Below are 144,179 nucleotides of genomic sequence, written 5' to 3' on the forward strand. Positions count from 1 at the left end.
ATGTATGTTTTGCCTTTATTTTAGTGCTGTGTTTCATATCAGACTCAGCTAATCCTTCGGAAAAATGAGGTTGTATAATAGGAGAATTACCAGGGCTTATTCTCCTCTAGTATCAATGTATACATTAGCATGCACCAACAAAATACAGTTTACATCAGGAGACTTAATTCTCATATGGAAGACTCAAGTTCCCTATGCAGAAGTAGGAAGTTAGAACCCCAGACCCATGACGATGTGGGAGGCAACTTAGAGTGGTAGTTCTTATGTCATGAAGTTCTCAGGCTGCGAGAACAAGCGCTCTAGATTGAGTAGCTGCCTCTGAGTTACTCGAAGCTCATTCTTATTTGCATTTAAAACCAGTGCCAGTACCAAAGTGGTTTAAACCCAATCTTTCCATCCCCCTACCTGTCCAGTTCTACTCTCAACATCCTCTTTCACCCCTTAAAAATTGCAGTGAGGGTGATTCAAGAAAGAGGTGCATAAGGCAAACAAAAACTGTGATAAATTAGTGGGGGTTTGTTCATTGTCTTTGAGGAATTTGGAGAATCTACTGAGGAGATAAGGTTTCACAACTCACAGCATTGTGACATGGGGACAAATGGGGAAGGGGTGTTGGGTAAACATCCTTGTTAAAACAAAGATTCTGTAAGATACCACCCACCCACCGCAAGACATCCTGTTTTGCCCCCACCTGAACACAAGCACAACGTGTGATCACCAGAGGAAGAATAACAACCCCCAACAACAGACTGCACAGCCTCAGAACAAGTCTCGACAAGTAAACAGGTCTCGACAAGTCTTGACAAGCCAGAACTTGAATGCTGTAAAACAGCGACACTGGAAAGGGAAGTTGCGTGCTGTGGCGGAGCGGAGACTCCCCAGCCGCCCAGCGCTGTTTTGCTTGTGTCTGCTTACTTGATTAATAAAATAATTTCAATAGACCAGTAAATTGTGTAGTCTAACTTATAACAAAAACTTGAAGCAATAAATGTGTACACAGAAAAGACAGCTGTATGGCATCAGTCTGAAGAACTCCCAAGGACAGTAGCAGTAAGAGATTCTCAGCAGTGGAGGATGCAGATGTGAAGGAATAACAAGATACTTATTTTTAGTTACATCTGCTAGTTGCTTATGTAAGTGATTTTGTTAGAAACAATAAATGTGCTTTGAAGTAGAATTCCACATAAAAGGGATTGTTAAAGTTGGCAGAATAATGGCATACCTAGTTATTGCTCTCCTTTTTGTCTTTGTTAATTGGTGTACTTTACAGGGCTGAGGCTAATTTGGGTTATGGTAGTACTAGCATTGACTTAATAGCATTGTTTTTTTATTATAATTCTTTAAGTGGAGGGAATAAAAACTTTGCAAGTCTAGTGTGTCTTTCTCTAATTTTGGAAAATGATAGAAAAACAATATTGAAGCCAGGGGGCATCTTGGACCAAGTTGAAGATTCAAGACATTCAGGATAGTAAAGCACACCAGAAATGGGCAATAATGGGGAATTTCTAAACACACAGGGTAATGGGCAGCTATAGTTTGAGATGAATTTATCCCTAATTTGTGCCAATGTTGCCAAGATTTTTCTTATCCTATAAATCTGAAGACCTGTAGTCAAAACGTGAATGTCATGTAAACAGAGTTTTCATTCTTGATTGAAACTTGTCTGAGCTTCTTTTAGTGAAGCAGTCTCAGTTTTCTGTGTTGATACTTAATCACCCATTGACTTCAGTAGGTAACAGATGTAAATGGGACCAAAATTTCTGGACTTTTTTTTTTTTTTTTTTGGTCACAGACTGTCTACTTGTGAATGTGGTATGCATTCAGCAATCCAGACATCACAGTATGAGGGTCCCATAAACACAGCTGTTTCATTTGGAAAATCATTAGGAGCAGTTGAGAGTACTAGAAACTGAAAAAGCCAGAGGAAAAAAGTTTGCTCTGGCTATCTAGAAATTGATCTTCAACATTTTGTATATGCATATCTTCCCACTATGTTCATTGTAAAATATATGTACATACACAGTCTCTCTCTCACACACACACTTCCCATCTATATAAAGCCTTGCTAGAAGCATTTTTGTGTAATTATGCCTGAACATGTCTTTCTTCAATTATTTTAATGTGTTCTGCAATGCAGTAGAGAAATACATAAATTGACTGAGAGAGATCCAGTAGCAGTTATCAACAACTGGACCACAGTCCTATCTTTGAGTACGAATTAAAATCTTCTGTGAGGTGATTTAAAGATCAAAGCCGAATATCCTTAAGTAGTATATTCTTTATTGCAGCGCTGGATGCACGGGGGATCTTTCCACCTATCGTGCATGTTTGAAGTGACAAACTATCTCGTATTTATACAGCGAAACAATGAATATTCTATTAATGTCTATACATATTCATTACCTAACCCCTCCTACTCTCGCTTCGTATGCTAATTAGCTTATCAGTCCTTGCGCTTGCGCAAAGCCTTCCAAGAATTGTGGGCCGGGGTCTTCAGGATGTGGGCAGTGGTCTTTGGGAGGAAGGCTGTAGGTCTTCCTTGTGATGCACTTTTCACCTTTGCTTAATCAGTTGTTTTCCAAGCTGTAAAAATGCTGAGTTGTCTTTCGGTTTAACTGAGGGTCGGCAGATAACAGGATGTCTCAGTTAACAAGACATAACGGACAGTTGACTCAAGTTATCTCAAGTCTCAGTCTGACTGAGGGTTAACAGATAACGGGATGTTTTCAAATAACAAGATGCTTCAACATAACAGAAGGTCTACAGATAACAAGATGTCGTTTACTTTGTCCTTGCTAACTTTTAACCACAAGTTTTATTCTATCCTAAAGTGAGTTTATTCAATATCATTCCACAAGTTTTATTCTATCCTAAAGTGAGTTTATACAATATCAGAGGGAAGTTGTGAGGATTAGTTAAAGTTCGCAGAATACTTTGAAGATGAGCTTCTATATGAAATAGTAGTGATAATTTTAAAAACCTTCAGGCTGGGAATTAGTCACGTGGCCTGTTTGATTTAACAACATTTATAATGGGATAGCAGTCTTTTTTTTTTTTTTTTTTTTAATATATATATCCTCCTGTCTCAAGATAAGAGAGAGAGAAATTCAAGAGTTTCTTAGTCTCTGCTTTTGTAATGCTAAAAACACCTAACCAGGAATGATTTCTAATACTAGAAAACCTAAAATAAAATACAGAGGTGTGGGAATATAAATGTTGTTTTTGCAGTTACATTGTTTAGAGGGAAGGAATGTGGTACTGAGATATGCTTACAATGATAAAGAAAGCTTAGCAGGCGACCTTGTAAAATGCAGACAACCAGACTCCTTAGGACAAGTAGGTTAAAATCACAGTGTTAAGTCAAGTCAGATAAGTGAAGAAACATTACCACTTCAAACAGTAAAAATGTCAAAAGAAAATTGAAATTTAACAGGCTGGCAACTGAAGGCCATGCATTGTTTGTGAAGCATCAGATAGATTGTGAACCTGGATTACCCACTCAGTGGGGAAACAGGAGAGGGTCCTGTCATCAAAAAGTATATAACTGTGTTTTGGAACTAGTAGATGAGCTCTCTCCTGCTTGTGGGGTGTCTGTCATTGTAATCGTGAATAAATTACTACTTCACTGAGATCCTTGCCTGATCCTAAGTTATTGGCTACGGAGTGTTTCTCACAGAGGCAAAGTCAAAAACGCTCAGAGAATAAATGGAGGGAAGGAGGGAGACTGCTAAAAAAGTCTGTATGGGCAAGGAAACAGATTCATGTTTTTTTCAGAGCTAACATCTTCCTGATTATTAAGTCTCTTACCTTGCTTTTATAGCTCTTTTCTCCTTCAAGGTAGACTTGTCGTTATTGTTCTTTAAGTACTAACAATATACTTGGCATCAGATGAGACATGCTGTCCTATACAGCTAGGAATTTGAAGGTAGACTACATAAATTAAGTACATAGTACAATGAAATACCTGCCCTGGGGGATGCCAGAATAATGAGGTAAAGTGACCTTAGCCAGAATCAACACCAGAATTAGATTTGGAGCACTGCAAGCACTGTATGTCAAATAATGCCTTTTTTTTTTTTTTTTTTTTTTTTTTTACTAGAAACCAGTAACCCTGCATAAAAATGCAAGATTACAACTGGATAATCAAACATTTTTAAGGAAGTAAATGTAATATCTGGCATCAGCTAGTCTTACCTCCTACATAATTCACAATCACTGATTTTCACAAAAGGACTCTTAAGCATAAATCAACCTTATATCTTCTACAAGAAGCTTGATATTGTATAGACTTACTTTAGGATAGAATAAATCTTGTGGTTAAAAATTAATGAGAACAAAATAGATGACATCTTGTTATCTGTCGACCTTTTGTTATGTTGAAGCATCTCGTTAATTGAAACATTCCGCTATCTGTCGACCCTCAGTTGGGCCGAAAGCCAACTCAGCTTGGAAAACAACTGATTCATCCTACCTGGCATTTTTTAAGCAAAAGGTGAAAAGTGCATCACAAGGAAGACCTACGGTCTTCCTCCCAAAGACCACTGCCCATGTCCCGTAGACCCCGGCCCACAATTCTTGAAAGGCTTTGCACAAGCGCAAGGACTGATAAGCTAATTAGCATATGAAGCAAGAGTAGGTGGGGTTAGGTAATGAATATGTATAGGAATTAATAGAATATTCATTGTTTTGCTGTATAAATATGAGATAGTTTGTCACTCCGACCATGCACGATAGGCAGAGAGATCCCCTGTGCATCCAGCGCTGCAATAAAGAATATACCACCTAAAGAAATTTCAGCTTCGATCTTTGAATTGAAGTTTACTGTTTGATCCTAGTTCACCGTTGCGATTAAGGAACAAATAAAGGAATAGAGACAAATGAGACAAAAGAAGCCTTCTGATTCAAGGATATGCCTATATGCTACCCCAGCAGAGCAGACTGTTTAGCAAATAAGTATATAGGTGAGCTAAGAAACTCGCCATCCTGATCAGAAGGTGTATAATGCTTTTCTGTGAGCACAGTTTGCAGCACAGTAAGGCTCATTCCCTGCTGGCACTGTTCAAGAAATACGATTTTTTTGTGTGTGTGCAAAAGTTGCCATGTACATGCAAAAGTGAAGCATTGCATAACATCATGGGAGAGGAGGGAAGAAAAATCTCCAAAATGTGTTAAAAAAATCCTTTGGAAACAGACCCCCTGTTACAACAGTTTGTTACAACAAACTGAAGACAACCAATCAAAATTCATAAATAAAGCTGGTAAACTTATTGGACTAATGGAAGCAGACTTCTAGTGATAGGCCGATACACACATCTAGAGACTCAGGTACAAACTGCCACCAGCCATTTTACCCATGTACAGTGCAGAACTATGGGATATTTCACAATTAAATTTTCCTCATATGAAACAGACCTGCCCACAATCCTGGGATTTTCCACCCCCACGCCTCACCTACTCTTTCCTCTGCCTTTGCCTTATGCAAACCTCCCTGTTAGGTCCTCATTGTTTTCATTTCATCTTGAGCATTGTTCATAGGTTTTATGGAATGTACAAAGTTTTATCACATGTCCTATCTCAAAGCAAGCACATTCATTTTGAATTAGACATAATTTATATAAAAATCACCCCACCAGCTCTACTCCAAAGTAACCAGAAGAAGGAAAAACAGCTGACAAAATGGAAACCACATTATGTTCCATGGAATGAGTAGATGGGGAACAGATGTCATTGCTGAAAGTGAAAGGTTAACCTGACATAAATAACTAAAGGACATCAGTAGGGAATCCAATCAAGGCTGAATCAATGCTCTGATCTTGCAGAGATCTTTCTTGCTATTTATGGCTTCATTCCTCTTCTGATCTCTGGGATTGCAGGTGGCAATTATGCAAGAAAGGGTCAGACATTTTTTCACTTTTTGTCACTGTCCAGCTTTTGAAACCTGTCAGAGATTGCCACTGAATGAGGAAATGGAGTTAGTCAGCTGGGATTTGAACATCATGTCCAGAACTGCACAACTCAGGTTTTGCATTGTCTTTGGCATGTGTATTCCTTACTAGCTCCTATAAAGCATAAAAGACACCTATATGCTTCTTAGACAAAAAGCCTAGCATCACCCAGGAATTTTATTTTTGTTACTTAATAACTCACTTCTTTGTGCCATAGGAACAAGGCTGTGAACACTACCATGTAAAATAAGAAAACTGAATGCAGGCAATGCTTTTATCAATCTGTAGATAAGTATTTTTTTCCATAAAATCCTAAATATGGTAGTCACAACAGAAACCAAACCAAGCTAAAAAAATATCTTAGGATATCATCTAGTTCATCTCCCCACTAATGGAGATTGCAGAATGTCCTATCTGACACTATAAATCAGAAAAGCAGACCAAAGCATGAATGACAAATTTTACTCAGAGTTAAAAACCCTTTTGGCTTAAGCATTATTATTTTTTTGTCTGTATCAGGCCAGAGAACAAACTGTTTCCTAGACCCTGTTTGGAGACACTGGACTCAAACTTCATCCTTTAGGCACATTTTTCTTCTCTTCTTGGAAGACATCTGCATGTCATTTCCCAGTTCAGCCTCACTGTCCCACAGGGAAAATTGCTGTGACCTTATTCATGACTTCAAAGCCTGCCAACAGTTTTCCCAAACACAAAGCTATAGTCTTTGGAGCCTTCAGGAAGGGCATCAACACATCATCTCCTGCTGGAAAAATACCTCCAGGGAGGGGAGGAATGGGGGGGTTGGAGGGGGAACGGACGGACTGTTAGTAAATTACTAACAACTCAACATCTTCCCCAAGATGTTGAACCCTTACCAGAAATACAGCTTTTAACTGGTGAGCATTTGGACACACTTCAGTGAGCAGAAGTGAGAAGCATAAAGATAAAACCATAAGGCAGAATGCTGAACATTTTTACAGATGGCAGAATTGCTTTACTTTTACTTCTGTGTGATGGCTGTGTCCAGCATAAATGAGAGAGAGCCTGGAAGAGACAGACAAAGTAAATATGTGCATGTGCACATGTGCATGTGTGTGTGAGGGAGAGAGAAGGTTGTGAAACCACTGAGACTTCTCTGTCAGAAACAGAAACTGAATTCCATATTCAGGATCTGCGTAAGGGTCCAGGTGCTACAACACCATAGCTTTTACACTTGTAATGGCTCAGGGCAAAAAGCATTTTCTAAGTCCTTTTATCAACTGCTGAACTATTGCCTCCTCCAAGAGTACATACCCTCCCCCATTTTTATTATTATTTTTGTCTAAAAATAGAAGTGTGATCATCTGGGATGTAGATGCAAAGCATAAATTAATGTATTTCCATAGCATCAAAGGAGCCATAGCAAGACGCACATGACAGAAGGACGATCTGTGTGGACTCGCAGGAGGCAGCTGCTTCCCCAGCTTCTTCTGATGGCTGGGCTGGCACAGGCATCAGGGACCACTGTGGACACATCTGTAAGGTGTATTTTTTTGCCAGGTGAAGGATGCACAGGTTAAAAGGGAGGTCAGACCAACACAGAAAACAAGAGTAAATTTTCTTCTGGAAGCAAGCAGCCAAAGGAAGTCCCATCTTTGGACACTCCTCCCATGATAAATGCCACTTCTTTGGTTACAGAGCCTGCGGTACTGCTCTGCACAATGGTGCAATCATATTCTGCATTATAGGTGCTATTACAGATTCGGTATTGAATTTTTCATATTGATTACACACACGTTTCTCAATGTTTTTTTTTCCCCTTCTACTTAGGTAATATGATTACAAGGCTGTCATACTGTGAAGGTCAAGGCTATTTACACAGCTCTTTCATCTCCATAATATTCAAATTTCTGATCATAATTTCTGACCTCCATTCACCACCTTTATTGTCAGTGAATCCTGTATCATTACTTCTATGACTTTATTCAGTTTTACTCATGCCTTCTGCCTTTCTGAGCCCTACCTCCTGACCCCAACACAACAGATATTCTCCAGTATTTAAAATAGTTATTTCTGCATAGTCCACAAATACTGTCCTACTTCAATAAAATGCTCCTTCCTCTTCCCCATCAGGAATCTCTTAATGACCACTAGTCCATTGATCTCCCAGTGTGCACACTGCAGTTGTGAAATTGTTTTTGTGTAGAACTGCAAGCATGTAGGAATAAAAGGTACAATGTACACCTCCTCAGGTACATAGATCCCCACATTTTTTCTCTTTTCTCCAGATCTCCTTTGAAATAACCTCCCATTATATAATTTTGTTCTGCTGTTTTCAGGAATTTCCCATCCACTTTCTTTCTGATTTTCTATATGCTAGACCACTTATGTAACACTCTCTTCTTCTGAAGTTAAAAAACAACAACCAAAAAAAAGGGGGGGGAAAGAAAAAAAAGGCAGGAAAAAAAAACAAACAACAACAACAAAAAAACAAACCAGCAAAGAAGCATCTTTAAACTCCTCTGATGTTAATGATCATACTAACTGCGGGATGTTGCTGGAGTGAAAAAAAAAAAAGAAAAGAACAAATTGCAGTATAAGGGTATAAGGTGAGTAAGGGCAAAAGGCAAATCAAGGAAAAATGAGGGGAAGAAATGACAGAACCAAAGAAAATAAAAATGAGTGGATTAGGCTGGAAGGGAAGTGGGGATGGAACCTAACTTCTAAACCCACTGACTTAAGTTTTCTAATACAAGACATATTCTCTGCATAATTGCAAGTGATGTGAAGAAAATGTGACTTTCAAAGTAATAGCTCTCGTAAACCATTTAATCTTCACTTTATTAAAGACAAAATGGGGGGAAAGTAAAATGATTGTCAGAGAAAAAGCACTGTTGTAGATGGCATTTAAACATGAGCCTCATGGATGAGTAATGCTTATATTCAAGAACTGCTGCTGAATACACTACAAAGGCTATTTCACACTTCTATGACCTTTTTGCCAAGGGAGTTGCTATTTCACTTCTCAATAATAAGATTCCTTTAGTGCTTAGAAATTCAGATTAAATTGGGAAAGCCATAGGAGCCCTGATGCAAGGTGTTTTTACTAAAAGAATTATCCTTGCATTTTATAAGTGAAAAATCAATATTAAATTATCCTTTGCATTGAAAGAATGCTGCTGTTCCCTTGCAGCAGGCTATCACTTCATGTCACACAAATCAATAGCTAACCATCAAGAAAGGCCCTGACAGCTGTAAAAGCAGCTTGAAAAAAATTCCCAAATGACCCTTGGTTGTTTTATCTTTCCAACAAATAAGTGAAAGAAATGTACTTTATCCAAGAAATATACTAGAGTCAGATGGGAACTCTGTCTTGATTTCTGGCTCTGCAACTTCAGCCTTCAAACACAAATAAAAATATCTGTAACTATGATATGATGTTGGTGGATCCCATTGAACATGCGCTGATGTCAGGAAATGGCAGTACGTACCCACTACTGTCACCTCCTCAGGAGGAGCAATCTCTTCTGTCTCTCTGCTGCCAGTTGAGGCACACAGGCAAAGGTACATACAAAAATCTGTGTTGTGTCTGCAAATAAATTATTTCCCTAGTAGCTCTGTTGCATGCTGGGCTTGAAAATAAGTTGTAATTAAAGATACTAGTGAAAATAACACCTATTACTGCATGACTTTTGATGCCATTCGCTGTAGGGAATTTACAATTAATCGACCATGTTTCCCACCTGTATAATAGGAATTATGTTTTCTTAATTCCTGTAGGTTTTGTTAAGATTTGGCTCAGGAGAGGGTGGGAAGCACTTGGGTATTTCTATGATAAGAACCACTTAAGTTCCTAAACAGGCTGCAATTGACTCATTTCTGATTCTTGCTGTCTACAAAAAGAATGTTTGTTCTGCCTGTTTCTCTGAAGAACTTACTGCTTAAATATATTGTTAAGCATAAATTTCTTTTAAACTACCTTCTGTGAGTTTGTACTATAGGCTTCAGGAACTGATGCAGCTGCCAACTGCTGTACCATCCCTGGTGCACTTGCCCACCTTTGCTCACCAAATGCTGCATGCATTTGTAGGGACGAGGGTGTCGCCATAACATGAGGAAACCAGACAGTTCAGCAGCTGCACTGGCAGAAGGTCTGGCATTAATGCAGACCTGCTGTTTCCATTCCACAAGGCAGTATTTCTTACAAACTGATCTGTGAGCGTTTTGAAGAAGGGTTCTTTCATCCACAGTGGAAAAACGCTCAGACCGAGATGCAGCAGCCAGTTGCCAGATCAGCCCCAGGGGTACCGTCACACCAGTGACACAGTCAGCCACGACGTAGGTGGTCACTGATAAATTTTTTTGAAGGTATGTGCTAATTTAAATCTCTGTTAGGCTCTCCTGAATATTTTATAAAGGAAGCTGAAGTTTTTGTTTGCTCTCAGAAGCAGAGTTCACTTTCTGACTTTCTTTCTAGCAGCCACTGTTAAAAGGAACTCCTGAAACACATGGAAGCTCCTGACAGCTTCAATTTCCTGACAGGTTTGTAAAATCATAAGCCTGACCAGTCAACAAATACTATAGAAAGTCTCTGGATGTGTATCTAAAGGTTATGCTTAATATGGGATTTGTCTTGGTAGGCCTCATCAGGAGTAGATTTAAACCAGAGCTTAATTCTTATAAAATTCAAGCCTCTTGGATGATGCTTTGCATGATGAACTAATGGCCATGTGCAGGGCTGGAATCTGATCTCACAGCTAGAATGCAGGGCTGATTCGGGAATGAGAAATTAATGCCCTAAGTCAGAACATGAGCCTACGTGGTTTGGGCCAAGATCCTTGTGAACGGTGCGTATTCATTCCCCTGATGTAAGCAACCAGCTTTTGAGGAACTAGTCTTGGGTACTCCAATGGTAACATCTCTGTTGGAGACAAAATTCAGGTAACCCTATCCCGAGAAACCTTATGTACACCCCAGAGGGGAGAAACTCCTGAATACACAGAATGGGGCTAACTCCACCTGCACAGGACAGGGCAGCACGGTGCTGTACTCGTTGAAGGAACTGCTGATGTATCAGGCCAACACCTCCACATGGTATGACACAGGGCCACACATCTGTATGGTGAAGTACCACAATCTGCCATGAAGATCCGACTGGCTACATTTAGCATTCAGCATTGAGAAAAACATGAACTCAAAAGGAAACACAGGGAGGTAACACTTATTAAGTTTAAGCTACAGATCATGTGCTTTGTGCTCGGCTTCCTGTTAAATGATCCTTATCGACTTCAAAATATCTCTGTCAAGGGAAACCTTAAAAGCTGACACCTTCACAAATTTCAGAGGAGAAGATTTGAAAACAATGAGTCTTGTGCCAGATTTGAAAACAGTGAGTCTTGTGCCACTTCCTCCCTGTTCACTGCTCTAGTACTGAGCTTGAATAATCTCATTCTCTCTAATCTTCTTACATGTCATCCTTACATTGGTGTAAGCCCTTGTTTTTAAGGTACTGATTAAAGCAATGTAAATGAGCATTCAGCAGGAGCCAACAGCTTTTTCACAGACGGTGTACTACTAAAATAATATGCATTAAGTGTTGAAGAATTCCTTCCAAGAGAGGCTTGGTAGGAAGTGGAGAGGAAAAGGAGGCTCAGTGGTAATCCCTTATACTGCTTCTTCATTACTGCTGGCATACATGAATAAACTACTCAGTGTGCTTACCAGATCTCCAGACACCTAGTGAAGAAATGCCACAACAAATCATATACAGGACACCTAAAATTATCTGCTCCTGCAAAGGAGATTCAGGGACAAAGACACATGCAGAGATCAGACAGATTGGCACAGTGGATTCCAGCTTTCTAACTGAACTGAAGTTTCTAAGTAAAAGCAGCCCAAGAAACACTGCAAGGATTCATTCAGAAGCCAGCATTGTCCAGCTCCTGCCTGGGAGAGCACAGCACTGCTGCTTCTGCACCTCATATCTAAACTTTGAAGCTTGTTTGTGTGTATCAAGGTGAAACACCACCAGCAACAAAGAGCTAACAGAATGAACTTTAATGCAATTTTGATTAGCAGAAAGCACTGCCTATCAACTTGAATAATTTTAAAAATCATTTCCTACTTACAAGCATTATAAAAGACACAGAGGTAGACAAGCCACTGACAGCAGAAACTAGCCTCCACCTGGTTTACGCCCTAGAATGACAAAAACATATCAGACGTGAGTGCAGAAAATGAAGTAGAAACCCTCAGAGCCAGCCATTCATTACCCAGGCATTGGCACATCTCCAGTGACTGGACTGGGAGGTGCTATTGTTTACTAATACAAGTTTAACAGGGATATGCGTTGCTCATCAATCCTATTCCTACCACATACTTATTCAAATATCAAGGGAAGATTCACCTCGTTGGTCATGCACTATGCCTTTCTCCTGTGCATTAGAGGCACTATGGCCCTTTTCCTGTGAGTTAAGAGGCAGAGAAACACCCATCCCTCTGGATTTGATTACACCAATTCCAAAGAAAGCCCAAGCCAACTAAACACCCCAGGTGAGTACCCCAACTAGGTAAAGAACCTCAGGCCTACTTCCAAGCTCAGGTGAAGCTCATCCAAGCAGTGATGTGCACAGCACAAATGGAAATGATGCAGAGTGGCAGTGGACCTGGCAAGCACCTCCAGGCTTATGGGATAGTAATTTACTTGAGTTTGTATATGCTGTGTAAGAGAAGAGTGCAGAGGGGATGCTGAGAACAGAGGCCCTAGCCAAAGCTACAGTTCTTATATCTTCAGAGGCTGCAGTGATGCTGGGAAAGCACTCTTTACCAGCTGGGATTCTCTCTTGGCCATGGGAATGTCCAGAGGGAGAACCCAAAAGGAGCTGATGCCACCCTGGTGTTAATGTTTCAAGGAGAGCTGGCTGGAATGGCTCTGGGAAGGACTATTCCCCTTCCATGAGAGCACACGCTGTACCCCAGGAGTGCTAATGGCACTGTAGCATACTTACTTTCACCCTGAACACAAGCTTATTCCAGTCAGGCCAAATTCCAATAGTAAGATGGTATACTCATTCAGGACATGATCCATTATTCCATGCTCCTGTAGATCTCACAGAAACTCCCTGGGACTCCTGAGGGGAGACCTCATCACAGTCTACAACTTCCTCGTAAGGGGGTGTCGAGAGGCAGGAGACCTTTTCTCCATTAACACCAGTGACAGGACCCGCGGGAAGGGGGTTAAGCTGAGGCAGGGGAAATTTAGGCTTGACATCAGGAGGGGGTTCTTCACAGAGAGGGTGGTTGCACACTGGAACAGGCTCCCCAGGGAAGTGGTCACTGCACCGAGCCTGTCTGAATTTAAGAAGAGATTGGACTGTGCACTTAGTCACATGGTCTGAACTTTTGGGTAGACCTGTGCGGTGTCAAGAGTTGGACTTGATGATCCTTAAGGGTCCCTTCCAACTCAGGATATTCTATGATTCTATGATTCTATGATCTATTTTACCATAGTTTGCCTGGATGTCTCCATGACTGCCTGTTAGTCAGTATATGAGTAACTTTACTACTAATAATAAATAAAGCAGACTGTTCTTTTTTCATCTAGAAGAAAAAAAGCAAAAACAAACAAACAAAACGCACACACACACACAAAAGCATGTTTGTATGCCCTAAGCACAAATCTGTATACTCTCTCAATTACAAATGCTTAATGATCTGGGAACCCAGCAACAGTAGAAAAGCATACCAGTAAACATTAATGAGCTGGCAGTAATGGCATGCTGGAAACTATGTATAAAAAGCAAAACACCTAAAATATAGACTATGAATCATGTAACAGGGTTCATTTCAGAGACCTTCTGGATGCCATGTGAAGAGTTACTGATTTTTAATTCTGTCTGGTACAGTATTCCCTTTCTAAATTTCTGCTGTGAAGTTCTAAAAAAACAGCTGGGGACATAGGTGTGATTAGAGAAATGATCTATAGTAAAAAAATAACTATTAATCATCAAATAAAACTCAGCTGTTTCAGAAAATACATTAAAAAGCAAATAAACAGAAGAAGGAAACCTAAATTATATCAATCAGGTATAGGCTAAATGGAAAAGCTAATGCCATGAGATTTTGTTTCTTTCCAAAACATTTACATGTGAGGAGCTGTGAATTACCATTCCATTCTATCTCTGCATTTTACAACTTTTTAAAAACTCTGCTGCTACAGCACTGTCACCAAAGCAAAGAAGGGCATGTTTGAAAGTGCTAAGTGCTATGTTCTGTCCCAAGTGAAACACTGAGTCTCATCACCCCTTGCTCACATGACTCTTCTTAGCCCCATAAAATATTTACCAGTCACACAAAAATGTTGCTTTGCTTGCCCAGTCCACATTCTTTCTACACTTCATTGTACTGATATAGTCCTTTTGAGAAATATGGGCAACACCAATATTTCACTCACACCATGGATACATCAAAGGAACATGGTTTATGTTGCAGAGTCATTTATTTCTCTGGTGTTCATGTCCTACAATACTGTTTTTAATTCCATGACCAGAGAGTATGTCTTAAAGGATGTGTTTGCTTTATTTACTACAACAGTGAGCAGTGCTCAGTGAGCAGCTGTTCCATTTTTAATTTTATTCTCATGATGCAATGTTTGTTCCATGCCTTTTTTCACTGAAGAAGAATTCAGACTGTTTTTAAGACAGAACAATCCATTTCTTCCTGGGTATATTGATGCCCTTTGTTACATTTATTGCCCTTTATTTTAGTATGCTGGGATTCACAAATGTTAACTGACCTTTACAAAATACCCATGACATCAAAAATATGATTATTTTTGATTTCTAAATGAAGGAAAAAAAGCATAGATAATAAAGGCAAAAATACTCATGCATCATAGGTGCCCAAAGCACAACTGTGAGCAGAAAAGTTCCCTTAATTGTGATATGTGATGTTCTCTCAATGGTACAAGTAAATAACTGACCTTGACAGTTTGCGGGATGATCAAAACTCTGTGAGTAAAAGTCTTGCTGTTATGGATTTGATATTACACAGAGGGAAGATGCCCAAATGCCAAGAAAGATCCTTTGTCATGATTGTGGTGGTGGAGAAAAGCAGCATTGTTTTAAGTCCCCCATCAGTACTCTGAGAGCAAATTTGACACAGTGACCCCCGGCCATAACAAGGTGAGAAAAGAGAGTCTTTTGAAAAGGCCATAGAGGACAACTGTGCAGGCCAAAGGTAAAGGTGCCACAGCAGCATACAGGCTCAGATGTAAAATTTTGGTATGTTCAGTAGGATAAAAGACGCTGCTTTTCACAAACAGGCTTGTGCGGTCATCTAGTCACTTCCACCTGAGCACTAGCACTGCAGGATGCTGGAGATTCATAGAGACATCTAGTAACAACTCAATTTTCCTTTAGTCATGCCCTACTTCACCTTTTTTTCCCCCCATTTTCAGAAATCTTACTGTTTTACATATCAAATTCAAACCTATAGCCAGATATGATTTTCCTGTAACATGAAGGTATTCAGAACAAAGAGTGAAATCACAGCACTGGTAAAGTCAGTAGAAATACTTGAATTTCACTTCAGTCAGGATTTTATGTCATCATCTGGGGTTGGCCTTGGCAAACTCCACATGTGAGTAGCTAATTAATGGAAAACCCTTCCCTGAACAACACAGAAATGAAATGCAGATTGTAAAAGGAAGTTCTGTTAAATCTTGGAGAATAAAAAGATTTTCATTAAACAACCTCATTTGAAAACAAATGTAAATATAATGATGTTTATGATCCTTTTGTATTAATTTTCCAGTTGTTTGAATAGTTTTGTTTTAACTCAAAATATATTAAGTTCAAATATTCAAATATTTGCCATCTTTTGTTCCACCACTATAATATTTTCATTTCTGATAATTTAAATCCACAGTGTTTTGTCTGGACTTGCAAATAATCTAATTAGGAAAACACAAACAATCCCAGTGACTTACATAACTTAGCAACCATCATCAGTGCTAAAGTTCAGCTACTCACAATGAATTACTCACAAGATATTCACATAGAAAACTTGTTTTAAAGAAATACACAAATCATTTCAGACATCCAACCTCAGGACCTCATAATCAGCTCATAATGGAAGCAGACACAGTTAGACTAATTGTTCATTATAAATTATTCACTCAGCTCTACATTTACTAATCTAATGTCAATTGACGTTGATGTTTGTGTGTGAAACGAGGAAGAAATTGCACTCTGTAGACTGACTACCTTCAGACATCATACACTGTATGTTGTGATTTATGAGGGCTTCACATCGTTGTCTGAACTACAAATCGAGCCATATCCCCATTCACAGCCCCTGATGCCAGGAGGTGACACAGCTATGACATGCTGATAGAAACTCAAGATTCCAAACACATTATAGCTAAATAAAATGTGTGTCACGCTGTAACTTAAAGGATAAGGTTGCTTCTGTTATAAATGAGGTCTCAACTCAATCTGAATTTTAAAACAAATATTTCTAAAAGGTATAAAAGCTATAAAAGGTATAAAAGGCAAGTAAACTTTGCTGGGTGTGCGGGGAGTCTATGCTCCACCAACACACACATACAAAAATCAAACATTCTAAAGATACAGAACATTGCTTTGCATACTAAACCCAAGTATGCCTATACATATGTACAATCAGAAAAGGTAATAAACAACCCTTTAAGATCCACGACTTAACATCTCCATTTTCCATTCCTTTTCTTGATTACATACAAGTCTCCATTTTCCATTCCTTTTGAACAATATGTCTCGCTTTAAGTTGTCAAGCAACTCGGTCTTCAGGCCTTATGTATCCCGTTCTTCCCAGATCGAAGAAAAGCATATCCATCTCCTTTTCAATGCCAATAGGCCTGGATCAAAAGGCACGTTCAGGTCAACAGGGGGAGAAACAGCACAGGCCTTCGATGGCTGTAGCAGCAGAGGAGCCCGTGGCGTAGCAGTCGGATCAGTAAAGGAGCCCGCAGCTCCCTGACTATCTGGCAAGCCACACATTTGTGACTGTGGCTCCACATGGCTCTTTAAGGCCTCAGAGACTGCTCGCCAGGTGCCCAGCAATCCCACTGCAACCTTGTCATTTTTAGTGGCAGAGTCCCACACCTTGACATCAATTTGGTCCCATATTTCAGGATCACAAACTGTCTGATTGTTAATAAGGAGAATAAGCTGTAAGGTTACCACGACAGTCTTTGTCTCTAAGGACGTATGATTCCCCATAATGCACAACTGCTTACCAGCGAGAGGCAGTTGTGTGCACGGGTCTGCTTCTCTCAGCTCAAGCTTCTCTCCAGCTCCAGTGCAGTGTGCCTGTTTCCAGTGACTTTCTGTATGAGCTTCTCTGAGCAGTTTGCTGAGTTTGGCCGAACTTATCTTCATGAGACAATCAAAGTGCCTGTTCCCGTCCTCGTCTGCATTCTGCCAGCCTGTTCCTCTTCACTTCTTTTTCCTGCTTCTTTATTGATGTAACTTCATCGTGTTGCACCCCCCCCCCCCCTTTTTTTTTTATCTTGAGGGCAGGCTCCCCTCTTATACCCTTCTCTCCACAGCAGTTCTTTTCAAAACAACTTTCCATTGGCCAAACAACTTTGAATATAACAACAACAGCAAACACCCAGAAACTTCCATGCCTTAACAGCTGGAGAACAAGAAACCCCAGGCTGCATGGAGTCTCCTGAATCACCCTTTTTTGTTCCCTCTAAACTCTTCTATATTCCTGATGGCCTCATCGTTAAGAATCTAATGTTATCTCAACCACGGGGCTTTCCAACCCCCATGGCCACATTCCCAGATCTCCCCCTTCTTTATTAATTTTCGCGACACGAATTACCACTCCATATATAACAAGTCTATGCTAAAAGGGGTGGCAGTGGTGATACAAACAGTATCTTTACTCTGGCCACACAGTTTGTATTCAGGCCACATCTTCCACAAATGCACCTCAATTCTCTTCTCTACTCTTTCTGAAAAATAAGAGTATTCAAGCATTCTCCCTTTAAATGTCCTCAATAGAAATAGCTTATCTGCACAATGAATTGCTTATTCTGAGTGACAAGTTTTAAAGGCTGGGTACAGCACCTTTCCATTCATTTGTCTAGCACAATCCTTTTTATCAGCACCCTCCAGGCTCCCTTCACTCTCTGTGCGGGGGAGATAAGGAATAGAGCAAATTTTTATAAAGAATATATTCTGTTTAACAGACCATGGTATCTATCTGTTGTTAACCTTCTGAGCAATGAGACAAGATTACTCTATAGGTGGGGAAATAGCCATTAAGCTGATAAAGGAAACTTCACTAGGATGTTTCGAACTTTCTTTTGTCACTTACCCAGGTCAGAGGAGAGGGAGGTTATTTTGAACTTGGAGGTGAATTCTCTCATGTGCTTCCATCACCCCCTGCTCCAGCCATAGGTAATACCAGATGTACTAGGTGGGTGTGGGTATTTCCTAAAGCCCACTCTAAAGATGTTCTTTCCTAATAGATTTTTGTGCATTCTAAGAAAACTTCAGAGTTCAGTGCGTCAGCATAATAATTATGATCTTGAACATCTTGAAAGAAAGCGAGGAAGCCCTGTGACTAGAAACCATATTCACAGAGCCTCTTCTTTCAAGTTTCTTTGCAAAAAGGTTCTGTGAAAGATTGGCTAGATATCGTGTCACAGATGGATCCAGCCACTACAGACGTTTTCATTTGCATATGCATATGCATTTATTTATATGTATAGATAAAATGAATAGTCTACTCAATCTTTTTATGCACAGCACTTTCCAGTTGGTCTGTTGCTTTCTCTACTGCTTTGAATGCCTGCAGGACTTGTTACTTGAACTCTGACAACCATCTTCCCAGAGAAGAAAGCTTTGCTCTTCATTCCCTCTGTCGGAAAATAGTTCTTAATTCAAATTAGATTTCAAATAATAGTGGCAACTTCCTGAAAAAAAAAAAAGTAGTTATTAATCACTGGCAGGAACAAAATGTCCCTTGAAGTGTTATATATGGAGTGGTAATTCGTGTCGAGAAAATGGTTGATATTAATAAAGAAGGGGGAGATCTGGGAATGTGGCCATGGGGGTTGGAAAGCCCCGTGGTTGAGATAACATTAGATTCTTAACGACGAGGCCATCAGGAATATAGAAGAGTTTAGAGGGAACAAAAAAGGGTGATTCAGGAGACTCCATGCAGCCTGGGGTTTCTTGTTCTCCAGCTGTTAAGGCATGGAAGTTTCTGGGTGTTTGCTGTTGTTGTTATATTCAAAGTTGTTTGGCCAATGGAAAGTTGTTTTGAAAAGAACTGCTGTGGAGAGAAGGGTATAAGAGGGGAGCCTGCCCTCAAGATAAAAAAAAAGGAAGGCAACATGATGTGATGAAGTTATGTCATCAATAAAGAAGCAGAAAGAAGAAATGAAAAGGAACAGGCTAGCAGAACGGAGACCAGGACGGGAACAGGCACATTGATCGCCTCATGAAGATATGTTCGGCCAAACTCAGCAAACTGCTCAGAGAAGCTCGTAGAGAAAGTTGCTGGAAATGGATGCACCGGAGCTGGAGAGAAGCTCAAGCTGAGAGAAGCGGACCTGTGCACACAACTGCCTCTCGTTGGTAAGCAGTTGCGCATTATGGGGAATCATACGTCCTTAGAGACAAAGACTGTCCTGGTAACCTTACAGCTTATTCTCCTTATTAACAATCAGACAGTTTGTGATCCTGAAACATGGAACCAAATTGATGTCAAGGTGTGGAACTCTGCAACTGAAAACGACAAGGTTGCAGTGGGATTGCTGGGCACCTGGTGAGCAATCTCTTAGGCCATGTGGGGACACAGTTTGACATCCAAGCTGTTTGACATCCGCTGTTTGACATCCAAGCCACTATCTTTCCAGATTGGTAGGAAAGGAATATTGAAATCATCTGGCATGCTGGTGAAGCAAGGAGCCACTTTACATTATGCTACATGTGAGTGACAGTGCAATACTGAAACATGGAAACATTTTGGATGCCAAAATGCAAACTAGAACCATCCAAACCAAGATATTTTTTGTTGGTAGTATTTTTTTTTTAATGTTTTCCGAGGAGTCATGAACTGAGCCAAATTGACCCTAAATTATGCCCAGTTTCTGTGAGCAGCCCAAGAAGGGTAAAGGTGAGAAGCCTCCCTTGCATCTGGCAAGATGCCAAGGATTTGACAGAACAAGAAAGCTGAGAGATGCACTGTGCGTTCTTCTGCCTCTCTTTGAAGGGCTCTGCACTTCTGCCAGCCCCAGCTAGGATGGCTGATCTCTGTTTCTGAACCAGATGGTTCAGTAGTGCCAGCGCTTCCTACATTCCCATCCTTATGAGTACACTTGAAGGAAATAACAAATGTGAAGGCGTAGCTAAGCAGCCCTTTAACAACCATCACAGATGTGAAACAGCATCCTGAGTGCTTAATTCTTTCTCATTTCCTTCATTGCCAGACTAGAGTCAGGCATCATTCAACCCTGTGATAATTTCTGCATGTGTTTCACTCCCCTATATAAGATCTGTTTTTTTTTGTTGTTGTTGTTTGTTTGTTTGTTTGTTGTTGTTTTTTGTTTTTTTAGCATCCAAGTATCTTGCTTATACTACTCTACATATATTTGTTCCTGGTTTTGCTGGCCCAACCCCTTGCTTTTGCTTGCTAAAAAACACAATTGAAACCTGGCAGGAAATGGTTTTCTGAATAAAACAAACCTGATCTGAAATCACTTACGCTCTGACCTTTTTGTCTGGTTTCAAAAGAGAAGACTGACAGAAAACACCCAAGCTGATTCTTTTATTTGGTGCCAATTAAATTAAATGAAACGTACAATTCCAATAATTGGGCAGGGAGTATGTTAAAGGGTCTTGAAAAATAAAAAGCCTTGTGGGAAGTCCACGAGCTTCTAGGCCCTAGCTGTGCTTAAAATGGACACATTATGATATTGTTAGGAATGTTTTAACAATTCGTGTCAATAAAGAACAGTCCTGTCTGCCTCTGGGTCCTGCACTGGCAATTTAATTCTTGAACCACAGATGCAGTGTGTCCCAGTCTCCCCCTTATTCTAGTCAATTTATCAAGTCTTCAGAAAATACTCCTCAAATTTATGAACCTGTTTTCTTTTGTTATTCCGGACTTCTATTTCTAACAGTTACAGCCTTTTTTTTGTCTTATTCGAGATTAACTTAACACTGCTATAGGTGTGACTGTCCCTGTGAATGGCTGGTGAGGAATGTTTTAATTACTGGTGAAGTGTCAATAAGAAAGCTATTTGTGTTTGTATGAAGTCTTTGATGTCTGGGGGTTTCAGAACAACTGATAACAACTAGTGACTGTTATGGGATACTATGCAGGCCTCTGATATCTGGCCAGGTGGCCAAGAGATTAAGAAGAAGAAAAAAAAGAAGCTGAAGGACAGCTAGGAGACAAGACCTGCAGGGAATGCTGTATAAACTTGACATGGTGCCAAGGAGTACAAAGGGGAAGGACGAGAAAAAAACTTGGAGAGGAAGACTACAAGCCTTCAGCATGAAAGACCCCTAGAGACCCCCAGAGGGACCACTGGAGACTGATGCGCATGCTCCAGTAGGAGGGACTGGACCCCGGAAGCTAATTATAATAACCTATTTTTTTTAGAAGTAGTAATGAATATGTGTTAGTCTAGGAGTATAAAAATCAGCTACTTGATGTGGCTGGTGTGTGTCCTGGTAGAGCGGAGACTCCCGGTGCACCCAGCGCTGTTTGCTTACCTCTATTCTTTTAATAAATCCTATTTTTCTATTTAATCCTATTTTGAAAACTGAGCCATTTCTAACAATATGGACAAGAAACACATGTTCCAAGCAGTTGACTTTCAGATGAAAGTCAATCAGTAGGGTGGGGGTCCAAACTTCTTCATTATCTGCCCAGCACTCAGTGCTACTGCATAATTCGTTTTGCATTCAAAGCACTACGTGGAATAGAAAGGGCATATTTTATAACACACTTCAGTAGTCAATGAATGTGATCGAGAGAAATTTCTTCAGAGTGGCTTTCTGCCTTATCATACATGTTCTACTTTTTCAGCATGTATCATGGGAATGTTTTTTGGCATTTATAAGCATAATTTCAAGAATCTCTTTCTTAGAGTTCTGTATCAGAGGACATGACTCTATTTCTTCATTATAATAAATATCCATCTAACTGAAGAGCCTGTCAGGAATACATGGCACTTCTTTGCTCTAAACAAAGTGAGTGAATTCACCTGTCCTCATGAGCATCTTATTACTATTCATCTATACTATCTAGAGGAGAAAGCTTTCCGTAAAGCCATTTCAAGTTCTTAAGATGCTTCACTCACAGAAAGAATTGGATCCAGCTGCAAAGAGTCATTCAGGATTTCTGGTACTTCAGGTTCCTGACTGATTCAATTTGAAAGTCAATCACTTGTTATTTTTACCTCATCGTGCTTTCCTAGTGTATTAGCACAGAATGTACACCAGGATTAAACAATGCTGGTTATTTAAAACTGACATACCCGTACCTTCCTCCTCCTCACTGACTCAACTGATATTTTACTACCAGTAAAATACTGAGCACTGGTGAGTGCTCAGTAAAAGCCATTAGCTACTGAACTTGTCCCAGAAATTTAGTGGTTTTCCATCTGTCCCGATCTTCATTTTCATTAGAATTTCTGTAATGTGCTAGGTTTTGTACACATAAACTGAATTAGAGAGAATGACTCCTTTTCGCCTATCAACTGCATCAGATAGGAAAAAAATACACAAAATGGAAGAATTCAGCAGAGTTTGATTCTGACTCTCAGTAAAATCGAATAGTGACTCTCAGCAAAAGATCAAGAAGTTGCTACAAAATTTATCAGTGATTGTGGGGTAATTTATTGTTGACTGATCTGTCTTTTTTGTGTATCTATCTTCCATAGCTCCCACCACTATCTAGTACCTTAAGGTCTGTAACATTTTTTGAATTGTAAAATTTGTAGGAAGTAGAGATGTGCTACAAGGAGATGACTGAGGCACAGAGTGACTAAAGGCCAGTGATTGGATTGAGAACCTGTGCAAACTGGGTATATTGCAATGCTTGCAGAGTTGTTAACTGGCTGCAGATCAGTGCCTTGCTTAGATAGATGCAAGATTTGTCTACCAGGGAGGGATAAAAGTCCACCCTGGGTATAGCTGCTGCTGAGAGCACATCCACTCATTTAAAAGGCAGCCAGGAATACCTCCACAGCCTCTTACACAATAGCTAGCAGATAGGACACAAACTAGGCAGTGGCTCTCAGAGATGTTAAGCTTAAATGAAGCGGATGTAAGCTCTCCTTTTAAATCTAATGCAAGAGTATGCATAATTCTGAGATTATGGAATAGGTGGGGGAAGTAAAACCTTCATGCTGGAACTACTTTCTCCTCCAGGATTATTTATACATTTTGTTCTAAGAAAGCAATTCTTTTCTTGTAAAATAAACAGTGATGATTTTTCTTTTGAATAGGTAATTCCATGTATTCACATAAATGACACAAGATTCCTTCATTTTTTAGTGAAACAGACATATTTTCTGTCTGGTCAGAAGTTTCTTAGCTCCATTCTTCTGAGATAATGGTTCAAATTATTCCTTTTTTTTTTTTTTTTTTTTTTTCATATGACTTTTCTGTGGATAAATCTTCAGTTAACCCTTATTTCCTCATGAGTACATATGGTCCTCCTCCTCTTCACTCCTCCCTCTTCTTCCCCTGATTACATAGTCATTGGTGAAAAAGCTTTCTTTCATATTCATTTCTGGAAGCTGTTTAAAACACAAGCTGCATGACCACCTAATAACCATGCAGGTTATTACCTAATAACTATCCAGCTACTTATCTTGGCTATAACATAATAAAGGGTTAGAGAAAATACGTACTGCATTTATATATGAACTCTAGAAAAGCTGTAGTGGGGAAAAGCGTGACTCTAAAAGCAAATCACAAGAAACCAAGTCCTGTTCTGGCTTTTCAAAGTCCCCGTTCCAGATCCTTTGCTTACTGTGGTTTGTTTCAACATTGATTTTAGTTCCCAGGGCACCAAAAACCTGTGTGCACACTCAGTCTAAGACCAAAGCAAAGGAGCAGCTTAATATTGATACTACATTCAGGCATACTCTTGCAAGAAGTAAGGCCTTATCACATAGGAAACTATTAGATTTTTGTGATAATTATAAACAGCTTGTCATGAATGTATTAAGTTTATTAAAAGCCAGTTCTTGATGTCTGTTAGTAATGTGTTAAGGAAATCTGTTGCTCATACCACACAGGTTACAGCAAAGGAGTTCATCATCCTAAGGCTGGGATAAACTATTTCAGGAAATGAGAAATTGACACTTTCAGTTTTTAGTTACAGGTGGCTGAATGATGAATTTAATAAAAGTCCCTTCTTTTTGTGTTTGCTATTTGGCCATAGGAATAATTTGATTTCATTTCTGCAAAATATTCTGGCTAACATTATTTAGAAATGATGTTATGTGATCATATTCTTGCCTACAGCTTGCTCATTAACTGTCTCAGGCCAGCCTTGCTTTTGGCATTCTTTACCTGCAATGTGTTGTTTGTACAGTGCTGCTAACTTCTTAAATCCCAAGGTATTCATTTGGTTGTCTCTGTCATCCAATCACACATAAGAAAAAGGAAAAGGACTTGAGTAGGTTTTGTCACAAGTGAAAATTCATGCAAACACAGTCATCTGAGAATTCACAGGACTTTCAGGGCAAACATATATTGGCATGATTAATTTTAAATTTTTAAGGAATGTTATTGCTAAAAAAAATGCAGTTTGCATGAATATTCATGAGAGCAAACAAACTTTCAAATACCAGACTGAACTATTTTCATTAGAATGCATTTTCATAATGGCATTTTGAAGTAGTCTCACAGCTCTTGTTTTAATTATTTATTTATTTTTTAACCACTATTAGTTCTCTCCCAATCTGCTAGTACAGCAAAACATTACTGGTATTCTGAATAATACTGAATAAAGTACAGTTAATCTAGTAACTCTTAAAGATATACAAGTAAGAAATCTGCATGTATTCTGTAAGGCTAGGTCTAGATTTGTATAGTAAATTTGTGAATGATAAAAAAAATTATATATTTCTGCACGTTAGTAGCCAAGTTGCATACTTGAAAAGAAGAGGTGGATCATTGAATCCTCAAGATAAAATCTGAGTTACCAAGGGCCTATTGTCAGAGAACCTTTTCCTTTACAGTGAGTTTTTATTTGTGAAGTCTGAACTCAGTGACTGAAGCAAGCCAGCTGACTCTGCCTTAAGTATTTCAGTGTGCAGTCACAGTCTGCTCTGCCAACAGATTCATGGGATGTCAGCTCTTCAAAGAGCAAGATGAAAACTAGCATCTGGGAGCTCCCACGTCCACCAGCACATCTGAATCTAGAGGAAGGTATTTGCTAAGAAACCAAGATGCTGAGAGGACTCTCCTTATACTATCACATAAAGAAGCAGAGTTAAGATGGCAAAGCTTTTTAGTGGAGATCTGCATTAAGAGTGAAATGAACATTTTTGCTGGAGCTTTGCAACATCAAGTCAGAAACTCCTGAATGAAGGTACATGGTAGTGAGTTTGCTGGCACCCTTCTGCTGTTCAAAAGAGTGCTAGTGTCTATGCTCAGTCCCGTCTTTCAAAGATAACAAGACTGGTTAATAGGATTCCTCTAAAGTGACCACAGTGATGCCTGTGTGATTTCCTAAGGCTGAAATCTCTCACATGCACAGCCCAGCTCTGCTGCTGGAGCCAGCAGAGTGAGTGGTCACAACAGCAGTTGTTGCCTTCATGCAGCCTGTCTGCAGGAGGGTGATGGTTCCGACCCTTCCCACTGCCTCTGCAGTAGAGGTCTGCAGGCAGCAGCAGGGGTGGGTGGCGGTCAAGCCTCAGGAAGAAGGTTCTGACACCCTCACAGGGTTATTCCTGTTTTTTTTTTTTTTTTTTTTTTTTTTTTTTTTTTTTGTTTGTTTGTTTGTTTGTTTTTGTGTGTGTGAGTTACAATCATTCATTTTCTATGCTCCTCTTACACCTTGTTTTACTACCTGTACATAAGCCAGTTCCTTGCCAACCATGACGGCTCCTTCAGTGAATGGGTCCATTTCATATATCTAATTATACATTGTGTTTTGTTCATCATTTCCCTTATTGATTAGGAAATAAATCTATTTCCTTGTTAGAAGACTGCTTAGAATGTGTTTCATAAAAAGCATGTGCATTACTTCAACAAACAGCTTGCAACTTCCCTGCCTGTTTCATCTTTCCTTACTACTGCAACAGGTTTTTCGGTGAGCCAATCCTGGTTGCAAACAGCAACAGAAAGTCAATAGCTTTGCAGATATAACTGTTCTAAAATTCTGGGGAAGGGTTGGCTGTGCTAGACCTGTGGAACAGAGTTTGTAACATCTTTGTGGTAAAGCCTTGTGATATTTCTGTTGACAAAGGCAAGGTCAAGATAGTCTCCTCATAGACACTGGCTGTTACTGTAAGATTTTAGAAGATTTAGATCATGGATTAGGTCAGCAAGATGAGTATTTACTTGCATCCTGCCTAGCTCTCCAGCTTCAGTAATTCCTCACTCTCAATCCTATGGCTATTGACATCCGGCTATTTATTTCTAGGCTGCCAACAGAGAGAGGACTGTTCTGCATTTTCAGGTCTTGTTGTGAGTATAGGTTATAAAGAGGAACTTTAGGCATGCTGACTTGCTCAGAGAGATTCAATAAGAGGCAGGTAAAAAACTGAGTAAAATAATATTTCTAGATCTGTTTGATTAAATTATAGTGAGGTGACCCAATAATGTCAAGTAAACTTTTCTGATAATTGACTAGCTTTACTAAGAGGCATGTCAAGATGGTAACAGTGGAAATGAAATTAGAGAAGATAAAAAAGCCAATGGAAAAAAATTAAAAAGATAGTGAATCAGAGAGAATGCCAATATAGAAACTAAATACATACAGAAATTAGAGATGAGAGCTGAGGACTTCAGAAAGATGATGCATATAAACATGGCATAAATTAGAGCATCTTGGTATTTAATAATTTGCTGGCTTTGATATGCTAAAAATAATTGAAACTACTCCTCTAACAAGACTTACAGATCTTTATTATTGCAAAATTGTACCATGATTAGTATGATGTTGGATCCTTAGGATATAGCATCTGGCAAATTAGTGTGCCAGATGTTTTTGGTTTTCATTTTGGTAATAGCAGTGAAGCTAATTTCTGAACAAAGCAGTGCAGAAAGCACCATATTTGCATAGAAATAGATAACAAAGATGAGAGAAATGACAGACCTGGATCTGCTTTTAGTACATATCGCTATGTGCTATTAGTGATTTGTTTTGTTTTGTTTTGTTTTGTTTTGCTGTATAGCATATTGTGTTCACACAAATTGGGAATATGTTGGAAAAGAAACAGTCAGGATAGCTCATAATGACCATTTTGCCATCCTTCTTTAGTCAGGATGATATGAAGGATTCTAGGACAGGATAAGGTTTAAGACAATAAGAAAATGAAGGGAATCCAATTTGCCTAAAAAGTCACACACCTTCAGAGAGGGAATGAACTTGTTTAGGTCAACCAAAATGAAACTACATCACACGTGAACAGAAGTTTTTCAGAAGAAATTCCATACATCTTTGGAGAGATAACTCCTCAGGGAAGACAAAGAAAAAATGTAAGAGTAGTTATATGAAAATAAGCCTTTCTAACAGTATTATTTCTAACTTGCAGTAAGCAGTGCCTTGGTTTGAGAAGGATCTTTAGCCATGATATAATTCACCAGCCAGAGTTTCTCAAAACCATTGCAAAGACCAGATTTCAGTTGGCTGTCCAGAGTAAGTCTGGTAGAGGCATAAATCATTGCAGGTCTCTGCCTCAGCTGGTAGCTGGGACAACTGTCAAATACCATGTAGGAAAAGTGCCTGACATTAAGGACAAAAACTCAGAGAGCTCAGAAGAGGTATGGCAAGAGGTATGGCAACATGCGCTCATGACATGCATATCTGGAAATGTAACACACTGAGTTTATGTTTTCTTTCATGCTACAGGTTAAGCTTTTCAGAAATCACTAATGATTTGATATGTTTCTGTTATTAGATGCCCAAATGCAATTCAGTAAAGGGGTGTGATGTTCAGAAAGTGGTCAGAACCTACCCATTGAAGAGAATGGGCTCATGCACTGTCTTGGCACCGGACACACAGAAATTTTACTGTAACAGCCAGACCTGAAAAGCTTGACTAGCATGGATGGGTGGTTACCTTAGAACAAAGTTTTATTAGGAATTTCCATGCATCTTCCCAGAAAATGTCCCCAAGGAAAAAGCTTTCCAAGTCAGACAAGGCAGTCTTCTCTATCCAGTCCTGGTCAACCTTAAAAATAAAAATCTCAGTGGATTTATACAAGAGTTATTTTGACTTAATTTCAAAGATTTTTGAACTACTATAAATGCATTTCCCTAGCCACCTGTATGAGACAGCAAGTATCAGACTTGCACCCTTTCTCTACTTAATCTGAAACCGACACCCTTTTGATTCTTCCCTTTACTTCACCCTTGTTGTCTTGTCAGCTTTCCTCAGCAACATCTGTACTGTTCTGTTACAGACTCCAGCCTAGCATTTTGTCTGAAATTTTGTTACTCTTTCATGTTTATTTATTCCCTACCATCTGAAAAATATATTTCTGACTCTATTGAGTCCTGTTATCACTAAACCCTTACTGAAGTGAATAGAGTCCATGTAAAATAGTAAAAGAAAAAACATATGAAAGATACTATAGAAAATAAAGTGAGATGGTTTTTCTTTTCAGTTTCCATTCAGCACTTTCACAGTGTCTAAGAACAAGTATCTGACTGAAATTTGTCTTTGATGTCAGTTCAGTGTGAAAAGTTGTATTATTTAATCAGGTGCAAATGCAGTTCTGTTCTGACAGTGAACTTGATAAAAATGGCATCCCGGGTTTCCATTTTTGTGGTGACTCTGGCTCCAGCTCATGTGTGCTATCTAGAACAGAAATATCCTTTTACTGACTACCACCTGCCTTGTAAAATCCAGTGTGAATCTGAAAGCCTAGCTGTCCCCTTTCCTCATTTATCTTAATCAGTTAACTCTTTAAAGCTCTGCAAGCCACCTTTGCAATTTCTTTGTTGTCTTCTCCTGGTGATATTTCTATTAGCATCAAATGCATAGTCAGCCCCTATGCATTCATCAGATTTGGCTCCCACTTGTATATGTGACTGACTGACTTTGCCAATTTACCCACCAACAGCAATCTATGCCTACTCTTCCCAAACTGACATCATGCAGAGACAGATTCACAGCTGTGCTTTGCTATGGTGATGCACAAGAGATAGCAGGAGCCAGGTCCTTCTCTCACTGCTCACTTCCCTTGCTGCTCTGAAACAGGCAAACAATGGGTTACATGAGGGTGGCAGATGGCTCTGCACTGGCCCATTGGACACTGCTGGGTAGCAAGCAAGCCTGTGTAATGACTTAGGAGAGGGAAGCCTCTCTTAGTTCAACTGGAATGAATTTGTACACAAACATGCTAGTCGAATGTGCCAGCAGATATTAAGAGGGAGTTCTTCTGGAGGTGGAAATAAAAATATTACAACTCTGAAAAAAGTTGTCTGACTCCTCCTTCAGGTTATGAAAAAAAGTTTATGGCAGGTCCCTCTCCACAGACACATAGATCAAGTAACAAGCTGAGTGTCTGCTTATTATTCAAGTTACAGGTTAAGTATTTGTGATGTAACAGCAACATTTCCAGCCATGTCAGTTGGACAGTTTCATTCCAGTTTCTGCATAGATTAGATTAATATACATCACAGTCATTCCATACTTCTCCTCTGTCATTAATCTAATGTATTTTTATCTCTCTAAAAATGATATTCCAGTTAACAGATTAAGACTTCTCCCTGAAATGCTCATCACTTCTTGACATAGTTTAGACAAAACTGATTTAAGTTTTGAGGACCAGTCATCTAACTTTAACTGCCAAGCAAGTGTAGAAGATAGTCCTGCTCAAGAAACAAATCTAAAGAGATATTTGAAAAGCTGTTAAAATCTTTTTTTTTTTTTTTTTTTTTTTTTTTTGTGAAAGCCAGCACATTAATAAAACCAAAACTTTGGCTCTTTCAAATCTCACTATCGTTAACTCTATGACTGCGAATATAATTTTTGAAATATTTCCATTTATCTTGTAGTAGTTGCTCTGGAGACATATGGAAAGCAGTAGAGGGAATTCTCTACCCAATATGTTCAATTGAAAATACACAGATGCAAAACTAATGGGCTAAATTATACAATCCCCTCCCAATGAGGAGTCTCATCCTAAATACGGCAAATGTCCTTTACTTCCTGTGACTGCAATAAAAACTGAGAATGTGCCGTGTCCTTCATTAGCTACCTCATGCTCTTTTTCTGAGTTAAAGAATATGCTCTGAAATTTACTTAAATTTAGATAAAATGTCAAATCAAACACCTTCCTGGGCACACTGCTCCAGCTGACCCTGTCTGAGCAGGGCGGGTGGACCAGAAGGTCTCAGAGGTTCCCTCGGTGCCCAGCTACTTTGTGACTGTGTGACACAACTTGCTGCTCACTTCCTGGGAAGAGATCACAGAGCATTTGGTGTTCCTTTAATGAACACTCTAGTCCTTGTGATTCAGATTGTGTGTGAAAAGCACAACAGAGTGTGTCTTCCTGACGATTTAATTCTTGAATCAGTTGGTTACTCGCTTTCCTAAGACAACTGAAAGCCCAACATGCTGCTTACTTTATAGCTGCCCTATAGTACACGCATGTGCAATGGCCTATGCATGGTTATAGTCTGAGGGCTCCACTTTCCTTGGGCTAATGCAGACTGGACTAAGTGCTGTGGGGAAATTAATACGAGTTTAGACTTCGGATAAGAAAATGCAGTTTTCTCTTTATTATATACCCCAGTTGGCTAAATAAGGTGCTATACTTGGAAAGTATTTACCGACACTTAAAAAAAAAAAAAAAAAGGAAATCAAGGAGAATCATAGAATCATTAAGGTTGGAAAAGACCTCCAAGATCAACTGATCCAACCATCACCCTACTACCAATGTCACTCACTAAAGCATGTCCCTAAACACCACATCCAACCTTTCCTTGAGCTCCCCCAGGGACGGTGACTCCATCACTTCCCTGGGTAACCTGTTCCAATTATTCAGGTATGACGAAATGTGTTCATCTGTTTTGTGTCAGTATGGAACAGTGCTAGGACCACATGGTATGATGAATGTGACCTTCTGTCTTACATACCCTTGTATAACCACAAGTCTAAGAAAAACAGAGTGGTTAATGTATATAGTTCTTGTATCTTGCAAAGGAATGTTTTAGCAATTCTTGTCAATAGAGAGCTTGAAGGGAAATGTATTTGTAGGTTTTTCCTTGAAGTCTCTGATATCTGGGGGGTTTCAGAATAACTGCTAACTATTATCAGTATTGCATGGGACACTATGCAAGTCTCTGATATCTGCCCAGGAGATTAAGAAGACGGGGAGAGCTGAAGAACAACTAAAAGACAAAGCTTGCAGGGGATGTTGCACAAGTCTCTGACATACAGCCAAGTTGGACAAAGGAGAAGGACAAGTAAAAAGCCTGGGAGAAAGACTATGAGCCTTCAGCACGAGAGACCCCCAGAGGGACCACCGCAGACTGATACGCATGCTCCAGTAGGAGGGTTTGGATTACGGAAAAGTAGTAATGAATATGTATCAGCCTAGGAGCATAAAAATCAGCGGCTTGATGTAACTGGTGTGTGTCTTGGTGGAGCAGAGACTCCCGGCACACCCAGTGCTGTTTGCTTACCTCTGTTCCTTTAATGAATTGTAAACTTTGATTGTAACCCTATTTGGGACTTAAACATTTATTACACAAGTATCATACCCATGCAGAAGCTAAGAATACCTAAACTTTTTGCAATACCAATGTATTTGAATACTGAGTCTAAGTCAGCTCATTGAGTCTACGTCAGTTTTTCAATTCAATCCAACTACTTCTGCCTACCCTAGTGCAAACGCTGAAAACTATTATTCTCTTTCCTTTAAAATAGCCTCTTAGATAAGGCTTTTGACACCGTCTCCCACAGAATTCTCCTCAAGAAACTGGCTGCTCTTGGCTTGGACTGGCGCACGCTTCATTGGGTTAGAAACTGGATGGATAGCCGGGCCCAAAGAGTCGTGGTAAATGGAGTCAAGTCCAGTTGGAGGCCAGTCACTAGTGGCATCCCCCAGGGCTCGGTGCTGGGGCCGGTCCTCTTTAACATCTTCATCAATGATCTGGATGACGGCATTGAGTGCACCCTCAGTAAGTTTGCAGATGACACCAAGTTAGGTGCGTGTGTCGATCTGCTCGAGGGTAGGAAAGCTCTGCAGGAGGATCTGGATAGGCTGCACCGATGGGCTGAGGTCAACTGCATGAAGTTCAACAAGGCCAAGTGCCGGGTCCTGCACCTGGGGCACAATAACCCCAAGCAGAGCTACAGGCTGGGAGATGAGTGGTTGGAGAGCTGCCAGGCAGAGAAGGACCTGGGAGTGATGGTGGACAGTCGGCTGAATATGAGCCAGCAGTGTGCTCAGGTGGCCAAGAAGGCCAACGGCATCCTGGCTTGTATCAGAAACACTGTGACCAGCAGGGCTAGGGAGGTGATCGTCCCCCTGTACTCGGCTCTGGTGAGGCTGCACCTCGAGTACTGTGTTCAGTTTTGGGCCCCTCGCTACAAGAAGGACATCGAGGTGCTTGAGCGGGTCCAGAGAAGGGCGATGAAGCTGGTGAGGGGCCTGGAGAACAAGTCCTACGAGGAGCGGCTGAGGGAGCTGGGCTTGTTCAGCCTGGAGAAGAGGAGGCTCAGGGGCGACCTTATCGCTCTCTACAGATACCTTAAAGGAGGCTGTAGTGAGGTGGGGGTTGGCCTGTTCTCCCACGTGACTGGTGACTGGACGAGGGGGAATGGGCTTAAGTTGCGCCAGGGGAGTTTTAGGTTAGATGTTATGAAGAACTTCTTTACTGAAAGGATTGTTAGACACTGGAACAGGCTGCCCAGGGAGGTGGTGGAGTCACCATCCCTGGAAGTCTTTGAAAGACATTTAGATGTAGAGCTTAGGGATATGGTTTAGTGGGGACTGTTAGTGTTAGGTTAGAGGTTGGACTCAATGATCTTGAGGTCTCTTCCAACCTAGAAATTCTGTGATTCTGTGATTCTGTGATATTAGACTCTGTCTTACCCTTCTTCAGGCTAACTCATCTCTATTCACTGACAGTTTCTCTGTAACTCAACCTTTCCAGACGTCTGACAGATCACATTGCTGTTTGCTAGACTGTTCTCAGTCAAACCACATCTTTCTTTAAGTGTCATGTACCAGACTAGTCACTGCCCCATGTGAAACTTCCCAAGCAGTGAACACAAGTCAGTATTTCACCTATTTTGCCTGACACATTTCTCTTTCTGCAACACCAATTCAACTTGCCCTGCTGAACAGCATCTATTTTTTTCTGATCACACTTAACCAGGTCTTGGTTTTAACATTGTCTGTAAGCAGTCTCTTGCCTTCTGGGGATGTAGCCACAAAACTAAAAAGAATTTCATAGGAAATGAGTGATGATTTAAGTTGTGATACTGTTCTATAAAGAATTACTCTTTAAAATGAACTGGGCAATTCAATTCAGGCTGGAATAGCACTGAAAGCTTTAAAGCAGTATATTCCTTGTTAAAAAATGAAAAATAAAAAAGCATGATAAGATAGATAGATAGATAACATAGATAAGATGAAACAAAACAAAACAAAACAAAACAACCCTCCAACCATGGCTTTGCAGTGACGATGCTATTCCAGAGCTTATTGATAGTATTTCTAGATGTGACAAATTGTTCTGAACAAGCCAAGTTCTCAACAAGCCAAGCCACTGTGAATGCAAAGGTCCCTGGAGAGGAAGAAGCGAAACTATTCTATATGCAGTGCTTTTCAAATCTTCTACTTTGGGGAAGATCTCCTACGTTATTGGCATTTCCCTCTTCAAAATTATGAGCATACGTATTTGTTATTCTGTTTTCATTATCATTTCCTTTCTGAAACCCACCTTGCTGGCTTGCCTCATTTCCCTGTTATACTTTGCCTTATAGACAGATCAAGGGATGATAATTACTTTCCCTCATACAGAACCTATCATAATAGGGCTTGTCTGCCTGACATTTAGGCACTACAGAAGTTAAATAAAGCTAAAGGGCTGAAACCTTCCTCAGGCTCATAAGCAATTTAAATGAAAGACTATTTAAAATTGTGGCTGCTGTAAATATCTAACATGGGCAAAATTAACAGATTTATCAGTAAAAGTATTGCAAAGTAGCAGGGGAAATCAAAGAGTGATGAGAAAGCTATTTTTAAGAGGAAAATAAATTTTGCTTCATAAAAATGCCAAGTGATGCAAACATGCCAAAAGCAAGGAGGAATCTAGTGAAATACATTCAGGCCACGGGAGAAGTTTATCAAGGAGGAAGGAAGCCTGAATAAGAATCGTTTCTCTGCTTCATTTCAGCATTTATTTGACACAACATTTACAAGTTATTGTTTCAAAGTAAAATAATTAATTTCAAAGCATGCCTATAAATCATCATACAAGCAGGTCTCTTTCAGACGTGCAAGAAACCAGAGATGAACTCAATTGTTTCTTAAACAGAGATTGTCTCCTTTTATGATATTCAGTATTTTTCATCTCAGGGCTCCAAGAGAGATCTGACTGATACTGCTAGCTTGTCTGGTAGTAACATTGAGGAGCAGCAAAAACATCTCTGGGGCATTTTAAAAATCCTAAAAGATCTTTGGTGCTCTTATAAAAGCAGAATTCCTGATTCTGAGGACACTAACCTGTTTGTGAAAATACAACCTCCCACATCAGAGGACAGACATTCAGGAATAACCCATTATCATCAGTGGGAACCAAAATAGAAAAGAGAAATGAAATAATAAAAAAAACTCATTTGGTTTAGGTAGAGATGAGATTATTAAATATGGTTGCCTGAACTTGAGAGAATGGGAAGACCCTTCCAGCCTTTTGTTTCCATGATATTATCTGTTCTTGAGCAGACACCAAGAGTTCCATTGTTTATTAGCTAGCAACTACTCATACATAACCATACAGGATCAGATCTTAATTTTCTTGGTGCTTTGAACAATGAAGGGAGAAGTGCTAAGCCTAAAGTCAATGCAACATTTATTCTGACTTTCACAAATACTCTATTTACACCATGCATTTCAACTATGCAGCTCTGCCAGCTGTTGGAGGGACTCCCTAGCCACATTTCCTACAACTGTTCCCTGTCCCCACACCCACTTAAATCTGCCTAAGCTTTGAGAAGACTTTCTTTAGAATTAAAAACTAGGACACAAGTGCAGTTTCTTGTGTCCATAAGAAATTAAAATTAGAAGAGATGCTAATGATATCATGTATTCTAGTAAGAATTAGTTTAATTGTGTGGCTGGACAAAACAGTTCAAAATACACTTAGGAGTTTACTCTCTATTGGCCATTAATCTCCCAGTACTGTAATTCTATATAAAAGATAAAATGTATTTAAAGTAACTAATTTGCATACAAACGAGGTCATCTGTCAAGCTTAGGCCTGTGAACTACAGAGAAGCAGTAGGCCTCATACTTCAAGAGAAGTTGTAACTCAGTTATCTTTACTGCAGAAGTATTTCCAATCAGACAAATTAGCTGTGTATCTCAGAAATGCACAGGCATGCCTACATTTTATGCACAGTGCCTTGCATAAACACATCTGCAACAACACATTTAAACAGCAAGGAAAAGAAAAGAAAACTTGGACACCCCTTCCAAATTGCTACTGTTCCATTTGTAGAGCAGACATTTCCTTCTGAATGTTATTTATTGCTATAAAGAAGCAAACATCAAGGAAGATAGTGAGGAACATTAATCGTGCTGCTACTTCACATCAATCGTATTTGTTGTGAACTAATGTTTGAGGAACTAAAATTGCAACTGAGTATTGTACAGCATACAGCGGGACTCTTCTAACTGTGACAAGATGGGAAAAGAGGCTAGAACAAGTTACTGTTTAAGTCAATGTATTCAACTCTAACAAAATAAAGTTCATTACTCACTGATTCTGAAGGAAAACTACATTTGTGTTCAGGTTCAAGTTTGCGGAGATCAAACATCACTAAAGATACCTGGGGAACCTCTTCTTTGTAGAAAAGAAATAGCCTTGATAATACTTAAAATAAAAATAAATACAATAAAATACAACAAAATAGATTTGAATATTTCAAGAAATCTTTAACAAAAATATATTTCACATGCAATATCTGAAGAAACCTGTAACACAAATGCAACCCACCACCACAAGCCTGCCAGGCAGAGCTTGCATCCTCTGGTGGGCTCTGCTGTGTTCCCAGTTGTCTCTGCTCCAAGACTGCTGACAATCTCAGTGAAGTAGACGTAGGAGTTATTACCAAGGGCTGTGATCAGTACTATTTGCAGCAACTTCTATCGTACCAAAACATGAGTCTCTGTGTGTCTGGTTTACAGTAATAGAAGCCACAGACAGGAGAGCAGAGCCAAGTGCTGTGCACAGTGGTACCATGCTGCCTAAGGGCCTTGCGGTAGGTGAAAATAACTTAAATTGTGAATGCTGACAGGCAGCTGATAGTTGTGTGTATGTGAGTGGGTGTGGGTGAATGCCTAAAACTGAACTTTTGGACTTTCAGGAACAAGCCTGCTAGCTACAACCGGTAAGGACTGGTTGTAAATTTTCGTAGCACCTGGACAAAACAAAGGTGACACGACCCCAATCCTCCAGCTAATATAAGCATAATAATATAGGGCTAGCTTTAGTCTGGGGACTCAAGGAAAAAAAAAAAAAAAAAAAAAAAAAACCAACAAATAGTCACATGTCACATTTACCCTTTCTAAGGCTGAAAAATCATGAAAATTACTCAACATCTTTCACAGAAGGCTTGCTGAGATGTCAAAGTCTACTACTGACTGAAAAGGGGAAAGAAAGATGATGAGATCCCAGTTTAACAGTCTGAATAGCTGATCCTCAGCTAACGAGTCATAAGCATAGTTTATATTGTCTCATGATGTTTAAAGGAACTAACTCACTAGAAACAACATCTTATTACTGGCTCTAAATTATTCTACCTTTTGTTCCTTTTGGACACTTTCTTAAGGCTCAATGTGGTCTGCTTTTCCAGATTAGACATTTCTTTGATAGCTACCTTCTGTTTGTTTAAACAGCAGATGCATACTTGTTACTTCCATTGGGCTTTAGACTACCACTTTTAACCAATAGTTCAGTTGTAAGGCACAAGAATGCAAGCAGATATTGCCTTAGTGATAGGTACTAATACTATTCTTCCTCATTACCTTGCTCAGGTAATCTCGCTATCATTCCCTAAATGCTCAAAGACAGTCAAAGGATGAGGAAAACTAACAGCACCTTCCCAGTTTTTATTATACTGACAAAAGTACAAGATTTGTTGCACTTTTTGCTAATTACTCTTCATCTGTGGCATTTCATCAATTGCAATATTAAATACACTATAAGCCTCATAGTGTATTTAATATAATGCCTCATAAATACACTATGAGGTGCAAGAGCGAAAGGACAATCTGTCAGTATGCTACAAGAAATCTCACAGATCTTTTAATCTACATGGACAGCATAATCCGATAAGCAGTACAAAATTCTGGCCTTCAGGAGCCTGTGCCCTGGTCTTGGTTCATTTCCATTTGCTGTGTTGTGCACTTTGCTTTCCTACTTGTAAAGTATGGATAAGGGCACTGATATAATTTATGATCAGCTTAAAGATCCAAGGCTGAAATGTTCTAGATGATACCTAGGAATTATTATTCACTTCTGAAAGAAGGAAAATCTAAAAAATATGTACATCTCTGATCCACTTGGGATTTGGGCTCCACATCTTTGTTGAATTCTCCTTCTCCAAGCTTCCTACTTAACCAATTACTAGTGTCACTGCATGGCCTGTTATAGCTCTCTCATTTTATTAGAAACCCTTAAGAGGTAGCAAACTCTGTGAGAAGATTCAAGTGGCCTACCAGAAGTATTGAGGCAGCATCTCCTCCATTCAGATCATAATGTAACAACTTTAGGGTTACAGACATAGGCACAAGAAAGATTTGGGTAATCTCACTGTTTGGAGTATTTAAATCAGAATTACATCCCTTTGCAAGAATCTCTTCTGCCAATAGGTCTAGTTAGATTAAATCAATTAATTTAAAATAAAAAATAATTGATTTTAAGGATCACAGGTTGGGTCACCTCAACATGATAAAGACTTATTTGGAAAGAACAAGTTTTGCTAAAGATTTATTTTATAAACTTATTAATGAATTCTGGACAGTTGTGTAGGTTAACAGATATAATAGATTACAGAACAAGAGTGTTTAGAAAACTTGGCCTGAGGATGATCTAGGGCAGGGCAATGACAGCATAATATACTTACTGTCACTGAAAACATCTGACTAGGATGTCATTTACTTGAAACATTGTATACTTAATTAGTCCCCTGTGTCTTCAGGCACTGGCTTTTGTCCCTAAATCTACAAACTAATGCATGAACGAAGTGAACTGAATGAACTGAATTAGTTCATTACAGATCTAATTAATAGATTCTATACATAAACCAAGATTATGTCCCTGACAGATGACAAATAAGCACAGACCCATCCTGTCATTTCCCAGGCTGTTGTCTTTTCCTTGGAGTTTTCCAACCAGCACATTCTCACTTCTGCATATTTTCAGCCTCCACAACAGCTGTGCCAAGTTTCCTTGACATCTCAGCAATGTCAAACCAAATAACTTCGCAAAATATTTGTTGGCTATTCTTTAAGACGTCTGATGTTGAGGCAGCTCTGGTATGCCAGGTAAACACAGGGCAAAAGAGCTTCTGAGCAGGTAAGCAAACAGATGTCAAACTACCTTACTCAGCTGTCATGTTGCTACAGATTTACTATGCAGCTGTACATTTCACTTCTGTTCTGCCAATGTCACATATATGCTTTAAACACTAAAGTGGGTAAAAGTAGGCCAAAAATAAGCATCCAGCTTTATATGCGGACAGATCAATAAAAATACTGAGAACTAATATTATTGTTTAACCTATTTTCAGAGTCCTGACCAGGGCACCATGTTTGACTTCCTTCTGCTCATATTTTTACAAGACATGAAAGAATACAGATTTTCAACTTGTTTATAAAATCCAAAGGCTTGCATAGCTCTCTCTGGACTTCCTGTACAAATGCTGCTTTCTGATAAACTTCCCACAAATGGCTTGAAAAGTATACCTGTGAAAATGGCATCACAGTACTGACTTTGTAGAACTTCTCTGATTTCTGTTAAAATTACGTTGTGGTTGCCAACAAAGAAAGGAATACATAACAATAACTGCCATAACTGCTAGTTACACATGCACTCCACCTGCTCTCCACAAAAACTTCTGTATATCATGTACAACACAAGAGCATGAGAAGTCCTGCAGGTCTATGCAAGGTTTTAGGTGACCTGTTTGAGCTCAGTGAGCTTTCACATATGAAAACAACTACATAACATCAACCGTTTTTGTAGATATATAATCCAAATTACATATTTATATAGATGAGGCCGTGTAAGTTAGGAATTGCAGTCACTATTAGCTGTGTTAGCTCTGAAAGGCCAGCAGGCACAGACAATGCAAAAGTCAAATGATAAATCTGAAGAAAAAAATTGAATTGTTCTAAGGAGGTAGAAGATACCAGTTTAATAATCCATTATCAGAAAAAGCCCCACACTTCCAGGATGAACTATATATTGTTATGGTGCCACTACTAAGATCCTGATTTTGAATTATTGGAAGATGAAAGTACTCTTCAGAGACTGCCTGATATGAAAAGCAATGAGACAAGTCATAACACAAAGGAGAGCAGTGTTTAGGAAAAGAAGAATCAATTAAAACAATGTTCTTTCTAAGCATTTGCCTAGTCTTTTAAAAGATTAAACTTTTCTTTGTTTCGAATTCATACTTGTGTCTGCATGTGATTAATAGAGCTGAAGAAAGCAGAAGACATTCACAAAGTCCTGTAATCTTGCATCAAATACCAAAGCCTATTGCTTTAAGACAGAATGTTACAGAATGTCAGCTCTGATAGTCTGAGGCATCTAAGTATCTATAATATCTATATATTCTTTGTGATAAATTAGTAAGGGGATTGTTCATTGTTCTTGAGAATTTAAAGAATCTACTGGAGAGAAAAGGTTTCACAACTCACGGCATTGTGACATGGAGACAAATGGGGAAGGGGGGTTGGGTAAACATCCTTGTTAAAACAAAGATTCTGTAAGATACCACCCACCCACCGCAAGACATCCTTTTTTGCCCCCACCTGAACACAAGCACAACGTGTGATCACCAGAGGAAGAATAACAACCCCCAACAACAGACTGCACAGCCTCAGAACAAGTCTCGACAAGTCAACAAGTCAACAGGTCTCAACAAGTCGACAAGTCTCGACAAGCTGGAACTTGAATGCTATAAAACAGCGACACTGGAAAGGGAAGTTGTGTGCCGTGGCGGAGCGGAGACTCCCCAGCCGCCCAGCGCTGTTTTGCTTGTGTCTGCTTACTTGATTAATAAAATAATTTCAATTGACCAGTAAATTGTGTGGTCTAACTTACAACATTCTTATAGCTATCCTCTTTTGGTGTTCTACTTGGTGCTTGGTAGGTAAGCCCCTGATACTCTTTTCTCAGGCTAGCTAAAAGTAAAGTTTTAAAATACAGATTTGTTTTCCTCTCAGAAAAAAAAAAAAAAAAAAAAAGTTAATGGAAAATATTTTCAAATGGAAAATTTAAATCATTTCCCTTGATAGGTGCTAAATACAACTTTTACTAGGTGTTCCCATCTTCTCTGAAAATCCATTCAATCAGCCTTTCATTCTAGGACAGGGTTCTGCATAAGAACATCTCGGTTCTGCATAAGAACATCTCAGATCTTAAAAAGGCTGACTACAAATCACTTGTGGCCAAGCTTCTTGCCACTGTGGGTTTTAAACACACCAAACATACTACCTCACTCTCCAGAGTACCATCAGGCAACAACAGAGTTGTGAGTCACCGTACCTGGTGACATTTAGATTTAGAGCTTAGTGATATGGTTTAGTGGAGGACTTGTTAGTGTTAGGTTAGAGGTTGGACTAGATGATCTTGGAGGTCTCTTCCAACCTAGATTATTCTGCGATTCTCCGTGTTATTGGATCATTTTCTCACTTTTTGAGAGCACTGAAGCCCAACTGTTTCTGAAGAGGGCTCAGCCTCTTATGGATCTTAAGATCTGTAGCAAAGTCAGCCTGAGGTGTCTTTATCCTGAATCACTTGCACACCCAGATTTCCAGTGGGTTCCCCAAAGCCTCAAGGTGCTTCAAATTCCACCATGGATCTTCAGCCATGGAGTGGCAGGGGGACGCACTCCTGGGAGCCAGGCTTGGCAGATATGGGCTCCTCCATCTTTCTGCACCTGTGCCACGGGGTAAAGCTTAACCTCCACCCTATAAAATATTTTCCAATATTGTGCTGCTTTCAAAAGGGCTTTATTTGGGATTAGGGGTTTAGAAGGACGAAAGAATGTTACCAGCATCTCTAAAGGATAATTCATCTTTTATAACCTCAAAAAAGATCAGGAAATGTTTATCCTTCTTTCTTTTTACGAGGGGGAAGGATGGCAGCAGGATTACTGTTGCTGCTATTATTATATTCCACCATTCATGCCAGAGGAGAACAAAGGCAATTCCGTTCATTGTTTTCCTTCCTAATTTTGTCTTTTCCCTTAAAGCAAAGTGCAAACTAAAGTATTCAAAGGCTGAATATAATGAGATTCTATTCTCTGCTACCTGCAGGACATAAGCATCACTTCTTGGAAACAGTCTTTCACTGACCAAGGTTTTGTTGCTATGGCGACTTCTGTTACCATTTGCTTTGGTGTTTACAGTCTGACAATGTGTCAAAAGCTTTAAATAACTAAAAAATCCTTTCTCTCACATTCCTAAAGGATGGTGGTTTCCGCTCTTCTACCCCCTGCCTCTGTTTTGTGGGCAGCTTTTACAGGGGGATGCAGCATTCTGTGTTCCATAATAAGCCTTTTAGGGCAGAAAAAGTAACTCAAGATGGGCAAAACCTGATCATCTGCACCTGTGCTGCAGTCATTTAGCTCAGGTAGTTGCTGCTGGGCATCCAAGACCCCTCCAGGCTGCAAGAGCACCGTGTGTGCCACTACACACCAAGACATCTGATCTACCACAGAAAGGAGGCATTTTTACATCTTAAAATAAAAGGAAAAGAAGAACATGAAAAGATCTCCATTAGGGAGAGGATATTTGAATAGTCCGGACATGGGCTCTGTGATTCCAGGTGTTTTCTGAATATATGTTTGTGTATATCCACACAGAGACTTGTAATTTGTTTCCGCAGGTCAGCTGATGCCAGCTTGGCAGCGTGGGTCCAGAGAAGGGCGACGAAGCTGGTGAAGGGCCTGGAGAACAAGTCCTATGAGGAGCGGCTGAGGGAGCTGGGCTTGTTCAGCCTGGAGAAGAGGAGGCTCAGGGGTGACCTTATTGCTCTGTATAAGTACATTAAAGGAGGCTGTAGTGAGGTGGGGGTTGGCCTGTTCTCCCATGTGCCTGGTGACAGGACGAGGGGGAATGGGCTAAAGTTACGCCAGGGGAGTTTTAGGTTAGATGTTAGGAAGAATTTCTTTACTGAAAGGGTTGTTAGGCACTGGAACGGGCTGCCCAGGGAGGTGGTGGAGTCACCATCCCTGGAAGTCTTCAAAAGACGTTTAGATGTAGAGCTTAGGGATATGGTTTAGTGGGGACTGTTAGCGTTAGGTCAGAGGTTGGACTCGATGATTTTGGGGTCTCTTCCAACCTAGAAATTCTGTGATTCTGTGTGATTCTGTGGTGTGACAGGTCAAGGCCATCCTTTAGCTTTGTTTGGCCTATAGCAAATGCTGCGACATCTCTCTGTATAAGGAGTTTGATAAGGACAGTGGGATTTTTCCCTGTAAAGCAGCCATACTAATGTAATGCACAGCCTAGAAGCAGTTATATCGGTATACTACAAACAGCTATCAGAAAAGCTGTTTTTTCTTTTTCATCTACATAAATTAGGGTAGATAAATATATCTGTACACTGAGACGTAGGAAGAGCAGTAGATATGTTTTATGGCAGAAAATAATGGGGAACAAGCACATACTGTAAGAAACACTCTGTAGCCAATAATTTAGGATTTCAGTGAAGTAGTAATTTATTTGCGATTGCAGTGGCGGGTGCCCCACAAGCAGGAGAGCACACCTGCTTCCAAAACACAGTTTATATACTTTTTGATGACAGGACCCTCCCCTGCTTCCCCACTGAGTGGGTAATCCAGGCTCACAATCTATCTGATGCTTCACAGACAATGCATGGCCTTCAGTTGCTGGCCTGTTAAATTTCAAATTGATTTTTTTACTACTTGAAGTGGTAATGTTTCTTCACTTACCTGACTTGAATTAACACTGTGATTTTCACCTAATTGTTCTAAGGAGTCTGGTTGTCTGCATTTTACAAGGTTTCCTGCTAAGCTTTCTTATCACTGTAAGCATATCTCAATACCACATTCCTTTCCTCTAAACAATGTAACTGCGAAAACAACATTTATATTCCCACAATACCACCAAGCTTGCAGGATATTTTCCATGTCTTCTTGCATGTGCCGCACACCAGACAATGCTAACAGCTTCCCCCCAGACCCAGCTTCAGACTGGTGCCCAGAGAGCCAGCCCTAGCAGTCCCAGCTCAGCTGCTGGAACCACTGTCTCCAGCTCCAGCAACCCCAGGGTGCTGCTGCCTCAAGTCGATGACAGCTCTCGAGTCACTTCTGCACTCTCACCATAGTCCTCGCTGGTCCCTGACATCCTGACCCTGTCCCCATCTCTGTTCCTGTCTCCACCCTCATTCCCATCCCTGTTCCCAGGGAGGTGTGGGATGGCCAGGGCTCGGGCTGCCCCTGCTGCCCTGCTGCTGGACGTGGGGAACCCCTGGCCCTGCTGTGCCCTAGTGCTGTGTACCAGATAAAGTCACAGCAGCAGTAGCACATGGGTTTGGGAGAAGGAAGCTGTCAGACCTATTTTGGTGGTGCCTCTGAAGAGATTTAAGAGAGGAAAGCAATTGGGGTCGCTGGTTGTAATAAGCAGCAATGTGTGATTGCAGAACCAAGGGCTGGGGCAGAAGGGCAGGCAGGATTTGCACTACTCCCCATGTTAGGCTGCAGGGAATCCCCACAGCTTTCAGAGGTCACTGTTCTAGGTGTTTACCCCCCCCCCCCCCCCCAAATCACTTCTGATGGCTCAGTGTGAAATTTAGTGCTGTGCAAAGCTTATTCCCCCTCTAAACTCCTGTAGCTACTCTGCCAATTACCCTAAAAGCAGCTCTTCAGAAAAGTATACCCTTTTCTCTCTCTCTTTTTTCCTTCCCTTCAACCTTTTTTTTTTTTTTTTTTTTTTTTTTTTTCTGGTGACCTGTCAAAAATCTGTAGCCACTTTAGAGACAGGGTGAGAGAAAAAAAAATCCAAGCTATCATGGACAAGATTCAGACTGTCTCCAGACATTTTGCTGAACTCATCAGAGTCACTGCTAGGTCACCTCCACTTTATGTACTACCTATGGATGGGGCTCATGCCCTGGATATACAGATAGGTAAAAGTGCCAGGTCAAAACAAGTGCTCTCACAAGCCAACCTCAATTCTTGGGCATAAAACCCAGCACACCTCATAGAGGCTGGTGATTTTTCCGCTTCTTTAAAGACGCTGATCATGTTACTGGGAAGTTATTTATGTGCTGAAGGGAATTTTTAGGATGATCCAACTAAGTAACTCTAAGAAGAGGGGATCATCTCAACTACTCTTACTGAAGACAGGAAAATCACCATGCAGTGCCTGTTCTTACAGATTTTACTAGAGAAAGTCCAACCTGATCCTTGTACTTTTTACAATGAAAGAAAACCCATTTTCATCCTAGAAAATCTGATGGAAATTTAGTAGATGTTTTCATAGATTAAATCTACAAAGGATTTGAGAACAAATTATTCTCTGAGGGGAGAGAGGTTAATGGAGAGTTCAGACTCCATGGCACCCAGTATTAGAATATGTATTAATAATTGGTGGAGAAAATGGGAAGCAAGTTGGCAAACTGCACAGAAAAGTAAGGCTGTTTTATTTGATAGGCCACAGTGGCAAGTCAAAAAAAAAATCATAGTGATTTAATATTGTTGAGGAATATGATGGAAATTGATGAATTCCACCCTTTGATCTAACAAATCCCATTGAGCTCTGAGGTTTTGCTCTTTTGGAAATTACTCCTGTCTTATTGCAGTACTGAAGCGCTCAAAAGACATGGCCAAACATCTTCCAAGTTTAATAATGTTATATATTATTACCTCCTGCTGCTGCTCCCCACTGCCCACTGACCTGGCAGTCAGGTTTGCCCCAATCATCTTCATAGACTACCTTAGCTCCCTCAGTGAATTCATTAGAAATCAATGTCTGGACACTTATGGTACCTATACTGTTTGTGCAGGGGCAGTAATTTCTGCCAGGTGAGTGGCAGCAAGAAGCTGAGGGGAAATAACATATTTTTTTTTGACAGAACAGCTGTGAAGCTCTTCATGTGAAGAGGGTGAGCTATTCACACGCTAGCTAGCAAATGCCGCTTCAATGGGCTGTGGCAGGGAGGTGACTGTGGGGATCTCCGTCTAAGACCCATGAATAGTGCTGGGCTGGCAGAAGTAGGGAGCTCCTCCTCTGGTCACACATAGCTGCTGCTCTTGCTTTCATCACTGCATCGAGGCTGTCAGCTCTTCTGAACTAGCAGTGTTTTTAACACATTTTATGCTGGGTGAAACAAATACAGATGAGGAGAAGTCCAATCATTTGTCAGATATTAGTAAACGCCAAAGACCTGTACACTAATATAGGTCCCAAATACTTATCTGAAAGATTGGAGGCATAAGTGGGGTATTGAGTGTTGGTTACAACTCCTAATTTACATGGATTCTCATAACAGATGAAGCAGATCTAATTCAGAACAAAACCAAATTATAAGCAAAGTCAAAACAACATCTTCCAGAAGCTATGCTTCTCAGCCAGCCTTACCAAGATATAAAAATACCGAACTGGTACTCTAAGATACTTAAACATCTTTCCTGAAACACTGGACTGCTTTAGCTCATGCCAAAGCAGTCTGATGTCACTGAAATGCTAGCAGTCACTGAAATGGAGTTTGGAGTACTGTATATTTATTTTTTATGATGAATCTTCATTTAAAGCTGCTAAAAAACTATTTATTTATTTATTCTATTTATTTAAGGTTTGTCAGGGGAATACTCCTAAAAGTCAAAATTTATGAGGTTTCAGGTTGAGTATTAGAGCTCTAAAGAGTAATCCGAGGTATTTTGTGGATAATTTGTTATAAGTGATTATGCAACTGAGCTCCGATGTTGAAACGAAGATTAAATGCTTACAGGATTTCAGCTAAGTACCTGGCTCCTAAAGTTAATATTCTACAAGACTACACAGACAGTAAGGAGGGCAATAATGTGCCTTCTGATGAAAGCACTGTATTTAAACTATATACCATCAAAAGAAGCTGTATTCTCTTTGCCATTGTGACTTTCAAATTATGATCCACAGATCAATCTGAAAATCCACAGAGATTTATAAGGGAGCTGCAAAGGGTAAGTAAGAAATCAGTTTAATCCTAGTGGTAAATCTGTCCTGCTGAGTCTGCTACTGCATTTTTTACAATTTGATTGGTCAAAAAAGACTGAAAAATACTGGTTCAGCAAAATTAAACAAATAAAAAGATAGAAAACTTGAAAAAAATCAGTTACACACATAACCTCTTCTCCCCAAAAATGTATTTACATGAAGCATTCAATTATCCCTGAATTCTGTCAAAAATGTTTTCTAGGAACAGGCTCAGTAAATAAAATAGCGGCTATAGTAATTAGTTGACCTTCATTTACCATCTTACAGCAACTGCCAACAGAGAAGTGTTATTAACATTGAAGCAAAAGGCCATCCTGACAAATCAGGAGACAGTTTTCAGATAAATTACTTCAGTATGTCTGCACTTCAAGCTGCTACAGCTCTATTCTTTCCTCCTGGGCTGTTCTTCCCCAAAAGATTTCAGTGAGACGTCAAAAACAAAAAGCAGGGGGAACATGTCTGATGAAATAAACTCTCTGAGTTTCAAATGGAAATCATTGAACTACATGCTATGGCAAACAGAAATTTCTAGACGCATTAAAGCATGGGGCAGAAACAACATCATTTTTAAGCCTCTAATTAATACTAACTAACTGATTCCTTTTATTTTTTCAATCAAAAGCTGCTTACATTCATCCCATCGTGAAGGAATACTAGGAAAAACTTCACGTGCTTTATGAGGAATGAGCTATATCACTAGAAAAGTAGCCAAAGTGGCTTTGAAAAATCGGAAACAGAAGGACAGAAGAAAAGTTACCTGGCCCATGCAGCAAACCAGTTTCTCTGGCTTAGTCCCTCATGGTCTCATCTAATAACACCATTAAAATCTGCAGTATTATAATTGGTTATGCTTTCTGAGGCATGTAGCGCTTTTTGACAAGTCTCTTTGTGCTGTGCCTCATTTCACATCACTCCAACACTACCTACTGGTTCCTTCTTTCCCCTTCTTTATTCCTTCCCTTGCACTCCAGCATATTCCTGAACAAGCTCACTGCCTGGGGCTGCATGATATTTGTTGGCAACAGCAGACCCGCTTGGGAAGTCACCACCTCCCACTGTCCTGCAGAGGTTGTCTCACCCAGTACCCCACCAGTCTGATAGTTTGTGTGGCTGTGCTTTTAACAGGATTTACGTATTGACCCAGCTTAAAACCTTTCCTCTCCACCATGTATAACAAGTGTGTTCCTTTTCAAAAATGCATTTGAGGATGAGGCAAAGCAAACACTGGTGATATTAATAGTGGTGATAGCTTTTAACAAAAGAGTATGAGTGTGTAGCTTGTGAGATGATGGTGTGTGTCCAGCAACAGGATAGAAATGTGGAAACATAGCTCAAGACATACTCTCAATTCCTGCTTGACAAGCTAAGCCTAAGAGAGACAGGCAAGATGGAGGAACAAACAAGATTTTACCAGTTGGGTTGGGGCAGTGGACAGGGAAGGGAAAGAACATCAAACAACAGCCTACTGCAAAGCAGTGACTTTGGAGCTGGGAGGTACATGGGGAGGAAGGATGGCAAATGGCTGGTGGCATAAATAGGAGTCGTCAAGCACAATGTTTACATTTGTACCATTGCTATCTCCAGTGTTATGAAACTTTAAATTACCAGGATTTTTTTTTTCATTTTTTATTCTTAAAGTAGGCATGTAGACATCTGCTTCATCAAGATCTTTATGTCTGTTTTTTACTGGAGTGCCTCACCCCTGTTCACACTAATTCAGGCCCAGAGTTATGTCCTTCTTTCAGTGTGGTACACTAACTACCTCTGCATCTCCTGAAAAGTCTTTGTTAGCTGCCCAAATTATCCTGATCATCAGTCTCCTTGTTTTTCCTCATTTCATAATTGATTGAGTTCACCCATATGACAAAAATAAACATTTTAAATAGTTGCAGCAAATGAGAGGGAAATTCAGTGAAAATGTCTCACAAAGTAACTAGGTAGAAGAAGAAATACAAACCAACAGATGCCTTTTTGGTCAAATGCATTAAATGATGGAAAGAAATGGAGAAATAGGAAAAAAAATCAAAACTTTAAGTTTTAGTGTTTCAGAAATGAAAACAAAACCTCCATTCAATGAGATGAAGATGCCTGCTCTGCTCTGAGAAGAAAGTATTTAGAAGAAAAAAAGTATTTCATGGAGCCACTTCTTTTTCACGTAAACTGAAGTTTACTAGTGCTTTTATTTGAATGGTTGTGACGTTCACTTCAGTGCCAAAATCCCAGTATTAAAAGTGGAACAAGTTGCAGGCAAGTAAGGTGGCAACCTTGGCACCTTAGAGAAACTAAGCAACCAAGGCAGGAATAGGACCAATGTCCTACTGACAGGTGAAATGTTCCCATCTGACAGAGCAGCTTTGTCCAGTTACCCTGCCTTCACTGTCTTTCTACTTCACACAAAAACAAGTGAAAAAGACTCCATCTCCAGTGTTGCCTATCTTAGTATGTGCTTATGCTCTGCTTGGCAGGTGGGCTGAAGGGGTTACTGTCTTCAGATACAAGGGAGTGATATGAAGGAGATGTGAATTAGCACAGTCTTTCCCTGTGAAACGATGAAAAGCACAAAGTGACATATTGACAGTAGTAATGCAACAGATGCTTAACACAAATTGCATTAACTGAACATCCAGAAGAAATAGTCTGCACATCAAACAGATAGTACATATTCAATATGAAAAATATATAAGTAAGTAGAACAAGGAAATATTTTTCCAGAATGAATAAAATAATATTTGCAAATATCCACGTTCTGCAAAGGATAACTTTCTTCTGGAAGACAGATTTTAGAATTTAAGAAGCACTAAGCACACTAAGCACACTAAGTTTACAATCAGATTGTCATAGAAAAACTATTCTAGAAGAAAATACAATTATCACAAAGACACACATAAAAAAATTTGTTTGATCTAAAATGTCACTGAATGCTTCACTAATTTTCTTCTTGAGCATTTTCAGCATCGTTAAGTATCTCAACAGTCAGGTTGTTTTCTAGGGGCATGTTGCCTTAATACATTATGTTTTGGAATTAAATAAAAAGCATTTGACACTTATGTGTCAAATACCAGGAACATTAAAATCTTGCCATGTAGTTTAAAATTATGTGTTTCAGTGCCAGCTAAAGACATTCCAAATTTATAAACAGGATCTGAGAACTTAGAAATGAAAACCGTAATTAAGATTTGTCACTGGCAGACAGAGAGGAGACTCCAGTGTACATGTATTTCCCAGGCCCACGTAGATGAGGAGGATCCCAGAATCACAGAAAGTTTGGGGTTGGAAGGCATTTCTGGAGATCATCTTTCTCCAACCCCTTGCTTGAAGCCAGATCAGCTGGAGCATGTTGCTCAGGACCATGTCCAGTTAGGTTCTGAGTACACACGGTGGGAGACTTCACAACCTCTCCAGTTGACCTGTGTCAGGGCTCGGTCATCCTCACATTGAAAGCTATTTTTCTTATGTTTGGATGGACTCTCCTGTGTTTCACTTTTCACCCATTACCTCTTGTCCTGTTGGTCATGATCTTCCTAAAGTAGCTGAGGAGTTGGTTGGCTTTTTTTTGTTCCTGGTAAACTTGTCCACCAGAGAGGAGCTGCTTTCCAGCTGGTCAGCTCCTAGTGTGCACTAGTGCATGGAATTATTTCTCCCCGAGCGCAGGACTTTGCATTTCCCTTTGTTGAATTTCTTGTGAGTCCTGTCATCCCACTTCTTCAGCCTGCTGTACAGCAGCACAACTGTCTGGTGTGTCAACAATTCTGAGTTTTGTATCCGCTAATTTACTGTGGGTGCAGTCTGTCCTATTGTCCAGCTAATTAACAAAAACATTAAAAAGAACCAGCCAAATTATCAAGCCGTGGGGCACACCACAATCAACTTGCCTGCAACTGGACTCTGCCACTGACCATAATCCTATCAGCCTGGCATTTCAGCAAGTTTTCAGTCCACCTTACTGTTCTTTTATCTAGTTTCTGTTTCATCAGTTTGTCTATGAGAATTTTACAGAAGAGACAGTTGAAAGCATTGAAGTCAAGATAAACTACATTCACTGCTGTTCACCCATCCAACACACCAGTCACCAGGTGTCATCAGGTTGTCCAGGCATCATTCCTCCTTCATAAACCGATGATGATTACAGAATCACAGAATCTCTAGGTTGGAAGAGACCTCAAGATCATCGAGTCCAACCTCTAACCTAACACTAACAGTCCCCACTAAACCATATCCCTAAGCTCTACATCTAAACGTCTTTTGAAGACTTCCAGGGATGGTGACTCCACCACCTCCCTGGGCAGCCCGTTCCAGTGCCTAACAACCCTTTCAGTAAAGAAATTCTTCCTAACATCTAACCTAAAACTCCCCTGGCGTAACTTTAGCCCATTCCCCCTCGTCCTGTCACCAGGCACATGGGAGAACAGGCCAACCCCCACCTCACTACAGCCTCCTTTAATGTACTTATACAGAGCAATAAGGTCACCCCTGAGCCTCCTCTTCTCTAGGCTGAACAAGCCCAGCTCCTTCAGCCGCTCCTCATAGGACTTGTTCTCCAGGCCCTTCACCAGCTTCGTCGCCCTTCTTTGGACCCGCTCAAGCACCTCGATGTCCTTCTTGTAGCGAGGGGCCCAAAACTGAACACAGGACTCGAGGTGCGGCCTCACCAGAGCCGAGTACAGGGGGACGATCACCTCCCTAGCCCTGCTGGTCACAGTGTTTCTGATACAAGCCAGGATGCCGTTGGCCTTCTTGGCCACCTGAGCACACTGCTGGCTCATATTCAGCCGACTGTCCACCATCACTCCCAGGTCCTTCTCTGCCTGGCAGCTCTCCCAGCCTGTAGCTCTGCTTGGGGTTATTGCGCCCCAGGTGCAGGACCCGGCACTTGGCCTTGTTGAACTTCATACAGTTGACCTCAGCCCATCGGTGCAGCCTATCCAGATCCTCCTGCAGAGCCTTCCTACCCTCGAGCAGATCGACACACGCACCTAGCTTGGTGTCATCTGCAAACTTACTGAGGGTGCACTCAATGCCGTCATCCAGATCATTGATGAAGATGTTAAAGAGGACCGGCCCCAGCACCGAGCCCTGGGGGATGCCACTAGTGACTGGCCTCCAACTGGACTTGGCTCCATTTACCACAACTCTTTGGGCCCGGCTATCCAGCCAGTTTCTAACCCAACAAAGCGTGCGCCAGTCCAGGCCAAGAGCAGCCAGTTTCTTGAGGAGAATGCTGTGGGAGACGGTGTCAAAAGCCTTGCTGAAGTCAAGGTAGACCACATCCACAGCCTTTCCCTCGTCCACCCAGCGCGTCACTTTGTCGTAGAAGGAGATCAGGTTCGTCAAGCAGGACCTGCCTTCCATAAACCCATGCTGGCTGGGCCTGATTGCCTGCTTGCCCTTCAAGTGCCGCATGATGACTCCCAAGAGGATCTGCTCCATGAGCTTCCCTGGTACTGAGGTCAAACTGACTGGCCTGTAGTTCCCCGGGTCTGCCCTCCGGCCCTTCTTGTAGATGGGCGTCACATTTGCTAGCCACCAGTCAGCTGGGACCTCCCCCGATAGCCAGGACTGCTGATAAATGATGGATAGGGGCTTGGCCAGCTCCTCTGCCAGTTCTCTCAGTACCCTTGGGTGGATCCCATCCGGCCCCATCGATTTGTGGACATCCAAGTGCCGTAGCAGGTCACCAACCAGTTCTTCGTGGATGGTGAGGGCCACATCCTGCTCCCCGTCCCCTTCCACCAGTTCTGGGTACTGGGTATCCAGAGAGCAACCGGTTTTGCCGCTAAAGACTGAGGCAAAGAAGGCATTAAGCACCTCCGCCTTTTCCTCATCTCTTGTAATTAAGTTTCCCCCTGCATCCAGTAAAGGATGGAGATTCTCCTTAGTCCTCCTTTTTGTGTTGATGTATTTATAAAAGCGTTTTTTGTTATCTTTAACAGCAGTAGCCAGATTGAGCTCCAGATGAGCTTTGGCCTCCCTAATCTTGTCCCTGCACAGCCTCGCTACATCCTTATAGTCCTCCTTAGTGGCCTGCCCAATTTTCCAAAGATTATAAACCCTCTTTTTTCTCCTAAGCTCAAGCCACAATTCTCTGTTGAGCCAGGCTGGTCTTCTTCCCCGCTGGCTCATCTTTGGGCGCATGGGAACAGACCGCTCCTGCGCCATTAGGATTTGCCTCTTGAAGAGCGCCCAGCCTTCCTGGACCCCTCTGCCCTTCAGAACCGCCTCCCATGGGACTCCACCAACTAGTGTCCTGAGCAGCCCAAAGTCAGCCCTCCGAAAGTCCAATACAGTGGTTTTACTGGTTCCCTTCCTGGCCCCGCCAAGAATAGTGAACTCCACCATTTCATGGTCACTCTGCCCTAGACAGCTCCCAACAATCACATCCTCCACCAGTCCTTCTCTGTTTGTGAAGAGAAGGTCTAGCAGGGCACCACCCCTGGTAGGTTCACTAATCAGCTGCGTCAGGAAGCTATCTTCCACTTTCTCCAGAAACCTCCTAGACTGCTTCCTCTGGGCTGTGTTGTGCTTCCAGGATATGTCAGGGAAGTTGAAGTCCCCCACGAGTACAAGCGCTGACAATTTTGCAACTTCTGTCAGCTGCCTGTAGAACTCCTCATCCGTCTCCTCATCCTGGTTCAGCGGTCTATAGCAGACCCCGACCAGGACACTAGCCTTGTTGTCCCTGCCGATCCTAACCCAAAGGGACTCGATCTTGTCATTCCTAGCCTCGAGTTCTACAACATCGAAAGACTCTCTAATATAGAGAGCCACACCGCCACCCCTTCTGTGCTGCCTGTCCCTTCTGAAGAGCCTATAGCCAGGCATCGCAGCACTCCAGTCATGAGACTGGTCCCACCACGTTTCCGTGATGGCAACCAAGTCGTAGCCTGCCCACTGCACGATGGCTTCCAGCTCCTCCTGTTTGTTACCCATGCTGCGTGCATTGGTGTAGATGCACTTCAGCTGGGCCTTTACCTTATCCTCCGGCCTTGCCATTGCTCCCCCTGGCACAGCCCCAACAGCCCTTGCTTCAGCCCCATCCCCCTTCTTACCTAGTTTAAAGCCCTCTCAATGAGCCCCGCCAGCTCCTGGCCCAGGATCCTTTTTCCCCTAAAGGATAGGGACCCGTCTACGGCCATCAGACCAGGTGCTGAGTAAACTGCCCCGTGGTCGAAAAACCCAAGATTTCTGCATAGGCACCAGCCCCGGAGCCACGTGTTTAACAGGTGGGCTTTCCTTGTCCTCTCCGTACCCCTCCCTGTCAACGTAGGGATGGACGAAAATACTACCTGCACTCCTGCTCCGTCCACTAACCGTCCCAGCCCCCTAAAGTCTCTTTTGATAGCCTTCAGGCTTCTGTCATCAATGTCGTCACTGCCCGCCTGGACTATCAGGAGAGGATAATAATCAGAGGGGCGTACCAGGTTGGGGAGCTTCCTGGCAACATCCCTGACCCTGGCCCCAGGGAGGCAGCAGACTTCCCTACGGGTAGGGTCAGGCCGACAAATAGGGCCCTCTGTCCCCCTAAGGATAGAGTCTCCCACGACAATCACCCTTCTTTCTTTCTTGGTGGAGGCAGTCCTGAGGTGTGGAGTCGACCTCCTCGCCCTAGGCATCCTCCTGGGAACCCTTTCTATCTCTTCCTCAGTCGCTGGTCTCTCAATCTCCAGGGCCTCAAACCTGTTTTGTAAGGGCACCTGGGAAGGTGGGGCCGGAAGGGGAGGGCATCGCCTGCCATGTCGTGCAGGGACCTGTCTCCACTCCTCCTCAACTCCCAGATCCCCTCCCTCTGTCCGACGGCGACAGGGCAGGGGGTCCACCCCCGTTTGGGGGGTCTCACCCCGGTACCTCTCCTTGAGGCCCTGCAGGGAGTTGCTCCAGAAGTCTATCTCTCGCTCACATTCCCTGATGGCCCTCAGCCTCTCCACCTCCTCCTTGAGCTCCGCCACCATTACTCCCAGTCCCTTTTTTGTCCTTCACATTTCTTGAAATGTATTCCAAGGCTATTTGCTATATCACCTTTCCAGTGATTGAGATGAGGTTGTCCTTACCTTGCCCTTCTATCTAAAGTGAATATCATTAAACTTGGAACTAGAAAGCACTTATTCAAGTAGAGATCTTGCATTTTATGACCTTAGTAGCTGTAAGAAAGAATAAGGGCATTTCCACAGAACGCTTTGCCCATATTTACTAACCTATATCTCTCATTACCCAGATCTTTCTATTTTCAAATACTTTCCCTCTCTCTGCAAAACAGTGCCTGTTCCTCAGCAGCAGCACACACCAGCAACTGAGGGTCTCCCTGCACCTCGTTCTCTTAATTCTTTCAAAATGCATTTTCTTCATCTCAGCTCAAACTTCCCTACCACCTTCTACTATCATACTCTTCTACTCTTTTCCTCTCTTACTCCTTCCCAGTCCAAGACTATATCCAAAAGGTCTTCAGCATCATTTCTACCATCCATTCTAGCAATAGAATCAATTAGATTAAGTGGCGTATTTCTGAACAAAGTAGTCTGACATATTTGGGAATAAGCATAAAATACCAGGATGAGATTCACTCTCAGAAATGGCTTTAGGAATTTATTCATGCACGGGGTATGTCCTATGTCCCACTGAGACTTGCATGCCAAACCAGGCCATCAGAATGGCCTGCTGCTGGATCCTAATCTTCTCTATAACACAATAGGACATTATTACCTGAAAGTAGGAGGACAGTACCGTGTAAGACATGGAAACGATTGCAATACAACATTCAGGCATTTGCTCTCAGACTTCATATTTCTCCATAATCCTTCCAGCCACAATGAATTTCTCTTCTGCTACTGCCAAATTATATACAGCTCTGTGTCAGTTTTCTGGAAAACTGTTCACCGCGACCACCTGGTTTTTGACCAACCAATTTGCTATGTTCTGCCACTGCCTCAGTCTCATTTTGTTGTCTTAGTTCTCTGAAAATAAGCCCCCAGGCTTGTTTTCACTAATTATTAGTGTATTTATGAGAGTACTGACCTGAGGATCCTTAATGAAGACACTTTATTAGTAAGTACAGCAAGTAATATATACATTAACTAATGAATACTTTTAATGTCTTCCAAGGACTAGGTATCACATTTTCTTTATTCTAGGATTTATGATTTTCAGAAAACTAATGTTACTATCTCAGACTGACCATGCCTTAACTTCCAAAGTATAATCACTAAGCAGATGGCATGAAGCCCTTATGAAGACATCCTAATCTGAATCAAAGTTGTTAACTCATGCACACATAACAATAATTTTTTTGTGTTTGGCTGTCCTGAAAAATCCATCTTTCTCCTCAAAGCATTTGCAGCCACAGGCCAACCATACACATTTCATCAAAGGGAATGCTACTTCTGAAAGTACTACTGGAGAAACCTGGGTTTTAGGAGTCTGACAAACATATTTGTTCTTTGTTTAAAATTTTAGTTTTAAAATTTGCTTTTTTAGTTTAAGGCATGTATGAGAGTTTGGTCTTAAAACATTTTTTAATTTCTTCATCCTGTAAAAACAAAGGTAAGCCACTCTTTTTGTATTCAGCTGGGAGACAGATTAAGACTTTCTTTCTTAAATGGCATGAAGACATAGATCAACTTTAAATTTTGCACTGACATTTGACTCTTTCAGACCATCTTTAACAGATGAGTGTCTGAGGTGAAATCCAAGAAACTCATGTATAAATGTGCAGCCACTAGTACACTTGTCTCACAGGCACTCATCTGACAGGGGCTTTTTTGGGCACACAATTACTTCACCTTGTATTGCAGTAGAACTGAATGTTAAAACGTATTTCTATTTCCCTATACAATTTATAGCAAACAATACTATGAGTCTTGGAAATTAATCTACAGTTTCAGTGGAAAGAGATTGTGAATAACCTCATTTTAGTTTTATAATAGGATGAGTGATGCATCAGTGACACTTCTATCCAAACCTGAAGAGTTGAAGTACTGCAGATTTTACTGTGGACTTACTTTAGAATAGATAACCAGCCTGTGCCCAATGTTCTTTGCTATTCTACAGAAACTTACAGCATCTTTTCTCACTAATCCCTTGTAATGACATAGATGCACCATATTACTTTGCCTGCAACAAAATCACAGGGTTGGAGGGAATGTGTTTTTTTTTTGAAGCAGGTAGGCCAAAATCTGAATGATTAAAAAGTTTGGAGGCTTTTTAATATACTTTTATATTCTATATTTTATCTAGTATATACTGATAATTTTATGGAATTATACATATATATGAAACATAGTAATATGCATTATATCTACAGGGTGCACAATACACCCTGAGTAAGGTAAAATTCATATACTAAATTAAGAAGTAAAACTACCAGAGAACAGATAATGAAGATAATCTCAATAATACTTCATGACCCAATGAACAGTTTCACAGATTCTGTCAATCAGTTCAGAATTCAGTAAAACACCGCAGTCTCCATCAAGTCGTGGTACAAATCGTTGGACTTGAAATATTTTTCATAAGAGATATTCATCAGATTTCTTTATGCTTTCTACAGAATGCTATGAATAATAACTTCTGAGATAGCATTTTGACAGTGGTATATGTTAAATACTCCTATTAATAACAGTATTTAAAAACAAACAGATGGTAACAAAAGTCCTTATATGACTCTCACATGCGTCATCTCACATAGATGACTCTCATAGATAAGCTCTCGCATTAATTTCAGTTTCAGCACTGCTGCTCCAGCCTCCCTTTTCCTCTTGCAGTTTCCCTGGTTAGGACACGGCTAGTTTCAATACTTAAACCCTATCAGTTACATGGGAAACAGCTTAGTTTAAAACTTCTTCATCCTGCTGGTGTCAGAGTTAAAGACCTAAAGAATAGATTTTCTTTGCTTTTTTCTAAAACCCTTCTGAACTGTGTATGATGATTTCCCTCAAAATGTCTGCTTCGCACCTGTACTTTCTTCTGTTGGAGTCAAAGCACTTTAGAGTCTTTCAAGAGGCTACAAATCTTAACAATAACACAGCTTTCAATAACTCCAGTAAATTCTCTTTTTTCCTTGTCTTTTATTCAATTGCACAAAAGAACAGTAGGGGAAAAAAGGTAATTTAATTAGCTCAGGGTTATGCATATGGGAATTAAAGAGCAGTTGTACTCTGAAGTGTATCTCTGTGAAATGATACTTCACAGTGTCACATTACAGTACCTCAGTGATTTCAACCCTGAAAAGTGATCATAAGTCCTGTACCCTATTGCTTTCTTGATATTACTGGCAATGACCAGTAATAGAGATGGTCATTAAAACTTGTTAACTACTTTGCTGATGAGGCTCAATTCATATTGCTAGCTGTACAGGGTTTGCTGATGTGAGTGGAAATAAGCAGGAGACAAAATATTTGGTAGGACATAAAAGCAGGCATGGTTTTGAGTACCAAAATTGTACCCCCAAATCAAAACCCACAAAAGCTGAACTCTTCAAGAAGTCCATTGGGAACCAACTTTCCCAGGTAAAAGCACTACCTGGCTCTGGTGGGTAAGTGAGCAGAAATTTCCCTTTCTTACTGCATGGACTTTGGTAAAATACTGAGGGTAAAATGCCAGCTCTATTCACTTTTCCCTTAAAACTAGAAAAGGGCCAAATGATCAACAACATTTACACTTGCTCTTCATACCCCTCTGTGCAGTGAAATACAGTGGAGTTAAGGGAATAGGTCCCTTTCTCCCTGCTTTTGCTTAGTTTTAGATATACGTATGACATGAAGCTAGCAGGGATAGCTGGTTTGAAATGAAAAAGCCTAGGTTTTTAGATGGTAGGAACTTCACTCCTTTCCCGACTTAACTTTTCTGTTTAGAAATCTCATTGTAAAATTCCTGAATACCAGCTGGATCCTTGTACATCTCATAAAATGGTCTCCTGTGGTGCAAGAAAACTTCTTTGTTTGGCTAGTAAACAAAAAATACTATCTTTATTCAAACAGATATTTAAATATTCACCTCCATCCATAATTATAGTAGAGAGAGTTTATTATTAAGTTCATAATGACTTCTTCAGGGTCTAAAACCTTTCCAATGGAATTCTGTTGTTGATGAAAGGCACAGTGTCTCATCATACTGCTCGAATTGCTATAACATAACTGATACCACCGCTAGACTCTCTGAATCTCAGAAGGAAATTTAATGTAATATTTACAACAGTGGAAAAAAGAAGCAATAGTCAACTGTATAAACTTGATCCATGCTCATTGAAGGACTTTACAAGGTTCCAACAGCTTTGCTCTGCCCTAACAGAGACATGATTTCATTTCCAATCCTGCTAAACGAAAAACTTCTACAATTACTTTGGTCTTCAAAATGGGGTGAAAAATTGTTGCAACCACTCAAGACTGGAATCTTGTTCGATACAAAAACACTTTTAAAATTGACCTAGATGCTGATATCAATAAGAAAAAGTTGTATAGAAATCCTCATCTTTTAGTTTGCCTCTTTATACATGTATATCACTCATACCATAGGTCATTTTTTATCTTGCAGGAGAAGTTGATTCAGTACACTATGAAAGCTATCTTGTCATAGCATGTGTGATCTGCTCTGGAGACAGCTTGCAAATTGTCAAGTTGAGTCAGAAAAAAATCTTTTTCTCAGCAAAGTACTAATCATAAAATAATAAAAACAGTGTTAAAAAAAAAAAGAGTCCCTAGTGTTGGAAATCCTGAGATTGTTGTGTTTCCCCAGAAACATTCCTGCTTTCTGAAGCATCCACCTTTCAGCCTTTCCTTTGAGCACATTTCCTGGAAGAGAGAAAATCTGAGCTAGACTTTTTCCTTTATGCCCCAGAGACTCCTGGCTTGTTCCAAGCATTTTGAAGTCAGAAGACTACGTGTGTCCCTGCACTATGTATATAAGAAGCATTCCCTTAAGGACAGAAATCAAGAGCCTGCAGCATTTACGCTACAACTGTTGCCCAAGTTGTTCAGCATAAATGTAAAGACAATCCACTGTGTGTTGAAAAACAGATGCCTTATGAATGCAAGTGCCAAGAAATAATTCAGGATGAACCACGGTTGTCTCCTATGTGTAACAGACTGAGCAAGCAGCATGAAAGAAGCAGAGAGAAATAAAAAGATATATCTTTTGAAGAGAAAAGATTCTCAGATTTTTACTCTGCCACTCAGGCAAAAATAAGAAGGAAAACAGTACTTCCTACGTTTTTAACATATATCCTGACCATAGGTAGTCTTACTGAGAAAGAAAGCATTTTCTGAGGACCAGAAGGTTACAAACAGATTCCTAGCAAGAATCTGAGTATATAAGAAAATATAAGAAACTGCTCTTTGCAGTTTAGGAGGTCTCTTTAATTGATTTTTTTTTGTTTGTTTGTTTGCAGGTCTGAAAATATTAACAATAAAACCTTGAGCTTGCTATCTGTTTTCTCATACTGAAATATAAAATCAGCTGTTGTAAAGATATTTTCTTATATCCTTTGAGCCTTGTTAGCATAATGTGTAGCTGCAATGCACAATAAACACTCAGCAAGCAACTTGGTTGTTTTCTTCCCTCTCTTCTTTGGAAGTAAGATAAATACCATGACAGAAGGTGAGCATATAGAAAAAGAGGATCAAATGCTCCTAAAAAGGCATTCACCATCCTCTATTTTCACATATGTTAAGCAACAAGGCAGCCATTTCAGCAACTTATTCATATTTTTTTGCTTTGTAGGTCTTCAGTGTTTTTTATCCAACCTTTCAACGGCTAGTACTGCTTTCCCCTTTCCTTGCAACTTACGTGGTTGATCCTTGTAGTTCCAACAGGCTTTTCTGTACATTAATCTGTTTGCACACGGCTCACTGCAAATGAGGTCAGAGGAAATAGCAGAACAGTGTCACTGTGAGTGCTGTCAGAAAGACTGTGCAAAGCCTAAAACATTTATTTCAAATATTCCATCTTAAGTTATTAACGGTGAAATCATGTTAAATAGCTAAGACATAAGTGAAGTAAATTAGCTGATTTTGTTTGATGAACTATTCATGTGTGTACATGTTATTAAGATAATAGCCTTAATTGCTTTTTATCATTTGTACAATTTTACTATTTGCACTAGCTGTGACAATGAAAGGAAAATGTTTAGGTTCAAATTCTGGCTATTAGCACATTAGCACAATGCTGAAATGTTTATATTGCAAGAACAGCAGAGAACTTGTGCCTAGTGAAAAGACCTTTAAGAGACTTATGAATACATTTCTATTAGAAAATCCAATTCAGATCCTAAACTGTGACAAAAACTTCCTTCCATCAGATTCAAAGCAAAGGAACAAGACAAGACTTATATAAACCATGTATTTTCTGTGTTCTATAAAAAGGAAACCCAAGTAAAAGCAAGAATCTTTTCTTACCCTAACATTAGGAAATGTTGTAAAACCAGACTTTGAATGCATCACTGCATAGAAAACAAGAAAATTGTCATATATTTTGTAGTAGTCTATTTCTACATCACAAAAATCACTGCAATGCTAATTCAGGTGTATTTTTGACGAAACTGACAATATGTCAGCAAACTTACTGCATAGATCCAGAACAAGAGGCAATAAACACTACGGCCCTTACTAGCAGCTTCACTTTACCTATGCCATATGCAGTTCTCATCACTCACATTCATATTTTCTCAGGGCACCAATAAAAACTTCACTCCACTTTAACTCATCAGAAATAGGACTCACGTATTTAAAAGCATTTCATACTGCTTAGTGGGAGAGATTCATATATAACAGTTTATTTCCACTGCCTTATGCTTTGGGAGTTACATTTATAAGAAATATTTGGTAAAATAATGAGCATTTCTCACTAAAAGGTAATTAAAATAGGATCAAAAGTTTGTTGTTTACATGCCTAAGCAGTTCTTGAAGGAAATAAGGTAGAAATTTAAATGAAACTTTGTTCAAAAGGATTCTGTGAGTTTGTTAAATACAACAAGGCTTAGAAAACAATTTTACCATTAGCAAGTCAAAGGCAGAGAGATGGCTTTTGAATCTCAGTATCTGTTCTTTCCAACAAGACACATCTGAATTTTGAAATGTCTTTAATACAGGGCTGTATTAAAGATGATGGTTGCTATACATCAGGCCAACATAATTTCATTACAGTTCACTCGTTCGTAAGTTCCAGATTTAATTTTACCATTCTTCATATAATCAAATCATTAACTAGAACTTCAGTCCTGATATGAGTTGTTATGATTGAAAGGTCATACTTATATTAAAAATACTGCATAAAGTATTGCAAAGTCAAAAAAAAAAACCCACAGTTAATATTGCTATCAACTTCAGCTGGACTACTCCAGGAAAACAGTTGGGATTTGGCCTGTATCCCTGACAGTCAAAGCTGACAAACCATTAGTTCTTGATTGTCACTTTCTCAGTTCTCAAAGCTATGAATAAGATGACTGCAAAGTCATCCTCGCCATCCTACCTCTCCTTTACCCAGGATGTCTCAGTATTGTTATTTACTGTAAGACATTGTTATAAATGAAGTCTCAACTAATCTGAATTTAGTAATATTTATAAAAGGAATATTTATAAAAGTTATAAAAGGCAAGTAAACAGCGCCAGGTGTGCGGGGAGTCTATGTTCCACCAACACGCAGACACGAACATCAAACTTTCTAAATATACAGAACATTGCTTTTACATACTAAACCCGAGTATGCGTGTACAATCAGAAAAGGTAACAAGCAATCCTTTAAGTTCCATGACTGTGAGATATGTTTATCTGATTCGTGTCAGTATGGAACAGTGCTAGGGCCACATGGTATGATGAATGTGACCTTCTGTCTTACATACCCTTGTATAACCACAAGTCTAAGAAAAACAGAGTGGTTAATGTATATAGTTCTTGTATCTTGCAAAGGAATGTTTTAGCAATTCGTGTCAATAGAGAGCTTGAAGGGAAATGTATTTGTAGGTTTTTCCTTGAAGTCTCTGATATCTGGGGGGTTTCAGAATAACTGCTAACTATTATCAGTATTGCATGGGACACTATGCAAGTCTCTGATATCTGCCCAGGAGATTAAGAAGACGGGGAGAGCTGAAGAACAACTAAAAGACAAAGTTTGCAGGGGATGTTGCACAAGTCTCTGACATACAGCCAAGTTGGACAAAGGAGAAGGACAAGAGGGATGAAGACTATGAGCCTTCAGCACGAGAGACCCTCAGAGACCCCCAGAGGGACCACTGCTCCAGTAGGAGGGTTTGGATTCCAGAAAATAATTATAATAACCCTGTTTTTTTTAGAAGTAGTAATGAATATGTATCAGCCTAGGAGCATAAAAATCAGCGGCTTGATGTAACTGGTGTGTGTCTTGGTGGAGCAGAGACTCCCGGCACACCCAGTGCTGTTTGCTTACCTCTGTTCCTTTAATGAATTGTAAACTTTGATTATAGTCCTATTTTGAAGACTGAGCCATTTATTACAATGACTTAACAGTTTCCATTTTCCATTCCTTTTCTTGATTACAAACAAGTCTCCATTTTCCATTCCTTTTGAACAATATGTCTCGCTTTAAGTTGTCTTCATCCACAAGAAAGGATTTAACACTACAACTAGAACAAGAATAAAATTGGAAAACAGCAATAACTATAGTTCTTTTTCTGAGTCCCAGCCAAGCATTGAAAAGTACTTCTGTGTAATTTCTGATTTTTAGTAGCACCACCACATCACACTCACTGTCTCTTTATGGTTGGTATGTTTCTAGTCAGAAGGCCAAAACTTTGACTATGTTTTGAAGGTTTTTTTTTTTTTTCCTTCTCCGTCTCCTTTTTCTGGTAATTTTATGTACTGTAAGTGTTACATGGATGAAGGCAGGATATGGAGTCTGGAGTGATGATCTCAGTTTTGGCACTGGGGTTGGTTTTGTGTTGTTTTGTTCTGTGAGTCATTGTAGCTAGATTCATTTATAGAATATGAGAATATGGATTATTATCTCCTACATAGTTTTTACAGCCTAAGAATTTTTAGGATTTCAAGCCAAGTTTTTCACTTAAGGTGAAAAACAAAAAGAAACTGTGTGGAAATATTTTAAGTGCGAGACTCCATTGTTGTTTATTTTAAATGGGGGTTTAGAATTTTTCAGTTTTGTTTAATGCAAATCCTTGTCTTTCTCCTGTGTAACTGGTGCAGAAAAATAAAAATCAAGGCTTCTTCTGAACATAAAAGTGTTCAAAACAAAACAAAAACAGAACAAAAAAAAAAACAAAAACAAACAAACAAACAAAAAAAAAGCACACACAAAAAAAAACAGAACAAAACTTTACAGGCCATGATACAGCACAATGTGCCTGCTCTAAAATAAAAACAAAAAATGTCTTGGCACTCCCCATTGCTTTTATTTCTAGTTTTTCTGTTTCTTCTATACAGAGCAGAACGTCAGACTTCCTGTCATCTGTTTTCCAATAAATGAAGGCTTGGAAGTTTGTTTTATTCCATTAAATCTACTCATTAAGATATACAGAATTTGCACTCCACAGAGACATCTGTTCAGCTATTGAGTGAATTATTTATAACCCATTTAAAGGCAGTATTGCTGTAAAATATTTAAATGTAGTTTAGCCTCTGTATCAAAGTCAATATAAAACAGACTGGGTTTTCCAAAGGGAATTCCATAATACACAGATTTCCTTTCTATTCTAAAATTATTCCTTAAAGGTAATTTTTAGCAGGATAATGTCTGTCTCTGAATTTTTTTTTTTTTTCAGAATTAAATGCATGTGCATTTTATTAGGGGAAAAAACCTACAGCTGTATTGATAAAAAAAAAAGCAAACACAAATCCCAATCAAACCAGAAATGTTTAGTGCCAATGAAGCATTTCATAACTCTGGACAAACAAGTTTCACAAAGAATGATAAATTCTTTAGGTTTACTCTAAATTGCACATCTCCCATAGCAAATCATAGTTCATATTTTCAAGGGAGATCTTTGTTTTAAAGATTACTTAACTTTTATGAGGATTATTTGGAACAACTGTATATGTTATTGAGCTCATGAAAGAAAAATGTCCTGCATCATAATCACACCTAACATTTTATATGGAAAAACATGTTCCTACTCTTACCACTTTATCCACTTAGCTCATCAAATTGCTTATGCAAATAATGACAACAAATTATTAGTACAGACACTTTCTAGAAATGTTCATTTTTTTAAAGGTAGCTATGAATATTTGTAGGCTGAAAACCAAGAGTCCTAAGTAACTGAGCAAGCAGCAAAATTACATCCAATTTATTTCAAACATTTGGAAAGTTTACTGTTTCTTTCCTTGGTGAGTTTAGAAACTCCACTAAGATGACAAGGCTCTAGGTTTATTTCATTTGTAGGCAATTTTTCTAAATGCATCATATGTGTACACACAGTCACAAAGAATTTCCCCTGCGCTTTTTACTGGTATACTGAAAAAAAAAAAAAAAAGCCCAAAGACTTAAGTAAGCAATCCTTTCTCATTAAAAACAAATAATTCAGTTCTAACAAACACTTCCAACAGCTGTACCATTGGCATAGGCAAGAACACAGCAAAGCAACAGAAGACCATCAATTTTCAAGTTTATATAACCCACCACTGCCAGCATTACACAAAACATCACAGTATGGATTTATTTGCATTGCTGGCACTGAACAAAAACAATATAGTTCTAAGGTGATGACAGCAACTTACAATAAAATAAATATTTTTTTTTTCCATCTGATTAAAAACAGCCTTATTTTTCAAATGATTACAACCCTAAATTTTGACAATGTTTATATTATTCTTACTATTAAACCAAATTCAGTCTTTGGCATATTGCAGTAGGAATCTGTTTACTTCTAAAACAGAATTCATTCTTCCAATGACTTTCCCATTATATTTGGACCCAAACAGCACAATCTCAGTTTATTACCAGGGAGACTTTTTTCCTTCATTTACTACTACGTCAAAAGGAGGCTATCTTAAGGTTCAGTATCAACATTTGCTGCACAGCTTCCTGTATCAGAAGGACACAAATAGGTAAGCAGAGAGGTAAGGATAGAAAGTGAGGACGAAAGAGAGGAAGAGCAAGGAGAGTACATGATTAACATACTCTCACATGCATGGCTGACTTAAAGAGCAAAAGGAAGGCGAGCAGGATTGTAGCAATGACCACACATTTTGATATTCCCTTTCCTGCCTACTGCTGGAAACACTTCTGCATCTCTGCTCTGCTCACTGCACAGCCAAGCTTCATAGTCTTTCCTTTGGAGAAAGGCAATTTGTATTACTTCCCATTTTGCAGAGAAACTGAGAGATGAGAAAAGGTTACTGTGGGCAGACTCCAACAGACATCTGGCCCCTCGCTTCTGAGCCTTTCCCCAGTGCTCAGTGTGCACATTTTAAGCTAAATTGGACAGTTGTATGCAAATTATTAGCAAATGTACAAAATAACTGAGTCGATAATTTGCATAAATGTTATCCAGAGGTGCACAAGGCTTGGCTGCGGCGTCACTGATGATAAAAATGTAAGGAAGAAGGAATAATGAAATACTGCCAAGTTCATTGTGAATGGCATATCATTTTGGCATAACCAGAGGGGCTCTGGATGCAGGGAGGGGAGGTTGTGTGGGGACCACCAACTCCTCTTTGCCAGGCAGAAGCTAAATGGAAAGTGAGAGCTGAGCAAAAAAGAACTTCTGGGTTGAGCTCAGTTTTAATTATAGATGGAACAAAATCATCGTGTGAACAAATTCAGTTCCAGTACATAACACATACAGTCCCTCCTTCCCAATTTTCCACTGTCAACATACCTGACAGCTGTTTGATGTTTTCCAGCATTTATCACAGTTCAAATCCTCTGTGCTTGGAGAAACATGGTGAGAAACTGCCAGAAGCTATCATCCTGCACTGTTAACCAGCCAGATGAACTTCAGACTTGCATCATTTGCAGTGATAATGTCCCAAACTATTTCCACTGGAAGCACCTGTGACAAGCAAAGATGCAAGAAGTTACTGTTTGGGAATGAATTTAGTTCAAGAATGATTTTCATCCAACCAAACTCAGTTATATTAACATACTTGCATTATTAAGGCTTACTGTGTACTTTCTTTTGTTTGGTAGCTCTCATTCCAGATATTTACGGGGTGAATGTGCCCTGCTGCAATGAGTGCCCCTTATAAAAGCCTGGAATAACAAAGCCATGAACGTGAGAAGAAAAATCATGCCTTTCTGAAGGACTTTACTGATGAAAATAGTCCTTCACAGAACCAATGAGATCGCTCTACCCTGAGAAGGAAGGTCTTATAGCAGTGGGTCCACAGCACACGAAGTTTGAAGCCCACTGCAACAAGATAGAACACATTTCAGTGCCTTGCTGCTGCAAGCTCCTCCATTGCTTAAAATTCCCAGCCAGTGGGAATTGTACAAAACCTTACTGAAGACATTATTTGACCCTTGGCTGACTGGTGCCTGTTAAGTCTTTAGGAGTGTGTTTTACTTGTGTGTTTTACTTGAGAGGAGCAGAGCCGTGCATTCTCGGAGCACTAAAGTTACAAAAGCAAGATTTATTCCCCAAAATGAAAATGCTAAGCTAAAACTCTACATTCTTGGTTCCAGGAAAACCCTGCAATAGGGTTTTGTAACACAGATAAACTCATTATTGCATAGGTCAACAGACTTTGCTGGAGATTACGCTACCTATGCCAATATTAGGTAATGTCCAATGAAAATTTTATCTGAGGATTCTGTTGGACAAAAACTCATTATATTTGCATTTTTTTAAAGAAGTAAATCTCACAAAATAAAACTGTTTGGACTTGCTGAACTAGAGGGCTTTGACTTCACTGTTCCATGGAAGGAATAAGTAAGGTTATTAATTTGGTTATAAATTTCACGTTTCCTGGCATATGAACATTTAACTATAAAACTTTATTTAGCATTAACAGAGGTGGTCTCTGCATGCATGTTTATTCTCTGAGTACTCACAATGTGTTTAGTGGCATATGGGCAAAGAGAAGTAACAGCTCTGCCCCAGGGATCTTACAAAATGGTTTAATGCCAAGCAGAGCAATGAAAAGAACACACTTGTACATTAGTTGCACAAGTATGTCCTATGCATATGAGACATCTTACAATGGCAGCTAGAGAAAACATGAGACAGATCAAAGCAGGCCTCACCTCGAGTACTGAGTACTGTGTACTCGAGGTGAGGCCTGTGTACTCGAGTACTGTGTACTGAGGCCTCACCTCGAGTACTGTGTGCAGTTCTGGGCACCACAGTAAAAAAAGGACATGAAACTGTTGGAGAGTGTCCAGAGGAGGGCTATGAAGATGGTGAAAGGCCTGGAGGGGAAGACATACGAGGAACGGCTGAGGGCACTGGGCCTGTTCAGCCTGGAGAAGAGGAGGCTGAGGGGAGACCTCATCGCAGTCTACAACTTCCTCGTAAGGGGGTGTCGAGAGGCAGGAGACCTTTTCTCCATTAACACCAGCGACAGGACCCGCGGGAACGGGGTTAAGCTGAGGCAGGGGAAATTTAGGCTTGACATCAGGAGGGGGTTCTTCACAGAGAGGGTGGTTGCACACTGGAACAGGCTCCCCAGGGAAGTGGTCACTGCACCGAGCCTGTCTGAATTTAAGAAGAGATTGGACTGTGCACTTAGTCACATGGTCTGAACTTTTGGGTAGACCTGTGCGGTGTCAAAAGTTGGACTTGATGATCCTTAAGGGTCCCTTCCAACTCAGGATATTCTATGATTCTATGATTCTATTAAAGCAGCACACCAAATTAAACTAGTAAGGGGGAAAGGCAAGCAGAAAATGGAGGGAGATGCCAGGATCCGTTACAGTGAAAGGAAACTAGGTAGAACACACAATGTCCTTTTCTTGTGCAAGAGGAAGCTTTTTCTGTTGCAGAAAACCTACATGTTCTGCATTTACAGAGAACATTGAGAAGCTGAAGTCATTTTAAATATCCAGCACGAAAAGATAGTATACTTACAGAACACATTTTATGATATATATGTAATAAATATGCTTCTGATCAATCAAAACAGATCTAATAGCCAACACTATTTTTTAGCAACAGTATTATACTGATGCAAAATATAATAAACACATTGTATTTAGTAAGGTTAAACTGCAGCCAGAAGTCATATCAATTTGTAAATTAAGTTCAACGTAGCAAACTGTAGCGTGCACAGTAATGGCCAAAGCCAACTGCGTAGGGTTTAATTGCATAAAATTCTTAATGCATAAGGCTTGTGCAGTAGAAGACACTAGTGAGACTGGAAACACAAGAAAAAGTAAAAGAAAGAGTTAAAACAATATTCATGTTAGACAGAATTATTCATTTCTAGTTCAGAAAGTAACAAGCTATGTTCCTGAACAAGTCAATTGATTAAGTCAAATAATTAAGTCAATTTAAGGGCAGAGTAATTAGGACTAAGCAGCTACATGTGACAGAGGGGAATCTCAGCAGCAGAAAAAATTAAAGAACTCAAGAGGCTGGTTTACTGCCAGAAACAGACTTGTCACCAGTTAACATTCGTCTCTGTAGGGAATGTTGTAATAATAACAAATTATGATTAAAAGCAAAGTAAAGATGGCTGATAGAGCCCTGGAGAGAGAGCAAGACAAAAACCACTGTACGTGAAGGCTAACAGCCTGTATACAGAGATCACCTTCTTCAACCACACAGTGCTACTGTCTTTTGTACTCTAAAAACTCAACTGTATTATATACTGAAGTCCACTGACAGTTCATAAATGCATATTATTCTTTCTCCAACAAATACATTAGAAAGATATCTATAATTCATATGGAAATTGCTGTCCCAGGGTGTTAAGCAGCAGCACTCTTTCATAAGATTAACAAGATTAGGAGGTTACTTATGTGAAAAACAAACAAACAAACAAAAAAAACACAAACATTTATAGATAGAAGATCAAAGATGAATGTCACAGAGGTATCAGAGAAACAATCCAAGGAAATCATTTCTTGCAGAGAAAAATCACACAAGTGGGCAGCTGCATTATGGGAATGTTCAGGCTATGATGAAAGTAATACTCCATCACAGCCTAGATATTCAAACACAATAAAAACAAAATAGTTGTTTTAAATTATTATTTTAGACACATCTCTTGTTTCCTAATCTCACCTTCAAGTTAAAATTGAAGGAGCAGTTTGTGAAGTGCATATTCTGTGTTTTAGAAACCATCTTTTTGGAAAAGTATCTGGCTTAGGCTCCTAACAGAGAAACTTAACAAAAAGCCTCCACTTCTAACCTTCTTGATTCAGGAATATGTCAAAGATTTTATTAAGCAAAGCATCAGCTCAAAAATACTTACATGTTTAAGATACCTAAAGAATGCTATATTAAAATCTTAGAGTGCTAATAGGTAGCGTCAAAGCCTATGCCTTGCAGTATGAGAAGCCCTGGAAAATCAGACCTTCAGCAGACAAGGAAGCTTGCTGCTGCAAGCTCCTCCATTGCGTCTAAATCAGAAAGCTTCTAAAACAGAAAAGTAGAGTTTCTTTTCATACAAAAGAGAAATTCAGCATGGGCTGGAAATTCTTGATGTACTGACTGACTTGATTTGCTTTAATCTCCTAAACAATTGACTAATGTAATATGCTTATTTATCTTCCTAAACAAGATGGAGGAGATGTGGAGCATCAAACATTTTGAAGAAATAGAGTGGCATTTAAATTGGATAACACAAAACAAAATGAATCACCCAAACCCTAGGGCATTCAATGGATTTATCTTCCAGATGCTGGCAATTTATCCTGATTAAATCTCATTGTTTTCCATTTCACTTTCCTGGAGGAAAGAAAAAACTAGGAATTGGTTGCTATACGGCCACACGGTGTTTCACTAGCTCAGAAATAAAATGCAACAGAGATATACATGAGATGAGCACGTTTTTCAAAAGTTAGTCTGATCCAGTCATATATTGTGAATATTCTTCATTTTCTTCTCAGATAACAGGAACTGCTTACAGATAGACTGAACTTTCCATTTGGAAAGCAGAGACTTTATAGGATTTAATATCATCACTCTTTGTCTATTCTGTAGACTTCCCTTATTCAAACATTTTTGCCCCATGTTAGGTAAGGGCCCAACCAGAGCTGAGCCAGTAAGCAATGCTGTTCACGCCTCTGTGAGAGCATATTTAAGACAGAGAGGAAAAAAATATGCTGCGCCACACAGCAGCTGGGAGAGTGAGTGGAGTGAGAAACAGCCTTGCAGGCACCAAGGTTAGTGAAGATGGAGGGGGAGAGGTGCTCCAGGTCCCGGAGCAGAAGTCCCCTGCAGCCTGTGGTGAGGACCATGATGAAGCAGGCTGTCCCCCTGCAACCCATGGAGTACCACAGTGGAGCAAGGTTCCATGCTGCAGCCCGTGAAGGAGACCATGGTGGAGCAGGTGGATGTGGCCTGGAGGAGGCTGTGGCCTGTGGAGGACCCCCACAGGAGCAGACCCCATGCCAGAGCTGCAGCCTGTAGAGAGGAGCCCACACAGGAGCAAGTGACCTGGCAGGAGGTGCTGCCTGTGGGGGACCCAGGTTGGAGCAGTTTGCTCCTGAGGAATGGACCCTGTGGTATGGACTCATATCTGGAGCAGTTTAAAAAAGAACCACAGCAGTCCCCCACAGCACAGGGGACAAGAGTGATTGAGAAGAAGTGGTGGAGACAAAGTGCCATAGACTGACCACAACCCTCATTCCACTGTTCCCCTGCATTGCTCAGGAGGATGAGGTGGAAGAGGGCGGATGGAGGGAAGGCGTTTTTTTTTTTTTTTTCCTTTCTTTCTCATTTCTTCAACTTGTTAGTAATAGGCAATAAATCTTACTATCTCCCTTGAGATTGTTTTGCCTGTCACAGTAATTGCTGAGTGATCTCTCTGTTCTTATCTCAACCCTTGAGCCCTTTTCATCATATTTTCTCCCCGTTCCTCTTTGAGGAGAGGGAGTGAGAGAGCGGTTGTGGTGGAGCTTGGCCACCCACCTGATTAAAACTACCACACACAGCTATTGTCATTCTCCAAGCAGTTAGTTACAAACATGCTTTAGGGGAGCACTTCCAGTTCTTTCCAACACTGCTTAAGGAACACTGTGATCTGGAGCCCTATAGATCATTTAATTACACTCTTAGCAATATCAGCATTTATTCTAGAACTACCTTTGAAAGTTAATAGAAGTATTACAAACATTACAATTACGGTGATGTGCTGCTGTGCCCTTTGTGATATATATGAAGTCTGAGAAAAACACTCAACAGAGACAAATGAGCTGAATTTTGGACTCCTGTGGACTTCCTTGGTAATTTGAGTAAATGACAAAAACATCCATCTTAATGTCCTCCCTCTCAGCAACACAAACCCAGGTTCAATGCTGGAAATGAAAATTCAAAGTGTCTCCTGGGCTCATATGCTGGGCAGCTGTGGTGATTTGATGGGTGATTTCTCTCAAATGCAAGCACTTTTTTTGCTGTGTAGTTTCTGCTTTATTGTGGAATGCACTGCACTAATATGTTACAACACTTTAAATTGGTTGCTGTATTATTTGGGATTTTTTTATGTTACTTATCCTGTAATGAAAGAACCACTGATCTTTATAAGGTATACCGCACCTAAATAATTTTATGGATGACATTGGTGCTGACTGATTTCCTAACCATATAAAATCTCACTGGAAATAGTGACTGCTAGTTTATGTTCTTGGAGTGCCATCTAACTGACCTACGTAGACTGCTTACAGTTTTCTGATATATTAATAAAACCTCTTGGCAAGGTAGTGGTAATTTATGTCTTTACAACTAACAATATATGCTAAACACAGAGACAATGAGCAAATGCCAAACAAAACTTTGTTAAAGTCACAGTTATGTTTTGGGAAGAAAAATGAATGTGTAGAAAACTATGCTGGCTGCTTATTCTTATTTAACAGACAAAAAATCATGTAGTGTCACACAGAGTGCAACAAATAAAATTAAAATGCAAATCAGGTACAATTAAACAATTCCCAAGTTTTGCATGTAATATCAAAGTACATGCAGATGTATACAGGGTTTCTGCCTCTCCCAACTTCTTTCTGCGTGCCAAGCCATCCTGAGATTTCATGGGGACCAGGACCACAAGAGCTGGTCTCCCTTTTGAAAGCTTTTGAGCCTTCTGTCTCCTGAGAAACACTTATAATTTCAGCTGCTGGACAGCATGCAGGTTCCAAAAGTGCTCTGCAGAGTGTTGAAGAAGGGGCTTGTGCATTCCTATGTGTTTGACCAAGTATTAGCAGAGGAGCTTGTGTTGCCAGGACTTTGTCTTATTAGATGATTCACTGCACACGTGCCAGACGATGCAGGATCTGTTACTAGGGTCCATGCATAGCAGCATCTCAGGTCACTCTTCTTTTCACCTCTTGTTGCATTGCAACCTGTCTTACATCTTCTCCTCTTGTTTCTCTTGTGTTTGCATCGTTAGAAAGCACCTTGTAATCTATACTCTTCTTTAGCATTTTCGGAACAATGGAATCATGCATCCCTGCTCTATTTCCTTTCTTGGTGACAGAGATATGCTTTCTTGGTGACAGAGATGTGCTTAAGCCCCAAAATGGCCCCACAGACACTCTTCAGACCCTCAAGTGCCTGCGAAAACATTCTGCTCATCACCTTTCTTCACTAAAGAAAGGAAAAGCAAGCAACAATTTTCTCTCATTTCACTTCTGCATTACAAGTCCACAGCTGGCACACTATCATTTTTATATTCTTCCTTTTTTTTTTGTGAACTCAGCTGCCTTGGAACCGCAGGTGCCAGCCCAATAAGACAAACAGTGGAGCATATCAGAGCAAGATCATTGCCAAAAGAGTTATTTTATTAAAACTTTCAAGAAAGTCTAAAGTAAATATGACATTTCTTCTCCCTGAAAAAGTGGTGGAAGGATAAGATTTACAAACAGAGCTTCCACTGCTGACCTCAGTTCCATACTCTGCTTCAGCGTGGACAACCCACTAAGGGCACAGCTGGGGGCATTAAAGAAGACAGACAGAAATTAACAAGGAGTTGTGGAGGAAAGATGCTGTAGGAAAGGAGAAAAGCAAAATGCTGTATAAATCCTTGGGCAGCCCAGCACACCTCAAAGAATTCTGAAATACCTGTAGAATTGATCAGTCATCTGTCAGCACAAGAGCATCTCACCTTTGGACATAATTACCTGTCAAAGCAATAACAATATGGTGCAGATCACGTACAGTGTTGAAACTCCCACTCCTCTGTTCCCACTGATTATAGGTGTCTGAGAACCTACATGTGAAACAGTTCTGGAAGGTTCCTCCTAGGATGCGTGGTGGGACAGCATGCTGATGAGCCACCTCCATTTTCCTGGTGAAAATTTCACTACTCAGGGCCTCCTGTGCTCTGTCCTCTCTCTCTGTTATAAAAGAGCAGTATAATGGGGGACGATCGGTGAGTTCAGCTCTTGGGACACTGGCACATTGTCAGACTCCACATGACAGAAATACAGAAGCAGGAACTCTGCTACTTGTGGTCAGTATCCTTTGTCTCCCAGCACAGTTGTTTCAGTCAATTGTTTTCTGGGTACTACCAGGAATGTGACTTGCCCTCTTTCCGAGGAGCTGCACATTGGCAGCACATTCCTGGTACAGCAGACCATGTGATGGCTGGCAATATGGAGACCCAAAGTGCTACACTGGCAGTCTGATGGTACCACCCATCTCCCACAGACTAGAGGGAAAAGGAGTAGTTTGGAAAAAAAAAAAAAAAAAGGCTGTTAGGATAATATCTGTAAAGAAATACATGTTTTCATGCCCAGTTGCTTCCAGACGTGCTATAACCACACTATGAGGAGTTTAGGTGGAAAGGGTAAGTACAGCTCAATTGACTGCATACTTGAAACCTGAACAGCACTTGCAAGCTCCAAGCATATTCAGCCAGAAACGAAGGATAAGTGTTTTCAGTGTACGTGGGCATGAGCAACCATATAAAACCCATAAATGCATATAGGATTCAGTTTCAGCTACTGAACAAAAGTGTCTGTCCCAGCACTTATAAATACAAACCATTTCTCTGTGCTTTACATCTCATATAAAAGAGTTTCTGATCTAATTACATAAGAGCTAAGAAATATTTGTTATTAAGGTAGGGTATATATGCTCTGTTTTACAATCAAAACAGGTGAATTAATGGTTATAAGGCATGAGTCAGCAAAAATTTAACAGCTTGTATCTATTACGGTTATAGTAGTCTCAGAGTATCCAAAACTGTTCAGATTTGTATCTACAAGGAGCCATTCTTTAGGTACTATCATCAAAAAAATACAGCATTTGTTATTCAAGTTTTACTGTTATAATTATAGGACAAACAGAAAGGAAGGACTGTGTACCGGTTAGGGTGTCTTCCCTTAGCTTGACTAATTTTTTGTCTTTTCAGTTCCAGAATACCATATTTACACCTTAACAACTTAAAGGTCTTGTGAGCATGGAGAGGTCCCTGCTGACTGGAAGCTTGTCATTGTTGTACCCATCTACAGATGGGTACATGGGAAGACCCGGGAAACTATATACCTGTTAAAGTAATCTCAGCTCCTGGAAAAATTACGGAGAAGATTATCCTGGGTGCCACTGAAAGGCAGCTAAAGAATAAAGCTAATATCAGGCATAGTCAGCATGGTTCATCAAGAGAAAGTCCTGCCTTACTAAATTCATCTCCTCTGATGAGGACACCTACTTGGCAGATGAAGCGAAGGCAGTAGATGTAATCCTTCTGGATTTTGCTGTGGCCTTTGATACCATCCTTCACAGTATCCTTCTGGACAAATTGCCCAACTGTGAGATGAACATGTCCCTACTACGCTGGGTGATGAACTAGCTCAGTGACAGGGCTTGAAGGGACATAGTGACTGGGGCTAAATCTGGCTAGCAACTAGTTACCAGCAGCAATCCCCAGGGCTCAATTTTGGGGCCAGTCCAGACATTTTTATCAACAAGGCAGGAGTTGAATGCTTCCTCAGCAAGTTCAATGATACTAAACTGGGAGATATGTTGCTGTTGAATCCATGGAGGGACAAGAGGCCTCTAGAGCCTCAGAGGACTCTAGATAGACCAGAGCACTGGGCAATCACTGGCATGAAGTTCACCAAGGGTAAATGCTAGGTACTACACCTGGGATGGAGCAATACCAGACACAGGCACAGACTGGGAGGTAAGCGGCTGGGGAGCAGCTCCATAGAAAGGGAGCTGGGGGTGCTGGTCAGCAGCAGGCTCAGCATGAGGTAGCAGTGTGCCCTGGCAGCCAAGAGGGCAAACTGCATTTTAGGGTGCGTTAAACACAGCACTAGACTGTCGAAAAGAGGTGGTTCTCCTGCTATGTTTTGCACTGGTGTGGCCTCACCTGGTATGCAGTTCTGGTCTCCACAATATAAAAGGGATGCTAAGGTCCCTGAAAGCATCCAGAAGAGGGCAACAAAGCTGGCACAAGGGCTGGCAGGCATATCCTGTGAGGAGAAGCTGACAAAGTGTCCCCAGGGTTGCCCGGTATGGAGAAAAGGATCCAAGAGGTGACTTTCCTGTTCCCTGCAGCTCTCTGAGGGAGTGCAGAGGGAGGCGCCAGTCTCTGCTCCCTGTCACCAATGACTGGATGCCAGGGAACAACACAAAGCTGTGCCAGGGGAGGGTCAGACTAGGAAAAATTTCTTTACTGTGAGGGTGGTCATGTCAAAGGCTTCCCAGAGAGGTGGTTGATGCCCCAGGCTTGTCAGTGCTCAAGAGTCATTTGGACAATGCCCTCAGTAATAGGCTTTAACTTCTGGTTAACCCTGACGTGGTCAGGCAGCTGGACTCAATGATCTTTGAAGGTCCCTTCCAACTGAATCATTGTGTTCTATTCTATTAAAAGGCAACCAATTACAAGTCATTTGCAGAGAAGTCTTGTACCAAGTACAATTAAAAGAGACACTCAGAAAAAACTTGTGTTGAATATTATGAATAGGTCTGATCATCTGGACCAATGAAAAATTAACTCAAACAGGAAAAGGCAAGAAGTCTCTTAAGGTGAACACAGGCTGGGCAGCTCTCCCACAACCAAACATGTTTTTAGTGCCCCGAACAGAGAAGCCAAAGACAGGAATGTCATCACTGCCTACAGTTCACTACTCAATGCCCTCATGTTAGCATTATGCAGGGAGAAAATGCTTTAAGCTGGTGGATAATGTTGGCACAGAATGAAAATATAAATCGACCGTAAATAAATCTAGCCAGGAAACCTGGAGAGATCTGTAACAAAAGAAAAGTATGGTTCTGAAACACTGTCCCAGTAGATGCTGAGAAAAACTAAGCTGGGCTGAAAATGTATGATGGATTTTCATTGCAGAGAATGTATTACTGCATGTCATGCCTGTGAGAACAAGTAAATTGGACTCAGCACCAGAAGGTCATTCAATACTAAATTCCCCAAAACAGATAGACAGGAAATACATCTTTTTCAGTTTTTATCTTTATTTATTTGTAAAGTCCTAAGTCAATGCCAAGACCCATCTTAGCCTTCTTAAGTGATTAAGACCAAAACAGTTGTGGTCTGTTTGACTGACCAACTCTTCTGAGACTTTCAAACATATTGATCTTCGACCCTAATCAGAAAGCACAAATCTCCAGGTCAGTTTGTTTCAGTCTTAGCTATGGGCCATTAGTGAACAAACAGCTATTTCAGGATTTCAGAGAGTGGACTTCTTTCTCTGTGCAGCCTCCATAAGTGACAGAATCTGGAAGGGCACTAATTACCCAACCTGTCATTCTCCAGGTGACTCACTTATGCAGGGAGGAACTACAGAAGATTGGCTGCAATTCATTTATGTAGTCTATGTGCGGTGCCAATGGCTCTCCCAAGAAGACTGTCCAGGCTCACGGACAGTTTGGAAAGGGTAGGGAGGCCCTGCTGCTCCTGCCGACGTACAGGCTCTGCTCTGTGACCAGTAGCAGCAAGTTGCCAGCCAGGTCCTGGCATGTGAACTCCATCTGGTATTGCTCATAGTGTAAGTGTATGCTATCAGAGCTGGACACTTCTCAGCTTGTTTAGAGGTTTAAAATTGCACCAGAGGAGCCTATGTTTGCTTTTGCTTTCTGGAAGCTTAAAGAAGTCACCATTTAGTTACTAGTCCTGCCCTAGACCCTTTTTCTTGTCATTAAAAAAAACTGTTAGAGAGATTTAGAGAGGCAACCAATATCTAAAAGCATATGGTGGTAAAGCTGAACTAACTAAAATCAATAGCAAAAATTCAGGTGACACTAGCAGAGTAGGATCAGTGGTTCTATTACATAAGGCTTCTCCATATATCACAATTATTTAGCTTGGATTTGACAAGACATACTCCTGTACACTATCAAAATCCCAGCTCAGATGAGCACACATGCTTAACTTTAAACTATAGAGAAGGCCCGTATTTTTTTTTTTCTGAAAGAAATCTGTGACAGCTAAGCTAAAATAACCTCCTTCCTCCCCAGCTTACATGGAAACCTTAGTTTTGGTATATCAGCACTTCCCAGGGTATTCTATTTTTTTGAACGTGCTTTTGAAAGTGCTTTTCAAAAAAAAAAAAAAAATAGAATACCCTGGGAGGTGCTGATATACCAAAATTTAAATTGTCATTCCTAAACAGTTTTCAGTTTTTATGAAGACCATGTTTTTACAGTATAAATAAGATAACAGTAACTAGTTGTCAGTAAATGTTTTGGTTCACTCACATTCAAAAGCTGGTTAGGTTCAACAAGTTCAAATGCACCACTCTTTGCTTTGCTACATGCCAGAAGGCTTTGCTGCGTGTTATTATTGGCAGCCACGGCTTTTGACGAGCTGGGTATGTGTCCATGTGGTCACACAATCTCCAGCATTGAGACAGGCAACAAGAAGGCATTCTTCACTGCAAAGGGCAATTAGTTGGTAAGGTAAAGAAATGGGCACTACACTTTCTCAGTAAGTTTTCCAGAAGAATTTAAAGGGTAACAGAATGTGTTCATATTAGCAGCTGAATAGGCATAGAGGAAAGCCATCCCCAGCTTACCAATTTTCACAATTTTTACTAGTTTATCAGGCTAAATTATGTTCCAAAATAATTTTGCACTAAGGTTAGGCATGATGGAGTTTTCAGCTTTACTTCAACCTCCTAACAAGAGTATCTTTTTTCCAAGAACAGGTCAGAACCTCTTCTTCCTTAATAAGAATCAAATATAAATTCAGCAGAACCATGGAAGAAAAGCATGAAGTGATTAAATACTTTTATTACTAAGCACTAAGACAGCACCTCTAGAGCAGCTATGAGCTTAAATAATGAGAATCACAGAAGAAAAGAGCCATATTTGTTCCTCCCATCTTTGAATTGTTCCCAAGTTCTTGTCTTCTGTTTTCTACTCTCCTTTCCCTGAAACTTTCTGTCTGCCCCTTCAGCAGAGAGTGTACTCTTTATACAGAGACCCAAGGGCCCACTCTTCCATTGCTGGAGGACAAGGATGTCCCAAAGACCTCATGTATGCAAATCCCAACAAGAAGTAAAGATGAGATGTGCTTCAGTTCCATCAAAATGGAGCTGAGGAACACATGGCACTGATTCTGTTCATATATCCCTTATCTTAACCAACAGTCTATATTTTTCTATTAACAGTACTTCATCAGACTTGAGTTTTATTTTATAGAATGTTGATTGTAGAGATCCATGAGAAAAGCAATCTTTACATTAGCATCTGTGAAATAATGACTCATGCCCACAGAGTCGTTGCCTTACACTAACAATATGCAAAGCCTAGAGAAGGCTTGTTAATGATCTCTATTGAGGGATTGATAGTCACACAAATGGCTGGCATCTGCTGTTCCAGAAATGAACAAAACAAATTTAATTTCATCACTTGAAAGAAAACAACATCTACTGAAGTATCAGACAGAGTTTCTCTGTGATTCTCTCTTATTTTGTAGACATTCACATTCATCACAGTGACAAGTTGGGTATGCAAATATGAGGCTGTCAGGAAACTGGACAGTCTTTAAAATGAAGGCACACAAAACAAATGGAGGAAGGACTGCCATAAAAGTGACGTGTTAGGAAAAGCGAAAAAGGGAAGTGCAGGTAAAACTCACGGTATGAATGGTGGATTCATTCCTTGGATTTTCACTGTACACCAGAGGGCTGTTCAGAAAATCATCCAACAGTCAGAAGGTGGCTTTGCTTAGTAAGTGGTGCTTGTTACCCTGCCAATTAATGCATTAAAAATTGTATCTTATCACCTCAGTTGCTCCCTGAAAAGGCATCTGTGAAATCACCAAGCAAGCTCAACGCCCGCAGTGGAGATTCTCATTCTGACAGAAAGCAAAGCACAGCTATACTAAAAACAACCACCACACACTCACTTTTACTTGCTTCTCTTTGCTGATTATGAAAGGAAACACTGAGGCTGAGATCTTGCAACCTCTGTGTGTTTTGAAAATGTTTTTCTGCTTTAATATAAAGAATACAGCACACAAGGAGGAGAGTGGAAAGTAGTCATTGTTAGCCAGTACACAGATAGCTTAGTGATAGGAACCGTATCTCTCTTGTCCCCTATTCAGATAAACAGATATGTCCTTATGTACACTGGAAGTGTTTGATAACTTCCACAGGTTAATATAAAAATATTTTAAATGACACATGCACTTTTCTGTATCCTACCTTTACACCAAAGGTAATTAAAAGCAGCACATTCGATTAAATGACTTGTACAATTAAACCTCAGCTCCTTGAAAACTGACTTTCTACCCTGAAGCATCCACTCGTATTTCAAAAGGAAATGAAGGACACAAGTAAATTCTAATATACCGCTAGAAACAAACTTGGCTGAAATAAATGAACAAAGTTTTCACTGATGTGAACAAAGCTGAAGTGATGCATGCCAAGGGTATGATCCCTAATCATTATCTTTACTGCTATTTATTTCTAACAAAGTCTTCTTTTCCTTGAGATAGGAATTCTTTATGGATTTTTCTCATAAACCTCATCTATGCCACCCCAAGGTCTTTCCAAAAAACAGAACAAAACAAAACAAAAACACCGCACAAGAGTTACATTTATTTTGCCAGCATTATCAGGAATGCTAGAACCATGTTCTAAATTTTAGCTTGATGGTGACTCAGTCTGATATCACACTGACTTCCAAAGCAGACAGACTTTTTTAGTCAAATGGTGACAGATGTGGATCTGAGGCAGGAAAACAGCCTTTAGTATTTAATGTGGTAATGAGAAATTAAATTGCCTGAGGCATGAAATATAATTGTTCATTTACACTGAAAACATATTGATGAAAAAAAAAAATCATTACAGTCATGGATAGGCAGAGCAGTAAAATAATAGACCCAAATCTACTAACCACAGTGCTGAAACTTCAATACCTTCTGTAAGTAGCTTCTGGGGAGAGCACATGCTTTAACAATAGCATTGGTACACGTCTCTTGGTGCCAGAAATGGTGGAAAAGTCAGTGTATACACAGAGCTTTTTGTTATTGAGTTATTCTCAGCTCACATGAAAGAGCTGACTGAGCCCTGCAGTGCTAGACAATGTAAGGCTAGACTATCACTGCGACTAGCGGTGGTAGATGTTATAAACTGCCCCCTTAATTAATTTTCAGAGAGCATTGCATTAATAATAGAAAGGAATTTATTGAGTAAGCAACAGCAAGCAAAACAGCGCTGGGTGGCCGGGGAGTCTTGGCTCCACCAATGGTGCACACCTCACCCCCACCAGGGTCCCTTTTTATATCTTGGTAATTCCGGGATTACGCAGCACATCCTGGTATATTCTGCGACTGCGCACACTGTTGCTAGGGGGTCGTCTCTGTCCCTCTGATGGTTGTGAAGATGAAGGCCATAGTCTTCCTCAGCATTGTGGTTCAACTTCTTTTTTTATTTGGTCATGTTAGCCCAGCGTGAGACAGGAAGGCAGGATGTTGATACACTAGTTTAGCAACTTATCAGGAGATGGTTACATGAGCTTTGCAGCAGTGTCTTTGAACAAAAGAGGCAACTGAGATGCAGAAGGCGAGAAGGGGAGGGCGTTCTCTTTTTTGTTACATTAAGCAAAAGAATTTTCATAGTGTCTAGCCAAGTATTATACAGCTCCTTACTTCAGCAGGGAGCTTTTGCAACTCCCGCTCCTCAACCAGAACTCCTTGTTTTTATAATACAAAAGACAATGAACAAACATTTATTGTGTATTACAGTAGATAGTTCACGTGTAGTGATTAGGGAGGAGTTCCTGAAGAAGTCTTAGAAATATACCCTTCAGAAAAGGGACAGCTTACCTAAGTTGGATTTTGCCTGTTTCTTATGTGGCAGTGGATGTGTGTTGTTTTGTTGTTGTTGTTGTTGTTATTAAAAAAAAAAAAACAAACTACCACACAGGCACACAGCCTTTAACTTCTTCCTATGTAGCTTATGCACGCCCTTCAACCAAGAGACTTTAAAGATGCCATTTTCCTCCCTTGCTCTTCTGAAATGTCTTCAGGGCCTGTTCGTAGTGCACACTGAAGTCAGCAACATAGTTCTTGCAAGCTCCAATTCCCTGATAGTTGCCAATATCCAAAGCAGATAAATACCAAAAAATGCAGCACCTTAAACTCAAACGTCTATGTAAAATCACACTACAATTCCAAAGCAATCATGGGAATAACATTGTCATTATTAATTGTATTCAGAGCTTCCACTTCAGAATGAATCATTCTGATCCAATCTTTTACCAGACATTTGCATGTAATTTTTTTTTTTTTTTTTTTTTGCAATTTATGTAACAAATGTCACCTAGAAAGAACTGATGGAGTTTGGGGAGTTTAATTGCTTTGAGTTTTTATATTAAGCAGGGTTTATCTGCGATTATGCGTGACTTAGAGCTGAACCTATTCATTAGATACAAAGGAAGCTGTTTGTTTGATTGTGGAGCAATAAAGCTTCCACTTTCTTACCAGGGAGTCAACAACATTATCGTTTGTCACTATAATTCTCTTCCTCTCTATACCAGGCAACAATAGATCTTGCTTGCAAAATGATGGGCAGCAGCTTTACACCCCATCAGCGTCACTAGCAGGGAGCTGTAGGTAGTAGCACTGCACTGTTGACTATTTCCTCCCTCCCATTTCTGGAGCCTTCCATAAATAATGAAATGACAATTCTATAATGCTGGCTGGTACAGTAAACAATAAAATAATGATGCCACCATACCTCTCTGTCAGCAAGCCATTGCAGCTGAGGATTCAGAGAGAACACCTTAAGGCTTGAAATTAGGAGCTGTCACTTCCAGGTCAGCAACTGCAAATGGACATGTCAGCAAAAATAAAGAGTATTTAGTAGTTTACAGAGGAATTTGGAACAGTTTATTCCTTCCCCAAACCCAGTCCATTCTATGAAAATGTCTTTCTAAAATAGTTTTCCACGGATTTTTTTTCCCTCTAAAAGGGAAGATGGCAAAAGCAACTGACATTTCTTTCTAAGCTTTTGGGAAAGCAAAGTTACATAGTAGTGTAATACTGGAATGAGAGAGAGGGAGCACTAATGGAGGAGAGCTGATGTCTGAAAGGCAAACACTGAGTAACGAGCAAGAAAGAGAAGGAAAATACCACAAAATTAAAACATAGATTAGTGATATAAAGAAATGGTCTGAAATGGAACTGCATTTCATTAACTGTCTGAATCACTCACTAAAATTAGTAAGTATTTGGGATTTATATAAAACAATATTTTTCTCCATTGAGGAAATCACAAATTCAGCGTGTATCACACAAAACAAACCAGTCTAATAACACTGGCCATTCTCTCCCGAAATCATCCTTCAGTTCAAGAAAAACATACTGAGTAAAACATTGCAAAGAAGAAATGTTTTGATTGAACCTTAAGTAAAATGTTTTGTTCTAGAAGACAAAATAAAACATGGACAAAATCTGGTATAGGTAAGGTTAAATTTCCAAAGTTAAAACTGTAACTAGAAAGCATTGCCTTCTTCATTTTTCCTTTAAGCTATTCTGGGTTAAGCAAAACTCAGAAAATCACTTGAATCTGAAGTGAAAAATTTCAGCACATAATTTATTGAAGATATTCAGACCATTTATGTTCATGACACCTACAACCTCTCCTGATTTAACCCTTGTACCACTATGTTAGTGCTTTATGCATTCTGGCCTCTAATGTGCCTCATTGGGGTTCCACTTATTTCCTAGGGAGATATTTCTCTGTCTGTATACTTGTTTTTATCAAGGAGTTTTCTTATTTCTTTAATCTATACTCTGTGGTTTTTATTAGATGCATTTGACTACTTCCTAATTTATTTATACCCTTGAGTTATATAAAAAATACCATTTTCATGACTGAAAAAAGCTATCACATTCCTTATTTCATATCTGTGAATCATTTATCTTCAAAGATTATCTTTGAAGATAATCATTTATCTTCAAAGAAAATGTTTGTGGTGTCAGTAACTCTGTAGTGCTTTTTACTCTGTGAAGTTATATCTAGAGAAGATGTGTTATCTTTCTGCTGTATCAGAGTACCTCACAAATGAAGAACCCAAAACAGACTTTTCTTGGCTGTGTGGTATATAGAGAGCTACCAGCTCACCTTTCTTTCATTGTTCACTGTTGTCCCATGATAACCATTGAATGCAATCTTTTTCTCACACAGTGCACTGCTATCATTTTATACCACAACCTACAATCTCAGTGGGGATGCTCCAAGCACACAACAGTTTTGGTACATAATTCCCCATCTCTGCAGTGGAAGGACAGGACAGGATGTGCGACGATATTAAAGTGTTAATCAATGACATCAGCTGTAGTCCTTCCTTGTTAAAGCTAGGAATTTCTTCACCTGTAAAGGTGATTTAATAGGCTGCGGCTTGGCTTCAGTAGACAAATACAAATATATAAATATAAATAGACAAATATAAAAAGACAAATATAAAGCAAACCAAAAAAAAACCACCACATTTATAAACTCTAAAATCAGCAGTTACCCTTTGTGCAGAGGATATGTCTGATGAATTCTTCACTCCATCAATAAAATAAATGATGTCAAAAGGAGATGCATGTGAGCTTGCAGTCACTCTCACATCTTTAAAGATGTTAGTGGTGAAGAACACAGTCTTACATATTCACATCCAGCTGGCTAACTTCAATTACAGGTAGCCATTTAAGTGACTTCATGGCTCCTGTCCATCACATCAATAGTTCTGCTGCTATACAGATCTTCCATTCCATTCCTTCTCCTCCAGAGATTAATATGCTGATGGGGTGGCAAAGGCAAATTAAGCTACTTTAAAATATAATTAGAATTTTTAGGTGGCTTTGTTCATTTGACAGAATGAGCACCTCTCTTCTGCACTGCTTTCATTTTATGTACAGTTCTGACAAGGGCTATAAAATTACTTAACATTTTGTGATATGTGCATCATTGTTGACATAACACAATGTAACTAGAGAAGCAATCCGTCTGCAGCACACACCTACCTTTGAGAGTAGTTTGGGAGAGCTTCTCTGTCCTCACATCACCTTCTGCATGCAGTCATGAGAGCAATAACAGAGAAACAAGGAATAGAATGGCTCTCTCAGCTAAAATTATTCAGGTTCTACATCAGATGGAGAGTTTTGCTTTCAACTTCAAAGAAGGGGCAAAGATGAAACATGAGTCTTTCGTAAGCATTCAGTGACGTAAAAGAAAATGTATTTAAATAGGTACATTTTGAGATGACAGACCCACAATTTCAAGGGCAGACTTTTCATGTGCTTCATTATCAGTGTACCTCTGTAGGAAACTACCCTTTCAATCAATCACTTTTTTTTTTTTAGACATCTGTGAATGACAAAGTTTACATCAATACAATTCAAATGCAGTTCTATTAGAGTATGCAAAGTACCAGGCAGGCTATGCATTTCCAATTAATGCTGATTTTTGCTAGAGGATGAGCACTGAAGTCCAATATCTGCCTTATAAAGTCTCATTCCTACCATACAAACTTGTATCTTTGTGGCTTAGAAAAAGAATAGGAGAAAAGATGTTTTGAAAGTAGGATGCACTGTCAGAGAGACCCTTATTTTTCATTGTAAACAAGAGTCTGCAGGGATAGTTAAGGATTTATGAACTTGTTTCCATCTAAGTAAAAAAAAAACCTAACAAACATATTGCCTAAGTAGTTGTCTCTGTCTCCTAGTTTTGCTTTGGAGGTTTTGAATGTGACTTTGCCTTTAGTGTAAGGCAATGAAAAGAGATAAAAATACATACTTTCAGAAATTTCCTATAACCTACATCAAAAGCAGTTGCAAGAAAAGCAACTTCATTTCTTATTTATAAAAGGTAGCTACATGTAAGAGGAAGGAAAAGAGAAAATGAAAGGGAAAAAGACAACAGAGAGGCATCTTCCTCTCAGAGCAAGCTGCCAGAGATGGATATCATGGCAAGAATGATGCTTATCAGTTTTTCCTGAATCAGCCACTTTTCAACCTTATATATCACCTGCAGATAAATTACACAGAAGAAAACAGGAGCTGTTTATTTCTTTAATATAATATAACACTGTTATTGGGATGAAAACTTTTCAGTTAAGTTTCTTTTCCAACAAAATAGTTGTTTATTTTGAATGGAAATTCCACTTGTATCTAAATAGTGCAAACTTAGATTTTCAGCATTTCTAAATGGAAAACTGAGGCTGTGCAAAACCATTATGCAACCCAAATTCCCGGTACTTGGATGTTGTGAAATTATTTTTATTGGTTCAGACAAATTTATTTCCAGTGATGACTTCTATAGAAATAGCGACACCAATATAAGCTGGTAATATGGACATTTATTCAAGCATAAAGGTATGCTGGCTTTGACATTTGCTAGAATTTGCAAAATTTGCTAGAATTTGCAAAATTTCCTCACTAGAAATAATGATAATTCCTGTACTGAATAGTAGTGTAACAGCTGCCCACATACAAAAGGAAGATGATGAAGAAAGGTCTACTTGTACAAGTCTTTAAGTGAATTAAAAAAAAATAAATCCATACAAATATTTCAAGAATGTATTAACAAACCTTCTAAATGCTTAACTGCTGGTAAGACATGCTTCAAGGACTTTTGGGCTGCTTTTATGTTTAGGATTAAAATAAGGAGTGGCCAACCTGGCTAATGCTACAAGCTTCATGTCAAAATCACTGTGCCACTACAAGCCACAAGACATCAGACACAAACACGGCCACCAAACCAAGAGAAAGGAACAACTCTGAAAGGGTTCACTTTCTAGCTGATGCTACATCCTCAACAGTCTCACCTCCTCAGTGTGGGATAACTCCTCAGGAGCAATGAAGTTGGGCAGCAGCTCTGCATCCACACAGCTCTGAGACACAGTGCCAGTCAGTGAGGTGCACATGAGCCACAAAAGGCGCATGAGCCACAGGCTAGTCAGCCCTCCTTTAAATAGAAGGACAGACTTCACAAGACCAAGACAACCATCAAAATGCCAGAGGAGCTGTGAATAGACAAAAAACAGAGAAACAGGTGAGGGGGGCAATAGTTTCATTGTCAATATGAAACTATTCCTGTAATTGTGCAAAAGATTGGATTTGCATTAAAAATAAAAACATGCTTTTTCCTTGTAATTATTACTGAACTTTTTCAGGTCATACAGGCTGGAGACAGAAAATGAGTTCTCATGGATGAAAAAGGGTAAATACCATGACTGGCTGAGGGAAAAGAAATCAGTGGGAAATATTAGGCAGGAAAATAATTGTTTGAAGAGAGAACTGGGAACCAGAAACAGGATGGCATACAGCTGAAAGAAAAAAAAAAAGTGGACATTATGTTTTATCATTTTGTGGGCTTTGTTTTTTTGTTATTTAATTATTCATTTATTATTTGCAGCCTGACAATTCAGGTGATATTACCTCAGCTGTTTGGCTTCAGTATTAGCTAACACATTTGCCATGAGTTTTTCTTGCAGTGGCTTGAACAATTCTATTTTGAGATCACAATGCCCCATGCAGTACCTGAGCAGTCTTCAATAATTTGCCTTCTTCTGCAACCCAGCCATCTCTCTTTCTTCTTTGAAGCAAATATGCTCCAACCCTCCTTGTGCTGAATGTTGGCCTCCTCATGTGCTTCATGAGCTACGAATTGCATTTCTTCTAATCTGTTGAGCTCCTCCTAATCCTAACTGTGAATCAAAAGATGTTTGCCAGCAATATGATACATTCTTTTGAACTGGCTTTACCAAATGCAAAATTCTACTGTCTGTGGGTCCAAATATGCTAAACTTCCTTTCATGAGTCAGAGCTATGACTAGATTAGATGAGCAGAACTGAAGAGGTTAGGCTTGAGGCAAAGCATTTACAACCCCAAATCTTTGGAGAGAAGGATAAAAGGGAAAAGGGTGAGTGCTGGAGGGAGTCATTTAAAATAAATGCTTTAAATTGGTATGGAAAACAAGAGAAAACTCAGAAGCAAAAAGTGTCAGAATAAGTTTTAATATTCTGCAAGGAGTACTAGACAGTAGAAGTTGATTTAGGAAAACATGTTGAATTTAATTTGATTTTCTGCCCAGTACATTTCCATATGTCATTTAAGTTAAGTTCTCATATGGCTGATAAATGAACTGATAAATGACACTTGAATTGTCAGGCTGGATCAGATTAGTAGCCCATCTCATTCAGTGTCCTGTCTCCAAGCAAAGTTTAAGCATGCTGAAAAGCACAAAAAGGAGAGAGACTTTCAGATTACTCATGCTACAAATAACCTAAGTGGAACAACTGTGTGAGCATTGATATTCTTTCATCAAAAAGAATAGTATGGAGCAGAGCTGCCCAACCTTAAATCCACTGATAAATATACACAAGCTCATGGCAGGGAATTCATTACATTCAGCCTGGGACCCAGGCACTAATTCCCTCAATTCTTCATTTTCCCATGGTCAATAAGTACTGCTGCCAAGCACCCAACACAAATTTTTGTTTATTCATGGAAGCTACCCTTTTTGCCCTGACTTGTAAATATTCTTTACAGGAGTGAACAATAAGTGAAGCATGTTCATTCTGAGAGGATCTCCAGATCTCTGCTTCCTTACAATGAAAAAATGCCCTACTGCCCTCAGACCAGAAATCTGCCCCCAGCAGTGCTGGAGCCATTTTGCAAAAGGCAATTAATTACACCCTCTAATCAACACCATCATGTTTCTCTTGTGATTGTAGGACAAAAGGAAAACCTAGTGCTAGCAAGCAAAAGCCATACCTGCTGTCTTTATGTGCCTGTCCTCAAAACATATATATTTCACGGTCCACCACACACTGCCTGGCAATTTGTTCTAACATCAAAAAAAAGGAACAAAGGTGGATCAAAAGGTTACAATTAGCTCAACAGATGGATGCTCTCATGACTGTTTTACAGGTGGAACTCAGCAGCTTCTGCTGACTTCCTCCTATTCAGTGTTAAATCTGCTGGAGAGGTAAGACAGGCTAAGGTAAGTGCTGCTGGGGATTGCGGATCTTCCTGTCAGGAGAATTGTATCATTTAATTCAAGTATCTTCTGGTGCAATTCTAAGAAGGAGATGCTGAAACACTGAAAGCAGAAGCTTCTAATGTAAGGAATTTGGACAAATAAATAAATTTAGGCAATGTGAACGATTCTCCATTGAGAATGTTTTTGCCTAGCCTTCCAACCAGAGCTAAGCAAAAAATGTCCTTCTCAACTCATGAAAATGAGGTTTACATAAGAGTGTTATTCAACAGCAAGTTGAAACAAGGAACTTCTATCACGAGAAGGAAGGGAAGAAAGCCAGTAGAGCAAACAGTTACAGTTAGGTTGCTAACATACTTGTACATGTCTCATTCCCTTCCAAATGTGTAATTTAGACCAGGGATCCTTCATACCTCAGCTGAGCGCTCTAGACATCTAATTAATTGTTTTGACAGGAGACTGATGCTCTCAGTTTGGCCATAAACAGAAATTTTCCTTGATGTTAATCATAATTGTCTAAGTTTCCTCACTGTTCTGACACACTGTTCTGTTTTGACTTATTACAAATAAGCTTTTAAAATATCATCTCTTCTAAGTATCAAATTAGTGCCAAAAGTTATAAATTAAAGCTTTTCAATAGAGAAAAATAAGCAGAAAAGTGCTTCCTACAAACACACTTATAGCTATTTTTGAAGAAAGGATCATGTACAAGAAGAGCTTCTTCTCTGACTAGCATAGCTGTTCCAGTGGAATGCTTCAAAAACTGATGAAAACTGTCCAGGGTCCTGCTTGAACAAGTATTTTTGTGACAAGTACATTTGTGACACATATACTTTATGGACAAGTATATTTGTGCAATAAATGCACTAACAAGTTTGTTTTCCTTATTAGTATTTTTTTTATATTTGTTAATATTATAATGTTATTATAATGTTAATATTTGTTATTTAGTAATTGCCATTACTAAATCATTTCCTAGTCCTTTAGACCAGATATAATAACACAGCCTCTCACTTAGGAAGATTGTTATTGGGCACATGCATTCAACATCACACACAGTTAGATGTGCTCAAATATCTTGCTAACTAGTATGCAGTGTCAGAGCCCATGCTATTTGTGAGGAGTTTCCTAACGTTCACATATGAAATTCTCTGAACATGCTTTAAAAACCCCCTAAGTGCTCTCTTTGACAGTTCATTGCCCCAGAAGGCAACATTAAGTTGTATATGCTGGGTCAGTTTTTATCACTGGTATACTCATCTCCAAAGCAGGCTGTCCAAAGAGCATCCTTATTGTTTTCAGCAGGAAAAACAAAAAAGCAAATCAAATGTAGATAGAGCTCACAGCCTGAAGAACAAAGCCTTTACCAGCCTGGAGAGATCTATCTGCCTAAGCCACAGTCACAGTTTTGGGACTGTCAGAGTCATCTCTGTAAGCTACGAACAGCCCTGTAGCTGAAGATGATATTCTGGAAAATAACGATACAGAAATACCCACTGCTTTTAGTAAGAAAACATGAACACACAGACAGCCATAGTTCATTCCTGTGAAATTGAACAATGATGTGAGAGTCCTTGTCATTTGGAGAAATCAGTTTTAGGAAACTTATCACCGTTGATCAGGATAGGTGAATCCTGGAACACCCCCAATTCCACAAAATCAACCACAAAATCAACAGCTCGACAGAATTAAGCCTCTCTGAAGGATGCAGACAATTCGTAAAGCTACAATAGATGTTTGCGCAGGCAGGGTGAGCAGGGAGGGTCCTTTGCCACTCTTCCACAGCGGTCTTTCCCACCTGTACTTGTAACCTGCTTGCGAAGCGCCTGGCCATGGTATCAACCAGGCAGAAAACCATGGCCTCCGCATCTCTTGCGGCCTCTCCAGCCACAGTCACCAATGTGGCTACTTAGATGGAGAGCTTGGGGAAACACACCGCCGTCCAGGTCATGGGCTGCAGGATGTGCCCGAGTCTCCTGTCCATATCCGACAGCAGCAGCAAGGGGTATGCCTGTGGGAGGTGTGCCCAGGTTGAAGAGCTGCTCAAACAGGTAGTGGAGCTTCGGGAGGAGGTGAGCAGGCTCAGGAGCATCAGGGAGTCAGAGAGGGAGATTGACTGGTGGAGGTGTACTCTGCCCTTTCTGAGACAGACTCAGGAGCCTGCCACAGCACAAGTGTCTCCTGCCATGCAGAAGACAAAAGTTCCCCCATCCCACCAGGCAGCAGGAGGAGACCTAGGCCAAGGCGGGGAATAGAGGCAGGTTCCTGTTCAGGGTGGTAGGCGAGCCCTGTTCCTGCCCACCTCACCTTCCCATCTACCCTTATGTAACAGGTACGAGGGTCTAGAACACGACAGTCAGAACAATGAAGTAGACGAAAGCCTGTCCCAGTTGGAGAGGGTGCCTAAAGCAAGGCAACCTACCCCCGCATTGCTACATCGTCTGTCAAGAAAGACAGAAGGGTTATTGTCATGGGGGACTCCCTTTTGAAAGGGACAGAGGGCCCGATATGCCGACCGGACCCAACCAACAGGGAAGTCTGTTGTCTCCCGGGGCTTGGATGAGAGACTTAGCTAAGAAAGTCAAGTGCCTGGTATGGCCCACTGACTACTACCTGCTACTGGTCTTTCAGGCTGGTAATGACGAGGTAGCAACGAGAAGTCCGAGAGCGATCAAAAGGGACTTTAGGGCTTTGGGGCAACTACTTAAAGGGCACAGGTTGTGTTTGCCTCTGTTGTTCCGATAGGGGGATTGATGCTGATAAGTGGGCTCACCACATTAGGATGTGGCTTCAGGACTGGTGCGACCAACCTTCAGGTTTTTTGATCATGGGAAGGTCTACGTGACGCCAGGCCTGCTGTCACCAGATGAGATGCGCCTCTCTCAGATAGGGGTAAGGATTTTGGCTCAGGAGCTGGCAGGGCTGATAGACAGGGCTTTAAACTAGAGTGGAAGGGGGAAGGGGATAAAACCAGGCATGCCAGTGATGACCTAAGGGATGGTGCGCTAGAATCAGAGGGACTGTGTGCCAGTGAGGTCCTTTGGTCAGCTCCACGAGGTGCTGTGTGTAAGGAAGCCTATTTGAAGTGCTTCTACACAAACGCACACAGTATGAGGAATAAAATGGACGAGCTAGAAGTCTTGGCCCAGTCCCACAGCTACGACATCATCAGCATAAGCGAAACCTGGTGGGATGAGTCCTGTGGCTGGTGTGCTGCAATAGATGGTTACAGGCTCTTCAGGAGGGACAGGCAGGGTAGGTGAGGTGGCGGGGTGGCGATGTATGCAAAGTATGGGCTGGACTGCGTGGAACTTTAAGTTGGGGATGGCAAAATTGAGAGCCTCTGGGTAAAGATTAAGGAAAAAACAAATAAAGGGGTGTCACAGTGGGAATCTATTATAGACCACCTGGCCAGGACGACAACGCTGACGAATTGTTCTTTGCAGAACTACGAGATGCCTCAAGATCAACTCCCCTTGTCCTTACAGGGGATTTCAACTTGCCAGACATCAACTGGGATCACCACATGGCTGACATGAGGAAGTCCAGGAGGTTCATAAAGCACCTAGATGATAACTTCTTGGTGCAGGTGCTAAGGGAGCCAACTAGGAAAGGTGCCATCCTTGATCTGCTGCTGGAAAACATAGAGGGTCTTTTGGGAGACACGGCAATTGGCAGCAGTCTCGGTCATAGTGACCATGAAGTGGTTGAGTTTAGAATTTATGGTGACAGAAGGAAAACTGCCACCAAAACTTCAGCCCTGGATATGGGGAAAGCAGACTTCAGGCTGCTCAGGGAACTAGTCAGCAAGGTCCCCTGGGAAACTTCTTTTGAAGGCATTGGTGTCCATCAGTGCTGGTTTTTAAGCACTGCCTCCTAAAGGCACAAGATCAGGTGATTACAAAATATCAGAAGTCAGGCAGGCAGGGCAGAAGGCCGGCCTGGCTGACCAGGGATCTTCTACTGGAGCCAAACATAAAGAAAATGTATGGCTGCTGGAAGGAGGGTCAGGCAACGAGGAAGGAATACAGGGATGCTGTTCATGTTTGTAGGGAGAAAATTCATGGGGCCAAAGCCCAACTAGAGTTGAAGCTGGTCCTGTCTGTGGGAGACAATAAAAAAGTTTTTTTTAGATAAGTGAACAGAAAAAGGAGAACCAAAGAAAACATAGGTCACTACCTGATGGGGAAGGTCTCCTCAGAGACAAGGACATAGGCAAAGCAGAGACGTTTAATGCCTTCTTCACCTCTGTCTTCAGTGCTAATGATGGGCTTTGGGACCCTGGGTGCCCTGAGCGGGAGGACCATGACGATGGGAATGACAAACTCCCAACTGTCCCTGAACGTGTGCGGGATTTGCTGCTCTGCCTGGATCCATACAAGTCCATGGGTCTGGATGGGATTCATCCTAGGGTGCTTAAAGAGCTGGCTGATGCCATCACAGGACCTCTCTCAATTATTTTTCAATGATCTTGGGAATCTGGAGAGGTCCCAGTAGACTGGAAGCTGGCAAATGTTGTCCCAATTTTCTAGAAGGGCAAGAAAAAAGACACTAGCAGTTACAGGCCTGTCAGTCTCATGTCAGTACCTGGTAAAATTATGGACAAGATGATTCTTGAAATTACTGAAGCACACCTGGGGGACAATGTGGTCATTCGTCCCAGCCAACATGCGTTCATGAGGGGCAGGTCCCACCTAACAAATTTGATTTCCTTTTATGATAAGATCACCCATCAAGTTGATCAATTGATCGACCAGCTGATGTGATCTTTTTGGACTTCAGCAAAGCTTTTGACACAGTTTCCCATAGGATCCTACTGGACAAAATGTCCAGCATACAACTTAACAAAAACATCACATGATGGGTGAGCAGTTGGCTGACAGGCAGGGCTCAAAGGGTTGTGGTAAATGGGGCCGCATCTGGCTGGTGGACGGTCACTAGTGGGGTCCCTCAAGGCTCCATTTTAGGGCCAGTCCTCTTCAATGTTTTTATAAATGATTTGGATGTAGGACTAGAAGGTGTTCTGAGCAAATTTGCTGACAACACCAAACTTGGAGTAGTTGTGGGCTCTGATGAGGGTGGAAAGGCCTTACAGAGAGATCTGGACAGATTGGAGAGCTGGGCAATCACCAACCACATGAAGTTTAACAAGAGCAAGTGCTGGTCCTGCACCTGGGATGGGGCAACCCTGGCTATAGGTACAGGCTGGGTGATGAGACGCTGGAGAGCAGCCTCAAAGAGAAGGATCTGGGGGTTGTGGTTGACAGCAAGTTGAACATGAGCCAGCAGTGTGCCCTGGCAGCCAGGAGGGCCAACCGTATTCTGGGATGCATCAAGCATGGCATCGCTAGTTGGTCGAGGGAGGTGATTGTCCCGCTCTACTCTGCACTGGTGTGGCCTCACCTTGAGTACTGTGTGCAGTTCTGGCCACCACAGCACAAGAAGAACATTAAACTGTTGGAGAGTGTCCAGAGGAGGGTGACAAAGATGGTGAAAGGCCTAGAGTGGAAGATGTGTGAGGAGCGGCTGAGGTCACTGGGCCTGTTCAGCCTGGAGAAGAGGAAGCTGAGGGGGGACCTCATCATGGTCTACAACTTCCTCACAAGGGGGAGTGGAGAAGCTGGTGACCTATTCTCTTTAGTCACCAGTGATAGGACCCTCTGGAATCGTGTTAAGATGAGGCAGGGGAGGTTTAGGTTGGACATCAGGAAAAGGTTCTTCATCAAGAGGTTAGCTGCACACTGGAACAGGCCCCCCAGGGAAGTAGTCACTGCACCAAGCCTGTCTGAATTTAAAAAGCGATTGGACTGTGCACTTAGTCACATGGTCTAAAATTTTGTGTAGACCTGTGTGTTGCCAGGAGTTGGACTCAATGATCCTTACGGGTCCCTTCCAACTCAGAATATTCTATGTTTCTATGATTCTATGAAGCTGTGTCAGGGAAAATAGAGAGAAACTGTTTATGTAAAATATATACTAGTTAAACGACATAAGATTAAGGCTGAATAACATCACTACATATTAGTTGTCCATAGATGCAAACATAGAGAAGTTTGTCCATCCACAGAACCACTGAGTCTGTTGAGCTTAAATCTGAAACTGAGTACCTAACATTCTGCAATTTGTTATCTAATCTTCAAAAGAAATGATTTTTACTTAAATACCTTTAGTACTTAAGCACTTGTACAGAACATTGGTGAAGAGGCTGCCAGCCTGCAATCCCAGCATATGGGCTTAAAAACTGTATGTTTTTGTCTCCTCAAATATGACAGCATACTAAGCAGCTTGCTTATTATTTCCATGTTGCGACTGAAACTATCAGACCAAAAACCTCACACCTCAACCTCTGCAGCATGGTTAAGAAATCTTGTCTCTGCTCTCCAATTTACAAAATGTATTGTCCAGCCTTTAATGAGAAAAAGATGTCTTTTCAGGTTCAGAAACCAAGTCTATGTCTTCACTGATAATTTAGTAAATAAGAAATTGGCATAGAGTCTATGCAATTTTTAGACTGACATTCATAACTTTTGTATGCACCTTTCCTGAGGATGTGCAGCACCTGACCAGGTTGTTAACACCTCTAAAAAAAAAAAAAAGAGGGCTGCAAAGGAAGGACTTATTTGGCATAAAATAGCTCTTTTGTGCCTCCCCTCAGTTTAAGGTGAAGGAAAGACCATCTTCAGAACAGAGCATGCAGCAGACAGAAGAGCACAGAAAAGCAGAGCTCTGCTCTCTCTGTTACTTTGCAGGCAAAGGATGCCTCGCACTGCCATGAAGCCCCAATTTGCACTCGCCTTATTGCATCTTCCCAGCCTACTCCAGTGGAGCTCAGCATAGCATCAGACCAGTGGTTTGCCTGGGATCAGTCTGCACATCAAGCTGATAAGCCAAGAAAATAAGCATGACAAGAAATCTGGTAGATCAGAGGGATAGCAAAGAAAGCATCTGAGGCCCTGGGGAAAAAAATAAGTAGAAAGAAAGGATCATCAGTAAAAATAAAATAAAAAAAAAAAAAAAAGTAAGAAGGAAGCAAACATGCAAAGGAAAGAGAAGGTGGATAAAGAAAATGGAAGAAAAAGAGGAAAAAGTGAGCATATCTTCAGTATAGAAAAGGTGGAAAACGAAGGAAAAGAAAGATTACTAAAGCAAGGGAAAGCAATGTAGAAGTGTGATGTGCTGGGGAAAGATGAGGGAGAAAAGAAGGGAGAATTAATGTATTTAAATATATCAGCAAGGAAGAAAATCTGCAAGACTTTCATAAGACATTCCCTATCCTATAAATAATACCTCATAAATATTGTAAGAGCCTTTCCAAATGTGAATAGAGATATAAATTAAAGATAAAATAAAGGAAAAGAAAATGGGTAAGATACAGAAAGAAAAAAAAAAAAAGATTCAAGCATTACATGAGAGCATATTGGGGGGAGAGGGGGGGAAAGAAGGTACTCTCCTTTCCTTATAGGTTAAAAATTATGTTTACCACCACTTTGATTTTTGACTACTGGGAGTCTTTAGTTAGGACAGGAGCCAGCAGATGTAGACTACTACCATGCCATGACTGCAATGATAGCTGCCCTTGATCCACAGCATGTTGTATGCTGCAGGAAAAAGAAAGAAATATAGAAAAAAAAGAAAATGCTCATGTTGGAATGGTCAAATCTTGTTCCTTCATCCCCATACAAGATTTAGTTTTGTATTACTTAGTGATTAATGGTAAATTACATCCCTGTACACAAAACCACAATAGAACAGACTGTTCTGTAACTATTGCTGTGTTCTAACTTAATTCTGAACAAGTTGCACATGTTTAGGCAGACACAAGCCTCGCGTGGTCATAGTTCATAAAGGAATGCTGAACATAGCACAGACCAGCAACAGGGAGGAGATTCCTTCAGAAGTAATCCCTGTTTACATGCAACCATGAAGCTAAGAGAGATAAACAGCTTTATTTTAATCAGGAAACATTAAAAGTATAGACAGAGTAGACATACTTTATTAGACAGATAAATCCTTCTGATGAATCCCCGAGACTGAGAATCCCATTACTGAAAGAACAGTAAGAAAGAAAGAAAGAACTGAAATCACATTACTGAATAGGTCCTTGCTGCTAATGGTGCAGCATTTGTCCAAAATCTAGTCTCCATTTTGATGCTTACAGGAGATGTACTGCACAAACTTTTGGCACCAAAGAGATTGTGGGAACTATGCCAACATTTTAGTTGTCTAGAAGGCAGCTTTTTCAGACTGGTCAGAATTGGGCTCCAAGTGATATAAGTACACTTATTTTTTTCTGAATATTTTGATTCACTGGAATAGCAACTCATGGAAAACATTGGATTTGATGCATTTTCTGTGTTATTTTCTTTTTTTCTTTTTCTTTTTTTTTTAGGATTGGGAGATTGCAACATGCTGTCATTTTTAAGTGAAAAGGTTCCTGTTTTTCCATTTCAAGTGATGTGTTGGGTTTTTGTTTGAGATATAAGTTGATCTATAATAGAAAATACTAAAGAATCAAACTCTTAAGTTTTCTGCACAAGAGATTTCCATTAACATGGTTATTCTTTCCACGTCTTCCCAGTTAATTTTGGTTTCTGAAAATTTTACAGTCTGGGAGGAACTCTTCCACATAAAGGGGAAAATATTTCTGTGCTGGCTTTAGCAATCCTTCAGGAAGACAAGGGAATTCAGCACCCACTGTTACAGAATCAGTGGCCCACATATCCCACAGCTGAGCTTCCTATCGCTCATGTTTTAAAACTGTTTCACAATAGCCCGAAGGAAATCTTGCAGTGAAAGCAAACCCCCATGAACTAGAGGCACAGAAGCATTTGTGCAGAGCTCCCTGCGTCTCCCTACCCACCCAGCTGCGAGCAGGCAGGTCACTGCAAGATGCTGCCCTTGTATTTACATGGGTTTTGCTGCTCCTACAGGCTGAAATTCAGACCTCTCCTTTCCAATCTCGCAGTGTCTGCACTGAGCATGGCTTTTGTTGACCAGAGGGTTTTGTCCCATGGAAAAGAAATGAAAAACTGAAGCTGGCATTTGGATGGCAGACACAAGGAACACTTGGTGCTGCTCTAAAAGCATGAGACCTTCGAAGTATTTCAGCTTTTTTTAATGGCGTTGTGAGTTTGAACTTCAAAACAAGCGTTCAAACTAAGGATGAAGATAAGCAAGTAGGAAATCTCACCCTGGGCTTATTCTGGTGCACTTACTCCTACTTGCATGCCTCAAACACCTCATACAGGCCATTGCCAGGCCGGCTAACAGGGCTGCAGGACCTTCACTCTGACCCATTCTAGCATACCTTTCCCCAAACACTGCAGTTTAAATACACAAAAATATTTACACCACCATCTACATAAGGTACCCTAAGGTAGGCTCTATGTATGTAACAAAAGCATACCAGCTCAGCGGCAGGTTGAACAGTCTGAGATCGGCACCGACGCAGTCCCATGCTGCAGCGGGGCTGGGGATGGTGGCAGACGGCGGTTCTCCTGCGTGGAGGTACTCGAGGTACCCGAGGGAGCCGCCAGGAGCCGGCAGCCCTCATGAGGGCGGCTGACTGGGCGCGGGCGGCGCCTGCAGCCCCCTGCCGTACAAAGGCAGCCCCTGGGGAGCGCAGCCAACAGGGCGGGCAGGGAGGGTTGAGTATCCCTCCCCACTCCACAGACCGGCTTACCTGCCGGCTGCCACCCAGCCAGCCAGCAAACCCAGCCATGATCACCACCAGGCGGCAAGCGCTCGCTAGGAAACCTGTGGCGATCCAGACCGCGCGCCTGCCCAAAGATGCAGCTGTTCAGGTCTCTGGCTGAAGGGAGTGCTTCAGCGTGTCGCTGCCAGTGGTGTGTCACAGAGATACTGCCTGCGTGAGGTACGAGCGGGGGGAGTATCTGATAAGCCTGGTGGCTGAGCTTGAGGAGGAGGTGGAGAGATTAACGACCATCAAGGAGTGTGAGCAGAAGTCAGACTGCCAGAGTCATTCCCTGCCATGCCTAAGAGAAAGGCACTGGGGTTACACACCCCAAATAGTGGTGGACCCCCTGCCCTGTCACTGTCGGGCAGAGGGAGGTGACCTGAGAGAGGAGAGGAATTGAAACAGGTCCCTGCTAAGCATCTCAGGTGAGCCCCCTCCCTAGCCACCTCACCTACCCACGTGCCCTTACGCAATAGGTTTGAGGCCCTGGAGCTTGAGGGACAGTGTGATGAGGATGTGGGGGAAAGGCTAGGGCAAGGAATTCGACTCCACACCTCAAGACTTCCTCCAACAAGAAGGAAAGAAGGATAATGGTTGTAGGCAACTCCCTTCTGAGGGGAACAGAGGGCCCCATATGTCAGCCAGAATATATATAGTGAATTCTTACTGCCTATCTGGCGCCTGGGTCAGGGACATTACCAGGAAACTGTGACTTGGTTCACCCCTCCGATTATTACCCCTTAGTGATAGGTCAGGCTGGCAGCAATGAAATTGCTGAGAGAAGCCTGCGGGCTATCAAAAGGGGCTTCAAGGGATTGTGGCAGTTACTGGAGTGAGTGGGTGCTCAGGTGGTGTTTTCCTCTGTCCCTTCTGTGTAAGGAGGGATATTGAGTGGACCTGGAAGACCCAGATGATTAACACATGCCTGGGAGGCTGGTGCTGTCACAGGAATTTTGTTTATTTGACCATGGGAAGGTTTACTTGGTGCCTTGGCGTGATGGCTGCCAATGGGTCCCACCTGTCCCAAACTTTTGGGACCCTCAATACAAGAAAGACATGGAAACCCTGGAACATATCCAGGGCTACAAAGCTGGTGAAGGGCATGAAACACAAGTCCTGTGGGGAGCAGCTGAGGGCACTGGGGTTGTTTAGTCTGGAGAAGAGGAGGCTCAGGAGAGACCGTATTTCTTTCTCACAGCTGCTTGAAAGGAAGGTGTGGGGAGCTGGGGGTCAGCCTCTTCTCACAGGTGATAGGACTAGAGGGAATGGCCTGAAGTTGTGCCAGGGGGAGGTTTAGGCTGGAAATTAAGAGACATTTCTTCTCAGAAAGAGTAATCAGGCATTGGAACAGGTTGCCCAGGGAAGTGGTGGAGTCACTGTCCCTGGGGGTGTTCAAGGAAAGGTTGGACCTGGCGCTTAGGGACATGCTTTAGTGGGTGATGTTGGTGGTAGGGGGATGGTTGGACCACGTGATCTTGGAGGTCTTTTCCAACCTTAATCATTCTATTATTCATTTGAATCCTGTTTACAGTGTCTAGCAAACTGCATACATGGCAGAAATGAAACAAAACAAAATAAAACAAAAGCAAACAATAAAACAGTCTGAGTACCTTTTCACAGTGTAACGACCAAGAAAGGCTACGAGTACAAACCTGACAGTGGTGGGATTTTAGAAGGTAGGCATTCACCTGCTGCACTGGTAATCTTAAAGGAGCATTTATAAATCACCGTAGGAGAAATCTTTGAACTCAGAGGTCTATACGTTCTTCAGTTTTCTTTCTTATTCCTGAGGTCCTAATTTAGACAGACATAAAGCAGCCAAAATATGGAAATTCCCAGATGGCATTAATTTGCCTTGAAGTTGGTGAACCAAGTCAAAGTCTTAAGACTGCAAGCACTGGAAAGCTACCTAATGTCATTTAACGGTTTGGCATTAAACCAGAGCTTTACAACAGTTTATTGACAAAAGGCGTCTTTATTACTTCATAAATGTTGAAACTAACAAAAAAAAATTCCTCAAACTTATCTTCCTTACAGGAGTATGAATGCAATAATATTAATATATTATTATTATTATTATTATATTATTAATAATATATTATTATGTGAAGCAGGGGCTGGACTGTGTGGAACTTCAGGTCGGCGATGGCAAAGTTGAGAGCCTCTGGGTAAGGATCAAGGGAAGAACGAATAAAGGGGATGTCGTTGTGGGAGTCTATTACAGACCGCCTGGCCAGGACGATAGCGCCGATAACTTATTCTTTACAGAACTAAGAGAGGCCTCGAGATTAACTCCCCTTGTCCTTATGGGGGACTTCAACTTGCCAGACGTTAACTGGGAGTGCCACACGGCTGACACGAGCAAGTCCAGGAGGTTCATGAAGCACCTAGATGATAACTTCTTGGTGCAGGTGCTAACGGAGCCAACTAGGAAAGGCGCCCTCCTAGACCTGTTGCTAGAAAACAGAGAGGGTCTGGTGGGAGATGTGGTGATTGGTGGCCGCCTCGGTCATAGCGACCATGAAGTGGTTGAGTTCAAAATTTACGGTGACAGAAGGAAAAGAGCCACCAAAACCTCATCCCTAGATATGGGGAAGGCGGACTTCAGGCTGCTCGGGGAACTAGTCAGCAAGGTCCCCTGGGAAGCTGCTCTTGAAGGCCTTGATGTCCACCAGTGCTGGTCACTCTTTAAGCGATGCCTCCTAGAAGCACAAGATCAGGCAATTCCTAAATATCGCAAGTCAGGCAGGCGGGGCAGGAGGCCGTCGTGGCTGACCAGGAACATTCTTATGGAGATTAGGCGGAAACAGAGAGTGTTTCGCTACTGGAAGGAGGGCCAGGTGACATGGAAAGAATACAGGGATGCTGCTCGTGTCTGTAGGAAGAAAATTCGTGTGGCTAAAGCACACCTAGAGTTGAAGCTGGCTGTGTCTGTGAGAGAAAATAAAAAGGGTTTTTTTAGATATGTGAATGGAAAAAGGAGAACTAAAGAATACATAGGGCCGCTCCTTGATAGGGAAGGTCTTCTCACAGACGATGACATAGGCAAAGCAGAGACGCTTAACGCCTTCTTTGCCTCTGTCTTCAATGCCAATGATGGGCTTCGGGACCCAGGGTGCCCCGAGCTGGAGGACCGGGACGGTGGGGATGACAAACTCCCAACCGACCCTGAACGTGTGCGGGATCTGCTACTCCACCTGGATCCCTACAAGTCCATGGGTCCGGATGGGATTCATCCCCGGGTGCTGAAGGAGCTGGCGGACGTCATCGCGGAACCTCTCTCAATTATTTTTCAACGATCCTGGGAGTCTGGAGAGGTCCCGGTAGACTGGAAGCTGGCAAATGTTGTGCCGATTTTCAAGAAGGGTCAGAAAGAAGACCCTAGCAATTACAGGCCTGTCAGTCTCACGTCAGTGCCTGGTAAAATCATGGAGAAGATGGTTCTCGAACGTATTGAGGCGCACCTGGGGGACAAAGCAGTCATTGGTCCCAGCCAGCATGGGTTTGTGAAGGGTAGGTCCTGCCTAACTAACCTGATTTCCTTTTATGATAAGATCACCCGTATGGTAGACCAAGGGAAACCAGCTGATGTGATTTTTTTGGACTTCAGCAAGGCTTTTGACACGGTTTCCCATAGGATCCTACTGGACAAAATGTCCAGCATACAGCTAAATAAAAACATCATACGATGGGTGAGCAATTGGCTAACGGGCAGGGCCCAAAGGGTTATGGTGAATGGGGCTGCGTCAGGCTGGCGGGCGGTCACCAGTGGGGTCCCTCAAGGCTCCATTTTAGGGCCGGTACTTTTCAATATTTTTATAAACGATCTGGATGTAGGAATAGAAGGCATTTTGAGCAAGTTTGCTGATGACACCAAACTTGGAGGAGTTGTGGACTCTGTTGAGGGTGGAAAGGCCTTGCAGAGGGATCTGGATAGGTTGGAGAGCTGGGCGATCGCCAACCGCATGAAGTTCAATAAGAGCAAGTGCCGGGTCCTGCACCTGGGACGGGGAAACCCTGGCTGCACGTACAGACTGGGTGACGAGACGCTGGAGAGCAGCCTAGAAGAGAGGGATCTGGGGGTCGTGGTAGACAACAAGTTGAATATGAGCCGGCAGTGTGCCCTGGCAGCCAGGAGGGCCAACCGTGTCCTGGGGTGCATCAAGCACGGCATTGCTAGTAGGTCAAGGGAGGTGATTGTCCCGCTCTACTCTGCGCTGGTGCGGCCTCACCTCGAGTACTGTGTGCAGTTCTGGGCACCACAGTATAAAAAGGACATGAAACTGTTGGAGAGTGTCCAGAGGAGGGCTACGAAGATGGTGAAAGGCCTGGAGGGGAAGACGTACGAGGAACGGCTGAGGGCACTGGGCCTGTTCAGCCTGGAGAAGAGGAGGCTGAGGGGAGACCTCATTGCAGTCTACAACTTCCTCGTAAGGGGGTGTCGAGAGGCAGGAGACCTTTTCTCCATTAACACCAGCGACAGGACCCGCGGGAATGGAGTTAAGCTGAGGCAGGGGAAGTTTAGGCTGGACATCAGGAAGGGGTTCTTCACAGAGTGAGTGGTTGCACACTGGAACAGGCTCCCCAGGGAAGTGGTCACTGCACCGAGCCTGACTGAATTTAAGAAGAGATTGGACTGTGCACTTAGTCACATGGTCTGAACTTGGGTAGACCTGTGCGGTGTCAAGAGTTGGACTTGATGATCCTTAAGGGTCCCTTCCAACTCAGGATATTCTATGATTCTATGATTCTATGATTATATTTTATATTTATATATGTATTAATTGTATATATATACTTATATTAACAGTAAACATTTTCCCTGTTGATCTGAGAAGAGAGAAAGTTATCATCTGAAGCTCTTCATCATACTACTCTCAGCAGCTGCAGCATGTTAAGTCTCCAGAGCAAAGTCTCCACACACGATTCCCCTCCTTCTTAAAAGCAGTGTGATCTCTGAGTACCAAAGTGGAGCATGGATAGATAACCAAGTCTCCCAAAGAACAAATTAATCCTGCTGTGCTCAGAGGGGCATCCTAGCCTCAGAAAGAATGGGGGGAGAATAAACATAAGACACACAGTCAGGATCACACTTTGAAGATCAGAGACCAATGACCCAAGGTGGAAACTTCATGTGAAGAAAGCTACTAGGAGCTACTAGGAGCTCTTTCCTTGGCACCAGCTTTGCACAGACTCATCCTATTGCACTTTTTATGCCAGTGCACATACCTGGATAAAATCCACTCACCTCAACAGTACTCAAAGTGCTCTACTAATTTGAACATATTGTAGAATCATAACCAGGTAATAACTAACTCCTATTACATTTTCTCTTCTTGTCAAGCTAGTCTTCTTTTTCAAGGAAAAAGGAGTTTTTAAACACCATTTTACTTACCACTATATAAGCAATTTGTAATAGAACAGTATGCTGTTTGCCTTATCCTTCTACTGCAGAAGACAACCATAGATACTGAGCAAGGAAAAGAAAAAAAAAATGTTATCTATCAGCAACTTAGGGCTAACAGGTGACCTTTTTTTTCCTTCAAGTTGTAATTTCATTAAGTGCTGATTAATAAATTTAATTGTAATAAATTTGTATATCCCTCTGCAATCTTACATGTAAACTCTGTTCCAGTTTATTTGTGGAACAAATATTTTCCTAACATAAAAAATACCAGAGCAATCGTTAGAAAAAATAATAAAAAAGAAAAAAGCTTTGTGAAACCATTAAACAGTACATTAAGAAAAAATATTACAATGATGGAGAAATGCATTGTTTCCAATAGCAGTACAATACAGCTTGTGGCACTATACAAAGTGGCAATAAAAGACTATCAGTATTGGCCAAATGCTTCTAGCTTGTAATCTTAGCTCTGTAAACAGACCAGAGACTGATCCAAAGCCAGCTCAAGAGGAATCTGAACAAATAAAGTCCTTGTTCAAAACACATAGCTCTAGGTAATATTTTATGGTCCGTGGAATGTCGTATCAATACTCATCTCAGTGACTCAAGGATTTTTCTGCATTTATATAATACAAACTGTGATGTGTTCAGGAAATGTTTAAGTAGGTTTTAAAATAATTATAATTCATCTAATTTAAAATCTTATTTGGTTAGTATCAAATTATATTTCCTCTTTCAAATTGCAAAATTAACTACAGATTAAGCATATTATCCAGGATTATATTTCCTGTGCAACAGTAATAAGACTTATTCTCAGTTCTCTTTTGGTAAAGTCATGTCATAATTAAGTTTCTCTGTAACATACAGCAGCAGCAGAATATAGCCTGAAGAAGCCCATTTTCCACCACCTGCATCTTAAAAAGAGCTTATTTATCCAGAATGTTCAAAAATAGAATTCCTAAATGCCAGAGCTTGTATGATGAATGAATGTTTCTCCCTTTGTGTACAGAAGGCATCTTCCAAAACTTTGTCTCTCACCTCAGAAATCCAAAAGACTGTTACTTTTTAAAAGGTGTTTAAGAACCAGGGATTTTTGGTCATAACTATTTTTCTTTGATCGTAGCACAAAGATGTTAACCATTTCAGGGTGTGTGACCCTGTTTTCAGTTATTGATATTGGTCTCAAAAGAAGCTGTGTACTTTCTCTTCAGACCTCAAGTTTCAAAGAATATGCAGCAGTTCACATTTACAATACCTTACTGACAATGCAAGGCATGATCATAGAATCATTAAGGTTGGAAAAAGACCTCCAAGATCACCTGGTCCAACCATCCCCCTACCACCAACATCGCCCACTAAAGCATGTCCCTAAGCGCCAGGTCCAACCTTTCCTTGAACACCCCCAGGGACAGTGACTCCACCACTTCCCTGGGCAACCTGTTCCAATGCCTGATTACTCTTTCTGAGAAGAAATGTCTCTTAATTTCCAGCCTAAACCTCCCCCTGGCACAACTTCAGGCCATTCCCTCTAGTCCTATCACTAGTTACCTGTGAGAAGAGGCTGACCCCCAGCTCCCCACACCTTCCTTTCAGGTAGTTGTTGAGAGCAATGGTAACACAGCTGTTATAAGTGCCCCCTTAATTAATTTTCAGAGATCATTGCATTGATAATAGAAAGGAATTTATTGAGTAAGCAACAGTAAAGCTTTACACCCATTCAGTCACGTGGTCAATTAGGACAAACAAGTAACTCAGTAAAGTCTACCTGTATACTTTGGAAAGGTCAAAGCCCTGGCTCCCGTCCCCCTCTAGATAGGTTACAGAAGGCCTTTTTATTTACCTTTTGACATATAGTACATCCTCTGCATGTGTGCTTCTCTAAAGTATATATTCCTACACAGACATGCTTTCTTAGAACAACATCACACATTGCTTGCACCTCCCAATGACTCTTCTGATGTAAAACAGTTAATATTTGCCTCATTATCACTTTATTCAGCATTTCTCTCCCATCAGGGAGTATCGATTTTCCTTAAAATGATCCACATATTTGTAACATTAATACCTCCTTGGGAGGTTGTAATTGTTCCAAAATCTTTTTTAGAATTTACCCAAATAGATAGGTGGCCCTGTAAACCCCTGAGGTAAAACTGTCCACCTATATTGTTGCTTCCGCCCCCATTTCAGGGTCTTTCCAGTCAGAGGTGAATATACATGTATGTTTGCTCTCAGGGCCAGAGAGTACTCCATTAATAACACTGTTACTCCAGTCTAACAATTTACTAGTTGAATGCCCAATTTAATCATCAAATCCCTTCCCAACAAGTTAGTCCCTGCCTTGGATACATAACAGTAATTGCCCAATGATCATTTTATCCCCTAGTCTCAGCTTGGTATCCCCCAAAAGTGGCACTGTTATCCCAGTCCCTTCTACCCCCATCACATTTAGGGTTTCATTAGTTAATTTAATCCCTGATACTTTACAAATAACAGCAGTTGGGAGAGCGAGAAACCCCCCCGCAGACACCAAAGTCAGTGCAGAAGGAGGGGGAGGAGGCGCTTCAGGCGCTGGAGCTGAAGCCCCCCTGCGGCCGCTGGAGAGGCCCCTGGTGGAGCAGGCTGTTCCCCCCTCCCCGATGCTTGGGAAACTGAACAAACACCACAGCAAATATGCAAATATACCAAAACTTCTAGACTGTTACTTAGATAATGCCTACATCACCTTTCCCTGCTCATTCAACTTCGAATACCTTTAACACTTTCAACAAACCTTTTAACACTTCCTTTATCTTTCTCTAGCCTTTACTTTTCTAATGCCGACATCAAAGGCTCAGTCAGGGGCCAACTTAATTCCGTACCTTTTCCCTCCAAGATGCTGAAACAACATCAATATACAACATTTCATCCTGTTTTCCTTCTTTCCACAAAAACAACATTGACTGTAATATGGTGTTATAATTAGTAGTTCCGCTCCATACTCTAGTTTATAAAGTGGCCACCACTGATTACAATATTTAATAAGGGTTCTTTTACTCTCTGTACCCTCTTACTCCACTATATCCCTTCAATGTGTTAGTATACATCCTAGGGGGCTTTTCCTCGGGATTTCTTTGCTTTGAACTTTTCCTATTGTAATCTGCAGTGGTTAATATTCCACTGTTTTCCTAGAAGCTCTTTAATAGTCAATCCCAATCCCTCCAAAATCCACAATATATAGATACACAAGTAAAATCAGACCACTGTAAATTAACTGCCTGTAGACAATTACACTGGGAACATTTAAACCTGATGAGTCTATAATATGCCTGGGAAAATTTTGTTCCCTTAAACATACACCTCAATGGCAGTTCTTATATTTTCATATTTACATATTAACATATGTATAAAAGAACACTTTAACAAAAATGCCCGGGCTTTTATATATACAATATGCAATGTACAGTTATTATTCCAGTTACAATTATTCCTCAGCAGCTGGAAACATTGTGCCAGTTGCCATTAAAGCTCGCTTACCTTCCTCCTGTCTCTTTCTTAAAATCTCGGACGTCCCTGGAGTTAATGGAGATGGCCACATATTCCTAGTCACTGGTCCCTGAACGCTAGAGTCAGAGTCGCTATCAGAGTCTCCCTGGGGTTGCGGATTAGGAAGCCCAGGATTCGGAGGGGCTGCAGGTGGTGGTGGTGAAATATAGGGAGACAGTGGGGCTGGGATCTCTAATTCTCAGTTTTTCTTCTGCCTCCCATCCCCTCCTTTTTCTTTTAGAGGATATAAATTGGCTCGAGTTTCCAAGATGATCCACAAATGTCCATATTCACTTTCTTCCAAACTAAAAGGTTCCTTTGAGTTTACATAAATATTTAGGGCCTGGCAAACCCAATCTTCAAAGGACCCAAATACAGGCCAGTAAAGGTGGTCTCCTCGAATCTGTTTACCACCCCAAACTTCAACACAATAATGTATCATTTTTACTTTATTGCTTCCCCGCCTAAAAGGGGAATCCTGCCAATTTTTAATCATTAATCCCAGGGTAACCTAACATCAGACGTTACCCTGCCCATGGGACCAGAAGGCTTACTCTTCTTCTGTCCCATCTTCTGGAGCGCCTTCACACACACACACACAAATCACTTCCCCCTTTTCGTGGCCCAGTCCCTCGCGGGATGTGGGAACCGCACTACCGAGGGGTCCGCACTCGCTTCGTCCGCAATTGGACGTCTCACAACGCTACGCTCCAGGATACCCAACCCCAACCGAACGGATCACCGGCCTATACTTACTCACTCCTGAGTCTTCATTCGGTCTTCGTGCACAAAGATTACTAGGGGTTGCCAGCTTTATTTGCTTGCTGCCGAATTTAGGGTTCGTCGGTGAAGGATTTGAATTAAAGTAGTCCTAGCGAAGGCCACTGAAATCAGCGGGGCGCCCCCTCCGAAGGTCTTTCAATCAGATTGCCTTCATCCGAGTCACGGCACCAAATTTGTTATAAGTGCCCCCTTAATTAATTTTCAGAGAGCATTGCATTGATAATAGAAAGGAATTTATTGAGTAAGCAACAGCAAGCAAAACAGCGCTGGGCGGCCGGGGAGTCTCGGCTCTGCCAACGGCGCGCACCTCACCCCCCCCCAGGGTCCCTTTTTATATCTTGGTGATTTCAGGATTACGCAGCACATCTTGGTGTACTCTGCGACTGCGCGCACTGTTGCTAGGGGGTCGTCTCTGTCCCTCTGGTGGTCGTGAAGATGAAGGCCGTAGTCTTCCTCGGCGTTGTGGTTCAACTTCTTTCTTTATTTGGTCATGTTGGCCCAGCGTGAGACAGGGAGGCAGGGTGTTGATACACTAGTTTAACAACTTATCAGGAGATGGTTACATGAACTTTGCAGCTGTGTTTTTTGAACAAAAGAGGCTACTGAGATGCAGAAGGAGAGAAGGGGAGAGGGTTCTCTTTTTTGTTACATTAAGCAAAGGAATTTTCATAGTGTCTAGCCAAGTATTATACAGCTCCCTACTTCAGCAGGGAGTTTTCACAACTCCCATTCCTCAAACAGAACTCCTTGTTTTTACAAAAGACAATGAACAAACATTTATTGTGTATTACAACAGCTATGCTACTCATCCCTACAGTGTGCAGACAATTTATCATCCAAAGCACAGTGTGTGCATCTTGCAATCTGTGATACCACATGTTGCTGATTCTGCCCTATTAAAAAAAAAATAAAGTTTGATCATAGGTTTGAACATGTATTTCTGCAACAACAGGTCATTTCAAATGTAAGCTATTACAATTTTTGAGTAGGAATTGATAAGGAGTATAGTTACAGAGCAGAATGAGGGATTCATTCCCTGCACTTGTTTCCCTAGGAGTAATGTGAGGGAAGACTGAAACTACATATGGAACTACAGGATAAGATCAGCTGTAAAAATAAAATTTAAAATAAATTGCTATTTGCCTTCCTTTCATTTTACACTTACCTGAAATCCTACCAAGAGTAAGGAAAAATATGAAGTGGTTTCAGAAAACTCAGTTCCTTAGTCTGACAGGGCCTAGTTAAGGGAGGTTCAGTAGTACAGAAATACAATACCAATTCCTTCCAATGCTTTAGCTACTTAGAGATGAAATACATGTAAAAGGACTAAGGTAATCTGAACACCTCTAGAGAATTAAAAATAAAGTGCAGTGCTGAGGGACAAGACAAAAATGCGATGACTGTTAGGATTCCAAGCAACACCAGCAGTCATCTCACCAGCATCACCGGATCCTGTATTTTATGCAGAAATTCTCTCACCTTTCCATTTCTATTGCAGTCAGCTGTAGGTTTGCCTTTCACATGCAGTGAGGCTGCTGTTTCAATCCTGCCCCATTTTTTCTCTTTCTGTTAAAATTCACTCAATGCTCACAGGATGGCACAGTGTCACAGCTCTAATAGATGAGAAATGGCCTTGAAAATCTGTATTTGTGTGCTGAAAATGGGCATCAGCAAATACTTTGTATTAGAGAATGTAAATGAATGACATCAACACAAACCAGAATTTCTTTCTTGTTCTGCTTTAACAGGCTTCAGCCAAAGTCACCTTAAGATTCACTTGATGAAGTATGTGCTACAGACAACTTCTGGTTCAATGTCAGGACCTTCATTTTCATTCTGCTGGCTTATCATAAATCTTGAATACTCAAGTCATGGAAGCAGCCTTCAAAAAGGGCTATATTACAACAGTCTGTATGAAGTGGAGTGTCTGTGTTATTCTCAGAGCATGCAGAGTTGGGCTCTATCTCGTCTCTTACCCAGAGCACCCATAAGCTTCCTAACATTCACGAGTTGTGAGTTCTGCAAACAAGCCAAAACACTGTCAGCAGATACACACTCCAAACATTTATCTAACCAAAAAAAAAGTGTTTTCTAGCAGTAGTGCATTTATTAGTATCAGAGGTCTACACAAAACTTAAAAAGAATGACTACCTTGTGGTCAGGGTGGTTGCCCTATCTTCTTTGTCTCTTCTGTAGTTCACCACCTGAAAAAAAACACCTTCCCTTTAGTATGCTCAGCAGAGTGTCCCACAACATTTTTGTTTCCATCCTTTCAGGTGTATGTGGTTTGGGATTTCAAGGTAGTTTCTCCACTGATATTATTACTGGGAGCTACATTAACTATATATATTTAAAAAAAAAATCAATTTCAAATCTATTCTGCAGGCAAACTCAGGAAAATTATGAAATTATTTGTGTCACTTGTTCATTCTATACCTTAGTAGGCTGTTTCAGAAGATGAAAGCCTCAAATATGTCTTTCACTGTCAAACATTACCACTGAATTTTATATGACTTTTGGTGGCAAAAATGTTCAGTACAGATTGTGGACTGCAAATATGAGAAGTTGCTAAAGGTCACAATTTCAAAAAAATGCTGGAAGTAGGACCAACTTTAGAGGATTTAATTTTCTAGGAAAAAAAAAATCACCACTCTGCAGGCATCCCTTTTAAAGTTTTGCTCCTTTCAGCTATTCCAGTTTGAGCACTCAGAAACTGCATGACTGCAGAACAAAGAGTTTTCGAAAGCCAGTGGGATTTTGATATAGTGAATCTATCCAACCTAGGTAACAGATTACTAAGGCAGCTAGAGGGGGCAGCATCATTCTTTTATTTTTTTCTGTTTTTTGGACATTTTTCTGGAGAAACTGAAAAAAAAAAAAAAAGACATTTAATTCTTGTTTTCATTTCATGCCTTTTAAGTTATGAAAAGCAGAGACTACACAGAGGCTTTACCATTACCAGTAACAAACTTCAAACCTCCAGCATGGAATACCAATCACAGCTGTCTGCATATTGATCCATATTATATGTTGCATGCCCCAGTGTTACCTCAGGCAACACACAATCTGGCAATTTTCTGGAGATGATCATAGGAAAGAGATTCAGCCCAGTGCTTGGCAGTAGCTTAACTGTCCCTGTTCCTAGCAATCTCATGTAAGCTTGGAAATCTGCAGCTAGTCAGCACAGCAAGCATTTTTCCCAGCCTTATGAAGTGACTTAAGGTGTACATTTTCCTATCAGGAAGGATGGGATGTACCCATTCAAGTAGAGTTGTTGTTCCTTTGATTTTTGCACCATGAATGTTTTAACTGGCTGCCCGTTATTAGCAATAAATATGAAAACCACTCTCATTAGAATGATAAGTATTTTTTTTCCAAACCTTCCTTGTTAGTTTGCATGAACACTTTATGGGTTTGCTAAAATGCAGTTTTGAGATCAGATTTGCAAAATTACTTAGGAGGCCATTAGAGTTTTAAGTTACAGATGTAGTTGAAACACTTAATTTACATAAAAAAGATGAAACGCCTGATCTGTTTAGATATTTTCTCCCCAGATATCCTTCTGCTTCTTTAGGCAACTAAGTGAACCAATGTTGTTCCTTCTTTCCAAAATAGGTCCTAGCAGCAAGGCACAGGCTGCTAGGCAACATCAAATTGTCTTGATTTTTTTCCTGACTCTACAGCACGCAGTTTGTTCGTTTCATTTTACAGGAAGTTGAATGACAGAGACCAAATAACTCTTCCAAGTCACACACTGAAGCAGTGTTGGAGCTGAGTATGGACCTGGCCAAGTGCACGCGATGCCAGAGACAGCCACATGGAGTTTTCCCTGTTGTTTTCTGATAAGGAGTGAATCCAATAGAAAAATCCAGTTAAAATTGAAAATCATTCATGTGCAATATCCTGCTTCATTACTAAGGTGCTGTAATTACAAGTAGCACTGAATTCATTCGCTGGTTGAACATTAATTATAGTTTTACTCTACTGCAGTTCAGAAAAAAACATCAAACTTCATTACAGTGAAAATGGATACCAAGTGGTCTGATTGCAATTCATTTTTTATTTATTACCCTTCCAGCTGCTTTTTAAAGGAGATTGGTTTAGTACAAATGGGAAGTTTCTCTATTCTCACACTTGACAGAGGGGTTGCTTGCTATATCATATATTTCTTTCTTTCTTTCAAGGTTTAAGACCACTTTCCACTGCAAGTTCCCAAAAATAAAAAGAATGCAAGTTCCCAAAAATAAAAACAACCTCCTCTCCAGCATCTGCATGGAACACACCAACAAAATTCAGGATGAGAGGAATGGCAGAAAATGAACGTCATACCTCCTTTTTCCTAAGTAAGCTGGGCTTTGTATCTGGATAGCATTGCTAATGACACACTGCCATTACAATGTTCCTAATAAAGTACTGTTGTAGCTGAAGATTTCTTAGAGATCAAAGTAGATGACATTTTTTTCAAACTACAAACTGGTTGTGCATAAGGAAGTTGCTGCTGTCCTTGCCCTAAGCTGGCTTTGTACTAGGTTAGAATACCCTAAACATCACACAACTTTGTTTTCCATTTTGAAAAGACCCATGAATGGACAGATACCAGAAAGAGAGTGGGTTTTTAATACCAAAATTAAGACTACATAATCTGTCATGCAGATCCCAAATGGAGACAATCCAAAAAGGTGTCAGTGGCTTCGCAAGATACCTTTCCGTGGGTTTAATTATGGATGTTTTAAAACCCTCAGAAAAACATGTTAAAACAAAGCAAAATAAAAGCCATTTGTATTATAAGAATTTTATACATGAAGTAAGCATTGACAATTCAAAACCAAGGAAATATCAGTGCTGTGTTCTCTTAGTACTTTGGCACCTGGGGAATCAATTCAAAGCTATGTGCTGTAAACAATTTTTTCATTCATTTATAACATGGGACTGTAAAATGTTCACTGGATCAAACTGCAGCATAGCAGCAAACACTGAAAGCAGCATGTATTACTAGAAACAACAACAAAATGGACTTTGCTCTAAAATTCTCTTACTATTTCTAATGTGATAGCTTTCTGGTACAATTGATAGCATTACAAAATTATTCCATTTTAGTTAAACAGCAAAGAAGCAAAATTAGATTTTCTGGGTACATTCTGTTCATTTAAGGCATTCAATTTATGCACAAACATAAAGAGCCCGATACAGAGATGATTTGTTGTCACTGAGGAAGTCTTTAAAAGACATTTAGATGTAGGGCTTAGGGATATGGTTTAGTGGGGACTGTTAGTGTTAGGTCAGAGGTTGGACTCGATGATCTTGAGGTCTCTTCCAACCTAGAAATTCTGTGATTCTGTGATTCTGTGTGATACTTTGGCCTTGTTCTTAACGCTTCGCTCAAAGGATTTGAGTTGCATCCTTTTTGTATTTTTAAGGGCCACCACAATGCGCTCTTCTCTTTCTTTTCAAAGGATTCTCAACAGAGCAGGAAATCCTCCAAATATACAGAGGATTTTACAGGAGGATTTTCCTGTATATTTGGAAGATTGAAAATCCTCCTGTATATCCTGTATATAAACCCTCCACTTTAGTTGGGATATTTGTTGCCATTATCCCTATCAAACACTGATTCAAACACTAGAAGTTGTCTTTTCCTTGTTTAAGAGAGTTGCTGAATAGGCTTCTGCAATCTTACTTCATTCTTCGGTTTGGAGGGAGGTTTTGAGGTGTTTTGTATACTTTTAAACCTCTTCAGTTTTTTTCCTGTATCTCTAATGGAGAGACAACAGACAGCTGTTATCACCTCATGAAACACACTTGTAGCCTGCTCTTTAAAGGAACCTATGCTAAATTGCATTCAAACATAAGTTTGACATAAGTCAAAACCAGGCGATGAGCAACCCTGATGAAAATGCGTTTGAACCATGTGAGCAGATGATGAAGTAAGCTGGTTGTTGACCAGTTCTGCAAAGATTTCCAAACTTCATACGGTGAGCAGATACCTTCTTTAACAAACTGGCACAAACATGTTTTCAATGTGAAAGAGTGTACTTGAGTTGAGCAGCCTTATCTTCTGCCCAGTATCACATCCTACTCCAGAACCAAAGGACTAAGAAGAAAGCAATAGCCACCTTGGAACATGTCTTGTGGGGAAATATACAGTCTGAGCAGTTCTTTGACACCATGTTGATTGTTCCAAAACAAAAGCCCAAATATCTGAGAGGGAAGCAGATTCAGCTGTTTGAGATACTCCAAATTCAATTGCATTTTGAAAAAGGAATAGAAAGGGGATATATGGCCATCTTCTGTGCTGAATGTGCCTGAAAGCCAAGGACTCTTCAGCCATTTTTATTTGCAAAGATTAATTATTTGCTCAGGTGATAAAAGAATTTTGGTATGGCAGATGACACAGAGGCATATTTGCCATTTGCCGAGGCGATCGGCTCCGGGGCAGACGCGTTCTGCAGTGGAGCGGGGGATCGGGCCAGGCAGGGCTAATTTTTCCAGCATCGAGCCCACCTGAGGGAGCCGCCAGGACCCGGCAGCCCTCCTGAGGGAGGTGAACGAGGCGAAGGCGGAGCCAGCAGCGCCCCCTCCCCAGCCGTTCAAAAGCTGCCCCTAGGGGGCGCGAGCGACTAGGAGTGCGGCGAACAGGGCGGGCAAACAGGGCGTGGCGCGTCAGAAGGGAGTGGCGCGGCAGTTAGCGCGGCAGTTCGCGCAGGCAGGGCGAGCAGGAAGGGCGGAGCGCTCCCCCCGCCCATACGAACACCTCCTTAACGACAGCCGTCGTATAATGGTCTCCACCAGGCACGGTGCGCTCTCCAGGAAGTCGGTACACACCCAGACCGACTACCCGTTAAAAAATGCAGCACTTCAGGTCACCGGATGCAAGGAGTGTCTGAGCCTGTTACTGCCATCGGCGGGAGGCAGAGAAACTGCGTGCGTGAGGTGCGAGCAGGTGGATGACCTGATCCGCATGGTGGCGGAGCTCAAGGAGGAGGTGGAGAGGTTGAGGGATATCAGGGAGTGTGAGCGGGAGATAGACTGGTGGAGCAACTCCCTGCAGGGCCTCAAGGAGAGGTATCGAGGTGAGACACCCCAAATGGGGGTGGATCCCCTGCCCTGTTGCTGTCGGGCAGAGGGAGGGGACCTGGAAGTTGAGGAGGAATGAAAACAGGTCCCTGCTCGACATCGCAGGCGATGCCCTCCCCTTCCGGCCCTACCTTCCCAGGTGCCCTTACGCAACAGGTTTGAGGCCCTGGAGCTTGACAGACCAGTAGCTGAGGAAGAGGTAGCAAGTGTTCCCAGGAGGATGCCTAGGGTGAGGAGGTCAACTCCACGCCTCAGGAATGCCTCCATCAAGAAAGACAGGAGGGTTATTGTTGTTGGAGACTCTCTTCTTAGGGGAACAGAGGGCCCTATTTGTCGGCCTGACCCTACCCGTAGGGAAGTCTGCTGCCTCCCTGGGGCCAGGGTCAGGGACGTTGCCAGAAAGCTTCCCAACCTGGTACGCCCCTCTGATTATTATCCTCTTTTGATAGTCCAGCCGGGCAGTGACGACATTGATGACAGAAGCCTGAAGGCTATCAAAAGAGAGTTTAGGGGGCTGGGACGGTTAGTGGATGGAGTGGGAGTGCAGGTGGTGTTTTCATCCATCCCTACGGTGGCAGGGAGGGGTACAGAGAGGACACGGAAAGCCCACCTGTTAAACACGTGGCTCCGGGGCTGGTGCCAACGCAGAAATCTTGGGTTTTTCGACCATGGGGCACTTTACTCAGCACCTGGCCTGATGGCCGCAGACAGGTCCCTATCTTTTAGGGGAAAAAGGATCCTGGGCCAGGAGCTGGCAGGGCTCATTGAGAGGGCTTTAAACTAGGTAAGAAGGGGGATGGGGCTGAAGCAAGGATTGTTGGAGCTGTGCCAGGGGGAACAATGGCAAGGCTGGGGGATAAGCTAATGGCCCAGCTGAAGTGCATCTACACCAATGCACGCAGCATGGGTAACAAACAGGAGGAGCTGGAAGCCATCGTGCAGCAGGCAGGCTACGACTTGGTTGCCATCATGGAGACGTGGTGGGACCAGTCTCATGACTGGAGTGCTGCAATGCCTGGCTATAAGCTCTTCAGAAGGGGCAGGCAGCACAGAAGGGGTGGTGGTGTGGCTCTCTATATTAGAGAGTCTTTCGATGTTGTAGAACTCGAGGCTGGGAATGACAAGGTCGAGTCCCTTTGGGTTAGGATCAGCTGGGACAACAAGGTTGGACTCGATGATCTTGAGGTCTCTTCCAACCTAGAAATTCTGTGATATTTTTCCATTTTATTTTGAACAGGACTGTTCATTTTATTTTGAACAGACTGAAAAATAGCTTGTGGTTCAAAAAAAATGACAATAAATTAACTCTTGATCAGAGAGACTGGAAACAGCCCCCAGAATGATTAAATTAAGCTTTTCCTTTCCCAAGAAATAAATAATAATAATAATAATAATAATAAAAATAATAATAATAAAAGCTGCTTTGGCTAAGACAAAAAGAGTATTATAGACAAATTTCCTGTAGTTTCCCTAGAAAAACTAAAGACAATTATTTGGATGATAGTAAGGGTTTAGATTACATATTTTTAAATTCTTTGCAAATTTGGACTGCAGCACCTATGACCATGCTTGCCAGCACTACTTCCTGAATTCTGATGAGGCTGAATTCTGCATGGAGGTTCCCAGAACAGGACTGTTACACCTTGGGAGAAGAACTGCTGCTGTCCATTTTTCTGAGGTCTTGTAAGCATGTTTCAGTGCTTGTTATTATTATTTTAGCAGATATGGTAAAGCCTCTGTATGAGCAAGTATATACTATTGTCTTACTGAAATGCTTTAGTAATCCAGGAAGAGTGACACTGCATCTTAGGCAACCAAAGCTTTTCAGTGGGTAACTACAGAGGTCATGTGCAAATTGTTCTTAACATGAAGCAAGGATAATGTTTATATGTAGTAATAAGTTGCATTATGAAGATCTCCAGGTGGACAGGTGGAGATTGCTCAAACAGAGCTAGAACAGTGTTCCACACATTCACTTCAAGAAAACATGAGGTACTAAGGGCAGGAACACTTTGGAGGACTTTTCTAAGACTAGCAATATGTCAAGCTGTAAAAGATGGCAGAGAAAACATCAAGATGAGAAAAGTACTGACCTGGAAGGTATTTTTCCCTGTGTACACACAAGCGTAGACAGAACAAGAGACTTGCCTTTCCTCAATGCATATTTGGCAAGAAAAAAAAAAAAAAAGTTGATTATAACTCTAAGTATTAAGGGTATAACGAACACAATATTATTAGATTATATTCTTTACAGCTTTATTAGTCCTACTTGTGTCACCATTTATCTCACTTTCTTATCACACAAGGCATTTTTTTTGATTGTTTGTTTGCACTAATATACAGGGCAGCACAAAGTATAAAATGTAATGCCTGTTTATATTACTTTATCTACTCCAACATAACTCCAATTCACAGTAGTTATTTCTGTGTCCTATTTCAACACAATGGGTAGCAATTTGCTATTCCATAGATGTTCTGCAAGTTTGGCTTACGCTGGGATGAAGCGGAAGCCTTTCTTGAAAAACAAAAGAAATTCTCACCTTAATGTAACCCATAACCTGGGAAAAGAAGTGTACAATATTTGGAAATCCATCATCAAATCCAAATGATGGATTGGATAATGATTGGTTGTTATTGCCCTGGTAAATTGTCAGGTGCAAGAAGAAATTTATGAATTTCAATGAAAACAATCACAGGATGTGGTTTGCGAAGAGAAGGCGGCAACAGGCAACAGCAAGCAGCAACAGCACTATCTTCAAGTTTCTGGTTGTGAGATGAGTTCCAATAGAACTACAAGGACTAGTTTTAGGTAAAGTTTAGAGTAAGACAAGGTCTTCAACAACCAGAGTTTTTCTTCATCTTTTTTTCTTAAACTGAATGTTATAGATACTAGATGAGTTGAGATTGAAGACTCTTAGCTTTTGTAGGTGGCATTGTACAACTGACAGTCATTTAAATTTATGAGGATGCTTTTCTTTAGCTCAGGAAAAAAAAAAAAAAAAAGAAAAAAAAAAGAATAAATCTGGGCTCAAAATAAATGCCACAATGACAAAGCAGATTTCCTAAAAAATGGGACAGTGGGTAGCAGTGGTGAAACAGGAGTGTTTTCTTTGTACCTAAAGATCTTCATCAGTGCTGGTGGTTCTCTTCACACTGATGTTGAACAAAGACACGCCGTAGCCATACATACCACACAAAAGCACAAAATTACCACAGCAGGCCCACTCTGTGGTCTAGGAGCAGCTCTGCAAAATGAAACATGGAAAGCAGTAGGTAGAGAGGGCAGTTCTTTGAAATAGGGTGCATACAAAAATGGAAATATTTACAGAAAAATGAAGATGTTTACAGAAAAATCTTGGAGATCCAGGTGTGGGATGAGCTAAAGTTGAAAAAAATTGTAATGGCAGAAATACTGAGGAGTACATCAGAAAAAGTGTCAAGGAAAAAAATTGTTCCTGTTTAAAGCTGTCTGCGTTAAGCTATTGAGTATAAATAGGGGTGAACATAATGGGAGATCGGTCCCTGCACTAGAATGAGTGAGTGGTGGTTGCTTTCTGCTGCTTTTCGTAACAGTAAAACTAAAACTGTGGTATGAAATAATAATAATAATAATAATAATAATAATAATAATAATAATAATAATAATAATAATAATAATAATAATAATAATAATAATAATAATAAAATAGCATAGGAGAGAGGGGAAGAGGAAAGGTGATTTTCTACTTCCTTCACCAAGAAAAAGTTAACAGCATATCCACAAGGAGTATGGGAAGATGGTCCAAAGTGTTTTCCCCAGTAGGAAAAGTAGAAGAGTTCAGCTAGTTGCTCAGCTATCTCTATGTTTTTTCAAGATGTGCATATTGTACCTTTAAAAATCATCCTTTACTACATAGAGGATTTACCCTTCATTTTTAGAGATGTTTTCTACAGCTTTGATCTAATTAAAATATGTTTTTCCTTCAGAGGCCAAGTTAAAGAAAGCCTCACTAAACCAAAAAAATAAAGATCCACCTACATTAAATATCATATTTCATGTCTGTATATACAAGTCACAATATCAATAGTAAAGTTTTTAGTAAGTGAACTCCTATATTTCATAGAAGATCACATCTAAATATGAGTCTTCCTGTAAGAAATAGTAATTTATAAAGAACTCACCTTAACTATTGTAATGTTTCCATTTATTATATTTCTCAAACTGCTGGTTTTTTTTCTGTTGGCCTTGAGTAGAATAGATTTCCTAACTTTGAGAGATAAGAAGTTTAAATAAAGGTGTGTGTATAATGGATTTGTAATAGAAACTCCACCTTTATAACCCTATATAACCTCCTGATAAAGACAAAATTGATTACTGAAAGAGTCCCTAAGTTTCTAAGCCCATTCATAGCATGCAGGTAATCTTCCACCTTGGACAAATTGAGGCCAGAAGGGACCTTGGGAGAGAATGACTTCCTCCAGAGCCCTAAATGAAAGTGGAGTGGATCCCACCTGTCTGAGATGCAGGGACTTTGACCAGATCTCTTCAGCAAGGCTGGGGTCCACATCCAGTCACAAAAGAACCTTTGAGCCATGATTTTCCTCTCATCACAGTAAGGGAACCTTTGCTTCCTCATTTCTGTAGCTTAATATAACAAATGCCTCTTGAATTACAGAGAAAAAGCTTATCTACTTCCAGTTACAAACAAGGGATTTGTGTTTTGCAAATCACATGCTTTTCTTTCAACCCTAAAGGTAACTGCTGCCAGGCACAGCAGCCTTATGAGGAAAAAAAAAAAAACTTCACTCTCTGTGTAAAACAGTTATTTAAAAGGAACATCCTGCCCTGGTTTGTCTCCAAGCAGCTAGAAACAATGGTATTTTCTCTTTCACAAACTGCATGCAATTTGAACAAGCTCTGAAGCACACTTCAATGCTGTGAGACCTCTGGAAGTGAAGAGAAAAACTTTGATGGCAAGGTAATTAGTGCAGACTGCCAAGTTTGAATATGGGCACTTGGAAGTGCAACGGAAATCTTCCAGTGTCTCACAACTTTTGCTGTCCTTTGTCAAAAGGTTATTGGCTGCTATGGGGGTGCTCATCTAGATGTTACAGTAAGTACAAAATACCACTAAAATTGCAGGATTTTTGTTCCCCTTGCAAGTTTTCATGATGCAAGCACATGAAATTAATTGTGAACAACTTATCCATGTCTGTTTAAATTTATCTGAGTTTATTTTAATCTGAAGTTCTTTTTCCCTCCTGAAGGAAGAAAGCATGGATCACTACAGTCATTAAACCCCCAAAATAAGACAGCTGAAACAAAGTCAGCCTTTGAAAGAGCAGCGAGAAGAGCCCTTTGTTGCCAACATGAGTGACAGAGCAGACTTGTCAAGCCTTCTTGCATTGCATTAGGGTTAGGGTTAGGGTTAGGGTTAGGGTTAGGGTTAGGGTTAGGGTTAGGGTTAGGGTTAGGGTTAGGGTTAGGGTTAGGGTTAGGGTTAGGGGTTAGGGTTAGGGTTGGCTATTAGGGTTAGGATTAGGGGTTAGGGTTAGGGTTAGGGTTAGCGTTAGGGTTGGCTGTTAGGGTTAGGGTTAGGGTTGGGGTTAGGGTTATGGTTAGGGTTATAGCTAGGGGATAGGGTTAGGGATTAGGGTTAGGGTCAGTGTTAGGGTTAGGGTTATGGTTAGGGTTGGCTGGCTGGGTCCCAGGGTTAGGGTTATGGTTAGGGTTTTCTATTAGGGTTAGAGTTAGGGTTAGGGTTAAGGTTAGGGTTGCGATTAGGGTTAGGGGTTAGGGTTAGGGGTTAGGGTTCGGGTTCGGGTTCGGGTTAGGGTTAGGGTTTGCTATTAGGGTTAGGGTTAGGGGTTAGGGGTTAGGGTTAGGGTTAGGGAAAGGTTTATGGTTAGGGTTAGGAGTCAGGGTTCGGGGTTAGGGTTAGCATTAGGGTTACGGTTAGGGTTAGGGGTTAGAGTAAGGGGTTAGCATTCGGGTTCGGGTTAGGGTTACGTTTAGGGTTAGGGTTGGCTATTAGGGTTAGGGTTAGGGTTGGTAGGGTTAGGGTTAGGGATAGGGTTGGGGTTAGGGTTAGGGCTGGCTGGCTGTGTCTGAGGGTTTAGTGTTAGGGTTAGAGTTAGGGTTAGGGTTAGGGTTGGTAGGGTTAGGGTTAGGGATAGGGTTGGGGTTAGGGTTAGGGTAGGCTGGCTGTGTCCGACGGTTTAGTGTTAGGGTTAGAGTTAGGGTTAGGGTTAGGGTTAGGGTTAGGGTTAGGGTTAGGGTTGGCTATTAGGGTTAGAGTTAGGGTTAGGGTTATGGTTAAGGTTAGGGTTAGGGTTAGGGTTAGGGTTAGGGTTAGGGTTAGGGTTAGGGTTAGGGTTAGGGTTAGGGTTAGGGTTAGGGTTAGGGTTAGGGTTAGGGTTAGGGTTAGGTTTGGCTGGCTGTGTCCAAATGTGAGGGTTAGGCTTAGGGTTAGGGTTGGCTATTAGGCTTAGGGTTAGGGTTAGGTTTAGGGTTAGGGTTACGGTTAGGGTTAGGAATAGGTCTAGGGTTGGCTGGCTGCGTCCGAGGTGTAGGGCTAGTTTTAGGGTTGTAGTTAGGGTTAAGGTTAGGGTTAGGGTTAGGGTTAGGGTTAGGGTTAGGGTTAGGGTTAGGGTTAGGGTTAGGATTAGGATTAGGGGTTAGGGTTAGGGTTACCCTTAGGGTTAGAGTTAGGGTTTTGGGTTAGGGGTTAGGGTAAGGTTTAGGGTTGTCTCTTGGGGTTAGGGTTAGGGTTAGGGTTAGGGTTAGGGTTAGGGTTAGGGTTAGGGTTAGAGTTGGGCATTGGTTAGGGTTAGGGTTACGGTTAGGGTTAGGGTTAGGGTTAGGGTTAGGGTTAGGGTTAGGGTTAGGTTTAGGGTTAGGGTACGGTTAGGGTTAGGGTTAGTTTTGGGGTTAGGTTTAGGAGTTCAGGTTAGGGTTAGGCTTAGGTTTAGTGGTAGGGTTAGTTTCAGGGTTAGGTTAGGAGTTAGGGTTAGGGTTAGGATTGGCTATTAGGGTTAGGGTTTAGGTTAGGTTTAGGTGTTAGGTTTAGGTTTAGGGTTAGGGTTAGGGTTTGGGTTAGGATTAGGGTTAGGGTTAGGGTTAGGGTTAGGTTTAGGGTTAGGGCACGGTTAGGGTTATGGGTTAATTTAGGGTTAGGTTTAGGAGTTCAGGTTAGGGTTAGGCTTAGGTTTAGTGTTAGGGTTAGTTTTAGGGTTAGATTAGGAGTTAGGGTTAGGGTTAGGGTTAGGGTTAGGGTTAGGGTTAGGGTTAGGGTTAGGGTTAGGGTTTGTGTTAGGGTTGTCTATTAGGGTTAGGGTTAACATTAGGTTTAGGTGTTAGGGTTGGCTATTAGGGTTAGAGTTAGAGTTACGGTTAGGGTTAGGGTTAGGGTGAGGGTTTGGATTAGGTTTAGGGTTAGGGTTATGGTTAGGGTTAGGGTTGGGGTTAGGGTTGGCTATTAGGGTTAGTGTTAACGTTAGGTTTAGGCGTTAGGATTATGTTTAGGGTTAGGGTTGGGGTTAGGATTAGGGCTAGGGTTGGGTTAGGGTTAGGGTTAGGGTTAGGGTTAGGGTTAGGGTTAGGGTTAGGGTTAGGGTTAGGGTTAGGGTTAGTTTTGGCTATTAGGTTTAGGGGTAGGGTTAGGGTTAAGGTTACGGTTAGGGTTAGGGTTAGGGTTAGGGTTAGGGTTAGGTTTAGGGTTAGGGTTAGGGTTAGGGTTAGGGTTAGGGTTAGGGTTGAAAAATAGAAACTACCATGTAAAGAGAAAGAACATAGCTCATGTGTACCAAGCTTAACATGCCAGCCTCATACTTTGCCTTCATCATTTAATTTCTTCACGCTTTACCAAGAAACCCAGGTGGGTATGTCACCTTTTTCACATACAGTCTTAGCTGTATAAAAAATTGATAGTCTTAGTTCTGGCATTGATGCAGAACTTTGTTATAAATAATTCTTGGCATGCTGAGTACTACCTTGTTCCTATTGCCTAAATTGTTATGTAGCAAAATACCAAAGCATGTAGATGTTAAAAGGTAGCTAAAATAACAAAGTATAAATGTGTTCTTGAGAACTGGAATTAATACATTTTCGTCTTGAATATTTATACTGGGGAGACATGAAAAAACAACAAGGAGCAGGCTCTTCTTCTTTATGCCCTTTTCAATAAATTCTTGCAATGGCTTTTCACAGAAGATAACAGCAAGGGTTGCATTCTTCTGCCAGCAAGCTTTATTTTTGCCAGTGGAACAGATTGCAATTGACAGGTGAGAAAATGATCCTTATAACCATTATACATCTGAGTAATTCAATTTTCTGGTGATTAATTTAGTACTTCGGTGGTTACCAGACCAACATAGCACCTGGTAATTATATACCTGAAATTCCCTTTACATTAAAGTAAGCCTTTCCCTTTAGGTTTATGAAGGCAGCTGACACAAAGGCAACAAGTGAGTCAGGAAAAGGTCAAAATGACATCTGAGTCAGTAAGGATCAGAACATTATACCTGCCATTAAGTACCACATGCAAAAAAAAAAAAAAAAAAAAAGGAAGGGAAGGGTAGGGAGGAGGGAAGAGAAGGGAAGGGAAAGCACAAAATACAGCAGCAGGAGCATAAGGATCACAATCATTAAGCTATGGAAGACAGAAATAGAAATAAAACAGTGGAATCATTATTTGTGCACTGTGCAGTCAGGGCAGGATTGTTGTTCTCTTCATTTTTTGCTGAGCCCTTTCTGAAGGTCCATTTTTAATGTCTCTGGTGCGAGGTTTTCTTCCAGAAGTGCATTCTAGGGGCTCAAAGATTCTGCTCTTAAAAACAGTCAAGTTGCCAATCCAAGCAGGTATCAAGATGGATGTAAACTTTGATTATTGTTTGTTCCTTGGCCTAGTATCTGATGCAAATATTTAAAACAGATACCCGTTTGGTCTCCTGGATATCAACAACTGCACGAAGGATTTAACAAGTGATTAAGATGAGCAGCGTCTGATCTCATGTAAACTCCCTAAAGCTGTTTGGGTAAGTACTTACCAGACATATGTCTCAACTGTCTACCACCCTTTTCTAACTCACTTCTTATACAGCTACTGCAAAATCCCTGTGTTTATCATCTCAGCATACCTGGAGGGTCACTCGGACACCAACCCATTAGAGCAAAACAGGTGATCAACCTCAGGACTGCAAAATTCGACATCTGAACTAGCGGAGAACATCTTTAGAGGAACTACATGCAATATTGGCTTTTCTTGGTTCTTTAAAAGATAAGTATTTTGAAAGGGTCTGCAGGACTGGGGAAGCCCTAAAGACAATTCCGATTCAAATTAAATAATAGGCTAGCTTTTAATGGAAATGATCATCTATCCCAATCTGGAAAACCCACAAAAGTATAAGCCACCTGCCTTCTTTCTCTCTTTAGGTGCCACTTTCTCTGACATCCAGTTTTCCTGTTTCCTTACACATGTGCTAAAGCAGGCACTGAGATATTTGGGATGGAGACTGACAAATGCTTACAAGATTGGTGAATAGTTCTTTCCTTTGAACCCTAATCAGAGGATTTTTGAATCTTCATCAAATTTGTGCTCAAAGGCTGAGCACTTTGTGTTGGCTGGGACTCATTGCATTACTATGGAAATAATTTAAAATACTCAGAAGCATTTTAACAGTCTGGTCATTTCTTCTCACTGTGAAATCACAAATCCATAAGTCGTGTGTCCTACTAATGAAAAGAAATGGGCACTGACTTAAGTCACTTGTACATTTGCAATTCTCAGAATAGCTTATTGCAATTATTTAATACTGATAACAGTACTTCAGAAAGATTACATTTTATCGTTATATTCTCCCACTGCAATAGTTCTTTGAAAAGCTTATTTCAAAACAGAACTGTTAGTGGTACTGCATTTTATTTTATTAGAATGTCTGCACTTCTGAAAAATAGGTACTTTAGAATCTAAAAAAAAAAAATCAGATCATCATAATATTCCAAAAATACACACCATACATGTAAGTACTGCAAGCAAAAATTTACTCCTTACAAGGAGTAAATTAGGGCATGGTTCTCTTTACTGGCCTATTAAAAAATAATAATAAAAGCTGGTACACATAATACAGAAGCTGAAGACATGGAAACAGTCAAACATCTGGAAGCAGATCCTGTGCCTACAGTCAATTTGAGAAACATGAGGTATAATGCAACTTTGTTACCTCAATGCATTTTCAAAGTAATTATTCTTGAAGCAAATTTGCATTGCTATTTAATCATGGGTGACAGGCTTCCCATGATAACAAGCTTCAGGCAATTTATGAAAGAATCTCAGCCTTTCTGCTTTAAAACATAACAAAGATAAGGAAGATTAGGAGCCAGAGGCGAATATCTCCCTCAGTGGTGTCATGTTGCACAGATAATTAAACCAGATTTCTTTGTCTTCATCCACTGACATTAAAGGCTCACAGACAAACTTTCAGGCAATGATGCTTGATACAAGGCTGCTACATGCACATTTCAAGTAGAAGTGACCTGACTGTCAAAGCCATTGAATATTTATAACATTTGGAGGTGTTCCTGACTCAAAAGTTGCAATTGAGAGTTTTACAATGCAAGAAAGACTTTCCAGTAGAAGGCTCCGTACAGTCCTTATCAGAATGAAGATACTGGTATCTTCAGCTGGAAGAAAGGTCAAGAGCAGTGCAAATGACAGTTAAAAAAAAAAAAAAAGAGAGGGGGGGGGGGGGGGAAAAGAAAACCAAACCAAACCAACCAACCAACCAACCAACAACAACCAAAGCAGCAAAAATATAAGCATTGCTTTTTGCTGGATGGGTGTTGTTAGGCAGATGTATGTGCATCTGTGCCTTTCCTGTGAGCATAAAAAGAATTGAGAGGAAAACAAAAACAGTAACATATTTTACAGAACACAAAAAAACTTACAACACAATGAGCAAGTCTTGAGAGAAAGTTATCTGTGAAAAGTCCTTAATAGTCATAAAGAGTTGCAGGGAAGAGCTCAAAAGAGCAGTCAGATAAATCACCTGGTCACTATGGTACGTGCAAAGCTAGAAAATAAGTTCCTGTCTCATGGTAGCAAGTAAAAAGGAGACCAGACCCAGTGTTGTACAAAATTTGTATTGAGAAGAACATACATTACCAGATCATATTTTGCAGAACTTATTTACATGACCTAATGAGAAGTATTATGAGAAGTTTGTTGTTTCTTAATGTTTAGGCAAGGTACTCAGATCCCCACTTACAAGCATTGAGTATCTAAATGCAAGAATTTACATAAAAAGTGATTCTACTCACATAGAAATAAGTTCTGCATAAGAATTTTTACATAAAAATAATGGAAGCAGATAAATTATTTGATGTTTAAGGTTAAAATTGTATGCCTAGAGTACAAAACTACTCATATTATTTCAAAACTAGATACGTGACAATGTTTCGTTAACTGTACTGCAGACAAGACTCATCTGTTGGAGAAAAGACATTGTCTTTCTGAATTATCTACTTCACTTCTGAATGACCTTTATAAAACTCACTGACTGCGCTTACCTAATGCTATTTAATAAATGTTATTAATGCATGCAAGAAAAGCTAAGAGAGATCACCACAGAACTGTGCAGCTTCAAACTGCTAAGGGAGTATTGCTTTTTCCTCAGCATGGCAACATCATCAGTTCTTCTGCATCAATGGACAGATGTTCAAGGTGTCCCTTTTAAATAAAAATAATTTTAAAATGAAGTATGGGCTATGTTTTTTGGGGTTCTCCAGGATATAAGACTTAACAGAAAACACTACTGAACATTAAACAGCTTAGTGCTGTGCATGAGTGCCAGGACAGCCTCCATTAAATCTGTTCTAGTTCTGATGTATGACCTTATGCATGACAAAAGTGAATCTGTTATTTTCTTGGTGCATTGGCTTTGAACAGCATAGCACAGCATATACTACTGGTCTTCAACACGTTTGAGGTCTGAAGGGTCTTTTCCTTAACAAAAACCATTAAAGTCAGACCACAGTATTACATGATTTTACCTTAAACCAGATACTGTATTCCACCAGAAGCACACAGCTCCACCACTTCAATAAAATCTAGTACAACTGTTTTACTGCTTTTAGGAGCTCTGAATTCATTGATATAATGACATAACAGATGCCACCTAAAAACAAACAAGAGGATAGAGAAATGATGCAAATCTGGAGAAACAAATAGAGACAACAGTCTGTTCAACAGCAGAATATTGGCACAGTTAAGAAAGTTCACAAAAACAGTATCTGTAAGGCAAGAAACTTAGAGTTTAAGTGTGTATGTACAAGTCAGCTGGGATGGCTTTATCCACATGGGTTGTACCTATCTGATTTCAAGTACTGATTTGTGAGGAGATACATAGTAATGGAGAGTTGCCTCTTGTCTTTCTTATCCCAACAGCATTTCCCCTATTTGTCTATTTCCTGCCCCCTTGCTTTTCCCCGTTAAAAACCACGTTCAAAACATTCAAACATATGTGCATTCAAAACATATTATTGCAGAAAGAAATCACTCTATTTTATAAGCAAAACACTGTTTCTATAACAATTTTAAGCAGCCCACAAAGCATTATTACAGAGCTGACCAAAATTATGGGGTTATTAATAGAAAACAAGTATGTATTCAATGTGTCCAAAACAGTTTTTCATCCCCAAATTTGTCACAAACCAGTAATGTGGAGGAAAAGGTTAAAAGATAAAAACACTTTCAGGTTCCACAGTGGAGTGAGGTTATCATCAGGATATCTCATGGATCATATTGTTCAGCATGTTCATACAACATTTCGAAGAGAGGATGAACAATGTGGTTATAAAAGGTGGCTAATGTTACTGGACTTGTTCAGGATCCTCCGAACCAAAACAGATAATGTAGGGTTATGCATAAATATCACAAGAGTAAGTCATCTGGTGAAAAAACAGCAGATTAAGTTAATTTAGAAATAAGTGGTGGGAAATACTACATTAGTTATATGCACAATAACTGACCAGGACCAAGGTCTTTGTCATTGTGGATAGTTTTCTCTGAACTTAACCTCAACTCTCAGCAACAGAAAAAGGAGTTACCAGGGATGAAATAGGAAGCTTCCTTATATCTCTGCTTTTATCCACTGTGCTTCCACATCTTGACTGCATCTTCTCTATGTGATGAGCCCATTTCAGACATATGGAAATGCTGCAGAAGTGGTGACACATGATCAGAGAAGATCTTTGTAGAAAGAAAGAGCAAATGTATTAGAACATCTCACCCTGGAAAAAAAATTACTAAAAGGACATTAGATAAGAGTATCTGTAAATTGTGCATGGCGAGAATAACAATAGTTACCACTCCGTGTTTCTGACAGTGCAGGAACTTCAGGACACCAGGTTAAATCTTCAGATAACAGTTTTAAAGTTAGACATAGGAAATACTCTAAAAAATTTTGAAACTCCCTGCAAATGATGTTGCAAAGGGCAGGTGCTGTTATGCAGATGTATTGAGGATGTATGTCAGTTGTTGTCAAAGATAGAGGAAAGCACTTCAGGAAGTCTCTAAATTGCTGACTGACAGAAGCTGAAGAGTTTGCACACAGAAGGATTGCTCTATTATCCAAGGCATCTCCTTTTGACTCCTGTCTGATGGAAGATGCACAGGTCTTTGACCTATCCCAGTATATCAGCTCATTTGTTTCTGCCCAAGAGCAAAATATTCTGGAGTTCTACTTTGTCTTCAGTAATAATACAACATTTATTACTGAATCTAAAATTATGGAGTCATAACATTTCAGGTTCATTAGCTATTGCCATTTTTCAACAAAATGGTCTTCTACTTCATGATTTTTAGGCAGCTGTGTTCATTAGGTTTAAAACTTGCCTGCAATGCCCATTAGGCTTCCTGAAAAGATAACCAGCTAGAGATTACCCTTTTTTTTTGGCCAGCAGAATTACCTTACTGGAATCTTTTATGCTTGGACTTTGACAGTAAGAAGATTCACTTGGTTTAATACTATGATGCATGTATACACAAAAGGTGTGCATCCTCACAGACAGCACAGGAGTTAGCATGCATATTACTGGTATTTTTTCTTGTGAGGTGTAGTATCGACAACTTTCAAAGTACATTTTAAATACAGTATGTAGGTTGTTTTAGAAATGTACATTAATATGCTATAGTCAAAATCTTCAAAACTGAAAACAGAAAAAAACCCTATTCATTGGCACTCTAAGGATAAACAAAAACTCAGAATATGTAATTACATGCAGAAATATAGATAGCACCATTTTTTTGAAAGCATCATTAAAGAGAGCCCCAACAACCCTTCCAGTATGACTGGAAGGCAACTGGGACAATTATTCTTCAGACAGCTCAGGATGTAGATAAATACATTAATATCAGTATGGATAAAGCTAGTTATTTTGAAATGCATAATATGAGAATCAGGGGTAGGAGACTTAAGAGATGGTGTATTTCATAGGTTCCTTCCTATATCTGGGCCTACTAAAGTGTTGTTGCAGTAGACAGCAGCTGATTACTGTGGACTAAATGTTTCAGAATAATTCTCTGTAACTGTCATTGCTAATATGACAAACAAGGCCATGAGCTTCACCTGATACTCATGACTGCTACAGAAGCAGCAGAATTTGTGTTGAAAATACTCATTGCGTACAGGTAGAAAACCCGGATGGTGGCAAACAGACTTGATGAGTAAACACCACATATTTTATATCAGTTAGTACAGTAGCAGCTGAGTTTCTTGTTTAAAAGCAACTGGGCCAAGCATGGTCAGCAAGATATTTACATGCCTGTAAAGATATTCTGGGATCATTTGTCACTTCCTCTCTATGAATCTGCTTTTTCTGCCCGCTTTAACCCTACCTAAGAACCTTCACTGAAGCACCTTCCACTGCCATTATCCTCTTCCAGAAAATGGGATTAAAGACGCCAGGCAAAAAGGCTCCATCTGCCAACAAAAATCACAGGAAAATAAACTGATACATCATTCATTTTCTCTTTCCAAAGTAGTTAAACAGTTAAGAGTTCCTTTTATCCAGAAAGAGGAGTTCCCTAAGCTCTCTTGCTGCCCTCTGAGTGATGCACTTTTACATCTCCTTTGAGCTAGCTGAAAGGGAGGTTGACCCTCCCCAGCTGGGGGCAGATGCCGCCAGAGCTCCAGGCACCTGGGTCAAGGGCAGCTGGCCAAGTTCAACAGAAGCTGATGGAGCTTCCTCAGGCTCACAGCCTTGTGGCTCCCTTTTCCTTGCCCATACCTGATGGCAGCAGGCACCCTCAAATTTCTCAGTGAGTTCCCAGGAACTCCCCCATGGTCCTAGACCTTGTCCACAAAAGATCCAGAATTTGTATAAAGTATTATGGCCAGTTCTGGGTTCCCCAGTACAAGAGACATAGACATACTGGAGACAATACAACAAAGGCCCATGAAGATGATGAAGGGACTGGAGCACTATATTCCTTACTAGTAGACTTTGGCTACCCTTTATGGGAGTTTGGAGATCCTTACTAAGACTTTCAGTTATTCAAGAATAATGCATAGAAAAAAGTTTTAAATATATGGGTTAGAGTGTGTGTTGGTTGTTCAACAGAAAGCTTGTTGCTTAACTGGTTATGATGATGTATATAACATTAAATCTTGTTATCTTCTACCAGCAATACATGGGATGCATGTGAAATGTTCAGTAGGATGCGCTGAGCATCTGATTAACAAGACTCACTCATGAGCGTTCTCTCGCTGATGCATGCATATTAGTACACCATCTTTAATCAGTAATGTGCATTTTACAGAAATGCGTTCTGTTGCGTTCTTTGTTTTCAAGAGGAGCCTTGTGCAGGATCAAATCTGCAATGGTGCATAAATGAAACTGAAAAGGTCTGAGAGAAAGCCCTCAAATCATAGTGTAACTTCATGTCATGACATAGATTTTCTCTTCAGTGTTGTACAGACATGGAGTGTTTATTAAAAACCCTGATTTACTGGGATGTTTTGAATACAGTAAGACTCACATGGAGAACCTCATGAATAAACGTGTTTGCTGTCTGGATGATAACAAGGGTCCTTGGGGTCTTGGGCTAAGACAGTCTCCTTGACCTGCTGTTCTGCCAAATCCTCGTACACAGCAGTTCCCCGGTCCTCCCAGGATTAGTACTCAATGCATTGAGGCATGGAGACAGTACCTATGAACAGTCCTGTGCACTGCAGGGCCTGCCTGCAGGGAATCTCACAGACTGGAATTCCCACACAGAGCACTCCTGTAACAATTAGTCAGATGTGGTGGCTATGAAGCCAGCTAGGTGTTCAGTCAACTTCTGTAACTTTCCACCTTACAGTAGGTTGAAAAAAGTGACTTTAATGCTAGGCCAGACACAAATGCTGTGTCTCACTGGAAACCTCACTTTCACAGAAGCAATCTGCTCTGTCTAAACCTGATTATGACAAGACAATAGGTGTTAATACCTTTATATATCAAGAATGTCTCACTGGATCAAAACAGCTTTAGTGGGCTTTCAGAGCATAATGTCAGAGATGATGTTTCACATCTAAACTTCTTGGAATTAAAGATATGGTTAAGGTGAAAGCTGAAACCTTTATCAGCCAATAAGGATCAGCTTCGTATGCCGAAGTCTGTACCCTTATCCTGGAAATCAACAGCTCTACTTTTAAACTGAGAGAAGTGTCATTCGTCTAGCTTGGATTCCCTCCCTGTTATATTCTTATGAGTTTATTCTTGTCCTTGCTATGACAACGCAGTACGGATTTGTGTCTGTACTGTGAATACATATTGAGTTCATTTGGCTGGTGACTTCCTGGACAATGGCATTCTGCACCCAGCATTCTGAGACTGAGCAGCAGCAGAGTATTTCAGTACATTCCAGTACCCACATAGCTTTCAGTCACCAGATACATCCCAGTATCCACATAGCTTGCACCAAAATCAGTTGAACTAGAGCAACATTGTTCAGGTCAGTGGAACAGAAATAATTAATTTATTACAGTTTTTATATTTATGACCCCAATCAGGAGACAAATAGCTATATTTACAGCAAGAAGCAATGGAGTACCTCTTTGAATGAGAATTATTTTATGTCTAGATTAACTCTGGCTGTACAAATGTAGCTATACTGCTTTAGAAAAAAGAGGAACGCATGCCATTTCATTACAATTTTGATGTACGAGCACTGCATTATCAAATGCACATAGGTTATTGTCACATAACAGACTGGACTCTCAATGAAAGACACTTGACTTTAGGTGAATCAGACGCTGCTGTCAGTGGTCTATAGTGATTTCTTGATACAGAGATTTTAACAAAGCACTTTTCCTGCCTCAAAACACATCCTATATTCTCTACATAATGGCAGTTTCCTTTGAGCAAATCTGTGTAAGCATAAGGCCAGAAAAAACAATTATAAAAGAAGAGTAACAAAGTAAATATAAACCAACAGTTAAAAGATAGGAAAAAAAAAAAGCAATATGAAACAAACATCAACATTATATTATGCTTCAGGAAGTGTGACTGTACAGACTGTACTCTCCTGTGCAGGAGAGCCCCACTGCACTGTAGGTCTGTTCACTTGTGATTACAATTCTTCAGCTTCCCATAAACTCTCATGTGACAGCAGCATTTCAAAAAAGCTCTGCAATGAAACAGGTTTTATCACTAAGATTACACATCACACTCATGGAATTCTCTCCTTGGTAATCAAATAAAATTTTATCTATTTCACTTGGCTTTAGACCCAGGATGTAATGACTGATTTCTAGAGGAATGTTACCAAATGCTACTCTTCTCTAGGAAACAACAGAAGGCTTAAAAGAATTGGGGAGACTTTTTCCAAACATGTATTTAGCTACAGGTAACACCCCCACACACTACTAATCACCTCTGTAATTTCTCCTTACCATTTCTTTGATCTGAGGACATGCAAAGACTCATCTATCTAACAGTTCAGTCTCATTCCACATCATCTGATCAGTCCATAAAACCACATTATCCTAGGATTAAAACCCACCAGTCCAGCTCAAATGCCAGTTACTGGTAACAATAAGGTTACTACCATAGTATTTTATACTGCTAGTTAATAGAAGGAAGACAAGGTAGCAGTATGTGGATGCAAATCAGTTAGCGTATTTTGACAGTAACTCAGTACTGTAGTCAAAGATGAACAAACCTATTGGATTAGCCCAGTTCATGTACCTGTACCTGGTATATGATAATATAGTGGGTGCTGAGTGCTGGATACTTAACTGATTATGGCCAAAAGCACACACACACACACAAATAAAAATTCCAGGATAAAGAGACATAAATGAACCGGGTAAGCTATCCATATGTAAATGCCTGTGTTACCAAAATACCTATATCAAAGAAAAAATAACTTGTAGGGCTAAAGCTAGGGGAAAAGATTCTGAGATGAATGCAAATGAATGCATCCCTATTATCACAGAATCACAGAATCATTTAGGTTGGAAGAGACCTCAAAGATCACCTAGTCCGACCTCTGACCTAACACTACCAAGTCCTCCACTAAACCATATCACTAAGTTAAACATCCAAACACCTTTGAAGACCTCCAGGGATGGTGACTCAACCACTTCCTTGGGCAGCCCATTCCAATGCCTAACAACCCATTTGGTAAAGAAGTTCTTCCTAATATCCAACATAACCCTCCCCTGGAGCAACTTTAGCCCATTCCCCCTCGTTCTGTCACCAGGCACGTGGGAGAATAGACCAACCCCCACCTCACTACAGCCTCCTTTAAGGTACCTGTAGAGAGTGATAAGATTGCCCCTGAGCCTCCCCTTCTCCAGGCTGAACAACCCCAGCTCCCTCAGATGCTCCTTGTAAGACTTGTTCTCCAGACCCCTCACCAGCTTTGTTGTCCTTCTCTGATGTCACCACAACAGGAGCACTCACAGCTGCCTCCTTCCCTCTGCTCCCCTCTTGGGCCAGCACCAGCAGGCAGCAAATCCCTCCCTGCAGGTCACCTGATCCATAACCTGGCAGAGAATTAACTCAGCAGAAAATAGAGTGTGACGGAACTTGAGCAAAAAAACCTCACAGGTATCTGTGCAAGCCTACTGCTTCCTCCAGCTCCCTCCTTGCAGGAGTGCACTCAAACCCCTTTGTTAGCTGCTCCAGATTGCAACTGCAAAAGCAATGCAACCATTCTGTTTTTCTGAGTTAGTTTGATGTCTGGTTAGCAATTTGAATCAGCTGAAAGAGGGCTGAGAAAGGTAAGCAATGTGAGCGTACAGCCAAGAGGTAGGCAAAGAGCACCAAACGTAGGTAAAGGAGTAGGTCAGACCAGAGGGACACCTCTCCTCAGAAGCTCTTACCTGCTGCAGGCAAGAGAAGATTCAAAAACTGTTCGATCCTATCTATAATGTCTAGTGTTCTGCTTCCAAATAAGTAATGGAAATATGAGTGATATGATAAAAATCAAATGAAAATTCAAATTAATCATAATTTTTAATAAGACAGAGTTGGCATAAGCTCATTTTTTTCCTGTGTGTTGTGGTTTAACCCGGCCGGCAGCTAAACACCATGCAGCCGTTCGCTCACCTTCCCCCCTCCCTCTCTGGGACGGGGGAGAGAAATGGAAAGTGAAGCCCGTGAGTTGACATAAAGACAGTTTAATAAGACAGGAAAATAATAATAACAAAAATAATAATAACAACAACAATAATAATAATAATACAATGGTGATAATAGGTAAGTAATAATAGTATGTACAAACAAGTGATGCACAATGCAATTGCTCACCACCCGCTGACCAATGCCCAGACTAACCCCGAGCAGTCCAGCCCCCTCCCCCCGGCTAGCCACCCCTATATATTGTTTAGCATGACGTCAGATGGTATGGAATACCCCTTTGGCTAGTTTGGGTCACCTGTCCTGGGTCTGTCCCCTCCTAGCTCTTACTGCACCCCCAGCCTGCCTGTTGGCAGGACAGAGCAAAAGGCTGAGATGTCCTTGGCTTAGTATAAGCACTGCTCTGCAACAATTAAAACATCGGGGTGTTATCAGCACTCTTCTCATCCTAAGCCAAAACACAGCATTCCACCAGCTACTAGGAAGAAAATTAATTCTGTTCTAACTGAAACCAAGACACTGTGTCTGGAAAGACTGAATGTAAGCCATTTAAATGGGTAAGTACTCAGGACTGTTCACCCAACAGTCAGCATCCCCTTTACCAAAACAAAGTTTTTAAAACAAAAGCCAAACACATCAAATGTTTGTGTCCAATACCTGGTAGTCTGCACAGAGCTCATATTAGAGAAGAGGTTGAGAGATACCTCAGTGCTCTTGACTTTTAAAAATATAATTCTCAACCATGCCATACATTAATCTTATCCATATATTTCCAATTAAGTGAATTAGATGTTAATGCCTGTAATAGTATTTGTTCTACAGCAGTTTCTAGAAAGTAGGACCCTTGCTCTGCAAGGGAGCATGCAAATACACAAGGCTGTCCTGTCAAACAGCATTCTGGTCTAAAGCAAATATCAGCACATGGATACAATGGCAAAAGTGCAGGAAAAAAATGAACCAGGACTACATCAGTCATTGCACTGGATTTATCAGTGACATCTGGTTTGCTTACAAATCGGATAAGAGAGGTCAAAGGAAGACATGAATCCCAAAGTATCTGGGGCTTGCTTCAATCCACAGAAGAAGGATCTTCATTATAACTTAAAGGAACAGATTAAAATAAGCTAAGACAAAATACTGGACAGAAAAGTAAGACAAATTAATTCTATAATGCTTAGTTATGCTGCACAATTGCTTTAAGGTTGCAACGCATTGAATGGGGGAAAAATATCTGAGTTTTGACAGAAGGTTACTCCAGTTTTAAAACATTGAATTTACTATGTTCATGGGAATTGATTCAGAACAGAAAAAAAAAAAGGTTAGATTTTTTCTTTTTCTGTACTGAACTTCATTTTATTTTCTCATTTTTTTCCCCCTAAATGCATATCACATATCAATAAAATAATTCCTCATTAAATTTCCCTTTTTTTTTTTCTTTTTTTTTCTTGAGAAAGTCATTCATTTTAATAAAGGACATGAAAACAGAGATATCCATGCTGCACATAAGCTCTAACATGCAGGATTTAAACTTGGGTTTGTGGATTTTTGTTAGCTTCCAGGCAGTAAATTGCTGAGGCTCATTTAATCAAGTGAGGTGCTATTATGTGAACAACCAGCTGAAAAAAGTTTATTTCTAATACCTTTCAACAGTTCCTTCAGAAAATACTCCCTCACATATAAGTAGAATAATAGAGAGTAATCATTATGTACTTATATACATGTATGGTACTATATTCATTCTTAAAATTCTGAAATTAGGAATTTAAGAAACTCAGAAGGGATTGCTGTTCTTAAACTGTTAGAGTGCAATCCAGTTTCTAATCTAGGAATTCAAAGTTTTGTTAAAAAAAAATCTTACAAGAATCTTATTGTTTGGTTTAATTTATAGTTCAAATGCAAACTCAGTGACTATTAAATGCAAGTAATTACATGTATACATAAAACTTCACTTTGAACATCCAGTTCGCAACATTTTATCCTGTGGTACACAGCATGACCTGAGGGACACAACTTTCTAGACTCTGAGGTCCTCTGTTATTGTGGCCATGTCCCAGGTACCTTGCTTATTTAGACTACAAACACTTCAGAGCTAAGTCAGTCTGTCACTGAGCATGCAATACATACGTGTTATGGCAGGGGCCTCTAGATTATATTTGAGTGCAAATAAATATTAAGTTCTCTGTTGCAAAATACAGTGTGAGTTCTGTATTGAGGCACACCACACATACACCAGTCTTGTACAAAGACGACTGTAAGCTACTTCTTTATGTCTGTTATACATTGCTTGCTTCTCTGGTGTATCCATTTAGAACCAAATTCTCATTTAAAAATCAAAATGCTGCAGGGTCTAATTACCAAGGCTCAGATTAGGTTTTATTATGCAGTTATTCATCCTTATAATTGCTAGTCTCAAGCTTCCAGGTTTTTCTCCCAGAAAGAAAAACAAAACAAAATTCAGACTTTGATTAGAGTATTTGAATATTATTAAAATTGAACATTGTGATTTTCTCTTGCAGTAACCACTGCAAGTTGCTCTTTTATTCAACAACACCTTTTGAATAAACCAAAATCTTTCTTCCCCCAACCAGGATCACTATACTGACATCCCTCCTAGTGCAACAATACAGACCAGCCTCTCAGGACCACAGGAGCAGAGACTGGAACACAGTATTCTAAGCTTCATTTTTGCACGATCATCTGGAAGCATTTCATAACTATGTTTAATTTTTCAGTTGTTTTTCATAAGACCTTTTCAAAATGCCTCATAAACAATCCCATGAGGCAAGTTTCACATAGAAATCCAAGTCATAGAAGAAAATAAGTCATTTTCCTTTAGGCAGCCCACAAATTTCCAGCAGATCTTGGCTTAAAAGAAAATTTTGAAAGTGTGCCTATGCTGTGCAGCAAAGTATGCAGCAGTCCCCTTTGATATGCAACATGCTGAACATGCAAACAGTCCTTCTGCAATGTCACCCCACTGATTCTCTTTAAAATGAACTCACTACGACAACTTTAAAAGGTATATGAAAGCAGACATGACTATTAGCACTGGACTTGCAGTAGTAAAGAGAACATCAATTTGCTGTCCCTTTGCATAAGTTTGTCAACTTATTTTTAGCATAGATATTTATCAAAAGCTTAGCCCATGGATGCATTTGAGCAACAATATTTAGGCATTCTCAGTTTTGCCTGCCCCCAGGAACATGTGAATTTCTGTAAAATATCATGGTGATAGTCCCTAGATGAATTTTTTCAAAAGCTTCACTTAGGTTAGTTTTGGTGTGCAGTTGTGGGGGAGATCTGCCCACCTCCGAGAGCTACTGCTTCAGCAGTAAGACACCCAACAGTGGGAACACCAGAGAGATTTTGCACCACAGGCAGACATGGGGCAGCTCCACAACTAAATGGACTCCATGTCCTTAGTCTTCATTATTTCAGTCTCGAGGTATGCCTCTGTGAGTTTTTAAGAATAACATGTAGATGAAAGTCAGCACTGTAAAGTGCCAAAATGAATAGATAAAGCCTACAGTTTTGTAGGATTGTTGTCAAAATAGTTGTCCCAGACTTCTTTACATTCAAAACTAAAAACAAACAACCCGAAAGAGGCTTCATTTTCAGAATCTGGCCATGTGACAGCTTCACACCCCTGAGTTCCTAGCGATGATTGTTTAACAGTCCTGACATTGTACACAGCAAAGTAGAGAAGAAAACTGAAACAGGGTACCGAAGAATTCTTTTCTGAAAGTACTACCTTAACACCTGCTCTTTTGCTACCACAGGACACTTGTGTGAGCTGCTCTGTCACATCAGAACCAGGGCAGGACATCCTCCTGCCTGGCCCGCAGTGACCATGCATTTTCTTAACAAAATGATTCTTAAATAAACAACCTTACCTGATGCTGTGGTTTTTCTGCAGTTGATTGCCTCCAGCAGCTGCTCAGGCAGGGCAGTGCACATCCCCTGCTCAATGCCCCTTAGAGATGTCATAGTCCTCAGGGCTGGGCTGAGCACCTCACAGTGCCAGGACCAGTGGGCCCATGCCCCAGCCGGGATCAGGGCAGCTAGAGGGCATGGGAGCAGCCCCTGCCATGGCATCGGGGACCCCCATGGGTTCAGGGATGGGACAAAGCTGGGCACAGACCCAAAGGTGAGCCCAGCTTGGTTGGTGCCCATGGCTGGGCTGGGCTGGCTTGCAGGGAGCTGGAGACCCACAGCTCAGAAGTCCCTTTTGCTCACTCTATCTATCTATCTATCTATCTATCTATCTATCTATCTATCTATCTATCTATCTATCATTTCCCTCTGCAGTCACAGCCTCTCCTGGCATACTTCCACAGTGCAGCAGTGGCAGCTGACCCCAGGGGCCTGCGACCCACAGCTGGAGCAGGCCCCTTCAGGTACCCTCTGCTGTGTAAGAAAGCAGATCTAAGTTGGATCAGAAAGGTATTAAATTAGGTATGTTTGTAATATAAAGGACTGAAGATTTAAACATCATAGAATCATAGAAAATCCTGAGTTAGAAGGGACTCACAAGGTATGAATTCCAGAAGGCAAATACAAAGCACCATAGGCTCTATAGTCCTAGATATGCAGTAATCTTGAAACATAGCATTTAATCTGTTATCATCAAGGACAAATTTGCTAGCATAAACATAGGAAATTATTGGAGCAACAAAATGCTGAAACTTTGTTGTTGTTGTTGTTATCTATCTCAATTGTACAATGTGTCAAAATATTTTATTTTCTTTTTCCCCTCCTTTACCATTTAAGTCTGCTATTTAACACTACAGGAATGTTAAGAAGTATTTTCTTGCATTTAAAATGCAGTAAAACTGAAGAAAAAATAGCATTAAATGAAAGGTAATTGACCAGAACCCCTGCCATTTCAGTTTTTCTACTGAAAAATCTCAGGGCAGTGCTTCATTTTGTGACAACATAGTCAAATATGCACCAATTTCATCAGTTCTCCTTAAATAATTACTATTTTTCTTTGCATAACTCTACTTAAAAACATGCAGTGTTTTGCTGTACTGTGAGCACTGTGTGCATTGTACTAGAAATATCTAGCTGTCTGGGTTGTATGTCCACATTACAAAGGTGACCTTACTTGAAAAGCTGTCATTTTCTATTGCCACACTCTCAGAATTCGAAATCCATAACCGTCTACTTCACTGACAGTTATAAAAAGTGCCATTAAAAATGAATATATTCATATAGCATGTGCATTTTCATTCTAATACACTGCCATCTTTTATTCATACTTCATTTCCTTTTTATAGACATAGCTCCCAATGGTGTCTTGCACTCCACAGAAATATTGTTGCGTGCTATCCCAATCTTCTAAAAAAACAGTAAATGGAGAACAAAAATTAGTCTCCACCAAAGTTCCTGCTTATTCTGTGCCACTAGGGCAGTCTGTGTGTTCTCATGAACTAATTTTGACTATGCTGATTTGATAGATTAGTTTCATCCCCCAAAAATGAATCTTGTCTTTTCTGCTTTAGAAAATATAAGACACCAGAAATCTGGAGTGTGGGCTGCAGAAGAGGGCTCCTTTTGCCTGAGGACTAGCGTGTTAATTAGAATGAGGCTAGCACAACGTAAAGTTTATTCCCTTTACAATATGTTTTTGCCTCTGCTGCAAAATCTGTTTTCACAGAAGAAGCTATTTATGAACCAAGTTGTCATGTTCTGTCAGACAATCTATGACACTACTCCTATCCTCTGACAGCTGATGCTTCTGATTGCAGCAATGACAGTTTGCCTCAGGATGGTCATATCAGAATTTTTCACTGAGAAATATTCTTGACTTTGATCCATTTTTCATCTTGTTGCACAAAAACCTTTCTTCCCATCTTCGGGGAAGTCCTAATTGTTAGCTGTGCTATTCACTTGATTAAAAAATACCTTCTGCTTCATGCTTAGTTCTAATTTTCACAAAACTTGAACAGAACATTGGGAACAGTTCAGCAGCAGTTCTCGCCTTCTCAAAAAGAGAAACAATGGATCCAGTCACTACATAAAGCTCTTGTACACCTTGAGGGGATTGGGAACATGGGTAAGGAACTCCTGCTTCAGGTTCTCCTTTTCAAGTTCAGTTCAGATTGACAGTTGCACACAACTGCTCATAGCAGAGCTTTATGTTCCATTGTTTCATTAAATTTTGAGCCCAGACTACATCAGATATACAGTACTTTGTATAAACAGGTAAAACATCATGACAGACAGCCCCTGTGGAAAAAGCACTGCATGAACCACGTACAGTAAATGCCTTCTCTTGGCTTCATGATTATTCCTCACATCACTTTCCGTGAATAACAGAGAACCCTTTCTGAGTTGCATGTGGGAGTCTAATATCAATGAAAGAGTTCTTTGATGTATCTTTGATAAGTTGAGCAGATAGAAAATGGAAAGTCAAAATAACTTAAGAAGAATTCATATTCTTTTTGAGGAGTAGATATTTTACTTATGTATACATAGATATGCTCTGTATACATATGTTTGTGTATGTGTATATGTAACAAATATGCATACACATGTAAAGATTTGTAAATTAAATATATATATTCATAAAAGCAGAGCTATATAACATGTAAAAGATAACTTAATAAGATCTACTGGAATGAATAAAGTTTAATTGTGAAAAGGAAGAATATAAACAGAAGAAAAAGGCAGGTGTGGAGCTTCCCACTTTGCAAGGCAGCTGAAGAACTTCTATCTTGGGACAGGGACAAGGTCTCAAGGGCAGGGGGACACCAACAGGGTGGGAGAGGCACAAAATGATGAAACATCGTTTTGCTCAAGGGCTACAGACCTGTCCTAGGAGGTCACCATGGGACCTGCAGTGCAAGCCTTGCCACATGCAAAGTGGAGATCTGGGGACAACAGCCACTCCATGGTCCCTCACTGTCCTCACTGGTCCTGCTCCCACCTACCCTCAGCCTCCTCGTGTTTGGCCAGGGACGTGGCAAGGAAGCCATCTTCTCTTGACTCAACATTGTCCTTTTGTTGCTGTGGGTCTATGGCAATCCCTGTCCCTTTCAAAAACCATATTATTGACTCAGCATCTGCAGTGCCTGGGGAACCTTTACATGAACTTTATCACCTCAGGTTCTAGTATCACTGCTCTGAAATGAGCTAGTTAGATGTGCAGGCAAGACAATGATAGCTAAAGAAGGGTGATGGTTTTTAAGTTCAGGCATGTCACTGATTTCTGTACAGTTCAAACATTCAGAATCACTCCTGATATGGTTGTTTCAGAGGGTGAATTGAAATCACTTTTATCTTACACCCTTAAAGGAGGATTCCCTTGATTTCAAATGCTCAGTGAGAGGTAAAGAAGAGAGATTATTACAATCTGACATTACCATCAGACCACAACTAAATATATGAGTTTATCAATAACTTTACAACACTTGTGACACTGTGAGTGTGGACAGAGAAGTCAGTGCATGAAATCTGCACTCTTCAGGCACATCCTGCCTCAAAAAGGATGACCCGAACCTTCAAACTGCCAATAAAAACTAGCTCAGTCCTCCACATACTTATGTGCACGTCTCAATTTGAAACTTAGCAATTTCATCCAAATAAGATAATATGTAATAAAGGGCTGGAGGATGAAGTTCCTATCATGGTTTGCAAAATGCTTTCTGCAAAAACAGGAGAGAGTTTGAAGCCAACCCTGGGAAAACGCCAGACAAGAAGTGAGCATCACTACAATTTTTATTTATTTATTTTTTTAATACCAAAATCCTACTTCAGTGCATGATATGTCCCAATTCTCTGGTAGCCTTGCAACCAGCCCAGGTGCATTGTGAGCCACTGTTTAAAGTATTGTTGGATTTTTGTGTGGGGAATTTTGTCTCTATGTCCCTCAGGAGCTAAAAGATTCACAAATACTTGACAAAATAGCACTCAGACTGCATGTTTTAGCAAAACTGTATATTAAGAAGCACTCCAAGAGATAATATGGTGGAGACATGCTTTAGTTTGGATTCCCCTTTCCTGCCCTCTCCCATCCACTGTCTTGTCAGATAAATATGCTGTTGTGATAGTCAATGCTAGCTTCTCAGCAATTGTGTTGACCAATTTAGGAACATATACTGTACTGGGGGAAGAAAGGAACTTTAAACCATCCATTTGTTTCTTTTTCTCAAAAATATTCATTCTGATGCTAATAGTCAGCAGCAGCCTTACTGTCCTTGTCTGATGCGTGTGCTCTGGAAAACCAAACACACTAGGAGCTCCTTAAGAATATTATTGGCAACAGGAACTCAGGAGGTGAGCAAGTGAGACTAGGATGCATATCAATAACTCAGTAAATACACCACAGGGAGAAACATTGTGCTGGACTTTTACCAGAGACAAAGATTACATAGCACGATTTAAGTTTTAAATGAGGAAAGGTTATTCTTTGTAATGTTAAACTGAAGTAGTGATTAGTAGATGTCAATCAGTGATGTCAATCATTGCTTCTAATTTACTCTACTGGGAATATTCAAAATTCATGAGGATTATTTTTAAGCCAACAAAAATGCTAGCTCTTCCTCTTTGCTTTCTGGTTTGGTAAATGTTTCAAGAAGGTTAAAAAAAAAATCCAAAAATGTTCCCAAACTCTAACAAATGTGTGTATGAATCATACTGCTAACCACTCACACTCTCCTTGAAATAAGGTCTCTCAATTTTTCCTGCAGAGTAGTGCTTGACAGAGAAGGAATGCTCTCACCTGGCCCTCCGTGTCGCTGCTGTGGTAGAAATGAATGGTGCATAAAAGGTTTAGCATAAGACCAGTCAGTC

The 144,179-nt window shown here is 40.7% G+C and overlaps 2 long non-coding RNA genes across 16 annotated transcripts; one reads left to right on the forward strand and one right to left on the reverse strand.

Annotated features, from left to right (window-relative positions):
• Positions 1–18,649: 18,649 nt before the first annotated feature.
• On the reverse strand, positions 18,650–99,104 carry LOC137842946 (uncharacterized). Of its 15 annotated transcripts, none has more exons than XR_011089285.1 (7): positions 98,704–99,104; positions 84,825–87,317; positions 83,042–83,128; positions 74,012–74,225; positions 66,612–66,785; positions 63,206–63,401; positions 54,773–60,654 (listed from the first exon to the last, which is right to left on the reverse strand). It is a non-coding gene; the product is annotated as an uncharacterized lncRNA (long non-coding RNA). The 15 variants fall into 15 exon arrangements; XR_011089299.1 differs by having other exon boundaries at positions 85,318–87,317; positions 98,704–99,103; XR_011089286.1 differs by lacking the exon at positions 74,012–74,225 and adding an exon at positions 79,936–80,046 and having other exon boundaries at positions 98,704–99,103.
• Positions 99,105–120,570: 21,466 nt separating this feature from the next.
• Positions 120,571–126,491, forward strand: LOC137842801 (uncharacterized). Its single transcript, XR_011089223.1, has 3 exons — positions 120,571–120,735; positions 124,690–124,792; positions 124,890–126,491. It is a non-coding gene; the product is annotated as an uncharacterized lncRNA (long non-coding RNA).
• The last annotated feature ends 17,688 nt before the right edge of the window (positions 126,492–144,179 follow it).

Source organism: Anas acuta, chromosome 1, assembly GCF_963932015.1.
Source record: "Anas acuta chromosome 1, bAnaAcu1.1, whole genome shotgun sequence".
Lineage (NCBI taxonomy): Eukaryota > Metazoa > Chordata > Aves > Anseriformes > Anatidae > Anas > Anas acuta.